Below are 124,946 nucleotides of genomic sequence, written 5' to 3'. Positions count from 1 at the left end.
TCCTCTTTTCCTGCTGCCTTCAACTTTTCCTAGCATGACTGTCTTTTCCAGTGACTCTTGTCATCTCATGACGTGACCAAAATATGACAGCCTCAGTTTAGTCATTTTAGCTTCTAGGGTCAGTTCAGGCTTCATTTGATCTATAACCCACTGATTTGTTTTTTGGGCAGTCCACGGAATCCGTAACACTCTCCTCCAACACCACATTTCAAAGGTAATTAAAAAAAATACCCCTTGTCACTGGTACTAAAGCAATGCATACACATGTGCCGTCTCCACTTGGAGGGGTGTCCTGACCATACAAAGCTGCCATGTACCAAGTCATGTAACGTACCAAGTCAGGCCATGGGCCCGCCTGATCTGCCACCGTCTACTCTAGGGGTGCCCACCTCTCACAGGTGAACCGTCAGGGTTCTTCACAAGAACTACCCTGGCACATTGCACAACTCCCCTGTAGCCCACCTAACCATTTTGGGATATCAGAACCCCTCATAGTGGTAGACTGGGCTGTATCGTGTACTTAGATAGCTAGAGTGAGGTTTTGACTTTGCTGCATGTTAGTTTTTGAAAATTATATTGAATAATTTTAGCTACGTGCTGTTTTTCATTGTGAGTTATTCTCATTACAGCATAGGGTGTTTTTTTGATTCAGCCAGTACCTGAGAGCAGTCCACGGACCATCAGATGTGCCCCCTTCCCCCCCAATCTACTCCAACTGGCTCCCTTTCTCAGCATCTGCTACCTGAGCCTTTTAGAGGGGGATGCCAGGATTAAACCGGAGCGCTTCTGCATGCGAAACACGTGCCACGCAGCTGAGCGAGGGAGTTTCGGTTCCAAGTGGTCCCCCGTTGGCGTGAGCTGGGCCAAAAGGTCCATGGCTGACCTTGGGAGGCTGTGTGCCACTGTTAACCCCATTTGCCACACAGGGGGCAAATTAAGGCCCAGCCCAGGGGGGACTCGAACCAGGGCCTCCCAGCTTCAAGCTCAGAGCGTTCCACCCTGGCCCACACTGGCATGGTCCTTCCCTCTAAAACTCAACAAATTTATAGGAAGTTTAGACGGAACGGTCCAAACTGCACAAATGGATGAAACTTCAACAGACACGAATCACCCCATAAAATCACCCTGACTCCATCTTCTATTCTCACCTTGTAAAGGGCAAACACTTTCTAACGAAAAAGCTATCACTGCCGTCACCCTGTAACTTTGCATAACAATATATATATTATATATATAATATATATATATATATATATATATATCAAAAGAGTTATAACATCAAATATTAAATCAAAAGGGTTTCCATCTAGACATTAGGGAGAATTTTCTAACCGTCTGAGCGGTTCCTCAGTGGAACAGGCTTCCTCAGGAGGTGGTAAGCTCTCCTTCCCTGGAGGTTTTTAAGAAGAGGCTAGATGGCCATCTGTCAGCAATGCTGATTCTGTGACCTTAGGCAGATCATGAGAGGGAGGGCACCTTGGCCATCTTCTGGGCATGGAGTAGGGGTCACTGGGGGTGTGGGGGGAGGTAGATGTGGCAGGGGTTGGACTAGATGACCCTGGTGGTCTCTTCCAATGCTATGATTCTAATATATATATATATATATATATATATATATATATATATATATATAATATATATATAATATATATATATATATATATTCTATTATATATAATAGAATAGTGTATATATATAATAGAATAAAGAATATATATATTCTTTATTTATATCCTGCTCTTCTTCCCAATAGGGACCCAAAGCAACTTATGTCATTTTCCTTTCCTCCATTTTATCTTCACAACAACCCTGTGAGGTAGGTTAGGGTAAAAGTGTGTGATTGGCCCAAGGCCAGCCAGCAAGATTCCATGGCAGAGCGGGGATTTGGACCTGGGTTTCTTAGGTTCTAGTCCAACACTTTTGCCCTGACCTGGATAGCCCAGGGTAGCCCGATCTGTAGGGTTGCCAGGTCCGTCTTCGCCACCCGCAGGAGATTTTTGGGGCGGAGCCTGAGGAGGGCGGGGTTTGGGTAGGGGCTTCAATGCCATAGAGAGCTCTAAGAGAGCTATGGCTGGCCCAAAGTCACCCAGCTGGCTTCATGCGGGAGTGGAGAAACCAACCTGGTTCTCCAGATTAGACTCCACTGCTCCAAACCACAGCTCTTACCCACTACACCACACTGGCTCTCAAAGCAATCTGGCCCATGCGCTGGTATGCGGCCGATGTGGAGGGGACTCTCTTCCTCTGGCCAAGAGCTCTTTCTCCTGGAAATCAGGACACATGAACAATTCAACGATAAATGGAAACCATTTTATAGATATATTGAAGTTGAAAGATAAACCAGAATGACATCTAAAATTCAGTGCTGAACAATCAGTCGTACCTGCTTAGTCAACTAGGAAACCATTTGGCTTGCTATAGAATACGTACAATGTTTATTTTTGAAATGTACCTATACTCTCACATGGATAGTAATTGTAAATGAAATCTATAACGTACTCTGCTCAATAAATCTCTTAAGATGATGTGTTATGCTGTATTGTATTGTTTTTCCCTGTCAGACGGATTCGCCCCCCTCCCCTATTTTCTTTCCCATCCCTTTTTTTCCTTCTGTACCAAGAAAGAAAGAAAGAAAGAAAGAAAGAAAGAAAGAAAGAAAGAAAGAAAGAAAGAAAGAAAGAAAAGAAAGAGAAGGAAGGAAGGAAGGAAGGAAGGAAGGAAGGAAGGAAGGAAGGAAAGGAAGGAAAGGAAGGAAAGGAAGGAAAGGAAGGAAGGAAAGAAAGAAAGAAAGAAAGAAAGGAAGAGAAAGAAAGAAAGAAAGAAAGAAAGAAAGAAAGAAAGAAAGAAAGAAAGAAAGAAAGAAAGAAAGAAAGAAAGAAGAAAGAAGGAAGGAAGGAAGGAAGGAAGGAAGGAAGGAAGGAAGGAAGGAAGGAAGGAAAGAAAGAAAGAAAGAAATCAGGACTTTCGCTGAAAAGTTTGCTCAATTTCTCAAAGTCTTGGGGCTGGGTCATTGTGGGATGGGGAGAAAGAGGAGAATCCCAATGTCTTCCCCACCCCTCACCCCTTGCAGGCGGGGCAGACGTCATGGCCCTTTCAGTCTGGATGCCGGAGATCCCCAGGGCCTTCTATGCTCGCTTCCTCCTCCTTGGTGTCAGCTCATGGCTCAAAAAAGGTGCTCGCTCACGGGGATGGCCTAGAGCTGAGTCGTCCGGCCAGGGAGGGAGGAGAAACGGCAGGGGACCCTGCCTCGAACTTCTCTTGTGATGTGCGCACTGCCCAGAATAGCTCATGAGCTGTATAGCCACCGTGAGCGAGCGGGTGACGCGGAGAAGGGGAGGGAGGACTCCCGCAGGGACCTGCCTTGGTAAATAGCACCCTCCGTGTAAAGCAGTGGTTCCCAACCTTTTTTTGACCAGGGACCACTAGGACTTTTTGGTTCGGTGCAGGGACCCCAAGGTTCAAAATAAAAATTCTGAGAAATTGAAAGTAAACTTTAATCATAACTGTTAGTTAAACATTAAACTTAGAATAATATTTGAATATATATTTTTATAATAGAGAACTTTTAATTGAAAATATTTATTATGGGTTTATAACTTTGTTTCGCGGACCTTAATTTAGTTCTCATGGACCCCTGGGGGTCCACGGACCCCCGGTTGGGAACCAGTGGTGTAAAGCGAAGGGTCACTCCGCTGGCCAGGGAGGCTCCGCTCTCTGGAGGGCCAGCGGCTCTCCCTCCGGGAACGGCCAGCATGAAATCCCAGAGAAGAGCAGCGCTTCGGACAGCAGCCTTCCCCCTCCTTTGAACACAGGGTTTATTTTTGTATTTTATTCACATGAAGCTGCCTGATACTGAATCGGGCCCCGGGTCCATCAAAGTCAGTACTGCCTACTCAGCCCAGACTACCATTATGAGGGGTTCTGACACCCCAAAATGCTTACATGGGCTACAGGGGAGTTGGGTTAACATGGCAGGGTGGCCTGTGGAGCTCTTGTTAAGAGCCCCGATGGGTCACCCGACTGAGAGTTGCGCACCCCTAGAGTAGACAGTGGCAGGTCAGTGGGCCTGTGGCCTGACTCACATGAACACACATGAAGCCGCCTTCTACTGAATCAGACCCTCGGTCCATCCAAGTCAGTATTGTCTACTCTGACCGGCAGCAGCTCCCCAGGGTCTCCGGCAGAGGTCTTTCACATCACCTACTTGCCTGGTCCCTTTAACTGGAGATGCCGGGGATTGAACCTGGGACCTTCTGCAAAGGTCAAGGCACGCATGAAGCTGCCTTCTACTGAATCAGACTCTCGGTCCATCAAAGCCAGTACTGTCCACTCAGACTGGCAGCATCTCTCCAGGGTCTCAGGGAGGGGTCTTTAACTGGAGAGCCATTAAAACCTAACTATACTAATTTGGCGCCATTAATTGAACAGGATGCTGCCTGATACAGAATCTTATACTGAACCAGACCCTTTTGGGTCCATCAAAGTCAGTATTGTCTACTCAGACCGGCAGCAGCTCTCCAGGGTCTCAGGCAGAAAAGGCTCTTTCACATCACCTACTCGCCTGGTGCCTTTAACTGGAGATGCTGGGGATTCAACCTGGGACCCTTCTGCATGCCAAGCAGATGCTCTACAAACTGAGCCACAGGCCCCTCCCCAAAATGGCTGCTTTGGAGGGTGGGCTCTATGGCATCATACCTCACTGAGGTAGGGTTGCCAACTCCATGTTTGGAAATTCCTGGAGATTTTGGGGTGGAGCCTGGAGAGGGCGGGGCTTTGGGGAGAGGGGACCTCAGTGAGGTGTAATGCCATAGAGTCCCTTCTCCAAAGCGCCCATATTCTCCAGGGGAAGTGATCTCTGTCATCTGGAGATCAATTGTAAACCCAGGAGGTCTCCAGGCCCCACCTGGAGGTTGGCAACCCTAGCTAGTGCCCTTAATGCCGGCTCCTGTCTCTGCGGTTTGAGTCTTTCCTCCGGAGACCCTTGTGAAGGAGGCTAAATTCTGCAATGCCCTAGAGTCCACCTTCCAATTCAGCCATTTTCTCCAGGGGAACTGGTCTCCGTCGTCTGGAGATCAGTTGTCATTCCAGGGGATTTCCAGCCCCCTCCTGGAGGATTTGAAATCAAACAGCAGAACTAGTGCCAAAGATAGGAAGTGATATAAAACAACGGCACTTATGGCAAAAAAGCATAGAACTACTAAAGGCTTAACCATGAATTTCAATATAATATTAATACATAAATACAAGCACAAAACACGAAAACAATAGCCATATCAAGACATCATAGAATTGGTAAAGTCCAAGAATGCCGAGAATAAGATCCGGTATTGAGTCCTATTTCGCGTTAGCTTTTTCAATTCTGGTAATCCTGCAACGATCTGTCATAGTAGACTCGCCATCCGCTTGTATTAGGTGGCTACAAGCCTTGGTTCTGGAACATATGTTCTGTTGAACTATGACAGATCGTTGCGGGATTGCCAGACTTGAAAAAGCTAACTCGAAATAGGACTCAGTACCGGATACCTATCTTATTCTCGGCATTCTTGGACTTTACCAATTCTATGATGTCTTGATATGGACATTGTTTTTGTGTTTTGTGCTTGTATTTACATATTCATATTATATTGAAATTCATGGTTAAGCCTTTAGCAGTTCTATGCTTTTTTGCCATGTGCCGTTGTTTTATATCCCCTCCTGGAGGATGGCAACCCTAGTATGCAAGCCTCTCTAGCGCTGCTACTTCCCAACAGCCTCACCCTTAATCCCATTGTTGTTCCAAGTGACTTTTGCCTTTTCATGGCCCATTTCCCCAGCTAATGGGAATCATTCAGACATTGATCCCTCTGTCCTATGACGCCATACGTCAGAGGAAATCTTCATGCCTCAGTGAATCAAGAGCCTGGATGGCCCAGGCTAGCCCAGACGCGTCAGATCTCAGAAGCTAAGCAGGGTCAGCCCTGGGTAGTATTTGGATGGGAGACCCCCGAGGAAGTCCCGGGTTGCTCTGCGGAGGCAGGCAAAGTTAAATGGTGGAACTCCCTGCCCCAGGATGTGGTGGTGGCTGCCAACTTGGAAGGCTTTAAGAGGGGAGCAGACATGTTCATGGAGCGGAGGACTATTCATGGCTACTAGTTGAAATGCATACTAGTCGTGATGCATCCCTGTTCTCACCAGGATCAGAGGAGCAGGCCTATTATATTAGGTGCTGTGGAACCCAGGCAGGCCAATGCTGCTGCAGTCTCCTTGTTTGTGGGCTTCCTGGAGGCACCTGGTTGGCCACTGTGTGAACAGACTGCTGGACCTGATGGACCTTGGTCTGACCCAGCAGGGACTTTCTTATGTTCTTAATGGCAAACCACCTCTGTTTGTCTCTTGTCTTGAAAACATTTCTGGGTTGCTGTAAGTCAGCTGGACTTTCCACCACCACCACATCAAGAGAGGCCTCTTTAGAACATAAGGAAGGCCCTGCTGGATCAGACCAAGGCCCATCAAGTCCAGCAGTCTGTTCACACAGCGGCCAACCAGGTGCCTCCAGGAAGCCCACAAGCAAGATGACTGCAGCAGCATTGTCCTGTCTGTGTTAAGAACATAAGAATACATAACATATATTTCTAATACTGGCATGTGTATTACTATCTACAGATAAAGAAAAAGTTGGCAATTGTATATTTGCTATACGATTTAACAGCGTTGCGTTGCATTTATGTACTGTATTGATTTGTGATATATTTGATTTCTGTCCTATATGGTTGGAATCTTTAATGGGCAATGGAAGCATTTATGATTGTATATAACTGCTGCATTTAAGTTGTTTGTGAATATAGCTTTATATGTGATCACTTCACAGCCAGAGCGGCTCAGTCCCTAGTGGCGTGTCCGCTGTCCTTCGGAGAAACCTGGCCAAACATTTTATCCGATGCGATTCAGGTTGGGCTGACTCAGAAGGTTATTTCTATCTAGGAAAACTCTGCTGAACGTTGGCTTGCCCGTGCCAACTGGAAGGACTGTCAGAGGAGCACCGTGGCACCTGGACTGGGTAGACGGGCACAAGCAGAGCTCCAGAGAGCAGGCAGCAGCCGTTATCAGTGGAAACAGGCAAGCGAGGGGCCGAGGGAAGACCAGATTTAACAAAGAGGGACAATAACAGTTGGAGGAAGAGTGGGAAGAACCAGGGACTGTTTTGTCACCCTGAGCCGGGGACCCCCCATTCTCTCTAGGCCTGCCTTGAACGCTGTGAGGTATGATTGACAGCCTCCCGGTGGCGCCTGGAGATCTCCTGGAATTACAACGGATCTCCAGACAACAGTGATCAGTCCCCTTCGAGGAAATGGCTTCTTTGGCGGGGAGGGTGGACTCTATGGCACATTCTGTTGTGTGGACTGAACTGGTGAACCGAGTTTGGTTTCCCCACTCCTCCACATGAAGCCTGCTGGGTGACCTTGGGCTGGTCACAGTTCTCTCCAAACTCTCTCAGCCCCTCCTTCCTCACAAGGTGTCTGTTTTGGGGAGAGGAAAGGAAGGAGGTTGCAAGCCAGTTTGATTCTTCCTTAAGTGGGAGAGAAAGTCGGCATATAAAAACCAACTCTTCTTCCTCCTCTTCTTCCTTTTCCTCTTCTTCCTCCTCCTCTTCCTTATACCCTTCTGAGCTCCCTTCTCTACCCAAACCCTGCCATGCCCAGGGCTCCACCCCTAAATCTCCAGGAATTTCCCAACCTGGAGTTGGCAGCTCTACGGCGAGGGGCAGAACAGGGCCAGGAGGGGGTGCCAATCACCTCCCCTACTGCTGATGGCTGGCAGTGAGCCAAGCCCCACTTTATTATGCCCACCCAGTATTTGCTTGACTGCTGGAGAACTGACACTGGGTTGAAGGACTGGGTTGATGAGCAGGCTTCCTCGGGAGGTGGTGGGCTCTCCTTCCCTGGAGGTTTTGAAGCAGAGGCTAGATGGCCACCTGTCAGCAATGCTGCTTCTGTGACCTTAGGCAGATCACGAGAAGGAGGGCAGGAAGGGTTGTGTCAGTGTTTGGCTCTCGTGGCCCTTTCTTACATGCCCAGGGCAATGCCGATCACCACTTTGAGGTCAGGAAGCAATTTCCCTCCAGGCCAGATTGGCCAGGGATCCTGGAGGGTTTTTCCCCCACATCTTCTGGGCATGGAGCAGGGATCACTGGGGGGTGTGTGGGAGGGAGGTAGTTGTGAATTTCCTGCATTGTGCAGGGGGTTGGACTAGATGACCCTGGTGGTGCCTTCCAACTATATGATTCTATGACACTATGATGGGGCTGCCAGCCTCCCGGTGGCGGCTGGAGATCTCCTGCTATTGCAACTGATCTCCAGGCGACAGAGGTCAGTTCCCCTGGAGAAAATGGGTTGCTTTGGAAGGTGGACTCTATGGCATTGTACCCCACTGAAGTCGCTCCCCTCCCTAAACCTCGTCCTCCTCAGGCTCCACCCCCAAAATCTTCAGGTATTTGGAGCTGGCAACCCTAGGGGAGAAAGGTACACACATGAACACATGAAGCTGCCTTCTACTGAATTAGACCCCCCTGGTCCATCAACGTCAGTACTGTCTACTCAGACCAGCAGCGGCTATCCAGGGCCTCAGGCAGAGAAGGTCTTTCACATCACCGACTTGCCTAGTCCCTTTAACTGGAGATGCCAGGGATTGAACCTGGGACCTTCTGCATGCCAAGCAGAGGCTCTACCACTGAGCCACGGCCCCTTTATATGGTTCTCCAGGGTCTCAGGCAGGGGTCTTCCACATCACCTACTTGCCCAGTCCCTTTAACTGGAGATGCCAGGGATTGAACCCAGGACCTTCTGCATGCCAAGCAGAGGCTCTACCACTGAGCCACAGCCCCTCTCCAAAGGTAGGGTTGCCAAGCCCCAGGTGCTAGCTGGAGATCTCCTGCTATTACAACTGATCTTCTGCCGATAGAGATCAGTTCACCCGGAGAAAATGGCCGCTTTGGCAATTGGATTCTATGGCACTGAAGTCCCTCCCCAAACCCTGCCCCAAAAACCTCCCGCCGGTGGGGAAGAGGAACCTGGCAACCCTAGAGAAAGAGGCTAGAGTGATCTCTGACTGTTTCTTCTAGTCCGTTCCCCCACCCACCCCGCAAGGCTGTCTAAATCAAAGAGTTGAGCGGCTGGAGCGCCGAAGAGCTTCAGGGCAGGAGTCAGACTTGGAGGGGGGGCAGAGTAGAAGCACGTTGGCAGCTGCTGCCAGGAGATTCCTGAATGGCCGAGCGGGGAGGGAATTTGGAACGGGCGGCTCTATTAATAAGATGTCAAGTCATGGAACACAGCAGAAGGCCAGAAGCTCCCCAGGTGCCCCAGATAGGGCTGCCAACTCTGGCCTGGGAAATTCCTGGAGATTTGGGGGGGGCGCTCTGGAGGGAGGGAAGGTTGCCAACCTCCAGGTGGGGCCTGGAAATCTGGAATTACAGTGATCTCCAACAGAGGTTAGTTCCCCTGGAGAAAATGGCTGCTTTGGAGGGTGGACTCTATGGCATTATACCTACTGAAGTCCCTCCCTTCTCCAAACCCCGCCCTCCTCAGGCTGCACCCCCAAACTCTCCATGCATTTCCCAACCCAGAGCTGCCAACTAGGGTTGCCAACCTCCAGGCACTCAAAACAAGAAACAGCACGTGGCTCAGAAGTATTCAGTATATTTCCAACATACATTTTAGCTTCTAGGGTCAGTATTGTGTCTCAAACCTTATGATGAGACACAATACATATATCATACTACATTACAACGACAATACTAGTATTGTAATATTGTTGTTGTAATGTAGTGTGATATATGTATTGTGGCAAAGAGGGACCTGGCAAGCTCTTACCCAGCCCACGAGCCAGCTGAGGCAGACACCCCTCTCCCCCAGTCCCGATCGGGGCTGGCAAAGCCCGGCCCGACCAAAAGACATTTATGTCATATCCAGCCCTTGTAATAAATGAGCTCGACAACCCTGGCTGGATATGACATAAATGTCTCTTGGTCGGGCCGGGTCGGGCCTTGCCAGCCCCGATAGGGACTGGGGGAGAGGGTGTCTGCCTGCCTCCGCCGGTTTGCGGGCCGGATGAGAGCTCTCAAGGGACCGGATCTGGCCCGAGGGCCGTATGTTTGACACCCCTAGTATAGGAGATTGGCTGGAGATCAGTTGTGATAGCAGGAGATCTCCAGCTTGTACCTGGAGGTTGGCAACCCTAGGGGGTGATACCACAGCATGCTCTCCCAATGGAAACAACGGTGCTGGATGGATGGCGTTTGTTTATTCATTCAGGCAGGGTATTTGGGCAACTTGTCTTTGGTGGGAGAAATGTCTAGCCAGCCAAACAAATCAGCAGCTTCCACTAGGGTTGCCAACCTCCAGGTGGGAGCAACGCTGGCAGTTCGTAACTTGCTTAGCGTTGGCTAAGCAAGTTACGAAATGCCAGCGTTGGTCCCTGAGGAAGGCTTCTTAGCCGAAACAGAGAGATAACCTGGACCTCTGTAAAGAACTACACCTCTTGAACGGAAGAACCACAAGACACTGAATAATCAGTATATTTTTATTTACTTAATCTTGTCAATGTACAAGTGAATTTGCTTTCAAATTGACCCATGTATATCAATGTATATACTACTTTGAAAGTATCGTTTGTATTTATGTAACTTTGAGTGGATATGCTTCAATAATACCACTACTGTTACAAAGCATAGTGTTTCTGCATTTTATGCTGCTGTCTCTGTTTACTAACTAACTTACAGCAGGCTAACTCTTGTTTGCAACCTCCAGGTGGGGCCTGGAGATCTCCCGCAATTGCAACTGATCTCCAGATGACAGAGATCAGTTCCCCGGAAGGAAATGGCTTCAGAGGGCATTCTACCCCGCTGAGCCCCCTCCCCTTTCCAAACCTCCCTGCCCCCAGGCTGTACCACCAAATCTCCAGGAATTTCCAAAACCCAGAGTTGGCAACCTTCACTTCCACTCCAAAATAAGCCCTGTCGTGTATTCAGGCCGGACTTTCTGGTCACTGCTGCTCTCCCTTGTCTCCAAATCCACATGCTGTCCATTCTTTGGCTGGGGGAGGGAATGGCCAGCATCCAGAGGCTTCGGTACCCCCTCCCCCCAGCGCAGTCCATGCTCGAATTAGCAGATGAGGTTGTGTCCCAGAGCACCTGGCCTGGGTAAGGGGCTTGCGTGGGAGACACAGAATGTGCCGCCCCCGAGGAGGACAACGTGTGCTCGAGACGCTCCGCGGCTGGTCCCGAGCCAGAAACCCAGCGAGGCCCGAGCCCCCTTCCCCTCTTCCAAGGGGGAGAGGAGGCAGGTTGAGTGGTGAGCCTCGGGCACCCCAGCGAGCAGGCCTGGCGTGAACCCATCTCATTCCTCCGGCCGCATGGGGCAGCAATTATAGTCGTGTGACTCACGCGGACCTTTCGGAGGACTCTGGCGAGCTTGACCCCTGATACACCGTCTGTCGGCTGTTCAAAGTTCTGCCCGGCTTGGAGGCGCTGGGTGTAGAAGGACTTGTTTTCAGCATGGTGTAGTGGTTAAGAGCAGCGGTGGTTTGGAGCGGTGGACTCTGATCTGGACAACCGGGTTTGATTCCCCAACTCCTCATGAGCATCTGGTGAACCGGGTTGGTTTCCTCACTCCTCCACATGAAGCCAGCTGGGTGACCTTGGGCTAGTCACAGCACTCTCAGCCCCACCTACCTCACAGGGTGTCTGTTGCAGGGAGGGGAAGGAAAGGTGATTGTAAGCCGGTTTGATTCTTTCTTAAGTGGTAGAGAAAGTCGGCATAAAACCAACTCTTCTTCTTTGAGGCAACTCAAGGAAGCTGTGGAATCATCATGTAACCAGGGGGGCATCCTTGGATAAAGGAAAGTTCTAACTTGCCTTGCAGGGCCCATTCCATTAAAGGTAACTGCAAGAGGAACCAATTCGTGAAATGGTGCGGACAGAATGACCAACCTGAGCTTCAACAATTGAGGTAGGTGGGGCTGAGAGAGCACTAAGAGAGCTGTGACTAGCCCAAGGTCACCCAGCTGGCATGTGTAGGAGTGGGGAAGCAAATCCAGTTCACCAGGTTAGCCTCCGCCGCTCATGTGGAGGAGTGGGGAATCAAACCCGGCTCTCCAGATCAGAGTCCACTGCTCCAATCACCACTACACCACGCTGCCTTATTTTCGATGTACCTAGTAGGATTTTATGTAGACTCCAGTGTATTTTATACTTGGGATTATACTTGGTTTTAATGTTTTAAAGCTTTTTGAATATGTCTGGCGGTGTGCCGTATCAATAAATGACTGATTGGCAGGCTTTTGCCCGCCCCCACCTGGCAATTGGCAAGCCTAACCCGCCAGCAGATCTTTGTTCCCTACCCACCCATGACTGGGGGCGCCCGTTCTGTCCGTGAAGGGAAAACGGGGAGAACAAGGCGTCCGTTCCATCTTTTTCATTTCAAACATTTGTATCTGGCTCTTCTATAAGTTAAGAGTTTAAGAACTAATTTATACAAATAAAAACCAGTGAGTAACTACCAAATCTGCCTAATCTGATATTGAGATAATCAGATACAAGAGATTGTAGTGATGGCCACAAGCATAGTTGGCGTTAAAAGGGATTGGACAGATTCATGAAGGAGAGGTCTATCTGTGGCTGCTAGTCATGGTGGCTAAAGGAAACCTCCACATTCAAAGACAGTCAACCTGTGAATGCCAATGCCGGGAGGCAACATCAGGGGAAGACCTCAGCCTCTATGCCCTGTTGTTGGCCCAGAGGAACTGGTTGGCCACTGTGTGAGGCAGGATGCTGGACTAGATGGACCCTCACTGGTCTGAACCAGCAGGCCTCTTCTGAGGTTCTTACCAGGGGAAGGACTTGGCCTCTGTGCCCTGTTGCTGGACCTCCAGAGGAACCGGTTGGCCCCTGTGTGAGACGGGATGCTGGACTGGATGGACCTCAGTGGTCTGATCCAGCAGAGCTCTTCTGATGTTCTTAGGTAATGGCAACTCCATCAGAATGCCAAGCTCTGCCCCCTATCTGTCTACAAACCTTTTTAGAAGCCACATCTTATAGGCCTTCCCAAAAAACGCAAAGGGTTGAGAGATCTCCTCGGGGACACCATGCCACAACGGTGGAACTCTAGCAGGAAATCCCACCTTCTCTCTAAGGCCCGCCGACTGGGCAAACAAGAGAGATTTCTCTGGGTTGATTTCCAGGTCCATACCAGGGCTACAAAGGGTTTCAGAGGTAACAACCGGCACCCTGGATGGAACTCAGAACCGAGTCTGGGGGATTCCTTGGTGAAGGATGTAGTCATAGAATCACAGAATCATACCATCAGAGTTGGAAGGGACTACCAGGGTCATCTAGTCCAACCCCCTGCACAATGCAGGAAACCCTCTATTCCTTCATCCAAATCAATTATAAAGATGCTGAACAACACAGGGCCCAGGACAGGTCCCGGAGGCACTCCACTAGTCACTTCTCTCCAGGTGGATGAGGAACCATTAACAAGCACTCTTTGGGTGCGATCTGTCAACCAGTTACAGATCCACCTAACAGAAATAGGATCTAAATCACATTTTTCCAATTTGTCAACGAGAATACTATGTTGAACCTTATCAAAAGACTTACTGGAATCTAGATAAACTTTGTCTACAGCATTCCCCTGATCCAGCAAGGTAGTAACTTTCTCAAAAAAAGGATTAGTCTGTCATGACTTGTTCTTGAGAAACCTGTGCTGGCTCTTAGTGATCAGATCCATCCTTTCTAAATGCTCAAGGACTGACTGTTTGATGATTTGTTCGAAAACCTTTCCCAGTATAGAAGTCATGACAGAAGACAGCCAAGCCATGTGGTATTTATAAAGATCTTTTTTTTTTTTTACTGAGTTACAACATAGAACAAAGAGAAAGAGGGGCTTTCGTGGCAATCGGCCTCTTCTTCGATGGGAAACAAGAGCAAGACGCAAAAGGTGTGGCAGCGGACGGAAAGACGGTGGAGGGACGCCCGCTGGAAGGCGAGCACTCCCCCGAAGCATGCAGGGCAGAGATCTGATGCCCACATCCCACGCCACATTCCACCCTCTGTGGCTTGTCGCCCGCCGTGACTTGCTGAGCCTTCGATCGGTGCAAACAGTGGCCAGGCAACCTCCCCGTCCCTTCTGCTTCTCCTCCAGCCGTTCCCCAAATAGTCACGTCAACACTAAAGGCGCCACAACCACAAGCAGATGAGAGTTCCACAGCCGGGACGCAACCGTGTGCGACAGTTAAGACCGGGGAAGGCAGGTGAGGGCGGACAACACGAAGGAGGAATGCAGAAACCGAAGACAGCGGAAACAGGCAATGGGGCCGTGGGGACGAAAGGAAGGGGGGCGAACCCGTGAGGAAAAGGACCAGTCGGCCGGCAGGTGGATCCGTTCCGCTTGGGCCCCTGAGGAGGTCACGGCTCTGCTCCCGCGTTCCCTTTCACAGTGTTAAAACCAGGCTTTCGGTGTTGCCCGAAAGAAATTGCCCTGCACACCCAACCATTCCTCCACCCCAACCCCAAGGAAAAACACCCTCAGCTGTGCACGGGGCATTGCTCTCTGGCGCCCTCTTTGGCTGGCACAAAGAGGAAAACAGGGGAGAGGGGTTGAGGGGAGGGATTGTGCCCCTGATCTATGCTGGTGGGTCAGCCCGCCCTCTCCCCTAGGAAGGGCTCGGGCCAAGACGCTCCTCCCGCTTCCCTCCTTGGTCCCAGCCTTCCTCCCGCTTAGAACCCCCACCGGTTGCGACCCCGAGGGGGATGCAGAAAGCCATGCGCTGAGGTCTAGGGTGACCTTGTCTGATATCCTAAGGCCAAAAATCTGGAGGGGGAGGCAAAGTTTGGGTAGACAGAGGTTTGCATGGTGCTCCCTCACCAGGTACTCCTGCCCCAGGGGGTGTGAGGCCCAGCATAAGCCGGGGGGTGGGGAGGCTGGTGCTAGAAGTGGCTCTCTACGTAGCGAAGAAGATTGCACACCGCCATTGTCTTGGCAGGGCCAACAAGATCGGGTGGGTCTCTCCAAAGGCCCAGGGGGCTGGATCCAGAGATTCCAACCTCCTTGGCACTAGCAGGAGACCTGGCTTCGTTATGGGGACGGGGTGGTCAAGGGGTGGGGGGGTGTTGAGCGCTTGCAAGGTTCCGATGGGCTGGGGCACGTGGCTCAGGTGGTCCTCTCCAAAGCGGGGTGGGGGGCGGCGCGCTCTTCAGGTTGGTAGCGAAGTGCCGCTGCATCTCTTCAGGCAGGGGTACAGGAGCAGTCCCCCCGCCAGCACGACAAAGAGGGCAATGGGCTTCAGCCCTCCGACTGGGAGCTGCACAAAAGAAAGGGCGGGGAGAAAGTCAGAGGTCAGCAATGGAGCCGTGAAACTTTCCAGGCTTCGTCTCTCTTCCATGCACCAGAGTTAATTGAACCACACTAATGTCCCCTGAAGAGCATTGTGAGATTATTTCTTTTAACCATCGGTCAAGCCCTGCTCCCGAGAAGATGGCGGCAATAAGGCGGGAGGGGGTCACGTCCTTCCATCCTTCCGCCTCCCCCCTTTTGTTTCTTAGAACAGGCAGCGAAAGCTCTATAGTTCCTCAGCCATCCCATGAGAACCCAGCAATTGATTCACATGAACGCATCAAAGTCAGTATTGTCTACTCAGACCGGCAATGGCTCTCCAGGGTCCCAGGAAGAGGTCTTTCACATCACCTACTTGCCCTGTCCCTTTAACTGGAGATGCCGGGGATTGAACCTGGGACCTTCTGCATGCCAAGCAGATGCTCTACCACTGAGCCACGGCCCCTTCCGATGCACCCATTGCCCAGCCAGTCACCTCTGGGCCGAGGCCTTCGCACCACACAACCGGCGCATAGTTCTGAAAGCGTTCTGGATCTAGGGAGCCTGGATTCAAGTCAGAGGGCCGGAAGCACAGCAGTACTCTGGAGTAGCCAGCAGAGTGGTTAGTTAGTTTTGACCAAGGCGGGCCACAAATAACTATACAGCTAAACCCTCACTACGCCACGAAGGTCACAGGGTAGTTACGCTAACTCCTCTTAACATAAACCTCACCGGGTTTTGGGGAGAATAAAAGGGAAGAGGGAGAACCGTCTATAGCAGTGGTTCCCACAGTGGGCAGTACCACCCCTGGGGGGCAGTGGGATTACCTAGGGGAGCACTAAGAGGCAAGGGGGCAGCAGGGGGCGCTAGAGGTGGCCCCCTTCAACTGTGTTGTTCGCTAATTTACAATAGATCAAGCTATGGAACCATGCTGGCAAATATGGTGGAAACTATCAAAAAAAATTCCCAGACTTTGCTGGTTCCACGGATCCAAGTTCATCAGTTTAGTTGAATAAATTTCAACTAAAAATTTTTTTGATTTTGAAAAATGTGCTATTAATTGTTACTGTTTTGAAATGTTATTGTTATTATCTTCTTTACTGAGTCATGCAAACCCCCTATTTTGAATAATGCTTTTTATAGGATAGGGTAGGGGGCCCTGGGGTTGAGTTTGTGGAACCAAGGAGGCAGTGGCCCGAAATGTTTGGGAACCGCTGGTCTATAGCCTCCCAAGCTCCTTGGAAGCAGGACAGGATTTAAAATACGCTGAATATGGAAAGGACAAGGAACTGTAATATGTATAGACATACTGCTCCAAGTTTTACACTGTTATATTTGGCCTAGCAGTACTGCAGTCCAAACTCGGCTCACCGCCTGGGTTCGATCCCAACAGAAGTTGGTTTCAGGTAGCCGGCTTAAGTTTGACTCAGCCTTCCATCCTTCCGAGGTGGGTAAAATGAGTACCCAGCTTGCTGGGGGTAAAGGGAAGATGACTGGGGAAGGCACTTGCAAACCACCCTGCAAACAAAGTCTGCCTAGAAAACGTCGGGATATGACGTCACCCCATGGGTCAGGAAGGATCCAGTGCTTGCACAGGGGACCTTTACCTTTAATTCGTTTTTTATCTGTATTTTATCTATTTTGTTACCAATCCTTATAGCGTCATAGAGTCGGGAGGGGCCATAGAGCCATCTAGTCCAACCCCCTGCTCAATGCAGGACCACCCTAGAGCATCCCTGACAAGTGCTTGTCCAGCCTCTGCTCAAAGACTCACCACCACCCTAGGTAGCTGATTCCACTGCCCAACTACTGTTACTGTAGCAATTTTTTCCTAATATCCAGGCGGTACCTTTCTGCCCACCATTTAAACTCATTATTGAAATGCAAGGATTTAGGTTTTTGGAAATGTAGCACAGAAATGCAATATGACATTTTCTGGTCTACGACTGCAATAAATCATTATTATTAATACGCTGAATAAAAACGACTCACTAACATCACGGACATACAGAGGGTAGTAGTAGGAGAGATGTGCCCAGGAATGAATCCTTGGCATATGCGGGGGGGGGGGGGGAGAGATAGCAACTCTGGGGGCCCCAGAGCTGCAGCTTGGGGGGAGAGGGTTAACTCCCCCCCATACACACATCATTTCTCCAACTTCAAAGATCCCCCCACCCCAGCTGCCATGTGCCCTATCAGGGAAAGTACAAAGACCACCCTCCCCAATGCCAGAGCTCGTCTGATGCGCCCTCTACCTACCTAGGGTTGCCAACCTCCAGGTACCAGCTGGAGATCTCCTGCTATTACAACGGATCTCCAGCTGATAAGAGATCAGTTCTTCTAGAGAAAATGGCCTCTTTGGCAATTGGACTCTATGACATTGAAGCCTCATCCCTCTCCAAACCCCGCCCTCTTCAGTCTCCACCCCTAAAATCTCCAGGTATCTCCCAGCCCAGAGCTGGCAACCCTAGCTGGAGATCTTCTGCTATTACAACTGATCTCCAGCCGATAGAGACCAGTTCGCCTGGAGAAAAATGGCCACTTTGGCAATTGGACTCTATGGCACTGAAGTCCCTCCCCTCCCCAAACCCCACCTTCCTCAGGCTCCACCCCAAAAGCCTCCCACCTGTGGCAAAGAGGGACCTGGCAACCCTATCTCCAGCACTGCTTTTAATGAAGAAACACCAGCTAAGAGATCCTTTCACAGATCTCTTCTGCTTTGACCCTGAGTGGCCCCGAGACAGCTTTCCCTGCCTGTCCGCAACCTGGATGCCACAGTGACCTTGCATGGGGTGGGGAGATGGGGCGGTAGCCCCCCCCCGAGTTTGGGCAAGGGACATTAACAGGCTTCCGACAGCACCAGACCAGGAAAGCGTTTGGCCACCTCAAATCTTATCGCAGCCACCAATGGGCTTGGGGGGGGGGGGAATGCTGAAACTCAGCTTCAGATCCCTGTCTGTAAAATGAGGCCTACCCTATAGGGTTGTTGTAAGAACTACAGAGATCACATGTATGAAGGGTACTGAAATTGCGCTACAGACACAGTAAAAGTTTACATTTTCTATTCCAAAATAATACCCATCACCTCCTGGGCGGGAGGGGGGAGGAGGAGGAGGAAGAAGAAGAGTTGGTTTTTATATGTCATCTTTCTCTACCACTTAAGGTAGAATCAAACCAGCTTACTATTCACCTTTCCTTCCTCACACAAGTGAGGTAGATTGGGCTGAGAGAGTGTGACTAGCCGAAGGTCACCCAGCTGGCTTTGTGGAGGAGTTGGTTCTCCAGATTAGCCTCCACCGCTCATGTGGAGGAGTTGGGGAATCAAACCCAGTTCTCCAGATCAGAGTCCACCGCTCCAAACCACCATTTTTAACCACTACACCACGCTGGCTCTTTACAATGACCTTTCAGGGCAGGGGGGAGATCTGTTATATATTCTCCATCTGTCTGACACACCAAGAAATGACTGTTCTCCAAAGTTCAGTGGGCCACAAAGTCTGCATGTTATGAATCCCTTTGGTAAAAAAATACGAGTGATGGTATGGGGTAATGGTTACGGTGTCTGACTAAGACTGGAGGGCCTGTGTTCAAATGCCCCATGTGACATATTGAAAAAACGGCTGGCCATCCGAGCACAATTCCAGCAAGTATTCAAAAGTTTCAAAACCCTCCCTGCTTTTCATTGTCATTTAATCTTGGATATATTTGAGAAAAGCCTGTTAAACCTGGTTGACAATTTCCTGGCTGAGAAAAGACTATTGAACCTGGTTGAGACTAAATCTTGTCGAAGGCCTTCACGGTCAGAGTTCATCTGTTCTTGTAGGTTATCCGGGCTGTGTGACCGTGGTCTTGGTATTTTCTTTCCTGACGTTTCACCAGCAGTTGGCCGGCATCTTCAGAGGAGGAACACTGAAGGACAGTGTCTCTCAGTGTCAAAGTGTGTTGGAAGAGCAATATATATTGTCAGAAGGGGGTTTGGGTTTGAGCTGACAATATTTAGTCTCAACCAGGTTCAATAGTCTTTTCTCCGTTAAACCTAGTTGAGAAACTCTTCAGCCCCTAAATGGAAATCCCCCCAAGCCCACCAAATAGGTTACCCGCCTCCGTCAAAGCCAGTCATGTGACCGAGCCCTTAAGGTTGTCACATGATGGCTCCCTGACCAGCTATGGGGCCCGTCTGCTTCTTACTTACAAATTAGCACGACCTGCCTCCCCTCCATTAAAGCTGAGATTGCAAAACTAACTGCAGAGGATTGTAGGAGGTCATGGAGTGGAGATGGTTGCGGAAAGAGAGGGGAGAAGCCCTGGTGCACAGGAAGAGGACCCAAGGCCACCCTACATGTGACCACAGAGACTGGAGAGGGACTGTCCTTTTAGAAAAGGTGCTGCAGGGCAAGATCTACGGATGAAAAATCTAGGGCACAAGATCCCGAGCAAAATATGGAAGGTTGCTGGTTTGACTGCATACTGCCTCTAGGGTTGCCAGCTCTGGGTTGGGAAATTCCTGGAGATTTGAGGGTAAAGCCTAGGAACAGCAGGGTTCTGGGAAAGGGAGGGGCTGTGGCTCAGTGGCAGAGCATCTGCTTAACATGCAGAAGGTCCCAGGTTCAATCCCCAGCATCTCCAGTTAAAGGGACTAGGCAGGTAGGTGATGCGAAAGACCTCTGCCTGAGACCCTGGAGAGCCGCTGCCAGTCTGAGTAGACAATACTGATTCGGTATAAGGTTTATGCGTTCATGTGACCTCAGCAGGAAAGCCAGCATGGTGTAGTGGTTAAGAGCGGTGGACTTTAATCTGGAGAACTGGGTTTGATTCCCCACTCCTCCACATGTGCAGCAGACTGTAATCCAACGAACTGTGCTGGTTTCCCCACTCCTACGCATGAAGCCAGCTGGGCAACCTTGGGCTAGTCTCAGCTCTCTTTGAGCTCTCTCACCGCAGCCAGCATGGTGAAGTGCTTAAGAGCGGTGGTTTGGAGAACCAGGTTTGATTCCCCACTCCTCCACATGAGCGGCGGAAGCTAATCTGCTGAACCAGGTTGGTTTCCCCGCTCCTCCACATGAAGCCAGCTGGGTGACCTTCTTCTTCAGGGTATAATGCCAGAGCCCCACCAGCCAAAGCTGCCATTTTCTCCAGGGGGAAATGATCTCTGTGGTCTGGAGATCAGTTGTAATTCCAGGAGACCTCCCGGTCCCACCTGGAGGTTGGCAATCCTAACCATTTCTCTAAGAATGTGGAGATCAGAGAGAACTGTATAAAACTTTCACGTAGGTGGTATCTTACTCCATCGAGGTGGGGGGGAAATGTTTAAGAACCTCTCTAATATTTCCTGAGAATGTGGGAGCACTTTGTTCCCTATGGGGTGGAGATGCCCAGCAGTTAAAGGGTATTGGAGAAAGGAATGTGCCAGATTTCAGGGATGGAAGCACCAACGTCAACTGGAATGTTTCTTGCTAGGATTTAATGAAAAAGGCCCTATCCAGAAGTAAATGGGATTTAATTTGGCCAGTGTTGGTAGCTGCCAAGAATGCTTCTAGCAAAAAGCTGGAAGCAGGAGCGATTCCTAATGCCAAAAGCTGGCTACGTATGATAAGGAATATCCTGCTAAAGGATAACATTACTGTTTAAATTGGATGGGCAGGACAAGCATAAGGCATGGACTATATATACACGACGCTGGACTCCTTTAATTGCCTTTCGGAATCGGAAATTTCCTATAGAAATAGCAAAGAGTGAAATTTTAAAACTGGATCTGAATTAAATGTGGGGGGGAATAAAGACTCAGAAAATAAATAAGCTAACCTGATTGTATGGAAATATAAGCAGAAATAATTAGCTAGACAATATAAATCCACTGAATAATGTCATTATATGTGAAGCATATATGTGTCATATTTTGTAATTATCTATTTCAATTCTTTATCACTAAAAATCTCTGCGGTGGCGAGCTCTCTGGTTTGGAGCAGGGGCCACAACACTCAGCGTTGCCAGGTCCCTCTTCGCCACCGGCGTGAGGTTTTTGGGGCAGAGTCTAAGGAGGGCGGGGTTAGAGAAGGGGAGGCACTTCAGTGCCATAGAGTCCAATTGCCAAAGCGGCCATTTTCTCCAGGGGAACTGATCTCTTATCGGCTAGAGATCAGTTGTAATAGCAGGAGATCTCCAGCTAGTACCCTAACTACAATGGGATAAAGGAATTACCCCTTCTGTCCCACACTGCTTTTCCAAAGTCCACATTTCAGACATGCAGCTGCCACAAGGACTTTGAATCCGCTTGGAGGTCCATGGGAAACTCAGTTCCCAGCTCCACGGGGGAGGGCTGATTCGGATTGGGACCGAATGCAAGGAGAAAGCATGCAAGGAGAAAGTGCTTCGGCCTTCACCCCATGTTCCCCCAACCTGCAAAGGCCCGAGGAGCTACTAGGAGCCATTATTTGTTGCGCTGACGAAACGTGTGTATACTTAGGGTTGCCAACCTCCAGGTGCTAGCTGGAGATCTCCTGCTATTACAACTGATCTCCAGCCGATAGAGATCAGTTCCCCTGGAGAAAATGGCCGCTTGGGCAATTGGACTCTATGGCACTGAAGCCCCTCTCCAAACCCCGCCCTCCTCAGGCTCCGCCCCCAAAATCTCCAGGTATTTCCCAACCCAGAGCTGTGACCAAAATACGATAGCCTCAGTTTAGTCATTTTAGCTTCTAGGGTCAGTTCAGGCTTGATTTGAACATTTAAGACCTCCACTTAAAGGCGCACCGACCCCTGGGGGCGGTGGCGGGGGAGAGAAATCACTTCATGAAGGATGGGAAAAGTAGGATGTTGGGCAGTTGTCCGCATATAGTGTATGATTTAATCTGATAATTGACATGGCCTTAAACCCGCTGTCCGTGGATACGTCGGCCATCTCCAATAGTACACACTGCCGTCTGCTGGACCCCTGGGGAAACGCGCTTAGCTCCCAGAGCAGATGGGTAGAGCTCGATGCATTTCAGAATGCATCCCATGAGGTTTAGCAATGTTGTTCGACAGGGGAATCAGCTACCTAGGGAGGTGGTACAACAACCATCTTCAAGTACCTGAAGGGCTGTCTCATATTGAGGATGGTGCCGAGTTGTTTTCTGTTGCCCAAGAAGGTCGGACCAGAACCAATGGGTTGAAATTAAATTAAAAGAGTTTCCGTCTACACATTAGGAAGAATTTTCTAACAGTTAGAGCGGTTCCTCAGTGGAACAGGCTTCCTCGGGAGGTGGTGAGCTCTCCTTCTCTGGAGGTTTTTAAGCAGAGGCTAGATGGCCTTCTGCCAGCACAGCTGCTTCTGTGACCTTAGGCAGATCATGAGAGGGAGGGCACCTTGGCCAGCTTCTGGGCATGAAGTATGGGTCACTGGGGGTGTCGGGGCAGGTCGTTCATAATTTCCTGCATTGTGCAGGGGGTTGGACTAGATGACCCTGGTGGTCCCTTCCAACTCTATGATTCTATACTGTCTGGTCCTTTTAACTGGAGAGGCCGGGGATTGAACCTGGGACCTTCGGCATGCCAAGTAGATGCTCTACTACTGAGCCACACACATACATGATGCTGCCTTATACTGAATCAGACCCTCGGTCCATCAAAGTCAGTGCTGTCTACTCAGACCGGCAGCGGCTCTCCAGGGTCTCAGGAAGAGGTCTTTCCCATCACCTCCTTGCCTAGTCCCTTTAACTGGAGAAGCCGGGGATTGAACCTGGGGCCCTTGGCATGCCAAGCAGAGGCTCTACCACTGAGCCACGGCCCCTCCCCTGCTGTGTTAACGCAGCTGGCTAGAGGTGATCGCTGCAAACATAGGGATGGATGAGGCCAGAGGAGGACAGAGTGACGGTTCGAGGGGTCGGACAGGAAAGGGAGATGTGACTGAAGGGGAGTGGGGCGCAGACACAAAGCCACAGGAGTCGGGGAGCGGATCGGAGGGGTCCGGCATGCGGGTGGCCAAAGCGAAGCACGGCTCAGCGGAAGAAGCGGATACCAATACCTGATCGGGATTAGGAAGAGGTCTCGGCCCACCAGCACCAGAGCAGAGCCACTATCACAACCAGTCCTATGAGAGGGAGTGAGATCATGGGGGGGTCGGGTGCGTGGGGGGCCTGGGGAGGGTGGGGGGAGCGTGGAATGGAGCGGGGGTGAGGCCACAGAACACCACAGAAGGGGGAGATGAGCCGAGGTTGGGGAGAGAGAGAAAAGAGAGAGATTAGAGCTCGGGGTCTCTGGTCTGAGACAGTCTCGGCCCAAGGGAGGGACTTGGCAACTGATCGGGATACGTTCACGGGAGCAAAGAGGAACTGCTGCGTTGGTCCAGCTCCCAGCTTTGAAGCTCTGTGATGGAGCTAGCAGAGAATTCCTAGCACCCCTTGGGTCCAGTTCTGACAACCTTTCGAAAGTAGCCGGGCAAGCGCCTCTACGTGAAAAACATTACATGGGCAAACATTTCCTGAATCCTGTTATCAGGATCCTAGATTCTCTCGAATCCTGCAGAGAAACTGCACGTGTGCCTCATCCCAAGTAACATTTCCATGCAGCCAGCCCCGTTTTGAACACATGAAGCTGCCTTCCTTATCTGGAATCAGACCCTCGGTCTATCAAAGTCAGTATTGTCTACTCAGACCAGCAGCGGCTCTCCAGGATCTCAGGCAGGGGTCTTTCACATCACCTACTTGCCTAAGTCCCTTTAACTGGAGATGCCGGGGATAGAACCTGAGACCATTTGCATACCAAGCAGAAGCTCTACCACTGAGCAACAGCCCCTCCCCGTTTTAACGACGCCGGTCTGCAAGTTTGGAGCGACAGGTCCCAAAGGGTCATCTGGGGTTGTCTTCTGCCCCGGTCCAATCCCCTTCTCCCCACACTAGGCAGAATGGGGGACTGGAGCGAGCAGATCGATGAGGAGTCAGCCTCCGTCCATGTGAGTTTCTGGATCCAGGCTCTGGATGGATGGGCAGCCGGCAAAATTGGGAAAGCTTCTACAGAGCAGCAGCTGCATATATGTGCACTAATCCGCTCCAGAGAGTGGCTAATTCATCCGGCCCCAGCCCGCAAGGCAGGTTTAGGTCGTTTATGCATGGGTACATCCGCTCACGTTCGCCCCCGGTGTGAATCGGGTGTTCCTTGGAGTTATGCATGAGTTTTCCGTCCATTAGAGATGACCTCGCTGCCAGCTCGCGCAATGTCCGGGTCTTCCCATTCCTCTGTTAACCCGACTCTCCCCTCTCCCCTGAGCAAAGCCTGGGTGAAATCCCCAAGCATAAGGCAAAGTGCGGGACACGCAAGCTTGGTTTCTCTCACAGCCAATTACAAAGCAGCATGTAAAGAGGCGGGGATTCAAATGCTTCTTGCTTCCTCTGAGCTCTTTCTGAGCAAAAGAAAACCTTTTTAAAACCGAGGCTTCGATTTCTTCCCCCCCCCCTTCCTTTCAGATTGCTCCATTATTTATGTTGTGATTCTTAAAATGCTTTTTTATGTGGCAATTGGTTTGGGGTGGGTGGGAATTTTCTCTCACAGTGAGCACTACAAGCCAATTACAAAGCAGCATTTCAAGGGGTGGGGACTTGATTTGAGCTTGGAGGCTGCTGGAGCAGAGATTCCCAACAGGAAAGTGTGGGTCCAGCCAGCAACGAACCTCCGGTAAAATTCCCATGCATAAACGACCTTACCTGACTCCCGGTGGCCCTCACAGATTGAGCAAAAAAAATCAAGAGACAATTAGTGAACAGGGAGAATTAATTTTAATCTACCCTGAGACCCCTCTGGGCGCCTCCGAGTGAATTAAAATTTTCCCCCTCTCTCATATTGTGCTCTGCGCTTGCCACGGCCCTCTTCTTGCTCCTGCCAAGTTTAGACCTAAATTCTAAAGAGAACTAATCCAGCGATATAAGCATATGAAGCTGCCTTATATAGAGTCAAACCGCCTAGCTCTGCTTTGACTGGTAGTGGATTGCCAAGGCCTGAAGCTCCGGTCTCTCTCAGCCCGGCTGCACGAGATCATTTTTAAAGGAGAGATGCTGGGAATCGAACCCGGGGCTCTCTTCATGCAGGGTGGGTTCTAGGGGCCCCGCTTGGCCACGGCTCCTCCCTAAACATTCGCCAGCCATGATTGTATTAGCCGCTCGTGCTCCATCCACTGAGCCAGCTGGCCGCCTGGGGACCGCAAAAGAAAGAGAGGTAAGCGGGGAGAGATCCCACACCATCACTGCTCACTTTTGAGGCAGGGAACACGTGGGATTGAAGCCTGAGAGAAAAAGAAGCGTTTGAGTCCAGTAGAAGAAGGAGGAGAAGAAGAGTGGGTTTTTATATGCTGACTCTCTCCACCTTTTTAAGGAGAATCAAACCGGCTTACAATCACCTTCCCTTCCCCTCCCCACAGCAGACACCCTGCGAGGTAGGTGGGGCTGAGAGAGTTCTGAGAGAAGTGTGACTGGGCCAAGGTCACCCAGCTGGCTTCATGTGGAGGAGTGGGGAACCAACCCGGCTCTCCAGATTCGAGTCCACCGCTCATGTGGAGGAGCGGGGAATCAAACCTGGTTCTCCAGATTAGAATTCACCGCTCTTTACCACCGCTCTTAACCACGCTGGCTCTCACCTGCACCTTAGAGACCAATAAGATTTCCAGGGTATAAGCTTTCGAGAGTCAGAAGCCTATCGGACAAAGGGAGCTTTGACTCTCGAAAGCGCACGCCCTGGAAACTCCTGTCAGCCTCTAAGGTGCTACCGGATTCGAATCTTGCTCACCTACTGCAGACCGACGTGGCTGCCCACCTGAAACTAGCCCTAGTAGAAAAACTGACAGATCCCCCTGCTAAGCAGAGCCGCTTACACCCCACCCACCCCCGATCCCGATCCCTCTGCAGGATTACCCGTCCCCCGACGACGGGGATGGTGCCGTTGAGCCTCTCGATCTCTTCTTTGCAGAGCCGCAGCTCCTCCTGCAGCCGTTCCCACTCCTGGCGGCTGACCTCGTACATGCTCTCCATCTCCCGGAGGTTGTCCTTGGCCTGGTTGCACTGCGGAAGGGGGAGGGAGAAAGTAGGGTGGGGAAGGGGTCAAGCCATGCTCTTCCACTGGTTTTCCTCGCCTGCCTTTCTGAGATGCTCGGAGATGCCTTTCTGAGATGCCCACCGACAGCAGCGACAGCAGCTGTGCCCAGTAGGGGCTGAGAAATCATCTGGATCTGTTGACTGCCTGGCAGTCCATGGCACAGCGCTGGGGGGGGGAGGGTGCTGGACTGAGGGGGCTGGAGATTTTGGGGTGCAGCCTGGGGAAGGCAGGGTTTTTTGGGGGGAAGGGACCTCAATTCAGGGATAATCCCATATGGTCTGCCTTCCGAAACAGCCATTTTCTCCAGGGGAACTAATCCTTGTAGTCTGGAGGTCACATGAACACACATGAACACATGAAGCTGCCTTATACTGAATCAGACCCTCGGTCCATCAAAGTCAGTATTGTCTGCTCAGACCGGCAGCGGCTCTCCAGGGTCTCAGGCAGAAAAGGGTCTTTCACATCACCTACTTGACTGGTCCCTTTAACTGGAGATGCCGGGGATTGAACCTGGGACCTTCTGCATGCTGAGCAGATGCTCTACCACTGAGCTATGGCCCTTCTCCAGTTGAGTCCGAAGTGAGTTTTTTTCTTGGCAGGACTCCTGTGTCTCATGCAGATGAGTGACAAACAGGTGAATGCCTCTGAGAAGCAGCAGCCATATGTTGGGGTGAACTGGATTCAAGAGAGAGCAGAAGGGAAAACTCTGGCAGATGCAGCTTCTCCTGCCCCAATTACACTGTTTTGTACACCTGGGTGCCAACCTCCAGGTGGGGCCGGAGATCTCCTGGAATTACAACTAATCTCCAGACTAAAGAGATCAGTTCCCCTGGGGGAAAATATGGCTGCTCTGAAGGGCAGACTCTGTTGTATTCTACCCACCCAAGACCCTTCCCCTGCCCAAACCGCACCCTTCTTAAAGCCTTCCAAGTTGGCAGCCATCACCACATCCTGGGGCAGGGAGTTCCACAATAAGAACATAAGAAAATAAGAACAATAAGAACACAAGAAAAGCCAACCAGGAGCCTCCAGGAAGCCCAGAAGCAAGACGGCTGCAGCAGCATTGTCCTCCCTGTGTCTCTCCTCCATGAATATGCCCACTCCCCTCTTAAAGCCTTCCACGTTGACAGCCATCACCACATCTCCAAATTGGAAGGCTTTAAGAGGGGAGTGGACATGTTCATGGAGGAGAGGGCTATTCGTGGCTACTAGTCAAAATGGATACTAGTCATGATGCATACCTATTCTCTCCAGGATCGGATGGGCATGCCTATTATATTGGGTGCTGTGGAACACAGGCGGGATGGTGCTCTACCACTGAGCTACCACAAGTCGTCTTGTTTGTGGGCTTCCTGGAGGCACCTGGTTGGCCACTGCGTGAACAGACTGCTGGACTTGATGGGCCTGGGTCTGATCCAGCAGGGCCTTTCTTATGTTCTTATCTCTCCTGTCTTGGATGGGGTTATACTCCCCTTAAAAATATTTCTTCCCACAGCGCATCGTTAAATTGTGGAACTCCCTGCCTCAGGATGTGGTGAAGGCTGCCAACTGGAAAGGCTTTATTTAAGAGGGGAGTGGTCATTTCATGGAGGATAGGGCTATCCATGCTACTAGTGAAGATGGATTCTAGTCATGATGCCAACCCTATTCTCTCCAGTCTCAGAGGAGCCTATGATCTGAGGTGCTGTGGAACACAGGCAGGATAAATGCTGCTGCAGTCGCCTTGCTTGTGGGCTTCCTAGAGGCACCTGGTTGGCCACTGTGCGAACAGACTGCTGGACTTGACGGGCCTTGGTCTGATCCAGCATGGCCTTTCTTATGTACTTATGTTTTTTGGTTCTTAAGGCCACCCAGCAGGTTTCATGAGGAAGAGCGAGGAATCGAACCCGGCTCTCCAGATTCGAGTCTGCCGCTCTCAACCACTGGCTCTCTGGGGAACGGGTGGGTGTGCTTGAGGCGCCGCTGCAAAATGTCATCAGGTCGCGAGCGCCGATCCTGCAGGGAGAGCAAGAGCCCCACGCACCTGGGCCTTCACCGTCTCCACCTTCTGCTCTTCGGTCTTCAGCTGCAGCTGCATATCGGATACGTCCTCCTCCTCGTCCAGCCTCGACATCCTGTCGTACTCGTACTCGCTGGCAAAGCCCACGACCTCCACCGACTTGAAGGAGACGCTGCCAGGCCCCTGCAGGCTGGTGCGCTTGCTGTTGAAGTAGTAGCGCTCGATGTTTTCCTCCGAGTCAGACTCAAACGACGGCGAGTCATCCAGCTTGCTTCTAGATCTGTCAGGGGGAAGTTCACTGAGAGGGAGTTGGCTGAAAAACTACTGCAGGGAGAGACGCTGTGCACAACGGGGTGGGCCGGGGTTGGGGAGAGCAGGGGCTCCGGGGCAAGGCAGCACCTATGCCTTGGGAAACTATTCCCAAGAGGGGTCAAGCCACGTTTGCGTCAAGGACAATGGTGGTGGTAGTGGTGGAAAGGGCCGTAGAGCCACAGCCAATTCGTGGTGACCCTGTAGGGGACGGGTGTCGAATGTACAGCCCCCCGAGATGGATCCAGCTTCTTGAGAGCTCTTATCCAGCTCACGAGCCAGCCAAGGCAGCCACCACCACCCCAGGACCGATCTGGGCTGGTGAGATTTATGTCACATCTGACCCTTGTAACAAAGGAGTTCGGCACCCCTGGGGTTTTCAAGCCATATTCTGCTTTCTGCATGTGGATGTATAGACCCCATAGAGCTAGCATTCATTCCGACCTTGGTCACTAAGATATTTGGACCAGATATAAGATCTATCAGCAAAATGATTCTGGATGGTCCTATGTTATCCCAGCAATGGGGGATTATCATAGAATCATAGAGTTGGAAGGGACCACCAGGGTCGTCTAATCCAACCCCCTGCACAATGCAGAAAATTCCAAACTACCTCCCCCCCCACGTGCCCCGTGACCCCTACTCCATGCCCAGAAGATGGCCAAGATGTCCTCCCTCTCATCATCTGCCTAAGGTCATAGGATCAGCATTGCTGACAGATGGCCATCTAGCCTCTTCTTAAAAACATCCAGGGAAGGAGAGCTTACCACCACCAGAGGAAGCCTGTTCCACTGAGGAACCGCTCTTAACTGTTATCTAGCTAATAAACTGCCCCTACTTTTTATTTGTGTTTTGCAGCTCGGTCAGAATTTTAATATCTTATATTTTGAATGATTGAACTTTATGGAGTGTGTATTTTACAATTTATACCACTGAGGAAGGCCTATTGGGCAAAACGCGTTCGGTTTTAAGGATATTTTTTATGATCAACAATGTATTAAAGCAGTGGTTCCCAAACCTTTCGGGCCACCCCCTCCTTGGTTCCACAAACTCAACTCCAGCGCCCCCCTGCCCTATCCTCTAAAAAGCATTATTCAAAATAGGGGTTTGCATGACTCACTAAGGAAGATAATGACAATAAAATTTCAAAACAGTAACAATTAATTACACATCTATTCAAAATCAAATTAAAAGTTTTTAGTTGAAATTTATTCAATGAAACTATGAACTTGATCTAGTGGTACCAGTCTTCAAAGTCTGGAAAAAAATTCTGATAGTTTCCCCCAAATTTGCCAGCATGGTGCCATAGCTTGGTCTATTGTAAATTAGCAAAGAACACAGTTGAAGGAGCCCACCTCTAGCGCTCCCTTGCTGCCCTCTTGCCTCTTAGTACCCCCCTAGATAATTCCACTGCCCCCCAGGGGGTGATACTGCCCAGTTTGGGAACCACTGTATTAAAGCTTTGTCTGTTTCTTATATGAAACTCATTGTTATTCTGCCTATTGTCAGGATTTTCCATCAACCTTTCTGGTGACCTCTCAAATCCCCACTCTGGCATGGAATCTCGCTGGGTGACCCTGGACTGGTCACGCCCACTCTGCTTAAACTACCTCACAGGGTTGTTGTGAGGATTACATAGAGGAAAGGAGAACTAAGTCAGCTGCTTTGGGCCCCCAAGAAAGGTGGGATAGAAATAAAGTAAGTAAATAAACAAACACATAAATAAGGAGGGTTTTCACTGGCAATCATGGAATCATAGAATCAAAGAGTTGAAAGGGACCACCAGGGTCATCTAGTCCAACCCCCTGCACAATGAAGGAAATTCACAACGGCCTCCCCCCACACCCCAGTGACCCCCTACTCCATGTCCAGAAGATGGCCAAAAAAAAAAATCCTCCAGGATCCCTGGCCAATCTGGTCTGCAGGAAACTTGCTTCCTCACCCCAATATAGTGATCGGCATTTCCCTGGGCATGTAAGAAAGGGCCACGGACTGGCAGCGGCTCTCCAGGGTCTCAGGCAGAGGCCTTCCAGATCACCTGCTTGCCTAGTCCCTTTAACTGGAGATGCTGGGGATTGAACCTGGGACCTTCTGCACGCCAAGCAGATGCTCTGCCGCTGAGCCACAGCCCCTCCCCACAGCTCTCCAGGGTCTCAGGCTAAGGTCTTCCATATCACCTACTGTTTGGTCCTTTTTAACTGGAGATGATGAAGAAGAAGAGTTGGTTTTTATATGCCAACTTTCTCTAACACTTAAGGGAGAATCAAACCGGCTTACAATCTCCTTCCCTTCCCCTCCCCACAACAGACACCCTGTGAGGTAGGTGAGGCTGAGAGAGCTCTAAGAGAGCCGTGACTAGCCCAAGGTCGCCCAGCTGGTTTTGTGTGTAGGAGTGAGGAAACCTACCCGGTTCACCAGATTAGAGTCCACCGCTCATATGGAGGAGTGGGGAATCAAACCCGGTTCTCCAGATCAGAGTCCACAGCTCCAAACCACCGCTCTTAACCACTACACCATGCTGGCTCTCACACACGGGGATTGAACCTGGGACCTTCTGCATGCAAACCAGAGGCTCTTTCTCTGAGCCACAGGGTTTGTTTGTTCTCACTGAGGAGCAATTCAACTTTTGAGGGGAAGCGTCTCCACCAGGTGAGGTTTGTCCTGCCTGGGTTCATCTGGAAACACCCCTCACCCTTCTCAAGTGGCCCCATCCGGAGAAACCATCCAGCTGGAAACTCTCCCTTGTCTGTCTCCCCCGTTCCCTGCCAACCAACGCCACGCACAAGATGACGCCTCACCTGTACTTCATGGACTCCAGTTTCTCCAGCTGATGAACCATGATCTTGTTGCTCTCCTGCAAGATCTGGTACTCGTCACTGAGTTCCTGGTACTGAGTCCTCAAGCACTGGAGCTCCTCTGCGAAGCACACAAACTGGGGTAAGGTGCAGCGCCCTCGGCTGAATTTCCACACCCCTTCCCCTAGCCTAGAACAATATATCTTTTGGCGCACAGCTTCAGATCTGTATTTCATTTATCATAGAATCATAGAGTTGGAAGGTCATCTAGTCCAACCCCCTGCACAATGCAGGAAATTCACAACTACCTTCCCAACACACACACCCAGTGACCCCTTGCCCAGAAGATGGCCAAGATGCCCTCCCTCTCATCATCTCCCTAAGGTCACAGAATCAGCATTGCTGACAGATGGCCATCTAGCCTCTGCTTAAAAACCTCCAGGGAAGGAGAGCTTATCAACTCCCGAGAAAGCCTGTTCCACTGAGGAACTGCTCTAACTGTTAGGAAATTCTTCCTAATGTCTGGACAGAAACTCTTTTGATTTAATTTCCACCCGTTGGTTCTGGTCCGACCTTCCTGGACAACAGAAAACAACTCGGCACCCTCTTCTCTATGACAGCCCTTCAAGTACTTGAAGATGGTCATCATATCCCCTCTCAGTCTTCTCCTCTCCAGGCTAAACATACCCAGCTCCTTCAACCTTTCCTCATAGGACTTGGTCTCCAGACCCCTCTCCATCTTTGTTGCCCTCCTCTGGACACGTTCCAGCTTGTCTACATCCTTCTTAAATTGCGGTGCCCAAAACTGAACACAATACTCTAGGTGAGGCCTAACCAGAGCAGGTCTCTCATCCAACCAGGGCTGACACAGCTTAGCTTCCGAGATCTCACTAGACTGGGCCATCCAGCTCAGGGCTTGCTCGTGGATACCTGAGCACTTACCATGAAAGACAGGCAAGTGAAGAACCCCTGACCTGACTTACTGACCCACTGCCGCCTCTCCCTCGTCCCTTGACCATGTCTGCCACCCAGAGATCTATATGAGCGCCTCAGACCTCCAGGATGACCCATGGTGCAGCAATGCTCACGGTACCTTGGAGCCTGGTAACGTTTTCAGAGGGAGCGGCAGTCTGGTTGTCATAATGTGTCACAACCGACAACTCTGGGGACGGCTGGCTGTCTCCGGTGCCCGGCTCCTTCATGTCGATCTCAGCCCGCAAGGAGGTGATCTCCAGGTCGTACTCATTACGGATGTTTTGGACCTGTTCCAGCTCGGCCTTCATCCGGCAGAGTTCCTCCTGCAGTCCGGCAATCTCGTTCTCGTGCAAGGCGGCGGCTTCCTCGGCATCCAAGCGCAAGCTGTGGATCTCCTCGTTGGCTTCCCGGAGCTCCTGCTCGAGGCGATCCAGCTCAACGTCCTTCCCTTCTTGCATTGAATCGAACTCATCCTTCATGGAATGTAGCTGAGCTGGATGGGCGGGGGCAGGGGGAGGAGGCAAAATAATGGAAGGATGATAAGGCAAGGGCGACCATGCTGCAATTTTTTTCGAAGCCAGGCAAGTTATTAATATACAGAATCATAGAACTGGAAGGGACCACCAGGGTCATCTAGTCCAAACCTCTGCACGACGCAGGAATTTCACAGCTACCTTCCCCACACACATCCCAGTGACCCCTGCTCCATGCCCAGAAGATGGGGGTGGGGGGAACTTTCCAGGATCCCTGGCCAATCTGGCCTGGAGGAAAATTGCTTCCTGACCCCTAAAGTGGAGATCGGCACTACCCTGCCCATGTAAGAAAGGACCACGAGAGCCGAGCTCCGGCTCTTCCCTTCCTGCCCTCCCAAGGTCACAGAATCAGCCTTGCTCTCAAATGGCCATCTAGCCTCTGCTTCAAAAGCTCCAAGGAAGGAGAACCCACCACCTCCCGAGGAAGCCTGTTCCACTGAAGCACCGCTCTGACTGTTAGAAGGTTCTTCCTAATGTTTAGCCCAAAAGTCTTGATTTAATTTCAACCCGTTGGTTCTGGCCCGACCTCCTGGGGCAACAGAAAACAACCCAGCACCCTCCTCTCTATGACAGCCCTTCAAGTACTTAGAACATAAGAAAGGCCCTGCTGGATCACACCAAAGTCCATCAAGTCCAGCAGTCTGTTCCAGGGTGGGAGATGCCTGGAGATTTGATGGAGGAGGGACCTCAGCAGGGTACAATTATGGCATTACAGATTCCACCCTCCAAATAGGGTTGCCAGGTCCCTCTTAGCCACCGGCGGGAGGTTTTTGGGGCGTAGCCTGAAGAGGGCAGGGTTTGCGGAGGGCAGGGACTTCAATGCCATAGAGTCCAATGGCCAAAGCGTCCATTTTCTCCAGGGGACTGATCTCTGTCAGCTGGAGAACAGTTGTAATAGCAGGAGATCTCTGGCTGGTACCTGGAGGTTGGCAACCCTACTGGGAGGGGGACGGCTACTGGGAGGGGGAGATGGGAGCAGAGTTGGGGGTGCGGGGTGCCAACCTCCAGGTGTGGCCTGGAGCTCTCCTGGCATTACAACTGAACTCCAGATTAGAGATCCATTCCCTTGGAGAAACTGGCAGCTTTGGAAGGCAAACTGTAAAGCATTATCCCCTGCTGGAGTCCCTAGGGTTGCCAACTCCAGGCTGGGAAATGCCTGGAGAGTTGTGTGGGGTGGGTGGGTGGGGGGAGATAGCCTGGGGAGGGCAGTGGGCTACAATACCCTAAACTACACCCTCCAAAGCAGCCCTTTTCTCCAGGGGAACCGATCTCTGCCGTCTGGAGGTCAGTTGTAATTCCAGGCCCCACCTGGAGGTTGGCGTAGGGTCGCCAGCTCCAGGTTGGGAAATACCTGGAGGTTTTTGGGGCGGAGCCTGAGGAAGGTGGGGTTTGGGGGAGGGGCTTCAATGCCATAGAGTCCAATGGCCACAGCGGCCCTTTTCTCCAGGGGAACTGATCTCTATCGGCTGGAGATGAGTTGAATCAGCAGGGGATCGCCAGCCATCGCCTGGAGGTTGGCAACCCTAGGTTGGCAACCCTACTCCCCTCCCCAAACCCCAATGTCCGCAGGCTCTGCGCCCCCCCCCCCCATAAATCTCCAGGAAGTGCCCAAGCCGGAGCCAGGCACCCTAGGACTTTGGGCGCTGTGCAGCCCCGGTGGCGGTTGCCAGGGCCCGGTTGCCGTGGCGATGCCCCTGCCCGCTCGGGCTCCCTCCAAGGCCGTCCCCCCCCCAGCACTCACTGCCCATAGAAGAGGAGGGTCTCAGGTCCATGGCTGTGGCCGGTGGAGGGGGGGGTCCTGGCGGCAGAACCCCCCGGCCGCTGGCCTGGGCTCTTAAAGCGGCGGTGCCTGCCGGGCAAGGCCGAAGCCTGCTCCCGCCAACTGCCACGCCTTGGCGTGACTCCGAGCGAGGGTTGCCCGCTGCGGGTTGGGGGATACCTGCAGCTTTTGGGGGGGTGGGGCCTGAGGCGGGTGGGGTTCGGGGAGGGGCTTCGATGCCATAGAGTCCAATGGCCAAAGTGGCCACTTTCTCTATCGGCTGGAGATCAGTTGCAACAGTGGGAGATCTCCAGTTAGTACCTGGAGGTTGGCAACCCTGTGTGCGCTGGGGTCGGGTCTGGTCTCTACCCATGCCCATTGCCTCCGGAGCAGGCCTGGCTTAAGCCCCCCCCCCCCCGGAAGCCAGGCCTGCTCCGGAGGCAATGGGCATGGGTAGAGACCAGACCCGACCCCAGCGCACGCAGGCAGCCTGCAACCGCAGCAGGGAAAGCGGCCCCCTTACCCATGAGGCGGCCCGGTGTGTGCGGCCTATGCGCTCCCCGGGGCGGCCATGTGCAGGAGCCCCCGTGGAACCAGGAAGGGAGCCGGAGGAAGGCAGGGCTGGGGGCAGGGAGGAGGGCCGAGGGCTGCCCCACGGCGGGCTGGGAAATCCCAGGAAATGCAACCTCCGGGCTCCCGCGAGCCTTCAGCGTCTCCGGGGTTTGGTCTGCTGCTTTGAGCACGGAGCAGCTTTCTGCAAGTTGTTGCAAGACTCTGAAATGCCTGGAATCGTTATATGCTATGGGGGATGTATTCTTTGATTTGAAATATATCCTTTGTCATCCATAAAGTATAATCTGCACTTATGAATATGCCCTACTCAGTGTATAAGAGTTGGCGTCTGTTATAAAGTCACACCAAGCACCTATACATGTTAGCGGGCCTCAAACCTAAAGGGGCCACGTTTTACCCTCTAGTTAGAAGTTAATTGGAGAATTAATTAATTAGAGTTAATTAGAGAATTAATTAGAGAATTTGAGAAGTTAATTAGAGAATTAAAGTCACACCAAGCACCTATAGATGTTAGCGGGCCTCAAACCAAAAGGGGCCACATTTTACCCTCTAGTTAGAAGTTAATTGGAGAATTAATTAATTAGAGTTAATTAGAGAATTAATTAGAGAATTTGAGAAGTTAATTAGAGAATTAGAGAATTAAAGTCACACCAAGCACCTTTAGATGTTAGCAGGCCTCAAACCTAAAGGGGCCACCTTTTACCCTCTAGTTAGAAGTTAATTGGAGAATTAATTAATTAAAGTTAATTAGAGAATTAATTAGAGAATTAGAGAAGTTAATTAGAGAATTAAAGTCACACCAAGCACCTATAGATGTTAGCGGGCCTCAAACCTAAAGGGGCCACGTTTTACCCTCTAGTTAGAAGTTAATTAAAGAATTAATTAGAGAATTAGAGAAGTTAATTAGAGAATTAAAGTCACACCAAGCACCTATAGATGTTAGCGGGCCTCAAACCTAAAGGGGCCACGTTTTACCCTCTAGTTAGAAGTTAATTAAAGAATTAATTAGAGAATTTGAGAAGTTAATTAGAGAATTAGAGAATTAAAGTCACACCAAGCACCTATAGATGTTAGCGGGCCTCAAACCTAAAGGGGCCACGTTTTACCCTCTAGTTAGAAGTTAATTGGAGAATTAATTAATTAGAGTTAATTAGAGAATTAATTAGAGAATTAGAGAAGTTAATTAGAGAATCAGAGAATTAAAGTCACACCAAACACCTATAGATGTTAGCAGGCCTCAAACCTAAAGGGGCCACGTTTTACCCTCTAGTTAGAAGTTAATTGGAGAATTAATTAATTAGAGTTAATTAGAGAATTAATTAGAGAATTAGATAAGTTAATTAGAGAATTAAAGTCACACCAAGCACCTATAGATGTTAGCGGGCCTCAAACCTAAAGGGGCCATGTTTTACCCTCTAGTTAGAAGTTAATTGGAGAATTAATTAATTAGAGTTAATTAGAGAATTAATTAGAGAATTAGAGAATTAAAGTCACACCAAGCACCTATAGATGTTAGAAGCCTCAAACCTAAAGGGGCCACGCTTTACCCTCTAGTTAGAAGTTAATTAGAGAATTAATTAATTAGAGTTAATTAGAGAATTAATTAGAGAATTAGAGAAGTTAATCAGAGAATTAAAGTCACACCAAGCACCTATAGATGTTAGCAGGCCTCAAACCTAAAGGGGCCACGTTTTACCCTCTAGTTAGAAGTTAATTGGAGAATTAATTAGAGTTAATTAGAGAATTAATTAGAAAAGTTAATTAGAGAATTAGAGAATTAAAGTCACACCAAGCACCTATAGATGTTAGCAGGCCTCAAACCTAAAGGGGCCACGTTTTACCCTCTAGTTAGAAGTTAATTAGAGAAGCTATAGACCAGGGGTGGGGAACCTTTTTCCTGCCAAGGGCCATTTGCACATTTATGACATCATTCAGGGGCCATACCAGGTGTAGATCTCCCGGTGGGGGGGAAGAGGCTAGGGTTGCCAGGTCTCCAGCCACCACCTGGAGGTTGGCAACCCCAGGGGAGGCCACACAGAGAAGGCCTGCAGGGTGCCCCCACTCCCCCCTCCCAGGCGGAAGGGCAGCCAGCAGTGGGCCCGAGCAAACGAGGTGCCAGGGGGGCACAGCCCACAGTCAATCGGCAAGGGAGGAAGGAAAACAGAGAAAGAGGAAAAGGGAGGGAGAAAGGGAGAAAGAAATGGAGAGGGAGAAAGAAAGAAAAGGACGAAGGGAGACAAAGAAAAGGGCGGGGGGAGACAAAGAAAGAGACAGAAAAAGAGAGAGAAAGAGAGGGAGAGAAAGGAGAAAGAGTGACAGAAAAAGAGGAAGAAAAGAGAGAAAAGCCCTCCCCCCACACACACAGACCCGCGCACGCTGGCCCCGCGCGACCGGGCCCCAGCCTCCCCTGTCCACACACACACACACACGGCGGCGCACAGAGCCCCGCGTGACAGGGCCCAGTCTTCATGCCCTCTCCTCCCCAGAGTCCACAAAAGGGCCCCCCGAAGCCCGATCGGCTCCTGCATTCATGCTCTGCCGCAGGGATCCACCAGCCTCTTTCCCCCACCCTCTCGCTGCTCAACAGCCGACAGTCGGCGAGAGGAGGTCCAAAGGGCGCCGCAGCATCGCTGTAAGCCATGGCGCCAGGAACACTCTCTGGGAGGGCCACCCTGCGCCCCGCCTCTGCAGCAGGGCCCCGGAGCTCCCGAGGGCCACAAAAAATGTCCTCGGGGGCCGCATACGGCCCCCAGGCCTGAGGTTCCCCACCCCTGCTATAGACGATCTTAGTATGCTCTCATAACCTGGCTCCCCACTCATAAGGGCCAGCTAGGAAAACTCCCTTCGTTAGTTTTGGCAGCTGCCAGGGTCTAAGATAAGAAGAACTGTAGTAATTTAGGATCAAATCGAGAAGCACCTGACCACGAGGGTCTTCACTGCTCATTAGTGAGAATGAGATCACCACTTCTATGTAACGCCTCCGATTCTCTAATAGGGTATTCAAATCCTTAAATATCTATTATTGGTTATATGTATTGACGCCATGTATGACGTCTTTGAACCTCCCATTACCAAAGATTATATCCGTGCTTGCACTCCTTTGATGTTTGTGTGAATTGTCCTGCGCTTTAGGCCATTTTCACCAGGCGTTTTGTGTACTGGCCAATAAAACAAACTGCTTTGAATCTTCAACCTCCTGCTGTTTTATTGTTATTGGGTATTGATACAAGAAGACAGGCTTAACAACTCCAGCACCTCGTTGCGTTTCTCTCATAAGGAACTTTACTCCAGACATAACCGCGAGTTTAAAAGTTTTATTTAAGAAAGCCAGCGAGTTCAGTGGGTCCGTTGAGACATAAGGCTAGAATGCAGACATGGGGAAACACCAGTACATTTAAAGGATTCATACAATAGGATTGATTACTTTCAGGACACAATACAAAAGGGCCGAGTTGAGGCAGAGTTGCCTTTTTTTTTTAAATAAATGTTTTTATTAATTTTTGATAATAAATAAGGGTACAGGAAAAAAAAAGAAAAGGGAACAAGGGAAGAAAAAAAATTACAATTTGTTTTGCATTGATATGCCTGATACTGCCCCCTTGTAGAATATCATAATACATAATACATAGATTTACTAAAAGCGCGGGTTTAATCTCCTATTTAAATTTGCAGTATTTCTTAAAGTTTAGTTGTTGTTTTTGGTTTTAATATATTCATAAAAGGCTTTCCATTTGTCTCTATTTTGTTTTTGAGTATCCTTTTGTAATATTTCGGTTAATTGTGCCATTGTAATCTATTCGTACGCTTTGTCAATCCAGGTCTCGATTTTTGGTATTCTGTTTGTTTTCCATAAAGATGCTAAAACTACTCTTGCGGCTGTGGTTAAATATTTTAATATTTCCTGTTGGTCCTTATTAAGGTTGTCTGGAGTTTTACTCAGTAGAAATAGTTTGGGATCATATGTAATATTTTGTCCAATGATTCCTTCTATGTTTTTATATATTTTCTTCCAGAATTTCTGGACTGATTTACACGCCCACCAGCAATGATAAAAGGTGCCTCGAGGCAGAGTTGCCTTGATGGTTTCGGTATAAGGAAACAATACAGAAGGTAACAGCGGGTAACTATTCACAGGAAAAACCATACATGAAACTAATGTGTGAAATAGCTAGGTGATTGCCAGGGCTCCCAGGCATTGTTCTGCGGGACCTGGTAACTCAGTAACGATTAGCAGGGCAGGTCTCCATTGAGGTGTAGATGCCGGGGGTGGGGGAGAGGGAATGGGCAGAGGCTGAAAGCCAGGAAGCCTTAGCTGACAGTAGTCCACCCACAACCTTGTAGTGAAGAGGCCAGAGTACAGCCATCTTGGGTTAAAGGTTAAATTAGCACAACCTCAGCACTTTCCGTCTTTGTTCCTTTTGCTTGCTGGTCGGCATGCTTATCTAAAATGTAGTGAAGTGCCTTATTAACTTCATTTATGGGGAAAACATATATTCTTTCACATATATGTGTGTGTGTGTGTGTGTGTGTGTGTGTGTGTGTGTGTGTTAAGTGCCGTCAAGTCGCTTCCGACTCATGGCGACCCTATGAATGAAAGTCCTCCAAAATGTCCTATCTTTGACAGCCTTGCTCAGATCTTGCAAATTGAAGGCTGTGGCTTCCTTTATTGAGTCAATCCATCTCTTGTTGGGTCTTCCTCTTTTCCTGCTGCCCTCAACTTTTCCTATCATGACGGTCTTTTCCAGTGACTCTTGCCATCTCATGATGTGACCAAAATACGACAGCCTCAGTTTAGTCATTTTAGCTTCTAGGGTCAGTTCAGGCTTGATTTGATCTATAACCCACTGATTTGTTTTTTTGGCAGTCCACGGAATCCATAACACTCTCCTCCAACACCACGTTTCAAAGGAATCTATTTTCTTCCTATCAGCTTTCTTCACTGTCCAGCTTTCACACCCATACATAGTAATAGGGAATATGATGGCATGAATTAATCTAGTCTTGGTGGCCAGAGTCACATCCTTACACTTCAGAATATTTTCTAGCTCCTTCATGGCTGCCCTTCCCAGTCTCAATCTCCTTCTGATTTCTTGGCTGCAGTCTCCCTTTTGGTTGATGGTGGAGCCAAGGAATAGAAAGTCTTGAACAATTTCAATTTTCTCATTGTCAACCTTAAAGTTGTGTAATTCTCCTGTAGTCATTACTTTTGTTTTCTTGATGTTCAGTTGTAGTCCTGCTTTGGCACTTTCTCTTTTAACTTTCAGCAATAGTTGTTTCAAATCACTATTTTCTGCCAATAATGTAGTGTCATCAGCATATCTCAAATTATTAATGTTCCTCCCTCCTATTTTCACTCCACCTTCATCTAAATCTAATCCAGCTTTCCTAATTATATGTTCTGCATATAGATTGAAGAGATAGGGAGATAAAATACATCCTTGTCTGACACCTTTGCCAATTGGAAACCATTCCGTTTCTCCATATTCTGTTCTAACTGAGGCCTCTTGTCCAGAGTACAGGTTGCGCATCAAAACGATCAGATGTAGTGGCATACCCATTTCCTTTAAAACCAACCATAGCTTTTTGTGATCTACACAGTCAAAAGCTTTGCTGTAATCTACGAAACACAAGCCGATTTTCTTCTGAAATACTCTCGTACGCTCCAGTAACCAGCGTATATTTGCAATATGATCTCTAGTGCCTCTTCCTTTTCTGAAACCAGCTTGAACATCAGGCATTTCTCATTCCATATATGGTAACAGCCTTTGCTGTAAGATTTTGAGCATCACTTTACTTGCATGAGAAATTAATGCAATGGTCCGATAGTTGTTGCAATCTTTGATGTCTCCTTTCTTGGGAATTGGAATGTAAATGGATTGTTTCCAGTCTGTGGGCCATTGTTTTGTTTTCCATATCTGTTGGCATATTCTTGTCAAGATTTTGATGGACTCTGTTTCTGTGGCTTGGAATAGCTCTATTGATATCCCATCTGCTCCTGGTGATTTGTTCTCCCGATTGCTCTCAATGCAGCTTTCACTTCACTTTCTAAAACTGTAGGTTCTTCTTCAAAAGATTCTTCTTGGAAAGAATCTTTTATCCTTTCATCTCTTCTGTATAGTTCTTCAGTGTATTGTTCCCACCTTTTCTTTATTTTGTCCTGTTCAGTTAATGTATTTCCATGCTGATCTTTCAGCATGCCTAACCGTGCTTTAAATTTCCCTTTGATTTCTTGGATCTTGTGGAATAGATCCCTTGTTCTTCCTTTTTTGTTGTTCTCTTCTATTTCTTTGCACTGGTTATTATAATAGGTCTCTTTGTCTCTACGTGCTAGTCGCTGGAACGTTGCACTTAGACTTTTGATTCTATTTCTGTCACCCTCTACTTTTGCTTCTCGTCTATCTCTGGCAATTTTAAGAGTTTCCTCAGACATCCATCGAGGTTTTTCTTTTCTTTTGGCTACAGGAATAGTCTTTGCACATTCTTCCTTGATAATATCTCTAGTTTCCACCCATAGTTCTTCAGGTTTACATTCACTTGAACTTAGTAATGCAAATCTGTTCCTTACATGGTCTTTAAACTCTTCCGGAATATTGCTTAGATTGTATTTTGGTGCTATGAAAGTTTTGGTGTTTTTCTTAAGCTTTATCTTTATTTTCGATGTTAGCAATTCATGATCTGTACCGCAGTCGGCTCCTGGTCTTGTTTTGGCTGAGAGAATAGAGCTTCTCCATCTTCTGCTTCCAATTATATAATCTATTTGATTTCTATACTGGCCGTATGGTGATGTCCATGTATACAATCGTCTATTTGGTTGCCTGAAACATGTGTTTGCAATGAACAGATTGTTGTCTTCACAGAATTCTACGAGGCGTTCTCCTGCTTCATTCCGTGCTCCTAGCCCAAATCTGCCAACAACATTTGATTCTGCTTTGTTTCCTACTTTTGCGTTCCAATCACCTGTGATTATCAGCATATCTTGTTTAGGTGTGTGATCAATTACTTCCTGAACACTGGCATAAAAACTTTCAATTTCTTCCTCATCAGCATCTGTAGTTGGGGCATAAACTTGAAGGATGCTTATGTTGATAGGCTTTCCCTGAAGTCTGATTGATATTATTCGGTCAGACTTTGCATTATAGCTCCTGACTGCCTTTGCTACATCTTGCCTCACTATTAAAGCAACTCCGTTTCTTCTCTTTTTGTCATTCCCTGAATAAAACACCTTGTAATTTTCTGATTGAAAATGTCCTAATCCAGTCCACTTTAATTCACTTATTCCCAGGACTGAAATGTCCATACGTTCCATTTCTTGTTTAACAATTTCAAGCTTACCCTGATTCATGCTTCTCACATTCCATGTTCCTATTTTATGCGTCGAACAGCTTCGGACTTTCCTTTTGCATCTATTCATGTCAACCACTGAACGTCCTTTCGGCTTTAGTCCAATCGCATCATTAAGAACAGCGCTACTCGTACTTGTCCTCTGCTCTACCCCAATAGCAGATTGAGTGCCATCCGACCTGGGGGTCCCATCTTCCAGCACTATATCTTTTTTCATTTTGGATTGTCTCATCATAGGGTTTTCAAGGTAAAGGTTGGTCAGAAGTGGTTTACCAGTGCCTTCTTCTGCGCAGTGCTAACCAGAGTTAGCCGTAGTGGCACTGCCGTTGTCTACGAAAGATCTTCCGCCAGTGTCACCTTCCACTACTGCTGCTGCCCAGTAGCTAACCTTCAGGGATTCCTCTACCCCCATCCCCATTGGAACTGCCTGTTCTCTTCTGCGGATGTGGCCATTGATCCCTTAAGGGGGTGGATGCATCTTTGTCTGGTGTCTCAGCTGTGACCATTCCGTCTTGAGTGACTCTGCTAGGAGTTTAGTCTCTTGATAGAGTCTAGACCCCTTACGGTATTGCTCTCAGCTTCCCTGACACTCACAAACCCCCTCACCACGTTAAGGTGTGCATCACATATATATATATATATTCACATAGCATGAGACCCACATATATATTCTTATATACAGATCTAGAATCACTATGCAGTAGAAATCTTTGGTCAAGAGATTCAGTAGTGAATATCTGGGTCAGTTTGCAAGTCAGCTGCAAGTGAGATCATTCTCACTTGGTACAGGCAGGCTCCTTAATTAAGCCTAGAAGCTTTGATTTAAGAAATGTCATCCTGGAATGTTAACTTTCGATTCCTCATTACCAGCTAAAAGTAAACGCCTTCAGATCATTCGCATAGGACATGCAAATGAGAGCACCTACGACTCTATTATGTATTGGCTCTAATATTCTACGTAATTGTACTTAGTGCTGTCTGTCTTAATGATTATAAAACCTAATGTCTCCATTTGTTTGAGACATTGTGGAAGACCTCTGACATTTTTAAGAGCTTCCTCCACGCGCCTTGCTGTCTTTTATTGGCCAATAAAAGAACTAATTGATGAAATAACCTCTCTCTGAATTACTGTTTGGACTGGAAGCAATTTAGGGCACTACAGTAGCAAGTGTAGAGAAAAACACACAGTGTGCTGGGAGCTGCACATGGTAGAATGCACAGAAGAAGAGTTGGTTTTTATATGCCAACTTCCTCTACCACTTAAGGCAGAATCAAACTGGCTTACAACCACCTTCCCTTTCCCTCCCCACAGCAGACACCCTATGAGGCAGGTGGGGCTGAGAGAGCTGTGACTTGCCCAAGGTCACCCAGCTGGCTTCATGTGTAGCCTCGGCCGCTCATGTGGAGGAGTGGGGAATCAAACCCGGTTCTCCAGATCAGAGTCCACTGCTCCAAACCACCGCTCTTAACCACTGCACCACACTGGCTCTCAGGCCATAGGTGTGTAGGGTTGTCAGGTCCCTCCGGCCAAAGGCGGGGTATGGGGGCATAAAGTGGCCAGATCCAGGTTAAGAAACAGGTTGGAGATTTGGGAGTGGAGCCTGGGGAGGGCAGGGACCTCAGTGGGGTACAGTGAGGAGAGGGTTTGGGGAGGGGAGGGCCCTCAGCAGTGTATAATGTTATAGAGCATGGTGTCGGCCCTTTGAGAGCTCTTACCTGGCCCGCGAGTAGGGTTGCCAACCTCCAGGTAGGCACACAAAAATTAGCAAGCTGTAAATAAGATAGCAAACGAAGAAACAGCTTCAAACTGCAAAACAATACAAGTTTGTATTAAACAACAAATAATCATGCACCATATATATGGTACAACAAACATGTCCATGCAAACTTGTATTGTTTTGCAGTTTGAAGCTGTTTCTTTGTTTGCTAACCTCCAGGTAGGAGCTGGAGATCTCCCGCTATTACAGCTGATCTCTAGCCAATAGAGATCAGTTCCCCTGGAGAAAAATGGCCGCTTTGGCCATTGGACTCTATGGCATTGAAATCCCTCCCCTCCCCAAACCCCGCCCTCCTCAGGCTCCACCCCAAAAACGTCCGGCCGGTAGTGAAGAGGGACCTGGCAACCCTACCCACGAGCCAGCAGAGGCAGCCCCCCCCACTCCCGAGGTGTCAATGATCAAAGACTGTTAAATAAAAGAAAATACTGTAAGAGTGTTATTGTTTTAAGCATGTTTGTATTTTAAGTACACAATAAAGTAAAAAAATAACATCATTAATTGGCTTTGCCTGTGTCTTCTATAAAGTTTGTATCTCCAGTACCTGGCATTAAATTTTATGGTACACATGGCCCGGCCTGGCCAAAAAAAATAAAGTGACATTTATGTCATATCCGGCCCTCGTAACAAATGAATTTGACACCCCTGGCATAGAGTAACTGATCTCTGTAGTCTGGAGACTAGTTGTAATCCTGGGAGATCTCCAGGCCCCACCTGAAGTTTGGCAACCCTACGGTCATGGGGTTTCTCAGCACACCTGGTGCCGATGTGCGCGCATTGTGAGTGGCATCCTGCTTAGGGATGAATATGAAAAAGGGCCACTCAGACGCCAGAGGTGGCACGTCATCTCCCAGGTCAAGCAGCGTCACCTCTTTGGAGAGAAATCCAAAATCAGGTACAAAAGTCCTCACAAAGTACTGAGCACTAGGAGCTCTAAGCCTTCACCCATCCTGGGGGCCAAGTAAACCAAGTAAACCAAAGATCCACTGAAAGGTTTCAACAAAAACGGGATCCTTATTTTGTATATGTTTCATAAAGATTGCATAAATAGAAACTGTTATGTTATAAGATACTACCGGATTTAGCACTGTTGAGTTAACTAAGCTTCATGCTAGAAGAAGAAGAGTTGGTTTTTATATGCCGATTTTCTCTACCATTTAAGGAAGAAACAAACCGGCTTACAATCACCTTCCCTTCCCCTCCCCACAACAGACACCCTGTGAGGTAGATGGGGCCGAGAGGGTGTGACTAGCTCAAGGTCACCCAGCTGGCTTCGTGTGGAGGAGTGGGGAAACAAACCCAGTTCACCAGATTAGCCTCCGCTGCTCATGTGGAAGAGTGGGGAATCGAACCCGGTTCTCCAGACTCCACCGCTCCAAACCACCACTCTTAACCACTACACCACGCTGGCTCTCCTATACTATACATATGATAGAATTTAATTTTGACTAGAATGAGTATACAGGGCCAAAGAATATTTAGAGATGATTTGTTTAGATCACTGGTTCCCAACCGGGGGTCCGTGGACCCCCAGGGGTCCGCGAGGATTAAATTAAGGTCCGCGAAACAAAGTTATACACCCATAATAAATTAATATTTTCAATTAAAAGTTCTCTATTATAATATATATATATATTCAAATATTATTCTAAGTTTAATGTTTAACTAACAGTTATGATTAAAGTTTATTTTCAAATTCTCGGAATTTTTATTTTGAACCTTGGGGTCCCTGCACCGAACAAAAAAGTCCTAGTGGTCCCTGGTCAAAAAAAGGTTGGGAACCACTGGTTTAGATAAAGATTATATTGGTATTAACAGCATATTTAGAATAACTAAGGAAATCAAACGTTATGGTCACCCATTTACAAAACAAGTCGGTATGGTAGTGATTTGACTGTAGCGGACCAGGCATTATATGTTGTACTGTCTTTTATTGTGTGTAATGTTTGTATTGCGGTGTTTTTTTTAATGTACTAGAAAAAAAAATTAAATCTGAAAGTCCCCAAGGAGTACTAAACAATAGGAGCTCAGTATCTCTGCTCTAAGCCTTCACCCATCCTGGGGGCCAAGATTCTCCCCAGAGACCCCCCAGCCTCTCTGACTGAGGGTTGCCAACTTTGGTCTGGGAAATTCGTGGAGATTTTGTGGGCGGAACCTGGGGAGGGTGGAGCTTGGAGAGGGGAGGGACCTCAGCAGGGTACAGCGCCGTACAGCCCACCCTCCAAAACAGCCGTTTTCTCCAGGGGAACTGATCTCTGCAGATCGTCTGTAATTCTGGGAGATCTCCAGGCCCCACCTGGAGATTGTGCAACCCTAAGGAAATAATCTCAGTGTACTGAGATTATTTCCTTAGGGTTGCACAATTTCATATCAGTACACCTATTTATATAGTTATTACAATACCCACCTGGAGATTGGCAACCCTACTCCCGGTAATCGCTGCCCCTCCCCAGCCCTGCAAAGTGGATTTTGCTCTCCCTCCTCAGTCTATTCAGCCCCTTGGGCAACGCTGCCACATATAGACGTGCCCCCTGCTGCTCCCCAGACACGTGGGCGTGTGCCGGACCCCGGGCGCGCTACTTATAGCTGCATTCTGCACGGATTAACGCTCACTCGAAGTGAGGTGGCTGAGTCGCCGTCCTATAAATACATCAAAAGGCACTGGGAACACCAGGCGGCTCCCCGGGAGAAACAGGAGCCGGTCTCCTAGCAGAGCGAGAAGGACGGAAGGTGGATTCAGAGTGGGGACAGTTCTGGGGTAAAGCTCCCCGTCCCCAAGTAACTCTCCTGTCCCTGTTTGGACCTTCCAGAAACACCTCACAGGAACCCATGAAGCTGCCTTATACTGAATCAGACCCTTGGCCTATCAAAGCCAGTATTGTCTACTCAGGCCGGCAGCGGCTCTCCAGGGTCTCAGGCAGAGAGTCTTTCACATCACCCACTTGCCTAGTCCCTTTAACTGGAGATGCCGGGGATTGAACCTGGGGCCTTCTGCATGCCAGGCAGATGCTCTACCAGTGAGCCACGGCCCTCTCCATGGCAGTCCAGGGTCTCAGGCAGGGGTTTTTCACATCACCCACTTGCCTAGTCCCTTTAACTGGAGATGCCGGGGATTGAACCTGGGGCCTTCTGCATGCCAGGCAGATGCTCTACCAGTGAGCCACGGCCCTCTCCATGGCAGTCCAGGGTCTCAGGCAGGGGTTTTTCACATCACCCACTTGCCTAGTCCCTTTAACTGGAGATGCCGGGGATTGAACCTGGGGCCTTCTGCATGCCAGGCAGATGCTCTACCAGTGAGCCACGGCCCTCTCCATGGCAGTCCAGGGTCTCAGGCAGGGGTTTTTCACATCACCCACTTGCCTAGTCCCTTTAACTGGAGATGCCGGGGATTGAACCTGGGGCCTTCTGCATGCCAGGCAGATGCTCTACCAGTGAGCCACGGCCCTCTCCATGGCCGTCCAGGGTCTCAGGCAGGGGTCTTTCACATCACCCACTTGCCTAGTCCCTTTAACTGGAGATGCCGGGGATTGAACCTGGGACCTTCTGCATGCCAAGCAGATGCTCTACCGCTGAGCCACGGCCCCTCACAAAAATGCTGTGTGTGTGAATGACTGGAGCCGCCGTTCTTTAGTGACCCCCACTCCAAGGTCTCTAACAGTAATTTATTTACTTTATTCACTTAGGTCTTTTATGCATGGCTGTTTCCCTGGTGGTCACCCCTCCAACGACTTCGGATCTTTGTTTGGATGATACCTGCCATTTCCGACCATCAGAGGTCACCTCGCTCTCCCCCTCCCTTTCCCCGCATTTTGCCCGCATATTAAAATTTGAGGAAAAACAGGTCCCTGAAAACACAGGCAAAACAGGGGAAAGGCAGGGGGAGAGCGAGGCGACTTCTGATGGTCGGAAACGGCATGCACAATCCACACAAAGACCCGAAGTCGAATCTAAATTATAATTACTCTCAAATTCTCAAAAATCCTCTCCTCTACAGAAGCTGGTAAACCCACCATGTGTGGAACACAACACAACGCTGACTTCACTGATATAATTTATTCCGCTTCCTCTTCTTTCTTCTTCTTTTTTGGGGGGGTTAGTTAGTATTTAATTAGCAGTCGGAGAACATGTACTAATTAATCCGAGCCAGCTTGCTCTGTGCTTACTGTTTCGGCAGTTCAACAGTACCTCCAGGGGTTCAGCAGCAAATTCTCTCCATTCAATTAAAGACGTTCACACAGGGCGAGATTTAACCCCAGAGAACCGTTCTGAAACATCCACTGTTAAACTCAGAGTGGAACCTGCCTCCGTGCGGAAGTGAAGGAGGGGTAGGGCTGTGCTGCACCAGAGGAGCCTTTGCTTTGCATGCATGCTCGATGAAGACGTGTGCGGCGGCTGTGAAAAAGGCAAATTCCACGCTGGCCATAATTAGACAAGGAATAGAGAATAAAACTGCTGCTCTCATACTGCCCTTGTTCAAATCTATGGTGAGACCACACTTGGAATACTGTGTACAGTTCTGGTCACCACACCTAAAAAAAGGGTATTACAGAGCTTGAGAAGGTGCAGAAAAGAGCAACCAAAATGACCAGGGGGCTAGAGCAACTGCCCTGTGAGGAACAGTTAAAACGCTTAGGGCTGTTTCTCTTGGAAAGGTGGTGGTTAAGGGGAGACATGATAGAGGTCTATAAAATTATGCGTGGTATGGAGAGAGTGGACAGGGAGAGGTTTTTCTCCCTCTCCCATAATACTAGAACACGGGGTCATCTGCTAAAGCTGGAGGGTGAGAGATTCAAAACAGATAAAAGGAAGTATTTTTTCACACAACGCATAGTTACATTGTGGAACTCCCTGCCCCAGGATGTGGTGATGGCGGCCAGCTTGGAGGGCTTTAAGAGGGGAGTGGACATATTCATGGAGGAGAGGGTGTGAGGATCCGTCCCCTCGGGCCCCGCCTCTTAGCCCCGCGGCCTGGCCGGCTTGACTTGGAGAGGGCTTCCTTTGGCCTCAGAATGGGCCTCCTGAGAGGATTTCCTTTCCTCCTCTTCAGCCCACGGTCCGTTCCTGCTCCTCTGAGCCACATCAGCTCCAGGGACGCCCGGCACCGCTTCCTCCCTGGCCTTCCACCCCCTCCCCGTCATATAGCCAGCCAGGCCCTCCGGGGTTCCACCCCTTTCCCACCTCCCCTCCTGTCTGACAGGGGCTCCACCAATCAGCCCCTGGCAGCTCCGTCCATCCACCCTCCCCCTCAGGAGGGCTGCGGCCCGCCCCAGCTGATCAGCGGCTCGTGCTCTGCCGCTCCCGCTCCTGTCCCTTCGCCCCTCCGGCCCTTCCCCGCCCGGCTCCTCCTCTGCCGGGGGACTTCGCCCCAGTGCCTGGGCCGGCGGAGGCGTCGCCTCGCAAACCCTGCCAATACCGGGTGGCGTTGCCGAGTCGCTCGGCCCCAGCCCTCCCGGCCAGGCCGGCAGTTCTCCCGGGGCTCCCGCGGGCTGTGGCACTGTCGGCCCTGCCCCCTTTTCCCCATCCGGCTTCGCCTCCTCCTGCCCGGTAAGTGCGCCGCCGGGCAGTCCCGTGCCTGGGGCTAGCCTGGGCGCGGGACACACACCCCCCGATGCAGCCGAAGCCTCCCGATTGCCGTCCTCGAACACCCTGGACATGTAATCCGCCGGAACATGGTGTCTTCCCGGGCTGTGTCGGATGACGAACCTAAAGGGAAGCAAGGACAGGTACCAACGTAATATCCGGGCATTTTGATCCTTCATTCGCGCCATCCACAACAGGGGTTCGTGGTCCGACACCAAAGTGAAGGGGTTGTTGGACAAGTAAAACTGTAGAGCCCCCACCGCCCATTTCACCGCCAGAGCCTCTTTCTCAACAGTGGCATAGTGGTGTTCCGCTGGCCGCAGTTTCCGGCTCAAGAACAACACCGGAAGGTCCTGACCGCCATGCTCCTGTGCGAGCACCGCTCCCAAGCCCGTCGCCGATGCATCCGTGTAGACCGTAAAAGTTTTTTCAAAGTCCGGGTTCCGGAGAACCGGGTCGTCAGACAAGGCGGCTCGCAAGTCAAGAAACGCAAATGCGGCTAAAGAGTCCCACTGGATGACATTGGGTTGTCCCTTCCTCAGGCAGTCGGTCAATGGCCCCGCCCGACTGGCAAAATGGGGGATGAATTTGCTGTAATACCCCACCAGCCCCAAAAACCGCCTCAACTGTTTCTTGGTGCGGGGGCGCGGGGTATTCTCCAAGGTAGTAACTTTGGCCGGTACGGGCCGCAATTGGCTAGTACCCACTATGTAGCCTAGATACTGCAGCCGTTGAAACCCTAGCCGACTTTTGGTGGGATTGGCTTTGAGGCCCGCCGCCCTCAGGGCCCGAAGGACGGCCTCCACGTGTTGGATGTGCGATGCCCAGTCTGCACTGAAGATCAGGATGTCGTCAATGTAGGCGAGGGTATATCCGTGGCACTGGGCTAACACCCGGTCCACCAGCCTTTGAAAGGTGGCCGCCGCCCCATGTAGGCCGAATGGCATGGTCTGGAATTGATATAATCCAGAGGGCGTGGCAAAAGCTGTCTTTTCCTTATCCTCCCGTCGCATGGGCACCTGCCAGTACCCCTTGGTGAGGTCCAGGGCGGAGAGGTATCGAGCGTTACTGAGCTGGTCGACCAGGACGTCCGTCCTGGGCATGGGATATGCATCGAATTGGGCTAGTTTATTGACTGCCCTATAATCGACGCAGAACCTCACAGAACCGTCCGGCTTGGGCACTAACACCACTGGGCTTCTCCAGGCGCTCCAAGATGGCTCTATAACATCCAGTTTCAACATTTTCTGTACCTCCTCTTGAATGGTGTCCCAGCGCTTACGGGGAACCGGCCGCCAGGGCGCTCTGGCCACCTGGCCCAGGGGGGTTCGAATGGCATGCTCCACCCAGGTTGTGCAACCAGGAGTCTTGGAAAAGACTCCGGGGACAGACCGGAGCACGGCTCGGATCTGGTGTTGTTGGGCGGCCGACAACTCCGGATCGATTTCGGGTTCTTCCCTGCCCCTGGTCGGGTCTTGCCACGGTAGTTCTCCGGTTGAAAGCTCTAAGGGACACTCCCCCAAATGACACTCGCTGGCCTCCCTCTCTCGTGGGAACCACTCCTTGAGGTCATTGATGTGGAGATGTTTGTCTTGCTTGGCTGATGACCCACACCGAATGACGTAAGAGCTAGGTCTGAGGACTTGCACCACCTTGTAAGGGCCCCGCCAAGGATCTCCCTTCTCCGGCCCAAACACTCGATGACGCACCAAGACCATGGCTCCTTCTTTCAGACACCGCCGGCGGGTTGTGGCATCATACCTCTCTTTCTGAGTGGCTTGCGCCTCTTCCAAGTTCCTTCGGGCCAATTCGCGAGCCACCTCGAGCTTCTCTTGTAGCTGCTTCATGTACAGGGGCGCTGGCTGCCCGGTGTCGGCTGGGGTCTCCACCCATCCTTCCTCTAGCAAGCTCAAAATACCACGAGGCTTCCTTCCGAACAGGAGCTCAAAGGGAGCGTAGCCAGTGGAGGCCTGCGGGATCTCCCTCACTGCAAACAACACGGGATCTATATACAAGTCCCACTGGTGCGGATGCTCGCCCGCCAATTTCCGGAGCATCGCCTTCAATGTTCCGTTGAAGCGCTCCACCAGCCCATCAGTCTGAGGGTGGGCCACCGCCGCAAACAGCTGTCGAATGCCCAAGGCTCGACATAGCTGTCGCATCATTGTGGATGTGAAGGATGTACCCCTATCCGTCAAGATCTCCTTGGGCAAGCCAACATGCGCAAAGAAGCGGATCAATGCTCGACCTACCCCGGTCGCTTGTAGGGTGCGGAGCGGAATCGCCTCAGGGTATCGGGTTGCGTAGTCTACAATCACTAACACGTACCGAAAACCGCGCGGGGTACGTGGTAAGGGCCCTATAAAGTCCATGGCAATCCGTTCAAATGGGGTGGCTATTATAGGTGAAGGCTGAAGGGGTGCTCGCGGGTGAGCCGCGTTATTCCACCTCTGGCATTGAGGACATGTACGACAATATTGTCTAATGTCCCTTGAGATGGAGGGCCAAAAAAACCGGGCTTCTGCCCTGGCTCGTGTATTTTTCACCCCCTGGTGCCCTGCCCAGGTATGGCGTGGCTTAGCTTCACCACCTGCTCCCTATAGCGGTCGGGTACCAGCAACTGTCAGATTTCCTTCTGATTATGCTTTATCAGTCTAAACCACAAACCCCCCTCTCTCCGAATCTGGGGCCACCTCACGGCTCGGCGGTCATCCACCACCTTCCCTTCCCAAACAGCCACCATGCCCCTCATTGCATCCAATGAGGAATCCTCCTCTTGGGCGATACGGAAAGTAGGGTCGCTTACCCAGTTTGGCGCGGTCTTTCCGGGGTCCGCCCCCCGCGAAGGTCCCTCGTCCGGATCCGAGTCTTCGGCAATACTGGCTCGTGAAGCCCTGGCTGGCGAACCCACAGTACACTGGTAACTGAAGAGGGTCTGGCCCTCAGGCCGCAGAAACATTGACGCCATCTCCGCAAAACACGGGGCATCCCTGCCAATGAGCATGGGATACGGCAGTGCCTTGACCCGGGCCGCCTCCATTTCATAGACCTGCCCTTTCCACCGAATGGCGAGGTGAACAACGGGGTATCGCTCCACATGGCGATGGAAACATGAGACCGCAGCCCATCGAAGAACCGGGAGGTGTTCGGGCAATAGGCCCGTGAGGATCATAGAGATGGAGGACCCCGAGTCTATCAAGGCCTGGAGGAGGCGGCCTCTGTACCTCACTTCCACCACCAAAGGGCTTGTTCTTCCCGGTCCCCCGCTGGCGTGGAAGGCTTCCTCTTGCCCCAAGTCGCATTCCATCAGGGGGCATTCCCGTTTGAGGTGCCCCCACTGGCCGCAGGTAAAACAGGGGCCTGGGCTTTTGGGCTCCCGTCCCGGCCCCTCCTCCTTGGCCTCGGACCTCCCCCCTTCATTGCGCTGCCCCTCGGGCCGTGAGCCTACCACGGGAGGCACCCAGCGCGCCCGCCAGGATCCCGTAGGGGCCCCCCGGCCAAGCCCCCGACCTCACCCTCCTCGACCTATGTCTCCTCCTGCAGAAGGGCGGACCTCGCTTCGTGTGGCCTCCTTGGCATTCTCTGTGGTTATAACGTTCTCCAACAGGCGCGTGGCTTCTGGTAGGGAGGCGGGCTTGTTGTATGATAGCCAATCTCTTGCCTTGGGGGGTACCACCAGGTATAACTGATCGATTATCACCTGGTCCACTATGTTCTTCTCCCCTGGGGTCGCTGGGCGTAGCCACCTGTACGCCAGGTCTTGGAGGGTATTGATGAAGACCTTGGGCCGGTCGCCCCTCTTCCAACTATGAGCTCGAAATCGCAACCTGTAGGTATCCGGGGAGATGTCATAGCGGTCCAATATAGCGGCTTTCAGCCAGTCGTAGTTGGCGATGTCGGCCCGTGGTAAGGCTTTTAAGGCGGCTTGAGCCTCTCCCGTGAGAAACGGCCCTAGGATGAAGGTCCATCGGTCTTTTGGCCAATTGGAGGCTTCTGCGGTCCTCTCAAAGGCCTCCAGAAAACCGTCTATGTCGTCTTCAGTGCCCAATTTGGTCAAGGGCACCAACGGCATGCGACCCCCGCCAACCGGGTCCCCCGGGTTGCTAGGCGTTCCTGTGTTGCGACCCTCCAACCTCCGCAGGCCTTCCAGCACTGCAGCTTGGCCTTCTTGGTGCTGTCTTGAGAGCTCCTGCATCATCCGGCCCTGGAATTCGGCCATCCATTGGCCAAACTGGGCGAGGTCGGAGGACCCCGCCCCACTAGGCTGGCCTGCCTCCATGGGGACCTTGCTGGAGTCCCCCCCCCCCCGCCTGCAGCAAATTCCTTACAGGCCTTGTTGCGTGTAAGGGCCCGCATTCTCCACCATGTGTGAGGATCCGTCCCCTCGGGCCCCGCCTCTTAGCCCCTCGGGCCCCGCCTCTTAGCCCCGCCGGCTTGACTTGGAGAGGGCTTCCTTTGGCCTCAGAATGGGCCTCCTGAGAGGATTTCCTTTCCTCCTCTTCAGCCCACGGTCCGTTCCTGCTCCTCTGAGCCACACCAGCTCCAGGGGCGCCCGGCACCGCTTCCTCCCTGGCCTTCCACCCCCTCCCCTTCATATAGCCAGCCAGGCCCTCCGGGGTTCCACCCCTTTCCCACCTCCCCTCCTGTCTGACAGGGGCTCCACCAATCAGCCCCTGGCAGCTCCGTCCATCCACCCTCCCCCTCAGGAGGGCTGCGGCCCGCCCCAGCTGATCGGCGGCTCGTGCTCTGCCGCTCCCGCTCCTGTCCCTTCGCCCCTCCGGCCCTTCCCCGCCCGGCTCCTCCTCTGCCGGGGGACTTCGCCCCAGTGCCTGGGCCGGCGGAGGCGTCGCCTCGCAAACCCTGCCAATACCGGGTGGCGTTGCCGAGTCGCTCGGCCCCAGCCCTCCCGGCCAGGCCGGCAGTTCTCCCGGGGCTCCCGCGGGCTGTGGCACTGTCGGCCCTGCCCCCTTTTCCCCATCCGGCTTCGCCTCCTCCTGCCCGGTAAGTGCGCCGCCGGGCAGTCCCGCGCCTGGGGCTAGCCTGGGCGCGGGACAGAGGGGTATCCATGGCTGTTAGTTAGAATGGATATTAGTCATGCTGCATACCTATTATCTCTAGTATCAGAGGAGCATGCCTATTATTTTGGGTGTGGTGGAACACAGGCAGGACGGTGCTGCTGCAGTCGTCTTGTTTGTGGGCTTCCTGGAGGCACCTGGTTGGCCACTGTGTGAGCAGACTGCTGGACTTGATGGGCCTTGGTCTGATCCAGCAGGGCCTTTTTCATGTTCTTATGAGGGGAGTGGACATGTTCATGGAGGAGAGGGGTATTCATGGCTGCTAGTAAAAATGGATACTAGTCATGATGCATCCCTATTCTCTCCAGTATCAGAGGAGCATGCCTATTCTATCAGGTGCTGTGGAACACAGGCAGGATAATGCTGCTGCAGTTGCCTTGTTTGTAGGCTTCCTGGAGGCACCTGGTTGGCCACGGTGTGAACAGACTGCTGGACTTGATGGGCCTTGGTCTGATCCAGCATGGCCTTTCTTATGTTCTTAAAGGCCCAGGGTTCAATCCCCAGCATCTCCAGCTAAAAAGGACCAGACAGTAGGTGATGTGAAAGACCTCTGCCTGAAACCCTGGAGAGCCGCTGCCAGTCTGAATAGAGCATGCTGACCTTGATGGACCAAGGGCCTGATTCAGGATAAGGCAGCTTCATGTGTGAAAATTTGTTCATGCTCAGAAATGCTTCCTGGGAGTACTGGTTGTATAACCCATGGCCCATGTTCAAATGTCATCTCATTATTTTCCCGTTATTCACTTAAGGTGAACCATCAATGAGTTGAGCTTGGCAGATAACCACCAAACAATCTGCCAAACAGCCACTATACAATAAAAAAAACAAGCCTTGAAAATCTTGAGCAGCAAACTAAAGCAGAGGGGAAGGAGGAGGAGGAGGAGGAGGAGGGTTGGTTTTTATATGCCGACTTTCTCCACCATTTCTCTACCATTTAATCAAACCAGCTTCCGATCGCCTTCCCTTCCCCTCCCCACAACAGATGCCCTGTGAGGTGGGTGAGGCTGAGATAGTTATGACTAGTCCAAGGTCACCCAGCAGGCTGCATGTGGAGGAGTGGGGAAACCAACCCGGTTCTCCAGATTAGAGTCTGCCGCTCTTGACCTCTACACCATGCTGGGTTGTAAGCCAGCGGTTGCCAACTCCAGGACAGTATTACATGGTAACCGCATAGACGTGCGTTCCTGCCACTCTAGACGGGAGTCAAGCCCAGACGTTATGGACAGAGGCCCCCGCACTAGCAAGAAGGAAGAACCAGAGGGAATCCATTTTCTCTCTCGTTGCCCAGATTGTGTCTCCAGCAGCTGTCATTTCGCAAAAGACGACCTGACAGGTACGCAGATTCCCCCCCACCCCTCCACCTGCATGATTAATGGCTCATCAGGAGCCTCCTAGATATCAGCTCCAAATGATCGCTCCTCTGGCATCCAGGAAGTGACTCGCTTGGACGCAGCTGTTTCCGTCTTTGTCTCTGACCCGATAATCCCATCAACCAATATCTCCTGACCCTCCCGGAATGTGCAGTCAAAAGGCTTAGGTTAGTTGTGTGTGTGTGTTAAGTGCCGTCAAGTCGCTTCCCACTCATGGCGACCCTATGAATCAATGTCCTCCAAAGTGTCCTGGAGAGATAAATGCCCACTTCCTTTAAATCAATGGGTGGAGGAGCTGACAACTTTAAGAATATGCGAACACATGGTATAGCGATAGGGTTGCCAACCTCCAGGTTCTAGCTGGAGATCTCCTGCTATTACAACTGATCTCCAGCCAATAGAGATCAGTTTTCCCGAAGAAAAAGCCCCTCCCCTCCCCAAAACTCACCCTCCTCAGGCTCCACCCCAAAAGCCTCCTGCCGGTGGCGAAGAGGGACCTGGCAACCCTACATAGCATCGACAATTGCATATGGACTTATTTTCAGATATTTGGAGACTTTTTATAAAATATTCATGCCAGTTTCCTTGAGTTGTAATCAGGCGAAAACCTCAAGAGTCTAAACATCACAGATTCTCAAGAGTGGGTTGCTTTGAGCAGGTGTGACTCCTGTTCCCACAAACACGCTCACGCAAGCCGGGACTGACCTTGAAGCCTCTGGATCTGCTTGGTGAAGATCTCCGCCTGTTGGGCGCTTGCCAGCCGCTCATCCTCCAGCAAACCTGCCGCAGAAATACCAAATGAAGAGGGTTGCCAACCTCCCGGTGGCACCTGGAGATCTCCCAATATTACAGTTGCTCTCCAGGCAACCAAGATCAGTTCCCCTGGAGAAAATGGCTGCTTTGGAGGGCATTATCCTGTGGCATTATCCCCCCCCCCCCGAGGTCCCTCTCCTTCCCAAACCCCGCCTTCCTCGGGCTCCACCCTAAAAGCTTCAGGTATTTCCTGAAATCTCACAAATCAGACAAGCCGGCACCTGCCATGCCCTTACCTCTTGTCCCCAGCTCCTGGTCTTCAGAGATAAACTGCCTCTGAACATGGAGGTTCCTTCTGAGATGGCATGGCTTGACAGCTACTGGCACCAATGGCCCTGCGTGCAGCCAGGGCCGTCTTAATAGCATTATAGGCCCCCTGGGTATAGCAGTACACAGGGGCCTAGGGTTGCCAGCTCTGGGTTGGGAAATACCTGGAGATTTTGGGGAGGAGGAGGAGGGCGGGGTTTGGGGAGGGGCTTCAATGCCATAGAGTCCAATTGCCCAAGCAGCCATTTTCTCCCGGTGAACTGATCTCTATTGGCTGGAGATCAGTTGTAATAGCAGGAGATCTCCAGCTAGTACCTGGACGTTGGCAACCCTATTCAGAGGGCAGACTCTTTGGCATCACATTCCTGCTGAGCATTCCCCTCCCCCAAATCTGCCCTTCCCAGGTTTTATACCCAGATCTCCAGGAATTTTCCAACCCAGAGATGGCAACCGCACTGCCAACCTCTCTCTGCTATTTTTCCCCAACCTATTGCAGAGTGGGTGTTTTACTCCCAAGCAGGCCTTTCCTCCTGAACAGGTTAGGGCATGTATCACCTCTCATCGATTCTATGGGGATAAATCAGGAATGGCATTTGCAAACCAAATTAATTTAAATAAAATTTCTTCAGACTCGAAAGGGCCTCTACCTATGCAGCCACTCACAGGAATAAAAATGTAAATGGTCGATGAAATTAAAGATTTGTTTATTGGCGCTTCCATAATGAACAAGTCCTTTCTTGGATTATACTTCAGTATTTATTCTTAATCCAAACCCAAATTAACATTAATCTTGTTCAACATCTTTAGTAAAACACATGCTAAATATGCATTTTCCAATAACAAATATTTATAGTTTAGTATAAAAAAGGGTAAAGGTAGTCCCCTGTGCAAGCACCGGGTCATTCCTGACCCATGGGGTGATGTCACATCCCGATGTTTCCTAGGCAGACTATGTTTACGGGGTGGTTTGCCAGTGCCTTCCCCAGTCATCTTCCCTTTACCCCCCAGCAAGCCGGGTGCTCATTTTACCAACCTCAGAAGAGTAGAAGGCTGAGTCAACCTTGAGCCGGCTACCTGAAACTGACTTCCGTTGGGATCGAACTCAGCTCGTGAGCAGCGCTTTCGGCTACATTATTGTAGTTTACCACTCTGAGCCATGGGGCTCACATAGTTTAGTATTAACGTTGCCAACCTCCAGGTAGTAGCTGGAGATCTCCTGCTATTACCACTGATCTCCAGCTGATAGAGATCCGTTCACCTGGAGAAAAGGGCCGCTTTGGTAATTGGACTCTATGGCATTGAAGTCCCTCCCCTCTCCAAACCCTGTCCTCTTCAGGCTCTGCCCCCCAAATCTCCAGGTATTTCCCAACCCAGAGTTGGCAAACCTATTTAGGATTGATTGATTGATTGATTGATTTCTAGCCTGCCCTCCCAGGCCAAAGCCGGCTCAGGGCGGGTTATACCATTTAAAATTGTATACCAACAATATTAAAACTTACAATAACTTAAAGTGTTTAGAAGAAGGAAAAGAGTTGGTTTTTATATGCCGACTTTCTCTACCACTTAAGGAAGACTCAAACCGGCTTACAATCACCTTCCGCTCCCTTCCCCACAACAGAGATCCTGTGAGGTAGGTGGGGCTAAGAGAGCTGTGACTAGCCCAAGGTCACCCAGCTGGCTTTATGTGTAGGAGTGGGGAAACAAATCCAGTTCACCAGATCAGCGTCCGCCTTTCATGCGGAGGAGCGGGGAATCGAACCCGGTTTTCCAGATCAGAGTCCACCGCTCCAAACCACCACTCTTAACCACTACAAGACGCTGGATCAATTTATTTATTCATTGACAATATACATAGATTAGCATGGGGACCCTATGCTAATGGGGGCCCCGGGGCAACTGGCCAGCGTGCCCCCGCGTTCAGACGGCCCTTCGTGCAGGCCACACCTCTCTCGCCACGCTCACCTTGCAGCTGGAGGGAGTCTTCTTCTTGCTTCAGGACCATCTCCCGGGCCTCTTCCAGTTCCTCCAAGAGCTGCAAGACCTGGGCCCGCAATTCATCCATCTCTTGGTCAGACTCTTTCTCATCCTCATCCAAAGACCCTGGACTCCTGAGCTGCTCTTCCTCCTCCTCCTCTTCTTCCTCCTCCTCGCCATTCAATTCCAGGTTAGGAGAGTCCCCCTCACCTGATAGAGAACACATTTTTTGTCAGAGCCGAAGAAAGAGCGCTCCACCAGCTTCCAGCAATTGGCCGAACCTCTCAACGTCAACCAGCCACCCAACCCAAGCTTATTTATTTATTTATTCAACTTATACCCCGCCCTCCCCAGCCAAAGGCCGGGCTCAGAGTGGCTCACATAAAACTTCAGCATACATTAAAATAGATTAAAACATTTAAAACGACAATTAAAACAACCCAGTAAAATCCTAAATAGCATAAAATTATCCAGTGGCGCCTCCCAGATTGTAGCATGGAGCTACTTTCCAGGCTAACCGATATTGGCAGCCTTCTCCTCCCCCGATTTTTTTTTTACATAAGTACGGAAGACAAGTATGTGCTTTTTATCCACAGAACTGATCAAGAGCAAAGTATACAGCACACTTCTGAAATGAAAAGAGCAATCTTTTCATCATCATCATCAAGAAGAAGAAGAAGAGTTGGTTTTTATATGCCGACTTTCTCTACCACTTAAGGGAGACTTGATGGTTTTTGGGGCTGAGCCTGAGGAGGGCGGGGTTGGACAGAGGAGGGATTTCAATGCCATAGAGTCCAATTGGCAAAGTGGCCATTTTTCTCCAGGTGAACTTATCTCTATCGGCTGGAGATCAGTTGTAATAGCAGGAGATTGGCAACCCTATGGGGCAGAGGCTACTTCCCCCCCCCGCTACATTCAAACAGTGCCCCCACTGCCTTTGGATTAAGGGGTTACCTTGACTTCACCTGTCTTTCTCCCTCCCAGGGGAGAGGAGTTGGTCTCAATCAAGAAAACCATGTGGGGTAGGAAGGGTTAAACCCTCTCTCTCTCCCCTCCCCCACCATGGTGCAGCCACAATTTAAATCAGGGGTTCAACCTGGCTACAGTTGACCTTTTAAAACCACCAGGAATCTGGTCACCGACCTTTCAGCCTCTCAGGTGCTCCAAGTGTTTTTACCTAGGACTGCCCAGTTTGGCCATGGCCCTTAATACTCCACAAATGCAAACAAGTGGTGCCCTCTTCTGGCAGATAGATGGAATTCACCCAGGAAGGCACAGGCCATTTCACAGAATCATAGAACCATGAGTCAGCAGTGTGATGCGGTATCTAAAAAGGCAAATGCGATCTTGGGCTGCATCAACAGACGTGGGAGTGTAAAAAAGCAAAAATGTTTTGGTCAATGATTAGTCAAGAATTAAGTAAGATATTAAAAATTAATATTAAAAAGAGTATCCCTTTGTCTTCTGAATATTACTGATAAAGCAATATATGCTGACAATATGGTCTTTCTCATGTATGCTACAACAGCAGCAAGAATAACTTTTGCTCAGAAATGGAAGAACAGCAAGGGTCCAAAGAAGGAAGATTGGATCTTTAAACTTTTGGATTATAAAGAGTCCGCTAGATTGACTGCTCTTTATGAGGACAAAGATTTGGACAAACATGAGTCAACATGGATGCCATTTCAAGACTATATCAAATTAAAATATGGTATGAAAATATTATTGGACTACATAAATTTATGAGTCTTAAGACAAATATTATTTAGATATTGGTTTATTATGACAGTTTTTTTACATTTACAATTGTTTTAATATAGAGTAATTTACAAAATGCGGGACAAAATCGAGACAGAAGAATATCAACCAGAATAAGCTTGGGAAGTCAAAATAAATTGAGTATACATGACCATTTTTTTGTATAGTTTGAAAGTTTCAGTGAAGAATTTCTGACATGGTTGGATTTTGGATTTCATTGTTTAATTTTGGATTTCAACTGTAACTTAATTTCTTCTCTTCTTTCCTCTATTGTTGTATCTTATTAAAGTTAATAAAATTAAAAAAAGAGTTTCCATCTAGACATTAGGAAGAATTTTCTAACAGAGCGGTTCCTCAGTGGAACAGGCTTCCTCGAGAGGTGGTAAGCGCTCCTTCCCTGGAGGTTTTGAAGTAGAGGCTAGACGGCCATCTGTCAGCAACGCTGATTCTGTGACCTTAGGCAGATCATGAGAAGGAGGGCATCTTGGCCATCTTCTGGGCAGGGAGTAGGGGGTCACTGGGGTTTGGAGGGGGAGGTAGTTGTGAATTTCCTGCATTGTGCAGGGGGTTGGACTAGATGACCCTGGTGGTCCCTTCCAACTCTATGATTCTATGAAGCTTTCAAGAAGGGAGCTACAACTCCAAAATCTTGTTGGTCTCGAAGGTGCTAGTGAACTCAAACCGAGGCTCCCTCTTTCTCTATTCTTGCAAAAATACACCCGGCGTCTCTGCTGGACCAGCACAAGATAAATCCACTGCCTCTTGTTTCCCACCTACTCGCCTCCGGGAGCCGAGCAGATCTGAAAGGCCTTGACTTTCTCCAATCCGCTTGCATACAATGGCAAACTGTCTCGGCCCATGAAAGTTATGGCTACTAAACGAATACTAGTCCTGATGCATCCCTAATTTCTCCAGTATCAGAGGAGCATGCCTATTATATCAGGTGCTTTGGAACACACAGGCAGGATGGTGCTGCCGCAGTCGTCTTATGTGTGGGCTTCCTGGAGGCACCTGGCTGGCCACGGTGTGAACAGCCTGCTGGACATGATGGGTCTGGGTCTGATTCAGCAGGGCTTTCCTTTATTGTATCCTTATTGTGGAACTCCCTGCCCCAGGATGTGGTGATGGCTGCCAACTTGAAAGGTTTTAAGAGGGGAGTGGATATGTTCATGGAGGAGAGGGCTATCCATGGCTACTTGTTAAAATGGATACTAGTCATGATGCATCCCTATTCTCTCCAGGAGCAGAGGAGCATGCCTATACTATTAGGTGCTGTGGAACACAGGCAGGATGGTGCTGCTGCAGTCGTCTTGCATGTGGGCTTCCCGGAGGCATCTGGCTGGCCACTGTGCGAACAGACTGCTGGACTTGATGGGCCTGGGTCTGATCCAGCAGGGCCTTTCTTATGTAGGACAGGGCTATTCATGGCTACTAGTCAAAATGGATACTAGTCAGGATTGGGGTTGCCAACCCCCAGGTACTGGCTGGAGGTCTCCTGCTATTACAACTGATCTCCAGCCGATAGAGACCAGTTCACCTGGAGAAAATCGCTGCTTTGGCAATTGGACTCTATGGCATTGAAGTCCCTCCCCTCCCCAAACCCTGCCCTCCTTAGGCTCCAACCCCAAAACCTCCTGCTGGTGGCAAAGAGGCACCTGGCAACCCTAGTCATGATGCATCCCTATTCTCCCCAGGATCAGAGGAGCATGCCTATTATCTTGGGTGCATTGGAACACAGGCAGGATAATGCTGATGCCGTCGTCTAGTTTGTGGGCTACCTGGAGGCACCTGGTTGGCCACTGGTTGTGTGAACAGACTGCTGGACTTGATGGGCCTGGGTCTGATCCAGTAGGGCTTTTTTCATGTTCTTATGTTACATTCTTAAGTTCCACTCTAGGCTACTGTACGTTTTGTGGGGAGAAAGCTGTCCCAGAATCAGAGCCCCAGAGAAGGGCAGCCTAAGTAGGGACCAGAAGAACAGGTTTTGGTGTTTACGGAGCTCCGATTACGGGGTTCTCTTAGGGTAAGCAGGAACCCCGTGGATTGGGGGGGGCGGGTTTGAGAAAGAGGAGGTCGGCCACTTGGAGTCTTGCCTGCTATAGGGATGCAGAGTTTGGGGGGGTCATTTCAATGACCCTCTTGTGTCCCCTGGGGGATCTCTCCATCGAGTGGCCCTGCCCCTCCCCGGTTGCCAGCCCGCCCCTGCTATTTATTCCCAATGGGAGATTGCCACCTCCCTCCCCCCCCCCAAAAAAGCATCTTATCCAGCCTCTCTCCTGGAGCTGGCGAGCCGATGATTACATAACTGGGTCATTTGGCACTTGGGAAAAGAGGGGAGGGGCAGCCCTTCCAGTTGCCAGCCCAGAGAAGCCCCCTCTCAGGCGGCAACACCGATATACACACCGTTCTAATGAGGGGGTCGAGAACAACCTTCTGCCCCTGGTGCGGAGACCTCTCTGGATGCAACCCGCAGGGGGGGCGCAAGCCAGGATTTAGCTGGCTTGACACCCACCCACTCACCCCCAAACCATTGGTTCTCCCTCTCGTGGCCCCTGTTCTGTTTCCCAAACACTGTCCCCCCAATGCTAAAGGTGTGCATTTGCACGGGGGTCTATTTCTCCCCCCCCCTCAAAAAAATAAACTCTTTGCTGCCTGGTGGTCTCATGCATAGCAAACCAGTCCTCAGCCAAGGTGTGACATTTTACATGGGGGGTGGGGACAGGTTGCATCCTGAGAGGCAGGAGGAGAGATCCAACACTGGTTGAGGACTTGTGGGGGGGAGCAGCTACAGGTGGAAAGAAGGGGGAGAAGAGCAATGGGGAGGGACGGGGGGGGGAGAAGGTGGAAAAGATGTGCAGGGGAGAAAGGCGCATGAAAGGCAGAGAGGCGGCCCAGGAGAGATGCTGAGGGATGCGAGGAAGGAGGGGGGAACTGGGTCTGCAGGGGGGGGGTTGGATGCACGGGACGGGGATGCCACAGCTGCAGCCCCCTTCCCTCTTTCCCTCCCCCCCCTACTGACCTGCTCTCTCCTTCCTCCTGCCTGGCAGCTGCATCCCCGCCGCTTCCATGGCCGTTCCTGGAGCAAGAGGCAGACAGGGGGGAGGGGGGAGGCTGGGGGGAGGGGGAGAGGAGGAGGAGGAGGAGGAGGAGCAGGCGGGGGCCACCCCCACCCCCCAGGCTGGCAGAAGAGACAGAAGGGGGGAGAGGCGAGGAAACCCAGCCCATCAGCACGACCCGGGCTGGCATATGGGGACATGCATTTGTGATGCTCACGCTGGCGCACACACACACCGGTGCTCCGTCTGCACCGGGCACAGATGCTACTGCCCTTCGGTACCCATCCCTGCCGCAAACAGCGCCGCGAATTCTCTCTTCAGCCAAGCTTCCAATGCACAGGCTCCAAATTGCATATTACCTGCACGCTGGCTCACGTTCACACATGAAGCAGCTTCATACTGAGTCAGACCAGCGGTCCATCGAGGTCAGTCAGGTCTACTCAGACTGGCAGCGGCTCTCCAGGGTCTCCGGCTTTCACATCACCTTCTGCCTGGTCCTCTTTAACTGGAGATGCCGGGGATTGAACCTGGGACCTTCTGCATGCCAAGCAGATGCGCTACCACTGAGCCCACAGCTCCTCCCTGTGAAGCTGCCTTCTGCTGAATTAAACCCTTGGTCCATCAAGATGACCCCAAACTATTTTTGTGTGTGTGAAGTGCCGTCAATTCGTAGCCGACTTATGGCGACCCCTTTTTGGGGTTTTCATGGCAAGAGACTAGTAGATGGTTTGCCAGTGCCTTCCTCTGCACAGCAACCTTGGTATTCCTTGGTGGTCTCCCATCCAAATACTAACCAGGGCTGACCCTGCTTAGCTTCTGAGATCTGACTGTGAGGGTCTCTGTCTTTGTGTCTCTGCTTTCCATCACCTGCTGTGTTATCAGTGAACTCGTAAAAGCAGTTCACACCTTCTGGTCTCAGGCGCCAGGCCTGATGGCCCATGTATCTTCCCCCCCCCCCGCTGTTCTTCCTGCCAGTACTCCCTCAGGCCGATGCGGCCTTGGAAGTGTGATAGCCGCCCAGACTTCCTGGGATCTGTCTGATGTTTTGTATTATGCCAAGCTTGTAACTTCCCATAACAATAAGTGTGAACCCCAGTGCCCCAGTGCCCTGGAGTCAATATATTCTGTAAACCCGTATAGCCCCTCACTTGCAACTTTCTACCTGTGCCTGTCTCATCTCCTGAAGGCTTCAATAAATCGATTGTTTCTGTATCAACGTCTGAGCAACTGATTTGGAGAAGCAAACTCAGAGAGGGGGATCTCTCACATTAAGTTGCAAGTCCTTGCCTCTCGGACTGCAGCTGTACCGCTTTGGACAGAATGTCAGCCGACGAGGACACCACCCCTAACCCCGATGCCCCCAAGGAACCGGACGAGCCGGAGAAGCCGGACCCTAAAGAGGAGGGAGCCAAGCCAAAGAAACCGAAGGGTCGCGCCCCCGACCAAGATCGGGACGGACGTCCCCGGGGGCTCACTTATTGGCTGGACTCTCCCAAGGGCTGGTCGCTCTCGCGGACTGCGGCGAAGGATCGCCGGTTGGCCTTCCCCAGCACGGGACTCGAAGGGGACCCGGCCCGCAAAGAGGCCCTCATGGAGGAAGAACGAAAGCAGTGGCAGGAAGACCGCCGGGCTATGCAGGAACAGATGGAGATCATGCAACGCGTAATGGGTGAGATGGCCACGACCCTAGATGCGCTGAAATTGCAACCTCCAGCCGGTGCTCCCCCAGACGGGGCGCCAGTAGTTCCGCCCGCAACCCCTGCCCCCCCGGCCCGTCGGGACCTGAAAGTCACGTATGACGGGTCGGGAGACCAGTTGACCTTTTTTATGGTCCAAGTAGACATTTTTATGCGGGAACAAGGCCGAACCTTCGTTTCTGAGGAGTCCCGGGTGCAGTACGTGGCTTCCTTACTGCAAGGGGAGGCGGCTGCCTGGATGGTGTTGCAGTATGAACTCCGCTCGCCGGTGCTGCGAACCCTGGACGAGTTCATGGTAGCACTCCGAAACCGTTTTGAGGACCCGACTCTAGGTGAGCGGGCTAAAGCCTCCCTGATGCAACTGCGCCAAGGGACTAAGTCGGTGGCGCAGTATGCAAGTGAGTTCCAGTCACTGGCTAGCCGAATTCTGGACTGGAGTGAGGCTACCTTGGTACAATGTTTCAGGGAGGGTCTCAACCCAGACCTCCAACATTGGGTCTTCATGCAAGGGAACCCCCCGGATGTGGAAGGTTGGGTTCGCCATGCTGCTGACATCGAGAATCGCAAACAACTCCTGAACTTGTCCAAGCAACGGATTGGGCGAAACCCCAGGCCCCGGGGTGACCGTGGCCGGGAACTCCGGCAAGGGGGTGGCGGGGTCCTCTCGGCCGCGGAACGCCGCAAGCGGTTCGAGGCCGGCGTCTGCCTGATCTGCGGGGGAAAGGGTCACTTTGCATCGCAATGCCCCTCTCGCTCAGGCCGTCCGACCCCTCCCCGCCAAACCCAGGCCGAGCCGACGAAACCGGCCGCCGACAGCCAGCCTCGCCGCAGAAGTGGACCACTGAGCCGGCGCTCCGGCGCACCCTCCGCTCTCCACGCACGTCCCCAGGATGGGGCATCCGACTCTACGGTCCCATCGGGGTCCCGGATTACAAATACCGTCTTTGATTCGGACGGCTCCCCGGAGGCCACTACCCCGTCCCCCTCTTCCAGCGAGGAGGAAGAGTGGGAACAGCCGGCAAAAAACGCCGTCGGTCTGCTGTAGAGGGGGCTCCGCAGCAGACCGTCCCTATCGTTGTGCAAGGAGCTCCACCGATGGTAAGCGCCCAAGAGGACAATGTATTTGTGCGTGTCCATCTGTCCCTACCCAAAGGGGGTCCCCCGTTAGAGGTCCCCGCGTTGGTCGACTCGGGGTGTGCCCGCACCATGATAAATGAGGAAACTGCCAAGAAGTTGGGTGTCCGGCGCAAGCGGCTTCCGGGACCCCTCCGTTTTTCCCAAATGGACGGGAGTGACTTTAAACGGGGCCCGGTGACCCACAGAACTGCAGCCGTGATTATGTCCGTGGGGGAACATTGGGAACGGTTGTATTTCACTATCGCCCCTATTGTAACCCCTGTGGTGTTAGGGATGAACTGGTTAAGGGGGCACAATCCCTCCATTGATTGGGTTAAACGGGTGCTTTCCTTCCCCGAAAACCCCTGTGGGTTGCATGACAAGGAACGGGTACTCAGGACTCCAGCCGCCGCACTGGTAGGGTCCCCCGCCCCAGTCTCTCCTCAATTACCCTCTGAGTACTCGCAATTTACTGATGTTTTTGATGTTAGAGAGTGCGACGAACTGCCTCCCCACAGAGAAACGGACTGTGCCATCGAGATTGTAGGGGAAGGCAAACTGTCTAAGGGAAAGGTTTACCCCATGAGCCCTAGTGAAAAGACAGTGTTGCGAGACTATCTGGATGTCAATCTGGCGAGGGGTTTCATACGCCCCTCCAAGGCTCCTTATTCAGCCCCAGCTTTCTTTGTAAAGAAAAAGACGGGAGATTTAAGACTGTGTATTGACTTTCGCAGACTGAACGCAGTCACCCAGTCTAATGCTTACCCCCTCCCTCTTATTCCTGACCTTCTAGCACAATTAAAGGAGGGCCGAATCTTCACCAAACTGGACTTGGTAGAAGCCTACCACCGCATTCGCATCAAAGAAGGAGACGAACCCAAAACGGCCTTTTCCAGTTGTTTTGGGATGTTTGAGTACCTAGTCATGCCGTTCGGACTTTCGGGGGCTCCGAGTGTCTTTATGCAATTAATTAATGAGGTTTTGCATGATTTGCTGTTTCGGGGGGTGGTGGTATTTCTCGATGACATCCTTATTTACTCTGAAACCATGGAAGACCATGTGCGCCTAGTGCGAGAGGTGCTCCAGCGGCTGCGGGAGCACAAACTGTATGCTAAGGTGTCCAAATGTGAATTCCACCAACCCTCCATTACATTTCTGGGGTATGTGATCTCCCACCAAGGGTTGGAAATGGACCCCGCCAAGGTCCAGGCAGTGCGGGACTGGGAACCCCCCACTACCCGCCGCCAACTTCAGCAGTTTTTGGGGTTTGCCAATTTTTACCGGAACTTCATTCCTAACTTTGCCCAAGTTGCGCTTCCCCTCACTGCCCTGTTGCGTACCAAGGACAAGGGGGCTAGCGCCGCGCTTCCCTCAGCCCGTTTGCAATGGTCCCCCCAGTGCCAGCTAGCTTTTGAACGTTTGAAGCTACTTTTTTCATCCGAACCCGTTTTGGCTCACCCAGATTGCACCAAGCCTTTTGTGGTGCAAGTGGATGCCTCGGATGTAGCCATGGGCGGGGCCCTATTGCAGAGGGATGAGGGGGGACGGTTGAGACCATGCGCCTACTTCTCCAAGAAGTTTTCCCAGTCTGAAATCAACTGGGCCATTTGGGAGAAGGAGGCAGCAGCGGTCAAACATGCCCTTACCATATGGCGACACTTCTTGGAAGGGGCCGAACTGCCATTCGAAGTGTGTACCGATCACAAGAATCTTGAGGCCCTCAAGGGGGCTAGAAAACTCAATGCCAAACAGGTTCGGTGGGCCCAATTCTTCGCTAAGTTCCGGTTCACTCTCAGACATGTCCCTGGCAAAGAAAATGCCCTAGCCGACGCTTTGTCACGACTTCCCCAGTATCGCAACGATTTCGATCGCCCAGTCGACTCCCTGTTCACTCCCGAGCAGCGAGGGGAAGTTCCTAGCTTAGCCGTCACCACCCGGTCCCAAGCCCGACCACCGGAGACCCCCCCTACACTCAAAGGCATCCCGGAAGCCTTCCAACAGCGACTCCGGGACGCCTCCTTGCAGGAGGAGGAGCATCATCTCCTCCCCACTGGTCTGGAACGTACCAACACTTGGTGGGTGCAAGGGGGGAAACTGTACGTCCCCTCCTCTCTTCGCAAGGAAGTATTGGGACTTGTACATGGTGCCAGGCTAGCGGGTCATTTTGGTTTCATAAAAACGCTTCACCTGGTTCGAAGACAATTCTGGTGGCCCGGTATGAGATCTGATGTAGAGTTGTATGTGCGCAGCTGCCCCACCTGCGCCACAGCCAAGAAACGGATGGGAAAACCCCCAGGGCTTCTCAAACCGCTTGAGAGCCCCTCCCGTCCCTGGGAAGTCATCGCCATGGATTTTATCACCGACCTACCTCCGAGTCGGGGAAAAACGGTTCTTTGGGTTATCACAGACCTCTTTTCCAAACAGGTTCACTTCGTTCCATGTGCAGGCCTTCCTTCAGCCCAGGGCTTAGCTAAACTGTTCATCACACACGTCCTCAGGCTACACTCGATCCCGAGGAAGGTCCTCTCCGACCGGGGGGTCCAGTTTGTTGCCAAATTCTGGCGGGCCTTCCTAAAGTTAATGGGAGTGGAAGAGCAGGGCCTTTCTTCCGCCTATCACCCCCAAACGGATGGTCAAACAGAACGAGTAAATGCGGTGGTAGAATGTTATTTGCGTTGCTATGTAAATTTCCACCAGGACGACTGGGTCGACCTGCTGCCATTTGCCGAATATGCGTATAACAATGCGCCTCATTCCTCTACCGGCTTTAGTCCCTTCCAAGTTATATACGGGACGGATTTCGGCCCTTTCGGTTCTGCCCCCGTCTCGCCAGAGCTCCAGTCTACCCCTGACCTTCAGGAGTGGATTCAGGTGGTTAAATCCACCTGGCCATGGTTGCTCAAAAATCTGGAAAGGGCAAAAAGCAAGTACAAGGAACAAGCAGACAAACACCGGTCTCCGGGATGGGAACTCAAGGTGGGGGAGCAAGTCTATCTGTCCACCAAAAACCTCCGCTCTCTTCGCCCCTGCAAAAAACTGAGCGACCGTTATGTGGGACCTTTCCCCATTACCAGAGTAATCAACGAGGTTACTGTGGAACTGGACCTCCCAAAAACTCTGAAAGGAGTCCATCCAGTCTTTCATATAAGCCTCCTCAAACCCTATGTGGCAGCCCCCCAGTTCCACCCCCCTCCCGCACACGAGATTCCTACCGTAGTAGGAGGGGACACCCATTTGGAAATATCCAAGGTTTTAGACTCCAAATGGAAGAAAGGGAAACTGTTTTACTTTGTTCGCTGGAAAAACCTTGGCTCCGCTCATGACGAATGGGTGGCCGCACCCCACATGGCGGCTCCTCGCTTAGTCCGGGAATTCCACCTTGCTTATCCCGATAAGCCTCGTCCTCTCGGGGACCCCGGGGGGGGGCCTTAAGGGGGGCAGAATGTGAGGGTCTCTGTCTTTGTGTCTCTGCTTTCCATCACCTGCTGTGTTATCAGTGAACTCGTAAAAGCAGTTCACACCTTCTGGTCTCAGGCGCCAGGCCTGATGGCCCATGTATCTTCCCCCCCCCCCCCGCTGTTCTTCCTGCCAGTACTCCCTCAGGCCGATGCGGCCTTGGAAGTGTGATAGCCGCCCAGACTTCCTGGGATCTGTCTGATGTTTTGTATTATGCCAAGCTTGTAACTTCCCATAACAATAAGTGTGAACCCCAGTGCCCCAGTGCCCTGGAGTCAATATATTCTGTAAACCCGTATAGCCCCTCACTTGCAACTTTCTACCTGTGCCTGTCTCATCTCCTGAAGGCTTCAATAAATCGATTGTTTCTGTATCAACGTCTGAGCAACTGATTTGGAGAAGCAAACTCAGAGAGGGGGATCTCTCACACTGACGAGATCAGGCTAGCCTGGGCCATCCAAACTATTTAGGGTGGTTAAAACAAAATCGAACTGTGAAGAGCTCCAAAAGGATCTCTACAAACTGGAAGAATGGGCATTAAAAAGGCAAATGAGATTCAGTGTGAGCAAGTGTAAAGTGATGCATATTGGGGCAAAAAATCCCAACTTCAAAAAAAAAAAGAGTTGGTTTTTATTCGCCGACTTTCTCTACCACTTAAGGGAGTCTCAAACCGGCTTACAATCACCTTCCCTTCCCCTCCCCACAACAGACACCCTGGGAGGTAGGTGGGGCTGAGAGAGCTCTAAGAGAACTGTGACTAGCCCAAGGTCACCCAGGAGGCTTCATATGCAGGAGTGGGGAAACCAACCTGGTTCTCCAGATCAGAGTCCACCGCTCCAAACCACCGCTCTTAACCACTACACCACGCTGACTCTCCAAGAAGAGGCTCTACTGCTGAGCCACAGCTCCTCCCTGTGAAAGTGCCTTCTACTGAACTAAACCCTTGGTCCATCAAGGTCAGCATTGTCTACTCAGACTGGCAGCAGCTCTCCAGGATCCCCAGCTGAGGTGTTTCCCATCACCTACTGCATGGTCCTTTTCAACTGGAGGTGCCAGGGATTGAATTTGGGAATCTGCTCCATCACCCAGCCACTACCACTCTCTGCCTTACACTGAATCGGACACTTGGTCCATCAAGGTGAGTATTGTCTACTCAGACTGGCAGCAGCTGACCAGGGTCTCAGGTAGAGGTCTTTCCCATCCCCTACTACCTGATCCCTTTTAACGGGAGGTGCCATGGATTGAACCTGGGACCTTCTGCATGCCAAGCAGATGCTCTACTGCTGAGCCGCAGCCCATTGTGGCTGGGAAATGGGCATCAGGAGCCCCTGACTCAGACAGCCAGAGTTCTGCCCCCTTGTCACGGCACAGAAGAGAGTGTCCACCCTTCCTTCTTCTTGCCACAGCCCCTCTCCATTCACCCTAGTGCATATGGGGATGCCAATCCCAGATAAGCATCAATGCCCCTTAGCTTTCCTCTGCTCTGGTTAGACCTCACCTAGAGCATTGTGTTCAGTTTTGGGCACCACAATTTAAGAAAGATGTAGACAAGCTGGAAGGTGTCCAGAGGAGGGCAACAAAGATGGGGAGGGGTCTGGAGACCAAGTCCTATGAGGAAAGGTTGAAGGAGCTGGGTATGTTTAGCCTGCAGAGAAGACTGAGAGGGGATATGATGATCATCTTCAAGTACTTGAAGGGCTGTCATATAGAGGAGGGTGCCGAGTTGTTTTCTGTTGCCCCAGAAGGTCGCACCAGAAACAACAGGTTGAAATTAAATCCAAAGAGTTTCTGTCTAGATATCAGGAAGAATTTTCTAACAGTTAGAGCAGTTCCTCAGTGGAACGGGCTTCCTCGGGAGGTGGTGGGTTCTCCTTCCCTGGAGGTTTTTAAGCAGAGGCTAGATGGCCATCTGTCAGCAAGGCTGATTCCGTGACCTTAGGCAGATGATGAGAGGGAGGGCATCCTGGCCATCTCCTGGGCATGGAGTAGGGGTCACTGTGTGTGTGTGTGTGTGGGGGGAAGTAGTTGTGAATTTCCTGCATTATGCAGGGGGTTGGACTAGATAACCCTGGTGGTCCCTTCCAACTCTGTGATTCTATGCTGTGCTTCAAATGTTCGTTTAGTGCTCTCCATCGGAGCATGCTTCTGACCTGACAAGCCTGCACGCTCATGGACGCACAGCAGGATGGGCCCTATGCTTGGCACGATACCACAAACACACCCACGCGCACAGGTGTGCGCTCTGCACCTCCTGCACCCACAGCTTGGCACAACACATCTTCCACCTGGCACACCCTGCCCACACTCCGCTGGGTCGGCAACGGAGAGAGAACATGGCACAGAAGGATGCTTCCAGCCCACTCTAGAAACTGTGCTTTTGCAGCCGATCGTCAGATGCTCGACGTTCATTTCGATTTTATGGAAGATGTTTGCCACCCGCAGACTCTCAGCATCTCACCTTCAGAGGCAGCTGATGGTTAAAACGCCCAGGAAAAACTTGCTGCTAGTTCGTTCTAGAGCAGCGTAAAGCCACAGCATCAAAATGACACAGTGAAACTAGAAAATTTATTTTTTCTGTACAAAGAAGGTCACGGGGAGCAATTAAAGCCATGCTGGCAGGGACCCGATCCACTGTGACAGCACTTTCCTCAGTGCAAGCAGCCTTCCACTGACCACAAAAAAAATCTTATAGAATAGAATCATGGAGTTGGAAGAGGCCATAGAGGCCATCTAGTCCAACCCCCCCCCCCGCTTAATGCAGGATCAGCCTAGAGCATCCCTGACAAGTGCTTGTCCAGCCACTGCTTAAAGACTGCCAGTGAGGGGGAGCTCATCACCTCCCCAGGAAGCCGATTCCACTGTCGAACAACTCAAACTGTAAAAAAAAATTCCTAATATCCAGCCGGTACCTTTCCACCCGCAATTTAAACCCATTCTTGCAAGTCCTATGCTCCTCTGCTGCTAACAGGAACAGCTCCCTCCCTGCCCTCCTCTAAGTGACAGCCCTTCAAATACTTCAAGAGAGCAATCCTGTCCCCCCTCAACCTCCTCTTCTCTGTACAAAACATTCCCAACTCCCTTAGCCTTTCCTTGTAGGGCTTCCTGGTCTCCTGGCCCCTGATCGTCCTCGTCGCTCTCCTCTGCACCCACTCTGTTCTGTCCACATCCTTTTTGAAGTGGGGCCTCCAGAACTGCACACAGGACTCCAGGTGCAGCCTGACTGCAGCTAGAGTTCTTATGAGATCTGGGGTTTGTTGATTCTTTCTGGTTTTAACAGAAAATGTTTTCTAACTATTATGGTAAGCCCCCTGGAACCACAAGGAAATGCTTTAAAAGCAAAAATAATAGAAACCAGGTTTCCTGGGATACACGTCCCAGAGCCCGCTCTGCTTTATCAGCGCCCCACAATTATTCCAACTAGACACGTGTCTCGACCGGCAACCTCTCGGCCAGGTCTGAAATGCGGATGACAGCCCTTTCCGGCTCCCAACGGGCAGGGTGTGGTTCGTTTGATAATAGGTTGAAGGCTTTTCTTTACCAAAGCCTTATCTCTCCGGCCTTCGGGTTCTTCCCTGGGAAAGTTGCACTCACAACACGCGCGGCTCCTCTCATTAGTTTTGTAAAATGAAATGTATTTTTAAAAACATAAAGAAAACACTCTCAAGTTCACAAGGTTGGAAGAGACCACAAGGGCCATCCAGTCCAACCCCCTGCCATGCAGGATCCCACGATCAAAGCGCTCCCGACAGATGGCCATCCAGCCTCTGCTTAAAGACCTCCAAAGATGGGGACTCCACCACCCTCCGAGGCAGCGCACTCCACCGTTGAACCGCCCTCACCGTCAGAAAGTTCTTCCTAATGTTTAGGTGGAATCGCTTTTCTCTTAGTTTAAATCCATTACTCCGTGTCCTAGTCTCTGGAGCCACAGAGAACAAGCTAGTGCCCTCATCAACATGGCATCCCTTCAAATATTTAAACATGGCTATCATGTCTCCCCTCAACCTTCTCTTCTCCAAACTAAACAAACCCAACTCCCTAAGTCTCTCTTCATAGGGCATGGATTCGAGACCTTTGACCATTCTGGTCGCCCTCCTCTGGACACGCTCCAACTTGTCAACATCCTTCTTAAATCGTGGAGCCCAAAACTGGACACAGTATTCCAAGTGAGGTCTGACCAATGCAATTCATGACAATTCATGCAATTCATGACAAGCAAATAAAACCATCCTACTCACTAGTGAAGGCCATCAGAACAAAAAAAAAACCCTTCAGGATGAGGCTAATGCCTTATTTTTATAAGGCATTAGCCTCATCCTGAATCAAGGTCGAACACTTAATCACTCCCCACCAATCAAGGTCGAACACTTAATCACTCTCCACTGAGCAACATTCAATCTTACAGCCATACACCTGTTACTTCCATACAACCCGGCAGTGCATGTGTACAATTGATGCACAATGTCCACCAGGGAGCACTGGAGTGGTATGACGGAGCTCCTTGCCTTTTGAAAAGCTGGAGGAATAAGAGCCCATTTTGGTCGCTGGGGGACCAGGGACGGGACAGAACCTCCACCCACTAAACAGACCCTTTTTGCTCAGGATTACAAGCGCACGCGCCCTATATCCTCAAGAACGAACCTCAGCAGCAGGGGGCCTGGCTTGCATGCAGAACTTAGGGTTGCCAACTTCAGGTTGAGAAATTCATGAAGGTTTTGGGATGGTGCCTGGAAAGGGCAGGGTTTGGGGAGGTTGCCAACCTCCAGGTAAGACCAGGAGATCTCCGGGAATTACAACTGATCTCCAGACGACAGAGATCAGTTCCCCTGGAGAAAATAGCTGTTTTGGAGGGTGCGCTCTCGGGGATTATACCCCGCTAAGGTCTCCCTCTCTGCCCCAAACCCTCCCCTCCCCAGGCTCCAACCCCTAATCTCCAGGAATATCCTACCAAAAGATAGCTGGGAAAGGGAGAATGCCCACCTGGGCCCTAGGAAAGTTATTATCACAGAAGAAATGACTGATCTCAGTGGCCTGAAGATGCAACCTGGTATTGTTCCAGATTATTCTGGCCAGGATTGATTCAGATATTCGCATGCACTTAAGAAGGCCTAGGCATTTAGCTAGATTTCCTGTATCAGGTCATTCATCTCCTGGAAAGAGAGACACCTGAACAACCTTTTCGGTGTGTCTGGGATATAGTACACAAGTGAAAATTATACTAGAGAATCATGCCTCCTTTTTATCTTTTTATTAAAACATCATTATTTACACTTTCCACAGAGATTCACTTACAATAATATACCATCCATTGATGTTACATCTCTCCAGGGTCAGAGGAGCATGGCTATTATATTAGGGGCTGTGCAACACGGGTAGGGTAATGCTGCTGCCGTCATCTTGTTTGTGGGCTTCCTGGAGGCACCTGGTTGGCCACTGTGAACAGACTGCTGGACTCGATGGGCCTTGGTCTGATCCAGCAGGGCCTTTTTTATGTTCTTATGTACATCGACAATTAAACCTGCTATTTAAACCTGTTAATATGGCTTAGCATACTTAAGCAGGTTACAGGCAAAGAGCAAGAAAAGGCTCCAGATCAGTTTGGTGTCCCATATTTTGTAGGTTTTCATAACCATCTTCCGACAATAGCTGGCTCTTCCACGTGAGGGGGCTTAAGGGTTTGGCTAATAGATCATCTCATAACCTCAAGCACCCTACAAAGTTATCTATATTTAAATATCGACTTCAAATACAGAGAAACTACCTTGGTTCACTCTTTCTACTTTTTATCATAACGAGGAATATCGAAAATAGGGGATTACAAGGTGTGTGTTTTTTACACATTTGACTAGCTGCTGGACCACACCCTTTCACACACCCGCTGAATAATACACTTTCGATCCGATTTCCATGCACCTTAGTGACCATTTGCAAGTGCGTTTTACTGTTTCACATGGTAAAATCCAGTTGCAGAGTGCATTGAAAGTGGATTAAAAGTGCATGCTTTGGCGCGTGTGTTTAGTTGGCTGTTCGTGCCATTTTCAGATGCTTCTCCCATCTGGGCACAGACATATTATCTTGATTGATCTTAAATTATACTGTCCCTAATTTATGAAAGGCTGTATTAGTCCATTACTGTTTTGTTACTTGTTCCTTGTCTAAGTATTTTATTACAGTCAGGGACCATCAAATAATGTCCAGGCTGTTCTGTTCTGGGTCTCTGAGTTCTCTGTTAAGTACACTTAGCTAAGAGATGAGGTCAGTTGTAATTCTGGCCTGCAGAAGCATCCTCCTACTAGGGTTCCCAGCTCTAGTTTAGGAAATACCTGGAGATTTTTGGGCAGAGCCTGAGAAGAAGAGTTGGTTTTTATATGCCGACTTTATCACTTAAGGCAGAACCGGCTTTCAATCACCTTCCCTTCCCCTCCCCACAACAGACAACCTGAGAGGTAGGTGGGGCTGAGAGAGCTCTAACAGAGCTGTGACTAGCCCAAGGTCACCCAGCAGGCTTCATGTGTAGGAGTAGGGAAACAAATCGTTCACCAGATTAGCCTCTGCCGCTCATGTGGAGGAGTGGGGAATCAAACCTGGTTCACCAGAGTCCACTGCTCCAAACCACCGCTCTTAACAACTACACCTCGTTGGCTGAGGAGGGCGGGGTTTGGGGAGGGGAGGGACTTCAATACCATAGAGTCCAATTGCCAAACCGGCCATTTTCTCCAGGCGAACTGATCTCTATCAGTTGGAGATCAGTTGTAATAGCAGGAGGTCTCCAAATAGTACCTGGAGGTTGGCAACCCTAATCCTCCTCCTTGACCTTCTTAGCCCAGACCAGCCACTGTCCCTCTACATTCCTGGCCATATCTGTGACATTATAAAGCATCCTCACATGTGGTCACCCTAGTGCAGGGGTGGGGAACGTCAGTCCCGGGGGGCGCTTAAGGCCCGCGAAATCATTTGGTCTGGCCCTTCGTGGGCCCTGGCAGATCTCTAGCTCAGAAGGATCTAAGACTGGCGATCCAACCCCCCTCCCGCGGACAGGAATAGGCTCTATTCAAGGCGGATGTGAGTTTGTTTTGCCGAGAAAAAGAACCTTTTTCTCCCCCTTGCAGAAGAGTCGTTAGCTATGGAGCTGCTAGGACTGCCCAAGAAACTGTGTTAACCCTTTCCCACCCGGGCCATGGAGAAACGTATTGGTTGGCTAATTTTTAAGCTGATAATTTTGTCTGGCCCACGAATTATGTTATGAATATCCAAATGGCCCTTGGGTGAAAAAAGGTTCCCCACCCCTGCCCTCATTTATACACCAGGGGTCTCCAACATGGTGGCGGTGAGAGCCATGGCACCCATCAACACCTTTACTGGAGCCCACCATGTGTTTTTAGAAAGTGGGTGGGGCCATGGGGGGCTTGTGCCCAGCAGGGCGTCTGATTGGCCATTAGAGATCAGATTGCCTAAACAGATTTATTTTAAAGTTGCTTCAGGGGCAGCGGCCACCGCAGCACAAGGATCTTCCCTGTATGAGTGAAAGTAAGGTGCGAGTACACAAGGAAATACTTTTAAACGATATGTATATTTTGAAAAGCATCCTGTGAAACAAAGTTTCTGCTTGAAATGTTAAAGAGTTACTAGTGAATAAACCTTCAGTTCGTGACTGGAGAGAGAAATCATGGATGTATATGAGGATGGCCAAATTAACCGAATTCCTACACGGAAAAGATATGGAAGAATTTAAAAAAACATGGGCAAAGGCCATCACATATTGGAATAAACTGGCAAAAATGGATTTTACTACTTTAATTAGTGAGTTATAGAAACTAGTCTTAAGATTTTTATATTTTACTGTTGATAGATATTTTTAAAACTGTTAGGACACTTCTTCGGAAGTCGGGTGATGGGTCACATTTTTAAGGTGGGTGGAGGGTCGAAGGGGTATCTTTTTGGTCTTAAAAACTTTGTAACTACAAATGTATTAATAAGTATACTCTTTTGTATTATCTTTTGTTATATTTTTTGCATTATTTTTATTGTATTTGTTTGTTTTTTGTTTTTTGTTTTATGTTATAAAAATAAAAACTTATTTTAAAAAAGAGTTACTATTTGTGTTATGCATAGCCTGACATTGCGTGGTTGGCCCCGCCTCACGTGGGAGCCATTTTGTGGCTGCCTCCAGCGACACCCCTTCTGCGTGGTTGCACCCACCACCCCTGTCTCAGAATTTCAAAGGTGCCGGCAAGCATGAAAAGGTCGGGGATACCCATTATACACACACCAACACATTTGTGCATATACAAAAAAATAAGAAGATGAAGAAGGAGGAGGAGGAGTTTATTTTTATACTGCAATTTTTTCTACCTTTAATGAGAACTGCCTTCCCTTCCCCTCCCCACAACAGGAACCCTGTCAGGTAGGTGGGGCTGAGAGAGTTCAGAGAGAAATGCGACTGGCTCAAGGTCACCCAGCAGGCTTCATGTGGAGGAGTGGGGAGTCGAACCCAGTTCCCCAGATTAAAGTCCACTGCTGTTAACCATGACACCACATATCATGCATCCAAAGACTCTCCCCTCTGACCATCGAAGAAGCACCAGCTCTCTGCCTGCCGGCCAGCTATTTGGGAGGAAGATCTGTCCCCATCTCAACTTTGTGGCCAGCCGCCAAAGACGCAGCTCCCTCGGAGCCAGGCTGCTCTCCGAGCCACGAGACCAAACAGGGACATCCCTCCTTACCTGATACGCAGGAGTTCCAGATTCCCCGTTTCCCTGGCAACGGACCACAGCATCCCTGGGGGGCAAAAGGATGGTACATGCTTCGCTGCCTCTGAGGCTCGCAGTGCCGCACTGCCTGGCCAGGGAAAAGCAGCGATATTCCAGTCCCGAACTGAAAAAGCAGGGATCGGCAGCCTTGTTTCGGGATTTGGAACAGGAGCTCTTTCTGAAGAGGAGATGCCACATTTGTGGATCTGGTATTAGGTCACATGAGAGACAAATGGGCAACAACAGCAGAGCCAAATTCTCTCTCTCTCTCTCTGTCTGTCTCTCTCTCACACACACACAGATAGAATCATAGCGGGCTATCTTGCCCCATCCAACTAGGGTTGCCAGATCTGGGTCGGGAAGTACCTGGAGATTTTGGGGGGTGGAGCCTGAGGAGGGGGGTTTATGGAGGGGGGACTTCAATGGGATCTAATCAACAGAAGTATAGTGTCCAGATCCCGTCAAGTGATGGTATCGCTTTACTCTGTTCTGGTTAGACCTCACCTAGGGTATTGTGTTCAGTTTGGGGCACCGCAATCTAAGAAAGATGTAGACAAGCTGGAAGGTGTCCAGAGAAGGGCAACAAAGATGGTGAGGGGTCTGGAGCCCAAGTCCTATGAGGAAAGGTTGAAGGAGCTGGGTATGTTTAGCCTGAAGAGGAGAAGACTGAGAGGGGATATAACCATCTTCAAGTACTTGAGGGGCTGTCATATAAAGGAGGATGCCAAGTTGTTTTCTATTGCCCCAGAAGGTCGGACCAGAACCAACGGGTTGAAATTAAATCAAAAGAGTTCCCGTCTAGACATTAGGAAGAATTTTCTAACAGTTAGAGCGGTTCCTCGGAGGAACAGGCTTCCTCGGGAGGTGGTAAGCTCTACTTCCCTGGAGGTTTTTAAGGAGAGGCTAGATGGCCATCGGTCAGCAATGCTGATTCTATGACCTTAGGCAGATCATGAGAGGGAGGGCATCTTGGCCATCTTCTGGGCATGGAGTAGGAGTCACTGGGTGTGTGTGTGTGGGGGGTAGTTGTGAGTTTCCTGCATTGTGCAGGGGGTTGGACTAGATGACCCTGGTGGTCCATTTCAACTCTATGATTCTATGATTTATAAGCTTACACAATCCTGCACAGAGTTGACACCCTGCTAGGCACATTGACATCAATGGATTTAGGATGGTTGTAGTTGAGCTTCGGAAGCCATCTTCTAGTTCTGCTGGTGGAACATTGTGGGGAGGGGCCGTGGCTCAGTGGTAGAGCATCTGCTTGGCATGCAGGAGGTCCCAGGTTCCATCCCCGGCATCTCCAGTTAAAGGGACTAGGCAAGTGGGTGATGTGAAAGACTCTCTGCCTGAGACCCTGGAGAGCCGCTGCCGGTCTGAGCAGACAATACTGACTTTGATGGTCCGAGGGTCTGATTCAGTAGAAGGCAGCTTCATGTGTTCAAGGGAGAGCAAACCAACTCCGACCAGCATTGCGAGCAGGACCTGGTTCTGGTGCCAGCTCCGGTTTCTCCTCTCCTTCCTGATTAGGCAGCCAGAAGAAGGAAGCGGGAGGGTGGAAGGCAATTAGACTGCCCTTTAATCCCCTCTCTACTCCCCCCAGGTCAAGGGTCTGGCCCAATCGCCTCTCATTAAGCTGCTTTTCCTGCTCATCCTTCCCCGGTGGGGCTGGGCTCCCTCCCACTTTGGCATGGGGCTGCCTACTTAAGGTTGTGAAATTCTCTGAGATTTGGAGGCGGGTTGGGGAGGGGAGGGTCCTCAGCAGGGTATAATGCCATCAATTTCCACCCTCCAAAGTTTCTTTTCCAGCATGGTGTAGTGGTTAGGAGTGGTGGACTCTAATCCGGAGAGCCGGGTTGAATTCCTCACTGCTCCACATGAGCAGCGGACTCTAATCCGGAGAGCCGGGTTTGATTCCCCACTCCTCCACATGAGTGGCGGAGGCTAATCTGGTGAACCGGGTTCGATTCCCCACTCCTCTACATGAAGCCTGCAGGGTGACCATGGGCTAGTCACAGTTCTCTCCGAACTCTCTCAGCCCCACCTGTCTCACAAGGTGTCTGTTGTGGGGAGTGGAAGGAAAGGCGATTGTATGCTGCTTTGAGACTCCTTAAAGGGACAGAAAAGCGGGGTATAAAAAACAACTCTCCTCCTCCTCCAGGGGAACAGATCTTGGTCATATGGAGATGAACTGTAATAGCAGGAGATCTCCAGGTGTTACCTGGAGGTTGGCAACCCCAGCGACTCCAAAGCTGGGGCTATAACTGCGCTAAGGGGAGGCAGCACAAGAGTTGCAGGTGCCCGGTGGTGCCAGGTGACGGATAGGACGCGGGCACCGAGCGGGGAGGTGGCCAAGGAGGAGAGATCATGCCCAAACCCAGACATCCAACAGGGGGAGGGTACCCTGCTGGGCATCTCCTCCACTCAGTATAGAGTTGGCAGCTCTGGGTTGGGTAATAGCTGGAGATTTGGGGGGTGGAGCCTGAGGGGGGCGTGGTTTAGGGAGGGGAGGGACTTCAGTAGGGTAGAATGCCATAGAGCCCACTGTCCAAAGCGACCATTTTCTCCTGGTGAACTGATCTCTATCACCTGGAGATCAATTATAATCCCAGGAGATCACTAGCCACCACCTTGAGGCTGGCAACCCTAACTCAGCAATATAGGCCTATATCGACATATGGGTAGGGTTGCCAGGTCCCTCTTTGCCACCGGCGGGAGATTTTTGGGATGGAGGCTGAGGAGGGCAGGAGTACCTGGAGTTTGGCAAACCTAGCCATAGAGTCCAATTGCCAAAGCGGCCATTTTCTCCAGGGGGACTATCTCTACCAGCTGGAGAGCAGTTGTAATAGCAGAAGATCTACAGCTACTACCTGGAGGTTGGCAACCCTAAGGACTGGTTTAGGAAAAGGAGGGACCTCGGTAGGGTATAATGCTGTAGAGTCCCCGCTCAACACAGACATTTTCTCTAGCGAAAGTGATCTCTGGAGAGCAGTTGTAATTAGGGTGTAATTAGGGTGAACATGGCACAGGAAGGATTCGAACCAAGGACCAATTTCCAGCATCTTATTATATTATTATTATTATTATATGCCTATTGAAGAAGAAGAAGAGTTGGTTTTTATATGCCGACTTTCTCTACCATCTAAGGGAGGCTCAAACCGGCTTACAATCTCCTTCCTTTCCCCTCCCCACGACAGACACCCTGTGAGGTAGGTGGGGCTGAAAGAGCTGTGACTAGCCCAAAGTCACCCAGCTGGCTTCAGGCGTAGGAGTGGGGAAACCAACCCGGTTCACCAGATTAGCCTCCGCCGCTCATGTGGAGGAATGGGGAATCAAACCTAGTTTGGCCCTAACGCACTGAAGCTTAGCAAATAAAGTTTTCATTCTCTCTCTCTCTGTATCTCCATGCCGAGAAAAGCTCTACCTGTCAAACCTCTGCCTGCTATCTAAAGCACTAGAACAAATCCATTACAGAAAATGCAACCATACAATTAAGTATGGGAGGGAGAGTCAATCTAACTTTCTTCCTTTTTCTGTGCGGCCAGTGACTCTCCTAGAACCCATGAATGTATTTTCAACAGGAAGAGCTAAATCCTCTGGACAGGGGCTGGGGTGTGTGTGCTTAAATTCCAGCAACATTTTCCTGCTCGTTGAGAAACAAAAATGTATCCCCCTCATTTTTCTCCCTTCTCAAGCAGACCTTCTTCGGTAAAAAGAAGCATAACAGGGCTTGTCTGGGATTTGAACCCAGGACCTCTCGCACCCTAAGCGAGAATCCTACCCCTAGACCAACAAGCCAGCTGCAGCTGTGATCTGCCAGATGTTTTGAGGAAGAAGCGCTGGCACACCTGGGTCATTTTTATATTAATTTTATTCCTTCTGTATTTAATGTACCTACTGGTCGTGGGCCATAATCATAATGAAGATCAAGATCAAACTAGATGCGGGTATTGGACTTAATTTCCCCCCACCCCATTCGCCTGTGTCTGTGCTGCCAGACAAAAAGCAGGGCTCGTCCGGGATTTGAACCCGGGACCTCTCGCACCCTAAGCGAGAATCATACCCCTAGACCAACGAGCCAGCTGTTGGAGATGCCTCCCAGATGTTCTCTTCAGGCAGACCGGTAATTGCTGGCTTGGATGATGTGTTCTGGCAGGCAAAGAGGAGAGTTATCCTCCATGCCTCCCGGCTCTCCAGCGCCCATTAGGAAGCGCCTAACTCCTTCTTTGCGCGGAGGACGGCGCTCTCTCCAAGGCCTGAAAGTGGAGTTTATGCCACGTCAGGAGAATTGCTGTTCCTAGCTGGGAAGAGAGCCAGCAGGGGAAGAAGCCTATTCAAGGAGCAGAACCCCCGCCACGTTTTTGGCACCACTGGGTGGAAAGCAGGGAAAGTTAAGTGCGCCTTATTTCCATGAATGGGAACAAAGTCTACTTTTAAGTGCTTGCTGCATTAAGTGCTTGCTGTACCTGAGCATTCTTACTTAGGAGGGTTTTTTAACTGAGTAACAATGCATGGAATCATAGTTTGAGGGGACCACCAGGGTCATAAGAACATAAGAAAGGCCCTGCTGGATCAGACCCAGGCCCATCCAAGTCCAGCAGTCTGTTCACACAGGGGCCAAACAGGTGCCTCCAGGAAACCCACAAACAAGACAACTGCAGCAGCACCATCCTGCCTGTGCTCCACAGCACCCGATATAATAGGCATGCTCCTCTGATACTAGAGAGAATAGGTATGCAGCATGACTAGTATCCATTCTAACTAACAGCCATGAATACCCCTCTCCTCCATGAATATGTCCATTCCCCTCTTAAAGCCCTCCAAGCTGGCAGCCATCACCACATCCTGGGGCAGGGAGTTCCACAATTTAACTATGCATTGTGTGAAGAAATACTTCCTTTTATCTGTTTTGAATCTCTCACCCTCCAGCTTCAGCAGATGACCCTGCGTTCTAGTATTATGGGAGAGGGAGAAAAACTCCCTGTCCACTCTCTCAAAACCATGCATAATTTTATTGACCTCTGTCATGTCTCCCCTTAGCCGCCTTTTTTCCAAGCTAAACAGCCCTAAGCGTCCTAACCGCTCCCCATAGGACAGTTGCTCTAGTCCCCTAATCATTTTGGTCGCTCTTTTCTGCTCATGCTCTGTAATATCCTTTTTTAGGTGTGGTGACCAGAACTGTACACAGTATTCCAAGTGTGGTCTCACCATAGATTTGTACAAGGGCAGTATGATATCAGCAGTTTTATTCTCTATTCCTCGTCTAATTATGGCCAGCATGGAATTTGCCTTTTTTACAGCAGCCGCACACTGGGTTGACATCTTCATTGAGCTATCCACTACCACCCCAAGATCCCTTTCTTGGTCTGTCGCTGCCAGCACAGATCCCATCAGTGTATTTTGATATGTGGAACACAGGCAGGATGTTGCTGCAGTTGTCTTGCTTGTGGGCTTCCTAGAGGCACCTGGCTGGCCACTGAGTGAACAGACTGCTGGACTCAATGGGCCTTGGTCTGATCCAGCAGGGCTTTTGTTATGTTCTTATGTAAAAGAAACATGGAGGAAACCATGGGCCCCCACTGGAATTTAGTGGGTTTCACTTCTAAATAAGGAATATTGAATATCAGGTTGTAGCTGGTTGCCAATCTCCAGGTGATGTCTGGAGGCCTCCCAGAATTACATCTGATCTCCAGATTACAGAGATCAGTTCTGCTGGAGAAAATGGCAGCTTTGGAGCGGGGAGCTCCATGACATTATACCCCACTGCTTTGACTCTCCTTCCCAAACACCACCCTCCCCATGCTCTACCACCAAATTTCCGGGAATTTTCCAACCCAGAGTTGGCAGCCCTAGGTCACCGTAGACCTCTCTGGCGTCAAGGGGACTCAGGTACGTGTAACCTTGTGTAAATTGCTTCTGTTACATAAACCTCCGGAGGAAGGATCAGTTCTTGCAGGAACGTTTCCAATTATATGACCGGGGGAGGAGCGGTCAGTGTTCTCAGCACCCCTGAGCGAAGCTTTCTGAGATGCTAAGTCCAGGCCAACTTCCCTTGGTGGCTTTGCCCTCTACAATCCACTTGTACCCACCCAGCAAACGAGATTACCCTCTCGGAAGGGTTTACGGGACAGAAGGTAAGGATTTTAGGAGCCCTTAATCTCCAAGTTTGCCTCTGGGATGATCGGGATAAGCGCCTGATCCCGGTTTTAGCCCTTAAGTGGATTGGGTCCTCTGGCACTCTATAACAGCAGGGCCAGGCCCTCCTGGCACGGCTCTGCGCTGCGATACCGGCACGAGGCAGGATGTCCGGAGAGGAAGACTTCTACCTTTTTGCGAACATCTCTTCCGTGGGGCCTTTCGATGGGCCCCAATTCCACATCGCCCCGATGTGGGCCTTCTACTTCCAAACAGCCTTCATGGGCTTCGTGTTCTTTGCCGGCACGCCGCTCAACGGCATCATCCTGGTTGCCATCCTCAAGTACAAGAAGCTGCGGCAGCCCCTCAACTATATCCTCGTGAACATCTCGGCTGCCGGCTTCCTCTTCTGCATCGTTGCCGTCTTCACAGTCTTCATATCCAGTTCGCAGGGCTACTTCATCTTTGGGAGGCACATTTGCGCCCTGGAGGCCTTCCTGGGCTCCCTGGCAGGTAAATACATCGGTCAAGAAAAAAGTCTAGAAAAATGAGATGGGTGTGAGGTGGCCCAGTTGGTGAGACAGGGACTGACCGACTCGGTCCCCGTTCCCCTAGCAGGTAGGGTTATAAACCTCCAGGTACTAGCTGGAGATCTGCTATTACAACAACTCCAACCAATAGAGATCAGTTCGCCTGGAGAAAATGGTCACTTTGACAATTGGACTCTATGGCATTAAAGTCCCTCCCCTCCCCAAACCTCCTCGGGCTCCGTCCCCAAAATCTCCAGGTATTTCCCAACCCAGAGCTGGCAACCCTACTTGTGGGCCACCCCATGCCGTATTTACCAGGGATGTTTCCTAGTTTTAGTTCCTCTGTCCCTGGTAAATCACTGTCACGATTTTTGCCTTTGGGGAATTTTTACTTATTTAACTTGATTTATACCCCGCCTTTCTCCCCAATGGGGACCCGAAGCAGCTTACATCGTTCTCCTCTAGGGTTGTGCATATCGATAAACCCAAACCAAAAATAAACCCCAAAAAGGCCTTTTCGGCTTTTCCCGGGTTTAATTAAAGCCGAATACTAAAACTGGGAACAAAGCTGAAGCCGGATAACCAATCACCGAATCAGCCGAATAGGTAGTTGGCTTTTTCGGCTTTCCCCAGGATTTTCCCTATGGGAATTTGTTTTAATGAGCTCTGGGGGAGGCACTTTTGGAGGTAGAGTTCCCAAAAGTTCAGGGTAGCTTCAAGGGACTCTCTTTGCGTGAACCCCAAAGTTTGGTGAAGATTGGGTCGGGGGGTCCAAGTTTGGTTAAGTTTGGGACGGGGGGTCCAACTTCAGGGTTCATGCAAGGAGAGTCCCTTGCAGCTATGCTGCGAATTTGGTGACTCTACCTCGAAAAATGCCCCTCCGGGAGAATTTTAAAAGTACTTACTTTTCACAGTCTGTAATAGCCGCATCCGTACCCAAGAGTCGTGGGAAAACTCAGTTTCCCGTGAATGCTTACAATGGGCCTTGCAAAGCTATTGCTACCCTTTGCACTATTCTCCTCTCCTTCATTATCTTCCTTGCAACACCTCTGTGAGGCAAATTAGGCTGAAAGTACATAACTGGCCCAAAATCACCCAGTGAGCTTACATGGGAGAGTGCGGAATTGAACCACCTCATGGGGTCTTTATATATACAACGTTCACTCGAGTCTCCTTGATATTGAGTCAAACTATTAGTCTATCAAGGTCAGTATTGTTGGCTCTGACGGGCAGCTGCTCTCCAGGCTCCCAGGTAGGGATCCCAACCTCCAGGTCCTAGCTGCAGATCTCCTGCTATTACAACTGACCTCCAGCCGATAGAGTTCACCGGGAGAAAATGGCCACTTTGGCAATTGGACTCTACGGCATTGAAGTCCCTCCCCTCCCCAAACCCTGCCCTCCTCAGGCTCTGCCCCAAAAACCTCCCACCGGTGGCGAAGAGGGACCTGGCATTACTATGTTAGTTGTAGGGTTGCCAGCCTCCAGGTACTAGCTGGAGATCTCCTGCTATTACAACTGATCTCCAGCCGACAGAGATCAGTTCCCCTGGAGAAAATGGCCGTTTTGGCAACTGGACTCTATGGCATTGAAGTCCCTCCCCTCCCCAAACCCTGCCCTCCTCAAGCTCCACCCCAAAAACCTCCCACCAGTGGCAAAGACGGACCTGGTAACCCTACGCACTGGTGGTGGTATGTGCCGTTTAGTCACAGCTGACTTATGGCGACCCGGTAGAGTTTTCAAGGCAAGAGACATTCAGAGGAGGTTTGCCATTGCCTGCCTCTGCATAGCGACCCTGGAATTTCTCGGTGGTCTCCCATCCAAGTCCTAACCAGGGCCGACCCTGCTTAGCATCCGAGATCTGATGAGATCGGGCTAGCCTGGGACGACCAGGTCAGGGTGCATCTCCTACTACCTGATCCTTTTTAACAGGAGGTGGCGGGGACTGAACCTGGGCTTTCCACACTAAAGCCGATGTGGAGCGACTGAGCCGGGGGCCCTCCATTAGAGAAGAGGTATAGATACACGTTCAATGCACACGTTACGTGCATGAACATTAATCGGTTATGCAGGGCAGGCCACAGATATGGAGGCTGACCCTGAACCGGGTTAGCAAATTAACAGGTAAATTATGGTGTTCCTGGGACATCTTTAGACGAAAGAGCAAACATCAGCTTTTAAATCAGAAGGCAGGCTGATGGAGAGTAAACAAGCGCAGCACGGGACGGATCCATCAGCGAGGCAGGATGCAGAAAGGAACCATAGAAACACAGAATCGTAGAGTTGGAAGGGACCATAAGAACGTCAGGACAGAAGAAAAGCCCTGCTGGATCAGACCAAGGTCCAACTAGTCCAGCAGTCTGTTCACACAGTGGCCAACCAGGTGCCTCTAGGAAGCCCAGCTCCAGGTTGGGAAACACCTGGAGATTGTGGAGGCGGAGTCTGAGGAGGGCGGGGTTTGGAGAGGGGCGAGGCGTCAATGCCATAGAGTCCAGTTGCCAAAGCGGCCGTCCTCTCCAGGGGAACTGATCTCTGTCGCCTGGAGATCAGTTGTAAAAGTGGGAGATTTCCAGCCACCCCCTGGAGGTTGGCATCCCAAGATCCTGGGGTTCTGCTAGGCTCTTTTCAGACCTCGCCTGCCTGTCTGTCCCGCCCAGGTCTGGTCACCGGCTGGTCCCTGGCTTTCCTGGCACTTGAACGATACATTGTCATCTGCAAGCCCCTCGGGAATTTCCGCTTCAGCTCCAAACACGCGTCCCTGGTGGTGGCGGCTACTTGGATGATCGGGATCAGCGTCTCCATCCCCCCCTTTTTTGGGTGGAGCAGGTAAGGCGGGGACAGGGGAGGGGCTTTTGCTGGCAGGATCCAAGGGAACATCCAAACAAGACTATCAGGGAAAATATTTCCATTAAGATCAAAGGGGGTGGTCAGTGGCAGGAATCCCTTAAGGGGGGAGGCAGGGAAACATTTGGGGTTTGTTATTTATGCAGTGGTAATCTGCAGTACTGCACTCAAAACCCTGCACATGACCCGAGTTCGATCCAAAAGTCGGTTCCGGGTAGCCGGCTCAAGGTTGGTTCAGCCTTCCATCCTTCCCAGGTTGGTAAAATGAGCACCCAGCTTGCTGGGGGTAAAGTGCAGATGGGGAAGGCCATGGCAAACCCCCCCATAAACATAGTCTGCCTAGCAAATGTCAGGAGGTGGCATCATAACGACCCAGTGTTTGCACAGGGGACTACCTTTACCTTTTATTTTATTCCGGTGTAATTGGAAATGTTTTTTAACTATTATTGTAAGCCACCTTGAACCACGAGGAAAGGTGGGATAGAAATGTTTTGATAAATGAATAAATAAAAATAAGTGTGCAGGCTTTGGCATCCCACAGAGCTCTTCTTCACGCGGGATGTTCAACTAAAGGGAGAAAGAGGGAAGAGAACTAGATGCTGCTAGTAAAAGACGTGGTGGAAGCTTTATCGCTGAAGGGCAGCAGTTCTTGAACTATGGGCCGGGACACACAAAAATCCTGGGGTCGCAAAGCCAGGAGGGAGATGGTGGGGTTGCCAGCCACCAGGTGGGGGCTGGAGTTCTCCCAATTTACAACAGATCTCCAGACTACATAGGTCAGGCCCCCTGGAGAAAATGTTAGTGATGGAGGTTGAACTCTGTGGCAATTTGGGTTGTTTTGGTGGGAGGTTTTTGGGGCGGAGCTTGAGGAGGCCGGAGTTTGGGGAAGGGAGGGATTTCAATGCCATAGAGTCCAATTGCCAAAGTGGCCATTTGTCTCCAGGTGAACTGATCTCTATTGGCTGGAGATCAGTTGAAATAACAGGAGATCTCCAGCTAGTACCTGGAGGATGGCAACCCTAATGGCATTATACCCTGCTGAGGTCCCTCCCCTCCCCAAATTCCACCCTCCCCAGGCTCCACCCCCAAAATCTCCAGGAATTTCCCAACTTGTAGTTGGCAACTCTAGATGGGGGAGCAGAGAAGGTGTGAGGCAAATTTGAGTTTGCATCCACACAATGTGCAAAATGGCCATGAAACACAGACTGTGGCTCAGCGATGCTTTCTATTTATAAATCCTAAACATGAAAAATGAAATATAAACTTGAGTCCAATAGCACCTTAAACACCAACACATTTCCCCAAGGTATAAGCTTTCGTGAGTCAAAGCTAGTTTCGTCAGATATATCTTTATACCTGGTATCTCTGTTTGTTTAATGTTTTATATCTGATAGTACATTTTCCATTTGAAAATATAAAAGTAAGTAGACATTTGCATCTGTCCCTACTGGTAATTGGTACAGCCCTTGGAAGGCAAAAAAACCTCAGACTCTGCTCCCAACCTTTGCCAATATTCAAAACTGCTCAAGACATGAACACACATGAAGCTGCCCCATACTGAACCAGACTTTCGGTCCATCAAGGTCAGTATTGTCTACTCGGACTGGCAGCAGCTCTCCAGGGTCTCAGGCAGAGGAGGTCTTTCGCATCACCGACTGCCTGATCCTCTTTAACTGGAGATGCCGGGGATTGAACCTGGGACGTTCTGCAAGCCAAACAGATGCTCTGCCACTGAACCACAGCCCCTCTAAAGCTGGCTCCCTGTATCTGGCAAAGGGAGCTTTGACTCCCAAAGCCCTGGGGAATTATGTTGCTCTAATATGGCTATACCCTCCTGAAAATATAAGCTCTGCTGCGAGATCCTTGCATTCGGGATCCTTGATTAAGCCTTAGGGTTGCCAACCTCCAGGTTTCATCCTGTCTTTGAGATCCTTGTGAGGAACGAGTCTGGTCCGTTATGAAATGATGCCTATTAGGTGCATTCTATGTCCTCTTTTTTTGATTGCATAGCTGATGAAGCCCATAGCGAAACGTGGTCCCATGACCTAGACAACACGTCCTATCAATGAAGCCATGGATTAATTCTTGATGTTTGTTTCCAAGCCTTCTGTCTACTTCTTCCTGCAAAAGAGAAATACAAGATTATATAGAACAAGCATTTTCAAGATCTGTGATCTGAATACTTACCTTTGAACTTGTTATATTATTTTTTATAATAATTTTTTATTATTTTTCACAGCATATAAACACATAGTTCAATAATTAATAAGTCATAAAAAAGATAAAAAACAGTAAGTTATTGTTGAAAATACAAATATATTCAGATAAAATATAGAGACTTCCCCTCCATCTCCGTCTACCTCATCATAAATTTGTATACTCTTTTGTATAAGGTTCTAATCTTAATATCGTCTCATATATATGGATAAATTTTTATATCCTAATCAATTAAAATAAATTCATATTATCAGATCATATATATCTATTGTCTGTCTTAAAATTAATCTTGTTATAATATCTATATACTTGAATATAAAAACATCTTTTATGATAATAAAAAATGGATTAGATCAATGTGTAACCCTTAAACTCCACCATTTGAAGTTCATTTTCACAGTAAATTCCCCATGCCTCCCATTCTCCCATAAATTGCATATTGTCTTTTTGGTTTATCAGTGCTGTAAGTTTTGCCATTTCCACCAGTGCTAGCATTTTTTGTATCCAGTCTTTTTTATCTGGGACACCCGTCGATTTCCATTTAGCTGCATAAATCAATCTTGCAGCAGTGGTGGCATAAATTAAAAATGATCTCTGAGTCAAAATAGAATCCGGTATCACACTAAGTAACATCATCTCAGGTGTTTCAGGTATATTGTTCTGTATTATCAATCTTATTTGAATTGTCTAGGCTGGGAATTTTTGTTGCATATACTTGTGCATTTTGTTCTGTTTGTATTTTTGCTTTTTTCACCTTTTCACTTGTCACTTTAATATATTTGTATTTATATCATATTGTTCTTGCGTGCTGTTTCTGGTTTGCTTAACCTCCAGGACGGCACTGAAGTCCCTCCCCTCTCCAAACCCCACCTTCCTCAGGCTCTGCCCCCAACACCTTCTGCCGGTGCCGAAGAGGGACCTGGCAACCCTATTAAGCCGGTGGCTTAATCCCGCCCTCTCTTTTCAGGTTCATCCCGGAAGGCCTGGGTTGCTCTTGTGGCCCCGATTGGTACACGGTGGGGACCAAATACTACAGCGAATACTACACCTGGTTCCTCTTCATCTTCTGCTTTATAGTGCCGCTCACCATCATTGTCTTCTCCTACTCGCAGCTCTTGAGCGCCCTGCGAGCCGTGAGTACACCGCGCGCGCATGTGTGGTGCAGTGGTTAAGAGCGGTGGTTTGGAGCGGTGGACTCTGATCTGGAGAACCGGGTTTGGTTCCCCCCTCCTCCACATGAGCGGTGGACTCTAATCTGGAGAACCGGGTTGGTTTCCTCACTCCTCCCCATGAAGCGAGCTGCTGAGAGAGGGGCCATGGCTCAGTGGTAGAGCCTCTGCTTGGCATGCAGAAGGTCCCAGGTTCAATCCCCGGCATCTCCAGTTCAAAGGACCAGGCAAGTGGGTGATGTGAATTTGAGTGGTGAAAGGTCCCTTGCGATGCGCTTACACCCGGAAGCGCCGCATTGCGAGGGGCCAAAATGCAGCACTTCCGGGGGTAAACTGGAAGTGGTGTGCCGCGGTGTGCAGGCATGCATACACATTTGCCCACCGACCCTCAGCTTGTCGGCGGGCAGCAGGGTGGATTGGTGGGGGTTTGCCCTCCACCACCGGGCACCTGGAAACCCTAGTCTGCACCCACCACCCTGGGTCAGAATTCCAAAGGTGCCCACAGGCTCAGAAATGTGGGGGACCCCTGGCTTAGGCCAAACCAAGACACACGAGCAGTTCTGTCATCCTTTTCGTTGGCTTCACCAAACACCACTGCTGGTCACCCGCAGGTAGCCGCCCAGCAGCAAGAGTCCGCCACCACCCAGAAGGCCGAGCGGGAGGTGTCCCGGATGGTGGTGGTGATGGTCGGCTCCTTCTGCCTCTGCTACGTCCCCTACGCGGCCCTGGCCATGTACATGGTGAACAACCGCAACCACGGCATCGACCTGCGCATGGTCACCATCCCAGCCTTCTTTTCCAAGAGCGCCTGCGTCTACAACCCCATCATTTACTGCTTCATGAACAAACAGGTGAGACTTAGGAAATAGGGTTGCCAACCTCCAGGTATTAGCTTGAGATCTCCTGCTATTACCACTGATCTCCAGCCAATAGAGATCAGTTCCCCTGGAGAAAACGGCCGCTTAGGCCATTGGACTCTATGGCATTGAAGTCCCTCCCCTCACCAAACCCCACCCTCCTCTGGGGCCACCCCAAAAACCTCCCGCTGGTGGCTGGCAATCCTATTAGCAAACCAGGGGAGTGCGGGTGGGGGGAATGGCTGCTCTTTGCCAGCATGGTATAGTGGTTAAGAGCAGTGGTTTGGAGCTGTGGACTCTGATCTGGAGAACCGGGTTTGATTCCCCACTCCTCCACATGAGTGGTGGAGGCTAATCTGGTGAACTGGATTTGTTTCCCCGCTCCTACACACGAACCCAGGTGGGTGACCTTGGGCTAGTCACAGCTGTCTCAGCCCCACCTACCTCACAGGGTGTCTGTTGTGGGGAGGAGAATGGAAGGTGATTGTAAGCCAGTTTGATTCTCCCTTAAGTGGTAGAGAAAGTCAGCATATAAAAACCAACTCTTCTTCTTCGGCACGGCTGCAAAGCTGAACAGGCACAGTTTTGTCGGAAGGACTGGCAGGTCCCAAATGAACTGCTGTCCACTGAGGGTCATCACCAAAGGCCCTTTTATATGACCAGCCTTTCCTTGTGGTTCAAGGCTGCTTGCAATTGTAGTTAAAACATGTGGCTCATGGGTAGAGCATCTGCTTGATATGCAGAAGCTCCCAGGTTCAATCCCCGACATCTCCAGTTAAAGGAACCAGGCAAGCAGGTGATATGAGAGACCTCTACTTGAGAAAAGTTTGCCAGCCTCCAGGAACTAGCTGGAGATCTCCTGCTATTAAAACTGATCTCCAGCTGACAGACATCAGTTCCCCTGGAGAAAATGGCCACTTGGGCAATTGGACTCTATGGCATTGAAGTCCCTCTCCAAACCCTGCCCTCCTCAGGCTCCGCCCCAAAAACCTCCCACCGGTGGTGAAGAGGAACCCTAACCTGAGGCCCTGGAGAGCCGCTGCCAGTCTGAGTAGACAATACTGACTTAGATGGACCAAGGGTCTCATTCAGGATAAGGCAGCTTCATGTGTTCAAAATAGCAAGCCTCAAATCATCCCCATAAAGGATGACTGCTGCTCAAACCCCCCTCGAAAGCCCTGGCAAACAGGCAGGCCTAGCAGGGCCTCCTGAAGATCTCCAGGGTGGGGGCCCCTCTCACTTCTTCAGGAACCCATTCCACAGAGCCGGGGCCATGATAGAAAAGGCCCTGGCTTTGGTTGACACCAGATGGGCCACCCCAAGTGGTGAGAGAGCCAATGGATGGCTGCTTGACGACCGTAGTTGAGACACAGGGACACATGGAAGGAGACAGTCCTTCGGATCTGTGGGTGGGTCCCAGGTCATGAAGGGCTTTAAAGGTCATAAGCAGCACCTTGAACTGAATTGGGAAACAGACTGGGGGCCAACGTATGTGCATGTGTCCAATCAACTCACGAAAGACTTATGGCAACCCCAGGAAGGGGCTTTCAAGGCCAATGATTAAGCAGAGGTACAATAATAGAATCATAGAGTTGGAAGGGTCCATAGAGGCCATCTAGTCCAACCCCCTGCTCAATGCAGGATCAGCCTAGAGCATCCCTGGCAAGTGCTTGTCCAGCCTCTGCTTAAAGACTGCCAGTGAGGGGGAGCCTCACCACCTCCCTAGGGAGCCGAATCTACTGTTGAACAACTCTGACTGTAAAAAAAATTGTCCCTAATATCCAGCCGGTACCTTTATGCCCGCAATTTAAACCCATTATCACGAGTCCTATCCTCTGCTGCCAACAGGAACAGCTCCCTGCCCTCCTCTAAGTGACAGCCCTTCAAATACATAAAGAGAGCAATCCTGTCCCCCCTTCAACCTCCAGACTGGACATTCCCAACTCCCTCAGCCTTTCCTCATAGGGCTTCCTGGTCTCCAGGCCCCTGATCATCCTCGTCGCTCTCCTCTGCACCCGCTGCATTCTGCCCACATCCTTTTTTGAAGTGGGGCCTCCAGGACTCCACACAGGACTCCAGGTGCAGCCTGACCAATGCAGTGTACAGCAAAACTAGGACATCTTGCGATCTGGATGTGATGCCTCTGTTGATGCATGGCGGTTAGCCATTGCCTCCCTCTACAGAGCCTTCCTCGGTGGTCTCCCATCCAAGTGCCCACCCTGCCTAGTTCCCGAGATCTGATGAGATCGAGCTATACCATGCCACTTTCCCTAGCAGCCGACATAGCTGTTTCAAAATGGGCATCATCTGGACCAGTTGTAGTTCCCGGGTTGAATCGAGCTTTAATGACAGACTGCTCTAGGGCGTCCTTGACTGACTGCCAGGATGTTGGGTGAGGCGTGGTGAGCTTTGACCCCACACCCCAAACAGCTCTAAAGCACCCCCTCTCCTCACCTCCCAGCATGGTGTGGTGGTTAAGAGCAGTGGTTTGGAGCGGTGGACTCTGATCTGGAGAACCGGGTTGGTGGTTCCCCACCCCTCCACACGAAGCCAGCTGGGTGACCTTGGGCTAGTCACGGCTCTCTCCAAACTCTCTCAGCCCCACCGACCTCACAGGGTGTCTGTTGTGGGGAGGGGAGGGGATTGTAAGCCGGTTTGCTACTCCCTTAAGTGCTAGAGAAAGTCGGCATATAAAAACCAACTCTCCTCCTTCTCCTCCAGTTCCGAGGCTGCATCATGCAGATGGTGTGCGGGAAACCCATGACGGAGGACTCCGAAGTGTCCAGCTCCGCCCAGAAAACCGAAGTCTCCTCCGTGTCCTCCAGCCAGGTCGGCCCTAGCTAAGGAGACGGTGCCGCGAGACGCCAAGGAGCACAGGGCACACAAACACACCCCAAAGACACCCACAAAGACGGCCACAAAGGCATCCACGCAGGCGCCGTGGCTCAGGGGGCGGAGACCCCCTCCCTTTTTCTCCCAGGACACGCGGATCTGGTTCATTTGGTCTCTCACCTTTTTCATGGACAAAGCGGCTTGGCTTTTCCACGGTGCCAGGGACGGGAGCGCTGCCAGAACTGCCTTGCACAAAATGTCTCTGGGGTCCCAATGGGAATGTCGCCGATCCTGCTTCTCCTTCTGGCCGAGTCCCACGGCAGTATCCTAGGCTCCATTTTTTGGGCAAGGATGCCACAGAAATAGTTGGTTCAGAACCTAGTTCAGAAGCATTTCAAGAAGTCAGGGCCTCTTTGGGGTGCCAGCCTCCAGGTGGGGGCCTGGAGATCTCCCCGAATTACAATTGATCTCGAGAGATTAATTTCCCTGATAGATACAGCAGCTTCAGAGGGTGGATATGGTACACCATAGAGCCTGCGTCCTAGCAGAAGTCCTAGAATGCTATCACACCCGGCTAAGTTGCCTCCGCTGCCGAAACTCCACCCTCCCCCGGCACATTTCCCAAATCTCCAGGTATTTCCCACGCTAGAGCTGCCAACCCTCTGGTATGCATATGGTTCAATGCCTACAAATCAGCTTGGAGCCAGGTTTGAGTCGCAGTGTAGACAAGTCGGGAGGACCAGGTAACAAACCCCAAGGGCGCAGGGTTGCCAGCTTTGGGTCGGGAAATACCTGGAGATTTGGGGGGCAGACCTGGCAACCCTAGCTGTCATTAATGGACTGCACGTTTGATCATCATCGCATGTACCGTTATGTTTTTGGTCCCAGGAGAGGGATTTGGATTTTCCACCCGAGGGCGCAAACAGACGAGTCCATGGCCACCGATCACCACCTGTCTGTAGGAGTACAAAGGCACACACCTGTGGCCCCAATCCGGATCAGAGCTCCCTAGGAAGGGGAGAGGGGATTTAACTCTTCAGCCTCTGCTCCACTCAAACTCCTCGCACTCACCCATTTAAAAGGGGAGGGAGCTATCCTACCCTTCCCTCCTGTTTAAAATGTTTTTAAAAATTAATTAGAGAAACAGAGTACATGGCCCAGTTCCAAATGAGGGCTGCATACCAATGTGGTGTAGTGGTTAGGAGCGGCGGACTCAAATCTGGAGAACCGGGTTCGATTCCCCACTCCTCCGTATGAGCGACGGACTCTAACCTGGAGAACAGGGTTTGATTCCCCTCTCCTACGCATGAAGCCAGCTGGGTGACCTTGGGCTACTCACAGCTCTCTCAGCCCCACCTACCTCACAGGGTGTCTCTTGTGGGGAGAGGAACGGAAGGTGATGGTAAGCCAGTTCAGTTCTCCTTAAAAGGAAGAGAAAATCAACATATAAAAACCAACTCTTCTATTTCTAATTTAACTTTTTGAGACAGAGGATGATCTGTGACCATTCCTGCTTCACCTTGCATCCTCAGTCACCCAAATGAGTCGAGGACTGTCTGGAAGTTGGTCCAGCAGAGCACTCTAGATAGACACACAACAATGGCACAAAGGGGTGTATTTAGCAGAACCAAAGGAGGAGACCAGGCCAAATGCAGAGAGCTTGAAAAGTGAGGACTAGGAGCTTGAAGAAGAGTTAGTTTTTTTAGGCGCCTTTCTCTACCACTTAAGGGAGACTCAAACCGGCTTACAATCACCTTCCCTTCCCTTCCCCACAACAGACACCCTGTGAGGTAGGTGGGGCTGAGAGAGCTGTGACTAGCCCAAAGTCACCTAGCAGGCTTCACGTGGAGAAGTGGGGAATCAAACCCGGTTCTCCAGATTAGCATCTGCCACACATGTGGAGGAGTGGGGAACCAAACCCAGTTCTCCAGATTAGAGTTCACTTCTTCAAACCACTGCTCTTAACCACACCACCATGCTGGATCACACCACATCGTGTAGAGGCGAGACTCCAGCTGAGTAGTCAAGCCTGTTCTTTTCAATACAGAAAGTCCCACAGTTTAACACTTGCCATCCCGTTAAAAGGTCAAACAAGATCAGGCATAGGGTTGCCACCCTCCAGGTGGAGCCTGGAGATCTCCCAGAATTATAACTGATCTCCAGATTACAAGAGATCAGTCCCCTTGGAGGAAATGGCTGCTTTGGAGGGTAGACTCTGGCATTATACCCTGTCAAGGTTTTCCCCCCAGCTCCAAGGCTTTCCCAACCTGGAGTTTGCAGCAGGCGTACCTTGCAGGATTGTTGTGAATGCTGCTGAAGCAGTGGGTAAAAACCTACCCAGTGCCGTGTGAGCATCAGATATCTTTTTTATTTTATTTATAAACCTTTATACGCCCACCTTTCTCCCAAGTCGGGTCTTCTTGTCCTGGTGCCAAGGATGCAAAGCGACATGACAACCTTACACTTGCGTAACCCCCCCCCCACCCCGGATGACAAAACCTGTTCTCTCTTCTCGACGCCGAAGATACTTCTTATGTACCCCTGAAAACCCAGGGGAACCTCCCACGGCTTGTATATATTTGCCTTTCTGCCTATCTGTCTTAGAATTAGGATCCAGGAGCTGCTACAATAAATTGAGAGAGCCCGTCTGATGCAAAATGACTTCGGGGAGTGGCCGTGTCTCCTTAACACAGGCAGCTGCGGGTTCTCTGCCTCCTGCGAGGGAAAAATGGCGGTTTGGGGATGGGTGTCCGGACACCCGCTGGTTCCAACAGGCATTCTCAGGAACACCCACTTGCATCCTTGTCTATGGTTCTGTTAGGTCCTAGGGCAGGGGTCCCCAGCTTTTGGAGCCTGTGGGCACCGATGGATTTCTGACACAGCGTGGTGGGCACAGCCACAAAACGGCTGCTGCAGGAGGCAGAGACAGACAGCCGCAGCTAACCTTCAATCACACAATCATAAGAAAGGCCCTGCTGGATCAGACTACGGTCCATCAAGGCCAGCAGTCTGTTCACACCGTGGCCAACCAGGCGCCTCTAGGAAGCCCCCAAACAAGGCGACTGCAGCTGCATTATCCTGCTTGTGTTCCACCGCACCCAATATAACATGCATGCTCCTCTGATCCAGGAGAGAATAGGGATGCATCATGACTAGTAGCTATGGATAGCTCTCTTCTCCATGAACATGTCCACTTCACTTTTAAACCCATCCAAGTTGGCAGCCATCACCACATCCTGGGGCAGGGAGTTCCACAGTTTAACCATGCATTGTGTGAATACTTCCTTTTATCAGTTTTGAACCTCTCACCCTCCAGCTTCAGCAGATGACCCCGCATTCTAGTATTATGAGGGAGAAAATCTCCCTGTCCACTCTCTCCATACCATGCATAGACCTCTATCATGTCTCCCCTTGACAGCCTTCTTTCCAAGCTAAATAGCCCTTTCCAGGCTCAGTGGAAGAGCCCCTGCTTGGCACGCAGAAGATCCCAGGTTCAATCCCCAGCATCTCCAGTTCAAAGAACCATGTAGTAGGTGGTTAAAGTCCTCCGCTTGAGGCATTTTGATTCAGCTGAGCTGGGGACTACAGGCTGGGGTGAGTTTAAACTTTGCCTTTCTTAAAACGCTGGGAAGCCTAACTAAACTGAGAATTTAATTGAGGTTTGCTGGGAGAGGGTTGTGATTGTTGTGCCAGCGGGTGATTAAGGTTGATTGCTGCCTGAAAGCTTGATTGTTACACCTTATTAAGTGGGGTGGTTGTGATTGGAGCTTGTGTGTGAGAAGTGGGGGCTGTGAGCATTTAAATTCCAAGGCTCCTGCTCACCAGAGGCTTTTGCCCTGTGGCTCTTAGCCTGTGAATCGTGACTGGGGATCTGTAGGGTGAGTATAAAATCTTGTTATCTTGGCAGATAACAAGATCTTGGCAGATACTCCGTCCAGTTGGAGTACCGAGCAACTTGAATATCTATGTGAATTAGCAGCAGATAGCTGCAGAGTAAGGAACTTCGGCACTCAGTTCTTATTTGGTACAGGAAGAGTGCAAGAGAATAAAGGGCAGGGTTACAACACCAAAGAATAATTAATTAATAAAATGCCAGTTATGAAGGTAGAAAGCCAGCAGGGGTCGGGGGGCTATCCAGTGTGCTGCATGGAGTGTCACATGTATGATTATCTGCCTGTTGGAAAGAAGTCATAGGTGTGTGCTCGGTGCAGGGAGCTCCTGGCTCTCAGGAAGCGAGTTCACTTCCTTGAGGCCAAGGTAGCTCAACTGGAGGAGTTGAGGCAGGCAGAGAGAGAGGTGACTAAGGACTCTGGGGATGAAATAGTCACATCCCAGTCCCAAGGTGACGGCAACCTGCCAGTCATGGATGATGGAGCCCTTGGGGAAGGAGGCCATCTCACTGAGGTAGGGGGATGTGGTACCTTAGAAGGGACCTCTTCCTTGGTGGATGAACAGATATCCTCTCGTACCGAGGATATGCCTCAGAGGGGAGGGGGGCTTCTTGTAGTGGGGGATTCAATCCTTAGGAATGTAGATAGCTGAGTTTCTGGCGGGCGCATGGACTGCATGGTGACTTGGCTGCCTGGTGCGAAGGTTGCGGACATTACCCATCATATAGGTAGTCTGGTATATAGTGCTGGGGAGGAGCCAGTGGTCGTGGTGCATCTTGGCACCAACGACGTGGGGAAATGTAGTCCGGAGGTCTTGGAATCCAAATTTAGGTTGCTAGGCAGGAGACTAAAAGCCAGGACCTCCAAGGTAGCTTTCTCAGAAATGCTACCTGTTCCATGTGCAAGACCAGCTAGGCAGGCACAGTTGGTGAGTCTCAATGCGTGGATGAGACGGTGGTGCAGGGAAGAGGGCTTTAGATTTGTAAGGAACTGGGCAACATTTTGGGACAAGCCGGGCCTATACAAAAGGGATGGGCCCCACTTGAACCAGGATGGAACCAAACTGCCGGCGCGTAATATAAAAAAGGTGGCAGAGCAGCTTTTAAACTGAACCTGGGGGGAAAGCCGACAGGAGCTGAGAAGCATCCGGTTCGGGCAAACTCAGTTCACACGGACAAAGGGAAAATTGCTTCAGATTGCCCACATAGGAATTACTTAGACATGAAAGGGAATGGGAAAAAATGCTGGATAGCCACTTAAAGATGCCCAAAGGCACATGCCAGCCAAGTCGAAAGAGAGAAACAGTGTGGAGGTGTTTCTATGCTAATGCTAGAAGCCTCCAAGCAAAAATGGGGGAATTAGAGTGCATGGTTTTAAGAGAAAACATAGATATAGTGAGCATTACAGAAACCTGGTGGAGGGGAGAGAACCAGTAGGATACAGTCATCCGTGGTTACAACTGTATAGAAATGACAGGGAAGGGCGTATTGGAGGGGGTGTTGCTATGTATATCAAGGAAGGCATCGTGTCTAATAAGCTAGAGACCATAAAAAGGGCAGACTTGTCCACAGAATCCTTATGGGTGACCAAAGGAGATTTAGTACTGGGGACGTTCTATCGGCCCCCTGACCAAATGGCTTAGGGTGATCTTGAGATGGAGAATGAAATTAGGGAAGCATGTAAAGGTAATGAAGTAATAATAATGGGAGACTTCAACGTCCCTCATATTGATTGGATAAATGTATGTTCCAGTCAAACCAAAGAGATATAATTTTTAGACATCCTAAATGACTGTGCCCTCGAGCAGTTGGTCATAGACCCAACCAGAGGGGAGGCGATCCTGGATTTAATACTCTGTGGTGCTGCCAATGACTTAGTGTGGGATGTGTATGTAGTTGAGCCAGTTGGCAATAGTGATCACAATGGCATCAAACTTAATTTATATGTAAGTGGGAAAGTGACTGGGAAATCTCACACAATTACCTTTGACTTTAAAGGAGGGAACTTCTCTAAAATGAGAAAACTGGTAAAGAGGAAGTTGAAAGGAACAGTTAGGAGGGTTTAATCTCTCAAGTCCACATTACTAGAGGCTCAGCTAGCTTGTATACTGCAGGTCAGGAAAGGTAGTAATAAGTCCAAGAGGTCACCACCATGGCTAACGGGTAAGGTGAAGGAAGCAATTAGAGGGGGGAAAGTCTTCCTTCAGAGACTGGAAGGTTTGCCCAAACAAGGCGAACAGAAGCAAACACAAACTTGCACAAAGGAAATGCAAGCAGATAATTAGAGATGCAAAAAAAGATGTTGAGGGGCATATTGCTAAACACATCAAAACAAACAATAAGAAATTCTTTAAGTATATTAGGAGTAGGAAACCAGCTAGAGAAGCGGATGGGCCACTGGATGACAATGGGAGTAAAGGAACTCTAAGGGAGGATAAAGCGATTGCTGAAAAACTAAATTAATTCTTCTCATCTGTCTTCACTGTTGAAGATACAGGGCAGATTCATTCTCCTGAACAGAGATTTTGGAGAGGGGAAAATGAGGAACTGAGGCAAATAGTGGTAACGAGGCAGGAAGTCCTAGAACGTCTAGACAATGCAAACTAACAAGTCACAGGGACCAGACGGTATTCATCCTAGAGTTCTTCAAGAACTCAAATGGGAAACTGCTGAACTTCTAACAAAGATATGTAATATGTCCCTTCGATCAGCCTCTGTACCAGAGGACTGGAGAATGGCCAATGTAACACCATTTATAAAAAAGGTTCCAGGGGGGACCCAGGAAATTACAGGCCAGCTAGCTTAACATCTGCTCTGGGTAAATTGGTAGAAAGCATTATTAAAGATAGAATTGGCAAGCATATAGAAGGGCAAGGTCTGCTGGGCAAAACCCAACATGGCTTCTGTAAGGGTAGGTCCTGTCTTACTAACCTATTAAGAGTTTTTTGAAAGCGTCAATAAACATGCGGACAGGAATGAGCATGTGGATATTGTGTATTTGGATTTCCAAAAAGCTTTTGACAAAGACCCCCAGCAAAGACTGCTAAGAAAACTTCATAGTAACGGGATAAGAGGACAAGTCGTCTTATGGATTGAGAGCTGGCTGAAAAATAGGAAGCAGAGAGTAGGAATCAATGGTCAGTTCTCACAATGGCGGGATGTGAGCAGTGGGGTGCCTCAGGGATCTGTGTTGGGACCGGTGCTTTTCAACCTGTTCATCAATGACCTGGAGTTGGAGTTAAACAACTTGAAGTTGCCAAGTTTGCAGATGACACCAAATTATTTAGGGTGGTTAAAAACAAAATCGGACTGTTTTTCTCCCTCTCCCATAATACCATAATACACAGGGTCATCTGCTAAAGCTGGAGGGTGAGAGATTCAAAACAGATAAAATGAAGTATTTTTTCATACAACGCATAGTTAAATTGTGGAACTCCCTGCCCCAGGATGTGGTGATGGCTGCCAGCTTGGAGGGCTTTAAGAGAGGAGTGGACATATTCATGGAGGAAAGGGGTATTCATGGCTATTAGTTAGAATGGATACTGGTCATGATGCATACCTATTCTCTCTAGTATCAGAGGAGTATGCCTATTATTTTGGGTGCGGTGGAACACAGGCAGGATGGTGCTGCTGCAGTCATCTGTGGCTTCCCAGAGGCACCTGGTTGGTCACTGTGTGAACAGACTGCTGGACTTTATAGGCCTTGGTCTGATCCAGCAGGGCCTTTCTTATGTTCTTATGAGACCCTGGGGAGCTGCTGCCAGTCTGAGTAGACAATACTGACCTTGATTGACGAAGGGTCTGATTCAGTAGAAGGCAGTTTCATGTGTTCATGCATGTTTGGGGAGGGACTGTGGTTCAGTGGTAGAGCATCTGCTTGGCACGAAGAAGGTCCCTGGTTCAATCCCCGGCATCTCCAGGGAAAAGGACCACGTAGTAGGTGATGTGAAAGTCCTCCGCCTGAGACCCTGGAGAGCTGCTGCCAGTCTGAGTAGACAATACTGACCTTGATGGACCAAGGGTTGGAGTCAGTAGGAAGCGGCTTCCTGTGTTCGTGTGACCATGGCCTGATCCAGCGGGGCTCTTCTGTTCCCGACCGAAAGCCACCCAACTTTTTTTTTGACCGAGACAAACAGCACAGTCGCAGAGCCCGCAGGGATGTAAACATTTTTTATTAAGACACGGTTTTGTCTGTTATGTTGTACATTATATAAAACTCCATTTACACTCTACAAGATAAAACCTCCTAAAAAGGGGGGCAACGAAGAGAACTTTGGGGCGAGATACATGGTTTCTTTTAGTGCCGGCTTTATATTTGAAATACGAAGGAGTTGTGCAGTGAGGACCTAATTTGAGAGTGTAAAATAGACGACCTGCACCACAGAACAGCCTAACCAAGACCGAGCTCTCCAGGAGTTTCTCGACGCGGTGGAATGGGCGCCGTCCGCATCTGAACGCTTCCACTTCTGCATTCTGAGCAGCAACAAGGGACGAAACGCCTAGCAAGTCCCGGCAGATATTTTGGTTCTTGGCCAGGTGGATGGTGGTGGACATGGCACGCACGCCCCGCCCCTAAAATAAACAGGGGACCACTGGGGGCTCCGTGAGAGGGGAGCCCCAGCTACGCTGTCGCCGGACCCCAAAAAGGCCGACATGAGATGTCATTTAGTGTTCATACTCTGGCAGCAGCTCTCTAAAGCTTCCGTCCCCTGCTCAGCTCTTCACGCCGAAAAAGGAGAGCCCGTTTTTAAGGAATTTTCACCCCACCCTTGATTTTCCTTGTGAGCCAAAGGCATCTGTCTGGCCACTGGACCATCTACGGTTCCCTGAACTATCAGGGGGACCTTTCCTTCCCTGCCTTTTAAAAATACATATACTTTCAGTAGCTTTGCATCAAATGCAAATCTAGGTCCAGGACTGCTGAAACAGTCACCCCGCCCACAGACTTTACGAAATCCTGGCCAGGGGGCTAGATATATACACACGCAACACACCCCTTTTCCTGTTCACTGTCTCACATTTCCACAGGAAAAAAGGTGTACGAAATTAACAGGAGTAAATACTGTTTCAAAAGCCTTTGATCCTTGAATTCCTCGTGACCCAAAGGAAATAGTAAACCCCCAAATTTAATGACAGTTACCTATCAGAGGGCTGGGGGAGGGGGGGAAGAGACTGACCTGTAGTGTACAAAGGGCCAAAGAGGAGAGTCAGGCAAAAGCCGTTGATGATGAAGCGCTCTGAGCCAAAGTTGCCATGGACTTGGACCTCCAAGCGTGCGCACGCAGTACCAGGCTCCAGCCGATTCCGTTCTTACCCAACCACGGCTCCTTGCAAACCGCCCCCCCCCAAAGAGAAGCGGCTGTCGTATGAGGGAGGGAAGGCGACAGCAGCTGCGGTCTGGTCTTGTAATGAAAGCACCCTAGTTAAACGGAAGTGGAGCAGCCCAGCAAGAGAGGGGCTGGGAGCGGTCTGCCTTTCGAGGGAAGACTGAGGCCCACCCGAGCGGACTAGGGAGCTGGGCCCAGAGGCCCACGAAGAGACCAGAATGCCGCCGGGGAAGGCTTTTAACACTGAACTCCTGCTTATTGGGCTGGATGTGCACGGAGGGAGATCAGCCATGCCGGGAAATCGGCCGCATACAGGGCTGCATTTGGCCCCACAGCTGGGAAACCTGGTCTTCGCTTGTACAGAAAGGCACTTGAAAAAAAAATGCGGGATCATCAGGTGTGCTCAGCTGCTCTGTTGTTCCCCCCGCCTTCCGATACCAATGCTGCATTCACCTGCCCGTCCTCTCCCTCCTTTGGAAGGATAAGCTCTGGGCACTTGCTGGTCCAAGCCAAAGCATCCTTGAGTTCCTGCCCGACGCTCCTGATTTCAAGCTACATATCAGGAGCGGTAAGTTGAATCCATGCAGAGATGAGTGGCTTTTTGTAAAGCTCAGAGCCCCACTGGAAATGGGCCAGGTGGAGGGCTGGACCGGCACTGGCTAAGCCCTTCCCATTTCCTGGGTGTTTCGTGTCACAAAGCCCCCTCCTACAAAGGATGCCAGCTGCGGGGGGTGGGGGGTATGCTACGACTATGGTAACAGACCCCGCTGGAATGGGCACCTGGGAAGCAGCAGATGCTACGAATACTGCTGTGGCGGACTGCTAATCACCCACATAGCCCCTAGGCCATCGGCTCCTGGCTCTTGAGATACGGAAGGCGCATTACGGGGGGGGGAAATCCTCATCTCTAGATATAACAGTGGTAGCGGGCTACAAAGGAAGGATCCAACAACAACATTTCCTGTTATTAACAACCCCCACCCCCAACTCTCAAATCTCCCATCCCTTAAAAAGAAATGATCAGCCAGAGGCTAATTTTGCGTTTTGTTTCCCTCAGCCCTTCTTGTTCTCTGGCGTTTTACTATCGCAGGCTATCACTAAACACACAACACTTAAAAGGGGGAAGGGGACGGACAGGGTGGGGGGTGGAGCTAGTGGGATTTGGGATCGGCGTTCTTCATCTCAGGACAAAAAAAAAATAATACAAAAATAAACAGAACTTGTTAGATGTAGAAACAAAAAAAATGCAAATCTATAAAAACAAACGATAAAACCCCCCAAGCGTCACAACTGAAATACTTTCCAGAACTCCTTTGAATACCTGCCCCCACGGAAAGGTAAAGGGCCGACGGGATGGATATCTTTGTTGCTGTTGTGGCTTTTGTGTGTGTTGTTGCCTGAAACTGCCAGTCTCAGTAGTGAAAGTTTCTCATGTTAATTCCGGAAACTCAAAAATAAATTACTTTTTCCCCCTCCTTCTTTTGTCACGAAAGAAGGTTCCCCCGGGCTCAGAATTCGTCGTGTCGTACTAAGGCCTCGCCGAAGTCCGTGGCCTGGCTGCCCACAAACAAGTCGTACTTGTCCACGATTTCTTCTTTGGTGAGTTTGCCGTCCTGGAAGGGCAGAAGGCAGAGAGGAGATGAGGGACCCCAATCTCTTGAGGCCTGGGCGACCGACAGCCATGTACACACATGCGAGTCACCAAGGTTTCCCAACTATCAAAGCAGCTCGTTTGGTGGGTTGGTTTTTACATGCCGACTTCCTCTACCACTTAAGGAAGAATCAAACCGGCTTACGATCACCTTCCCTTCCCCTCCCCACAAAACACCCTGTGAGGTAGGTGGGGTTGAGAGAGCTGTGACTAGACCAAGGTCACCCAGCTGGCCTTATGTGCAGGAGTGGAGAAACCAACCAGGTTCACCAGATCAACGTCCACTGTTCGTGTGGAGGAGTGGGGGACCAAACCCGGTTCTCCAGATCAGAGTCCACTGCTCCAAACCACCACTCTTAACCACTACACCTCGCTGGCGTGTAGAGAGCAAGGTGCAAGGTTAAGAGTTTATTTAGCTCTTCTAGATCCCTATATGTTTCGCAATTTGCTTCGTCAGGGGATCTTCTATAGAAATTTCTCAGCTCCCACTGGGACAAGATCCCCTGACGAAGCAAACTGCAAAACACGTAGGGATCTAGAAGAGCTAAATAAATTCTTAATAAAAAATGGACCCAGAAGCAATGAAGGCAGAGTACAGGGCAGGCAAACTTAGGCCGGGTTGATTTGTGGGCCTTTTGGGAAAAGGCTCCAAACTGGGCACGAGTGAGCTGAAGTTTCTCTTGTGCAGGCCTTTTGGAAACAAAAGGCACCAGAATGGCAGCCAGTCTTACGGTACCGCCAAGAGACAGCCCCCGCCAGTCCTCCTGCCAGCACCCCGCCTCACCTTGTCCTGATCCGACTCGTAAACGAGATGCCGCGCTTCCGCCTCGGCGTGATCGTAGTCCGAGGGCAGGATCCAGTCCTTGGTCTCCTCCTTGTCCATCTTCCCATCGCGGTTCTTGTCCCGGAACTCGACAAACTGCTCCCGCTCCGTCTTCACCCACTCAGGCTCTTCGGTGTCTCCGTCGTGGCTGTACATATCACCTGGCGGGAAGGCACAAACGGCGCCGTTAGGGGAGCCAGCTCTCCCCACAGCACAGTCGCGTTGTTGGGCTTTCAACCCACCCAAAACTCAAGGATCTGGGAAGGCAGCCAGGGGGATGAATCTTGCTAAGCAAAGCCTGTGTTATAATGCACTGGATGCTGCCACAGTGGCAACAGAGCAGCTCTCGGCAGCAAATGATTTGGCAGCTGGCCTCTCACTGAGCGGATGGGGCAGGTGAGAAGGGCCTCTGGCTGCCGTTGGCTAATCTGCAGTTTCCCCAAGGGTCACTTGTTATCAAGGGGCCAAGGCAAAAAGCAGAGCTGAGGCAGGGCCCTGAGGAAGTGCCAGGCCAAAGAGGACGGGAAGGAGGACTCGAGCATGGGCTGACCCAGAAGGACAAGAAGAGTGTTTACAGGATGGGTACAGAGAAGGGGGTAGGCTTGGAAAAGAAGAGTTTGGTTTTTCTATGCCGACTTTCTCTACCACTTAAGGGAGACTCAAACCGGCTTACAATCACCTTCCCTTCCCCACCCCACAACAGACACCCTGTGAGGTAGGCGGACTTGAGAGAGCTCTAAGAGAACGCTCACCTATGTATTCTTCCAAGTCAATTGAGCCATCTCCATTCTTATCAATGTCTTCCATCGTTTCCTAGTGAGAAAAATGGGCATAAGTAACATGGCTCTGTGCGCCTGTTTAGCCACAGAGTAATGAGAGGCAGGAGGAAGAGGAGCAACTTAAGCCAAACCATTTCAAGCAATCCCCTTTAAAAAAAAAAGGAGGGAACATACGGGTCATTTAGAACCTGTACCAAGGCAGGAAGCCCCCTGTTCCACAACCCTCAAGCCTGCACCTATGAACTGGCCCATCCACAGAGCCACTTTGAAAGTCGGGGACCAAGAGAGACATCCTCGAGAGGGCCTCCAGATGCTTCACCAGAACTCTGGTCAGACCAATTCTAGGACTTCCCTGCTAACAGCAGTCTTGAAAGGCAGGATATTAGGGGCAGGGAAGTTAAAACTGCCTGTCCCCGCGCATTCTTTGGGGGCGGCTCCTACATTGCGGAACAGCCTGTCTGAGGCCATTACGAAGGCCACCCCACCGCCGCACTTCCGTCATTTCGCAAAAGAAAACAGTTTACAAAAGCATTCTCGGAGAAGAAGGAAAGTTGCAGTATGGCAGCTCAGCTCAGGAGGTTTCTTCTCAGGGATAAAGTCTTTCCTACGCTGATCGTCTTGCTCCCTGTGACAGATGTGTTTGCATGCACTGTGCTGATTTTTCTTCCCCTTCTACAATCCATCCCCAACTTTATTATTTTGTCGCACTAAGAAACTTTGTTATTACATTCAAATGTTATCATATTTGTGAACTGTTTATTGACTTTTTAAAATAATTTTTTTAAAATTTTCAACACAACATAAAATAAAACACACAACACACGTACATTTACACAGTTATGTCAAGACATTTATCAGCTATACTTTGGAACGATTATCTAACAGTCTATACATTGTACTATTCTAGAAAATTATTTGTGTCTAAAATATAAGATATAAACATGCTTTAAAAGAGAAAGAGGGGAAAGCCTAAGCATATTAACGTATCTTCTTGCAGGTTACATAAATTACAATTCTTATTCTATAATTCCACTTGTGTGTAGTAAGCCTTTCGAGTTAAGGCACAGTTATACTATGCATTTTCTAAATGTAATGATATGTAAATTAACCTAATATGTGCTTTAGCCTATTCAAATAGTATAGTTATATTAAAATAACATGTAATAATCATATAACTTTGATTGACTATTGATTATCATGCTTGCAATCTTATTGTACTTATCAGGGGTTATCATACTTGTAGCCCTCAATTGTACAGCCCAGGTTAGCCTGATCTCGTCAGCTCTGGTTAATATTTGAATGGGAGACCACCAAGGAAGTCCAGGGTCACAGAGGCAAGCAATGGCAAACCACCTCTGTTCATCTCTTGCTCTGACAGGATGGCCCAGGTTAGCCCGATCTTATCAGATCTCAGAAGCTAAGAGGGGTCAGCCCTGGTTGGGACTTGGATGAGAGACCACCAAGGAAGTCTAGGGTCGCTATGCAGAGGAAGGCAATGGCAAACCCCCTCTGTTACTCTCTTGCCTTGAAAACCCAACGGGGTCGCCATAAGTCAGCTGCGACATGACAGCATTTTCCACTACCAATTTGCCTTGGGTCCCAGTGAGAAAAGCTGAGTGTAGATGAAAAAATATCACTATTTGGTTATCAATTTACCATTTTATTAACTAATTGCCTCTCTCGATCTGTAGCTGGCGTTCAATCGCACTGTGAGCCCCGGCACCCACCTGCACAACAATATCTTTCATGTAGTCGTATTCCTCAGGATGCAGGAAGGCGGTGAATTCTTCTTTGGTAGCAATCAGATCGCCATCCTTGTCAGCCATTTTGAACCGCCGTTCGTCTCTTGTCATCATCTGCTTGTAGTTAAAACCATCGTCGGGGTCCGGGTCGTCTGGACGGCAAGAGAAGGCGGCAGCCATTAGAGAACCAGAGATTTGTACAGCTTGGTACTGGCGTTCCATATCCAAGCTACAAGCACAATGCACTTATTTACTTAAAGCATTTATATGCTGCTTTTCCACCCGGCTGTCCTCAACAAGGGCCAGGGCTTTTTTGGCCCTGGCCCCGGTCTGGAGGAACTGTCTCCCAAGTAACATCAGGGCCCTGCAGGACCTAAATGAGTTCCGCAGGACCTGCAATACGGGGTCAGGAAGTAATTTTTTTCCATACCAGATTGCCCAGGGATCTTAGAGGGCTCCCCCCAATCATCTGGGCATGGAATAGGGGGTCACTGGGGATGCGGATGGGGGAGGTCGTTGTGAATTTCTTGCATTGTGCAGGGGGTTGGACTCATTCAAAGCTTCTTAAACTGTGGGTCGCAACCCCATATGGGGTCGCATAACTGAATGTGGGGGGGGGGGTCGTGAAAAATTTGGCAACAGTAAATGGTAAAATTATATGTACACCAAAGAATTGCTTTAAAATAAATTTCTTTATGATTTATTATCAGTAAATGTTTGATTTGTATACCTATTTTATATACCCTGGGTCGCGTAAAAATTTCTCGGGCGAAAAGGGGTCGTGAGTGGAAAAAGTTTAAGAAGCCCTGGACTAGATGACCCTGGTGGTCCCTTCCAACTCTATGATTCTATTGAACACACTGAACACACGAAGCTGCCTTATATTAATCAGACCCTTGGTCCATCAGAGTCAGTACTGTCTACTCAGACTGGCAACAGCTCTCCAGGGTCTCAGGCAGAGGTCTTTCACATCACCTGCTTGCCTAGTCCTTTTAACTGGAGATGCCGGGGATTGAACCTGGGACCTTCTGCGTGCCAAGCAGAGGCTCCACCACTGAGCCACAGTCCCTCCCCAGTCAGTGTTTCTGCCGCTGCGCCCGCTCGCCCCTTACCCAGGTAAGTGCCATAGGTCACGTTCCTGTACTCATCCCAGGAGATGAGGCCATCTTGGTTCATGTCAAACTCCTGCCACTGGCGCTCGACATTGTCATACACGTACATCTTCTGCGCCTTCTTAATCCAGGCCTTCAGCTCCCCCTCGGTCACCAACCCATCCTTATCCGTGTCTATTTTATCTACAATCATTCTACAAAGACAAAACAGCAGGGTTTCAAGGGGGCCAGCTCTGCCAGGGACAACACAGACCTACCTAGGATGTAGCCGTAGGTGGCGTTTTTATACTCCTCCCAGGAAACGAGCCCGTCCTCATTGAGGTCGTGCCCCTTCCACTGGCGCTCAACATCCTCGAATATCCAGCGCTTTTGGGCAAACTTAATCCAGGCTTTCAGCTCTTCGGCCGTTACAAACCCGTCTTTGTCTTCATCTATTTTACTTACAATCTTTCTGTGGGGAATGCAGAAAAAGTCAGTGGCAGTTAAGAGGGAGAGAAAGGCTGGGGGGCGGGGAAGGGCTCCCTGGTGGGACCGTGGGGAGCCTTCACCGCTGACGGAGGCAGTTGAAGAATGCTCTGCGGCAGCCCACCCCCCAGGAAGGAGAAGCCAGTGTGGTGTAGTGGTTAAGAGGGGTGGACTCTGATCTGGAGAACCAGGTTTGATTTCCCACTCCTCCACATGACCAGCGGACTCCAATCTGGAGAACTGGGGTTTGATTCCCCACTCCTCCACATGAAGCCAGCTGGGTGACCTTGGGCTAGTCACAGCTCTCTTAGAGCTCTCTCAGCCCACCTACCTCACAGGGTGTCTGTTGTGGGGAAGGGAAGGTGATTGAAAGGCGGTTTGATTCTTCCTTAAGTGGTAGAGAAAGTTGGCATATAAAAACCCACTCTCCTCCTTCTTTCACCAACAGCACTTCCAACCACACAATACTTTCGTTTTTGATATCAGATTCTCCACCTTGCTGTATCGTCCGCTAAGAGGACGATAAACTCCTTGATGCCACAGATGTTATGCGCTGCTTCCCTTCTCACATGAACACAAGCAGTTGCCTTATACTGAATCAGACCCTTGATCCATCAAAGCCAGTATTGTCTACTCAAACCGGCAGCAGCTCTCCAGGGTCTCAGGCTGAGGTCCTTCACATCACCTACTTGCCTAGTCCCTTTAACTGGAGATGCTGGGGATTGAACCTGGGACCTTCTGCAAGCCAAGCAGAAGCTCTGCCACTGAGCCATGGCCCCTCCTCTATTTCCTCTCTATCATGGTGCGTGCTGAGGAAGCCTGCACTGACACCTCAGCCCAAAAGACAGGCCGACGGTGGTGGTGAACAAGAACAGGGCACCTTGCCAGTGTGACTCAGGGCTCCCGGAGGTGCCCCTTAGCCCGCCTGCTTCGCTCAACAACAACCACTGAGCACCACCACCATCCCAAGAGCAGAATGTACCCCGCACTGTTCTGCCAGATGTCCTCTGGGCACAGCCTGTGGCCAATCTTGCAGGATTCATAGCCCGTGAGCAACGCAGCACTGGCCAAGATAGCTGCCTATTTCTCCCCTCAAGGGTTCAAGTTCCGGCAATGCCCCACCACCTTTCTGCGAAAATCCTGATGAGGCTGGGTGACACAGCCAGCACCCTGAAGCAATAGGGTGGAACTACAGTTTGAAAACTTCTGCTGTAGTCATAGAATCATAGAGTTGGAAGGGGCCATACAGGCCACCTGGTCCAACCCCCTGCTTAATGCAGGATCAGCCTAGAGCATCCCTGACAAGTGCTTGTCCAGCCTCTGCTTAAAGACTGCCAGTGAGGGGGAGCTCATCATCTCCCTAGGCAGCTGATTCCACTGTCGAACAACTCTTGCTGTTTAAAAAAAAAATCCTAATATCCAGCCGGTACCCTTCTGCCAGCAATTTAAACCCATGATTGCGAGTCCTGTCCTTTGCTGCCAACAGGAACAGCTCCCTGCCCTCCTCTAAGTGACAGCCCTTCAAATACTTAAAGAGAGCAACCCTGTCCCCCCTCAACCTCCTCTTCTCCAGACTAAACATTCCCCACTCCTTCAGCCTTTCCGCATAGGGCTTCTTGGTCTCCAGGACCCTGATCATCCTTGTCACTCTTCTCTGCACCCACTCTGTTTTGCCCACTTCCTTTTTGAAGTCCCTTCTCCTCGCCCAAGCTGAGTAGGCCCTTGTGAGTAATGTGTGACATGCTCAGGGCGGGGCCACTAACTGGACCAGTCACCTGACTCAGGGGATGAATATCAGGATCCGAACTGAGAGGATGGTCGCATTACACTGCTGGACAAACAGCAAAAGTGACTTCTTAGACGCAAAGCCAAGAAGCAAACGGCTGGGCTCTTTATATCTTTAATGACCAAAAGCCCTACAGACAAGTTGAAGAAAGGCCTTAGAATGCGGAGGTGCTCAGCTCAACCTGCAAGGTTCATTTTCCAGGGAAAGCTTCCAAGTCCGGGACAGCAGAAGCCCAAGAACGCAAAGCCAAATATAACCACAGCTGTCATCACTGTTACTTGACACTTGGGCGGGGGGCATTCCCCATGGCATGGCATGGCATGGGGAGAGTAACTCCTCCAATCTCTCACTGGCTCTCCTCCAATCTGCCAAGGTCATAGCCTCAGTGTGGAGCTAATTCAGACAAATGCACTATACAGGTTAACTTATTAGCGCCACTCTACCTAGATGCCAGGGATCCACTGAAGCCTGTTCAGATGTCAGGAAACATGTGCAAACTGCCTGAAACTCAGCATACGTGCGAATTCTGTTACAGTTTGGCAGCAACTTAACTGCCACTTCACAGGGAGCTAATTTCAGTGATACCAAGGCCATCGTCCTGAGCTCAACTGAATTCAGGGGGACTCACGTCTGTGTAAAATGGCTAAGTCCTGGGCTGCAAGTCAGTGTAGAGGCAAGTGCGCAAAGCACTTTCACCCTTTGTGGCTCACGCAAGCTTTCCTCCTCTTTGTTGCCTGGAAATTCCCCATGCATAATTCCAAGGAGCGTGCAGAGCATTTTCTCACAATGAAGAGGACCTGATTGATGCTGCTCTCCCAGAGTCCTACATGTTCACTGGAGCCCCCCGGACTTTGGGATGGTGGGCAGCGCACACAACAGGCTACAAAGGCATTCCTTTGTGGCCTGCTGTGGGAAAGGCCCACCATCCCAATCTGGGCCCTGCAAGGAAACTCTGGTTCCAAAAAGGAAACTCCATGATCCAACTCTAATGATTCTATGATTCAAGGAAACTCTATCATCCAACTCTATGATTCTATGATGTAAGGAAACTATCATCCAACTCTGATGATTCTATGATGTAAGGAAACTTTATGATCCAACTTCGATGATTCTATGACGCAAGGAAACTCTATCATCCAACTCTATGATTCTATGATGTAAGGAAACTTTATGATCCAACTTCGATGATTCTATGACACAAGGAAAACTCTATGATCCAACTCTATGATTCTATGATGTAAGGAAACTCTGATTATTCTATAATGCAAGGGAACTCTATAATCCAACTCTGATTATTCAGATTCTATGACGCAAGGAAACTCTATAATCCAACTCTATGATTCTATGATGCAAGAAAACTCTATCATCCAACTCTATGATTCTAAGATGTAAGGAAACTCTATGATCCAACTCTGATGATTCTATGACTCTAAACACCAACCAATCACATCTCCAGGGCTGAACTTCTGAAGGAGAAGATTACATGGTTAGCAGTTCCTTGACCAAGGTCTCCCACGTCCCCCCCCCTCAACTGCAGCCATGTCACTCCCCCATCCCCATGTTCTCTTACCCCAGTCTCTCCTTGCTTTCTTCTGGAGTCAGCTGGTCAAAGGTCTTTGCCTCGTCCGCACCCAGGAAGGCATCGTGGTCATAGTCAAAGTTCTGCACGTCATCGTGGACCTTCTCGCTTAGTTGAGGGTCATGGTGGACACGGTCCTTCTTCTCGGTGGGCTTGCCCAGGACACAAAGAGCCCAGAGGGAGAGGAACACTGCCACTTGCCGAATTGCTGCCACCATGGTGATTCCCTCTGGAAACAAAAGAGAGAAGAAACAGCTTGTTTAAAGCAAGGAACAAACACGGAGGAACATTTGGGCTTCCCCAGACGACCATCAGTTCTGCTTCACTGCCACCCCTTTCCCCAAGACCCTTCCAAGTGGAAACAAAGGTCATTAGCACCATAATGATCTGGCTTCCTGTGACACAAAGCAGTTTTAATTAACGAGAAGTGATGGAGACTGAAAAGAGTGGGACGTCTCCCAATGGCCCCTGTGGGTATCGTTTCCAGAGGTACTAGGGAGCTATTATTTACACACTGAAAACTAGTGGGCTACACATGCTCCAGATTTAACAAGACAGAGTCAAGCTAGAATGTAATAGATCAACCTGCAAACCAGCCGTTCTGTAGTTGCCAAAAACACGCAGGCACTCTTAAAAAGAGATGGGTTACAAATACTGAAAAGGAGAGAAGCCAAATTCATGCCAGCCTCTCTGCCCACACTTCCCCCCACCCACCTTAGCTCTGACTTTCATTGCCCCTTGGCTCAAAAAGCAACCTTATTTCCTCCCTGCTAAGAGCACATGATCCCTCCTGTCCTGAAGCCCTGTGTGAATCTCTCCCCAACTTTTCCCACTGATGGCTCCTTTGCTCAACTCAGCATGTCTCCTTGTCCTCCAGACTTTTGCCTCCAGCATCCACCTTTTCTTCACTCAGCTACTCATCCTGCCTTTTTCCCTCCAGCTAGCCTAAGCCTGGACTGCCCCATTCCTTTTCCAATGTTCTACGCTGACACCTTCATCGTGAAGTGGAAAATTTCCTGAACATGCCATGACATCAGAAATGTCCAGCCAATGGGGCTTACAGAGGGCCAACGGGCAGCCAATATCACACTGGGTTATTTGTAAACCTCAAAAAATGCATTTGGTACTGTTGAGTAAGCCCCTCTGGAATTCAGTTCTCTGCTGCATTCTCTCCTTTTAAGGCTCAAGAAGCCTCACTTCATCTATATAATATTTATAAAGCAACCACAGCAGCCAGGTGCAGTCTATTAAACAAGGAACTCAACAAGGAACTAAACGCACCTTCCTGCCCTCCAGCTTACAGTCTAAGAAGCAAGCACGATTCTTGAGGAAAGTAAAGCAGGCTTTGGGGGAGGCAACTTATCAGCAAAGGTAATACACCCCTAGCATGAGAGAAACTGCAGAGGGGGGAGCAAATTGAGAATTATGTTTTTTTCCTGCCAAGTACAAACTACCTACACAATTATGTGCATACTTATAGTTCCCAGCTACAGGATTCCAACATACAGTGGGCGGGGGAGGGGGACAGATTAATCTGCTGATAGTAGGATCACAATCCCAAAGGGGGGGAGACTTCTAAGAGGGTCAGCTGACTCACTGTACTCACATTCAATGCTCTGCAAGGCAACATGTACATAAGAACATAAGAAAGGCCCTGCTGGATCAGACCAAGGCCCATCAAGTCCAGCAGTCTGTTCACACAGTGGCCAACCAGGTGCCTCCAGGAAGCCCACACATAAGATGACTGCAGCAGCATTATCCTGCCTGTGTTCCACAGCACCTCATATACGGTAATAGGCATGCTCCTCTGATCCTGGAGAGAATAGGTATGCATCATGACTAGCATCCCTTTTGACTAATAGTCAAGATCAGCCCCGTCCCACATATGAACATAGGAGAAGCCATGCTGGATCAGACCAAGGCCCATCAAGTCCAGTAGTCTGTTCACACGATGGCCAACCAGGGGCCTCTGGGAAGCCCACAAACAACACAGGCAGCAGAATTGTCCTGCCTGTGTCCCACAGCACCTAATATAATAGGACTGCTCCTCTGATCCTGGAGAGAACAGGTACCGTATATGCATCATGACTAGTATCCATTTGGACTAGTAGCAATGGATAGCCCTCTCCTCCATGTACACATCCACTCCGCTCTTAAAGCTTCCACGTGTATGCCCACGTATTTACAGGGGAGGACCAAGCTTGTGAAGGGCACAAATCCTGGCTGGCTATTACCTTACCTTTCCTTTATCCCTTAGAAGCTCCTTGATCCACTGATCTTGAGCAGCATTAATCTAATGTTTGAGGGATATAAGGACTGAAATAAATCTTGCCACTGACAATGTAGCCTTGAGATCCCTGTCACTTAATAAAAAAGGCATTATGTCAGAGACAGCGGCATTAGATTTATATGTTAAAAGGGGAGAGATGTAATGTGATCCAAGTTCCTCATAAAATCAGCATTCCAAGAGGGGTCTGGCTATAACAGCCAGCCCAAACCTGCGGCTTTCTGGCTGTGACTCCCCCTTCTCAGCTTCCACCAGCTAGAATGGCTCTGCCACAGCTCCAAGCCAGGCCTGGTAAGAGTGCCTCTGAGCCACCTGGGACTAAAGACGAGACGGGACAGAGGGGGCCCGCTGCCTGGGGACCCAATCCCAGCAGGCAGCCCCCTACTGAGGGAAGCCCAAGCTGTGAGAACTCTTGGAGAGTGAAGAAAGATTGCCTACAAACTGTGCTTGCACATCTGGGACTTCAGCGCCAATGCAGAAGCCAGGGCACCAGGGCACCGGCACGGCTCGTCCTCCCCTGGCCCTCATAGGGTATCACCAACTGTGGGAAATCAATTTAATGTATCGCCGGGATCCATCAAGGCAGGCAAACATCCCCTGGAAAACCTCCAAGAGTACCAGGTGCATCAATCTGGCACCCAAGAGGAATGGAAAGAAAGCCCCAGAGGAGCATTGCGGGTCACAGTACGCTCTGTGTGTACACACACACGCGCACACACGCAGCCGCCACAATAATTTACCCTTTACTGAGCAGGTACCAATTTTTAAAAAAACAGGCTCATCAGATTCAATTCCCTCAGGCTGTTTGCACCGGACACTTGAGAATCGTCCAAGGTTTTGCAAAACAGACACACAGGAGGACCCAAGGGCCACAGGGGCGTTCCAAAACAAACAGGGCTAACTGCATGTCCACTTATTGCCATAAGAATGTAAGAAAAGCCCTGCTGGATCAGACCAAGGCCCATCAAGTCCATTAGTCACACAGTGGCCAACCAGGTGCTTCTAGGAAGCCCACAAACAAGGCGACTGCAGCAGCATTGTCCTGCCAGTGTTCCAAAGCACCTATTAAAACAGGCATTCTCCTCTGATACTGGACATAATAGGCATGCATCGTGACTAGTATCCATTTTGACTAGTAGCCTTGGAAAGCCCTCTTCTCCATTAACATGCCCACTCGCCTCTTAAAGCCTTCCAAGTCGGCAGCCATCACCACATCCTGGGGCAGGGAGGTCCACAATTTATCTATGCATTGTGTGAAGAAATACTTCCTTTTATCAGTTTTGAATCTCTTTGGAAGGTAACACTCAGCAAGATCCTGCAAGCCCTCAAAAGAGGTGCTGCCCTGCCGGCATTCCTCGGGTATCCCCTTGGCCACATGACACTTTTCAAATGGCAAGTTTATAGCCCTTAGGGATTCTATCGGAACCAAATTAATTACACTTTTAGTCTCCCACTTCTAAACCAAATCCCTGCCAGCAGCTTAAATTGATAAAGGCAATGATAAATATAATACCCATCCACATAAGTACACTTCAGAAGCCAGGTCCAGGGGCAGGCTTTTTAAAAAGCGCAGAGGCAAGGCCTGGCCACACCCCCAAAGAGCAGAGAAAGTCCAAGGTCCAGAAAGCAGGGATTGTACATAGGGTGGTCTCTTGTACACAACCAAGTCAGCCCACTGTTTCATGCAACCCAAGTACTGTCTATTCCAGGGGTCCAACACATATATACATTCTTTTCTTCACGTGAGTTGATGTAATACTGAATGCTGAATACCTGGTGTGAGCCGTGAGCCATGCTTTAAGACACATGGACTAAATGTTTTTATATAAAGGCACACAGAATAATAGGCTTTTTATATATTTTTTACCTTCTATTGCGTCTGTGTAGATGTCAGGATGTGTATTGTAAAATTATGCTTGTATGACGGCTGAAGGCCTCTAAACGGCTGAAACATGTCTAGTCTAATTTAGATCATTGTACGTACTAACATCTACTGTATGTGTGTTGGTAATATTTGAAACATTTCTGTGCTATTTAAGATGCCTTACTTTAGGCCTTGTGTTTTTAAATACAATTGTGCAAAATATATAATGTGTGTGAACAGACTGCTGGACTTGATGGACCATGGTCTGATCCAGCATCGCCTTTCTTATGTTCTTATGTTAATAAATGCTTTAAATAAAGAAGTCAGTGCCTTCTTCCATTATTCATTTATCCACGTCCTTTTTGTCTGAGAGACCAGGAGCGTTACTGGTGCTGTCTGGACACAACCACACAGGGACTTCCGCTGGCAACAAGCCTCCCCTCCTCCTACACACATGGAAGTGACAAACGTCGGCAGTATTGTGCCAACAACAAAGGCTCTTGTTAAACTAGCCTCCCAGGCATATGTTACCAGCGCAGTTTTGTGATGCTCTGTGTGCCAGAAATGCTTCTTTTTACAAAGTTTGCTCTTAAATTAGCCATGCATTCTCAAGATGGAACAAGAGCCCCATGGCGCAGAGTGGTAAGCTGCAGTTCTGCAGTCCAAGCTCTGCTCACGACCCGAGTTCGATCCCAACGGAAGTTGGTTTCAGGTAGCCGGCTCAAGGTTGACTCAGCCTTCCATCCTTCCGAGGTCGGTCAAATGAGTACCCAGCTTGCTGAGGGTAAAGGGAAGGTGACTGGGGAAGGCACCGGCAAACCACCCAGTAAACAAAGTCTGCCTAGAAAACGTCAGGATGTGACGTCACCCCATGGGTCAGGAATGACCTGGGGCTTGCACAGAGGACCTTTACCTTTACCTCTCAAGATGGCCTTGCTGTTCCCATTAGCAATCGAAAGTAAAAGGGTTGCACATCTTTCAGTTTCCAAAGAGCTGGAACGACCGTATGCAAACGGGTCACTTTCCTACCATCCAGCAAGAGCTGGGTACACAAGATGGAAGTCAGAAGTGGTAATGACGAGAGGCAAAGAGGTTCTTTTCCGCTAAGGGATCCAAGGGCAATAAGCACACCAATAAATAAATAAATTTATTTGTGGCTGGTATGCCAGCTAAAACTGACCACACAAAGTATATGTTTACAACCAAGGCCAACAAAAATTAGGATTCACCAAATTTTACATTTCCACAGATCAAGGGAGTACATTGAGGTGAAGTACCTTCATTGTTACTGCACAGAATTTTGTGACCTGTGTTGTAAACAAACAAAATATCTTTGAAAATATGATGCATACCGTATATACTCGCATATAAGCCGAGTTTTTCAGCCCCAAAAATGGGCTGAAAAAGCCGGCCTCGGCTTATACGCGGGTCAATACGGGGGGAGGGAGGGAGGAGGGAGGGGGGAAACTTACCGCCGTCGCCGCTGGGCCCGTGCCGCTTCCTGCCGCCGGGAGCGGCCTGGGGCAGCCTCTTGCAGCCGCAGAATGGCTGCCCCGGCCCTTCCCGCCCCCCCGCCATTTTTCCCAGGCGGGAGGGGCCTTGGGCAGCCTCCTGCAGCCGCAGGATGGCTGCCCCGGCCCTTCCCGCCCCCCCCTCCGCCATTTTTCCCGGGCGGGAGGGGCCTTGGGCAGCCTCCTGCAGCCGCAGGATGGCTGCCCCGGCCCTTCTCACCACCCCCCGCCATTTTTCCCGGGCGGGAGGGGCCTTGGGCAGCCTCCTGCAGCCGCAGGATGGCTGCCCCGGCCCTTCCCGCCCCCCCCCGCCATTTTTCCCGGGCGGGAGGGGCCATGGGAAGCCTCCTGCAGCCGCAGGAAGGCTGCCCAGGCCCCCCCGTGCCGCGCCGCCGCCGGACCCTCGCCGCTGGAGAGCCCTGTCAGGTAAGCCTGCGGGGGGGGGGGTTATAAGCCGACCCTCGGCTTATACGCGGGTGCCTAATTTTCCCCCATTTTTGGGGAGAAATTAGGCACCTCGGCTTATACGCGGGTCGGCTTATACATGGGTATATACGGTATGTCTACTCAGGAAGTATCATCATCGAACGCTGTAGACTGTCTGACATTAAAAAAAACCTTTACACTACACATTCTGCATAACACCTTGCCTCAAAAAGCATTTCACTCATTCCAAAAAGAGAAAATATTTCCTAGAGATTTTTTTCCCAGCCCTCCCCCAAAGTCCCAATTTTTCTGTTGGAAAAATCAGAGGTGTAACATCAACACAGTGAACACATGAAGCTGCCTTATACTGAATCAGACCCTTGGGCCATCATTCAGTATTGTCTACTCAGACTGGCAGATACTCTCCAGGGACTCAGGCAGAAAAGGGTCTTTCACATCACTTGCTTGCCTGGTCCCTTTAATTGGAGATGCCGGGGATTGAACCTGGGACCTTCTGCATGCCAAGCAGATGCTCTACCACTGAGCCACAGCCCCTCCCCTTGTTCCATTAACAAAGAGGAGATAAGGTTCAATTTTACACACTGATGCACTTTTGGGGGTGTTTCAGGGTCTGAATTCCTACTCTGCAGACATTTATGCAACAGGAGATGCTTACACACAGGACGGCCATTCCAAGTGAACAAGCAGGCCCTGAAATAAATCAGCCAGGCTGAACATTTTAAGCTTGGCCTGGCATAGCTGCCACCTAAAAAGAACTCTGTGAGACAGGGACTGGCGCTCTGCCCAGGGCTGAAAAAATGTTTCAGGCTTCAAAGAGCCTGCATTAAGTATTTCTGCTCAAGCCCCAAACAAGGCTGGATCCCCCCGCCCAAAATGTTTTGTACAACATTCAAACACTTCCTCCATTTTCCAGTAGCACTTCATGCAGAACGGACCAGGTCATCTTGATACAGGGAATACCCGCGTGAGCTCACAGGACCATGAGCTTTAAGCACAACCAGGTAATCCCCATCGAAAAGAAGGAGTCTCTGATTTCATACAGCTAAAGCAAGGGTCCCCAACCTTTTCGAGCCTGGGCACGTTTGGAATTCTGACCCAGCATGGTGGGCACGGCAACAAAATGGCCACCACAAAATGGCTGCCACAGGAGGCGGAGCCTGCCACAAAATGATTGTCGCAGCTTAACTTCAGGGAGATTCTTGTGTTGTAGTGGCAGCTGCTGCCAAAGCAACTGCCAAAGCTGCTGCCAAAGCAAAAATTGAATTAGGTACCATAAAGGTTGAGCAGGAACAATGTTAAAAATAAATTAAACAAAATAAATCAATTTATTGCACAGTGCACTTAAAATACAATTTAAAAACACAGGCTTTGAATTTGGCCTCTACATGGAAACCACCAGACTAATAGTGCATCACGACCTGAGTTTCATCCTGACAGAAGTCGGTTTCGGGTAGCTGGCTCAAGGTTGCCTCAGCCTTCCATCCTTCCGAGGTCGGTAAAATGAGGACCCAGCTTGCTGGGGGTAAAGGGAAGATGACTGGGGAAGGCACTGGCAAACCACCCCACGAACAAAGTCTGCCTAGTAAACGTCGGGACTGACATCACCCCATGGGTCAGGAATGACCCAGTGCTTGCACAGGGGACCTTTACCTTTAAGGAGAGTTACTCTAGTCTAAGCCCATTGAAATGAATGGGCTTAGACTGGAGTAACCCTCCTTCGGAATGCACTACAAGTCTGTCCTCAGTGTACATTAAATAATATACATTAATAGCCACAGGCTGATGACATACAAATAAGACCAGTCACAATATACACGACCAAATGCGTTTCGGCCCAATTGGTCCGTCCAGTGGTCAATACATAGATACATATACATACCAAGAACAACTGTTGGTATAATAACCCAAAACCGGTGTTGATTCATTCTTGCACATTTTATACTGTGCGGCCAACTGGTGATATAATTAGGATCACGGATCTTGTTCCATGATTTTCACGCTCGCACATAAAAATGTATGATTGTAAATTATATCTAATTCTGGCAGTTCATTCCCATTAGTGTGTATGCATACATCAACCACCAATCTGACAAATTATTATGTCACCAATTGGCCACAAAGTGTAAAATGTGCAAGAATGATTGGATACTACCTGTGCAAAATAAGTATTCCTGGGATAATTCCCCAGAAAATACAGATTCCAGAAAAACAGCCAAATTAACCTGCAAGTGTACATAACAGACAACTGCCTAATTGCACTGCAAGTTCATCACGGCATCAAATTCATAAAAATCTACATTCCCCCTATGATTGGGTTATTTATTCAGAAGGCATATGTTATCACAGGTATAAGAGAGGAAACTCACGGTTAATGGTGATATCAAATGCTGAGGTAAAACAACTGGGAATAATTTTGTCTGGCCACTGACCAAAAGAGAATGTTGGAAAAGATGGATCTTTGGTCTGACTCACCAAGGCAATTTGTATATGTTTAGTGGGCTTACCAGTGAACCATGCAGTAGGAGTACGATTACAGAGCTACAGAACAATACAAACAACAAACTATCTAAGGCCACGTATACTATAAGCCAGAGGTTCCCAACGTAGTGCCTCTGGGCACCATGGTGCTGCCCCCATGTTTAGAAAGCAGGGCTCCCGGTTGGCTGTGGCAATTTTTAAAGAGTTTTTTAAATAGCAGCAGCTGCCACCATACAAGAATCTTCACTGCAGGACAGAAGCTGCGTAAGCAAGAAAATATTTTTAAACCATACGTTCATCTTAAAAGGCATCCTGTTAAACAGAACTTGGGTCACAAATGTTGAAGAGTTGCCATTAGAGTTATGCATGGCCTCACTTCCCAGTATTTTGTGGTTGCCCCCACCACCCTGTGTCAGAACTCCAAAGGTGCCCACAGCCTCAAAAAAGCTGGGGACCGCTGCTATAAACAATGCAGGTAATAAGGCTGGGGAAAATCTCTGCCTGACGCGCTGCACAGAACCTCTGCAAAACACAACAGCACGCAGGCTAACCTCTGATAGATGTAATAATAACAAATTCAAACAAGATTACTGAAAACATAACAAAAACATAACAATAAACATAACAAACCAGCTTTACATGCCCTGAATGGGCACTGCTATCTAAACGTGTCCAAAATCCACAGTGAGCAACAGGGAACAGAGTCCACTGTTTAGGAAGGTGCTCTCTTCGTCTAATGAACTTTCTTGTTCTGTTTTGACCACAAGTATACAATCCTGTGATTTCAGCTTTGGATCAGCCGGAAGTAAGTAAATGTCAAATTTAGGATCAGTCTCAGGATTCTTCCGTTTGCGCATAAGGCATCATCAGTCAATAGGTGTCCATTATTCTTACATGTATCTTAATATACAAAGGTTTAGCACATCACCTTGGTGTAAGAAAACATCTGGAGGTAAGAATCTTAGGGGACTGACCAATAGATGTCCATCATTCTTACATGTATCTTGATAGACAAAGGTTTAGCACACAGCCTTGGTGTAAGAAATCATCTGCAGAGCACCAGCATAGTGTAGTGGTTAAACTATCAGACTAAGACCTGGGAGACCCTGGTTTAAATCCCTGCTCTGCTGTGGATACTTGCAGGGTGACCTTGGGCCAGTCACTTGCTCTTAGCCTAACCGACTTCACAGTGATGTTGTGAGGATAAAATATAGGCGAGGAGACCAAGCCCCAAGAGGAAAGGCTGAGGGACATGGGC

At 50.0% G+C, this 124,946-nt stretch overlaps 3 protein-coding genes and 3 non-coding genes across 6 annotated transcripts; 2 read left to right on the top strand and 4 right to left on the bottom strand.

The window, feature by feature from the left end:
• Nucleotides 1-15,233: 15,233 nt before the first annotated feature.
• CCDC136 (coiled-coil domain containing 136) lies at nucleotides 15,234-64,369 on the bottom strand. The gene is made up of 9 exons (XM_056846634.1): nucleotides 64,318-64,369; nucleotides 59,529-59,750; nucleotides 57,192-57,266; nucleotides 32,599-32,973; nucleotides 31,509-31,626; nucleotides 28,426-28,681; nucleotides 26,222-26,368; nucleotides 23,347-23,458; nucleotides 15,234-15,333 (listed from the first exon to the last, which is right to left on the bottom strand). The coding sequence occupies exons 1-8, from the start codon at nucleotides 64,364-64,366 to the stop codon at nucleotides 23,357-23,359; spliced, it is 1,344 nt and encodes a 447-aa protein (XP_056702612.1). The 5' UTR covers nucleotides 64,367-64,369; the 3' UTR covers nucleotides 15,234-15,333; nucleotides 23,347-23,356.
• Nucleotides 19,899-19,970, top strand: TRNAV-AAC (transfer RNA valine (anticodon AAC)). Its single transcript has one exon. It is a non-coding gene; the product is annotated as a tRNA-Val (tRNA).
• Nucleotides 64,370-83,093: 18,724 nt separating the features above from the next.
• Nucleotides 83,094-83,165, bottom strand: TRNAP-AGG (transfer RNA proline (anticodon AGG)). Its single transcript has one exon. It is a non-coding gene; the product is annotated as a tRNA-Pro (tRNA).
• A 210-nt stretch (nucleotides 83,166-83,375) lies between these two features.
• On the bottom strand, nucleotides 83,376-83,447 carry TRNAP-AGG (transfer RNA proline (anticodon AGG)). Its single transcript has one exon. It is a non-coding gene; the product is annotated as a tRNA-Pro (tRNA).
• A 2,217-nt stretch (nucleotides 83,448-85,664) lies between these two features.
• OPN1SW (opsin 1, short wave sensitive) lies at nucleotides 85,665-95,960 on the top strand. Its single transcript, XM_056846799.1, has 5 exons — nucleotides 85,665-86,015; nucleotides 88,687-88,855; nucleotides 92,058-92,223; nucleotides 92,871-93,110; nucleotides 95,838-95,960. Exons 1-5 carry the CDS (start codon nucleotides 85,670-85,672, stop codon nucleotides 95,958-95,960), a joined length of 1,044 nt encoding a protein of 347 aa, XP_056702777.1. The 5' UTR covers nucleotides 85,665-85,669.
• A 10,663-nt stretch (nucleotides 95,961-106,623) lies between these two features.
• CALU (calumenin) lies at nucleotides 106,624-115,319 on the bottom strand. Its single transcript, XM_056846800.1, has 6 exons — nucleotides 115,093-115,319; nucleotides 111,529-111,722; nucleotides 110,145-110,311; nucleotides 108,391-108,451; nucleotides 107,600-107,799; nucleotides 106,624-106,777 (listed from the first exon to the last, which is right to left on the bottom strand). The coding sequence occupies exons 1-6, from the start codon at nucleotides 115,317-115,319 to the stop codon at nucleotides 106,673-106,675; spliced, it is 954 nt and encodes a 317-aa protein (XP_056702778.1). The 3' UTR covers nucleotides 106,624-106,672.
• Between the last annotated feature and the right edge of the window lie 9,627 nt (nucleotides 115,320-124,946).

This window comes from Euleptes europaea, chromosome 3, assembly GCF_029931775.1.
Source record: "Euleptes europaea isolate rEulEur1 chromosome 3, rEulEur1.hap1, whole genome shotgun sequence".
Lineage (NCBI taxonomy): Eukaryota > Metazoa > Chordata > Lepidosauria > Squamata > Sphaerodactylidae > Euleptes > Euleptes europaea.
This window is presented reverse-complemented; position numbering and strand designations above follow the sequence as displayed.

Excerpts from the sequence above, each read along its gene's own strand:
- CCDC136 (XM_056846634.1), bottom strand. The coding sequence starts at position 64,366 with ATGGAAGCGGCGGGGATGCAGCTGCCAGGCAGGAGGAAGGAGAGAGCA. Across the intron at positions 26,369-28,425 it reads TGGAGACGGTGAAGGCCCAG|TGCAACCAGGCCAAGGACAA; the intron begins GTGCGTGGGGCT and ends CCCCTTCCGCAG. Across the intron at positions 23,459-26,221 it reads TCCCCGTCGTCGGGGGACGG|GCCCCCCACGCACCCGACCC; the intron begins GTAATCCTGCAG and ends CACCCTCCCCAG.
- CALU (XM_056846800.1), bottom strand. The coding sequence starts at position 115,319 with ATGGTGGCAGCAATTCGGCAAGTGGCAGTGTTCCTCTCCCTCTGGGCT. Across the intron at positions 110,312-111,528 it reads CACCTACGGCTACATCCTAG|ACGACCCGGACCCCGACGAT; the intron begins GTAGGTCTGTGT and ends CTTGCCGTCCAG. Across the intron at positions 106,778-107,599 it reads ACGAGTCGGATCAGGACAAG|GACGGCAAACTCACCAAAGA; the intron begins GTGAGGCGGGGT and ends CTGCCCTTCCAG.
- OPN1SW (XM_056846799.1), top strand. The coding sequence starts at position 85,670 with ATGTCCGGAGAGGAAGACTTCTACCTTTTTGCGAACATCTCTTCCGTG. Across the intron at positions 92,224-92,870 it reads TCTTGAGCGCCCTGCGAGCC|GTAGCCGCCCAGCAGCAAGA; the intron begins GTGAGTACACCG and ends GGTCACCCGCAG. Across the intron at positions 93,111-95,837 it reads ACTGCTTCATGAACAAACAG|TTCCGAGGCTGCATCATGCA; the intron begins GTGAGACTTAGG and ends CTTCTCCTCCAG.